Source organism: Leptodactylus fuscus, chromosome 6 (assembly GCF_031893055.1).
Source record: "Leptodactylus fuscus isolate aLepFus1 chromosome 6, aLepFus1.hap2, whole genome shotgun sequence".
NCBI classification, from domain to species: domain Eukaryota; kingdom Metazoa; phylum Chordata; class Amphibia; order Anura; family Leptodactylidae; genus Leptodactylus; species Leptodactylus fuscus.
Window position 1 is genome coordinate 46033944 of NC_134270.1, and position 125344 is coordinate 46159287.

The window sequence follows — 125344 nt, forward strand, 5'->3', positions numbered from 1 at the left end:
GGATTCCTCAATTAAATCCCAGGGCAATCTCCATTTCATGTTCTACATCCTCATTGAGATGCTACAGAAAAATATGAAGGTGGATTTTAGTTTATACTGCAGAAAAAAATAAACTCAAGGAATAAATAGCATGTGCAACATGGAAACACAAAGGATTATCCTGTGGATTTCCATAGCAGAAATCCAACTTTCAAGGGATAGGTCACATACAGGGGCGTAACTATCGGGGTAGCAGCAGTAGGAGCTGCCAAAGGGCTCGGGACATTAGCAGTAGCATGCTACTGCTGCAGATTTTTTTTTAATAGGCCTTTACCGAGTAACTCCAGCAGGTAACGGGCCCTATTTACTTACTGATCCTGGCTCATGCTCACGGGCGCCGGTGCTTCCCCTTCTGTGAGCAGGAGCCGGGATCAGTAAGTAAGGCCATGGGCCTGCGAACCCCACAAACACCACTATCATTATATTTTGGGGTCTTTTGAGATCCCTGAGTATAAGGATTGGAGGGCCAGAAGAGGTGAGGGAACGTAATAAACACTGTTAATTACCTCATCTATGCTCTGGAAGGCTTCGGGCTTACTTGGTGACATCCCAGACGTCACATGGACTGGGCTTGCGTCATTATGCATTGCGACGCAAGCCCGGCTCAAGTGATGTCTCTTCCATCATTGAAGATGGCCGACATCAGCAGGCCAAGTCAAATGTTTGCCTTGGAGCCCCACCATTCCTATTTACGCCAGAGGCCATATATATCTGATCGGTTTGGGGCTGAATGCTGGGATCACTTGTACTGGACAAATTCTGATGTCCATATCATATGCTACATGGAGATGGAAGCAGTTGGCTCTGATCCCTATATAGTGGCTGGGCGCCATCATGGCAGCTGAGCACCCATTGAAGTCAGTGGTAGCTGAGATGCTGTACTGGTGCATGGCCCATATACTGTGCTGTGTATAAGCAATGTCTGCCCAACACTATTTCTGCACCCTATGTATAGCATAGTCTATGACTCTGGTGACCATTTTGTGATGAAGTCAATGGGAAGCTGAGATAGCAGAGAAATGCTGACTAAACATTAGCAATGTACAGTCAAATTTTCATTTTGCAATAGAAAATTATGTTAAATGGAATGTATTGCCTTTTTAATTTTTTTTTTTATTAAAACCAGATAATGAAACATATCACTTTTTTTCTAGTTTGCTTTTAAAGGGGTTGTTTCCAGTGTCTGCCACTACTCTCGTCTCGAGCAACAAGACAAGACATGTGGACCTAGCAGCACATGGAGAGCTGAAAATGGCAGCCAACTCTGAGAGCACTTCCCACAGAGATGGCTTTTCCTCTGTACTCAAGATTCTCCTCAGAGAGTGTTTTCCGCTGAAGCTCCAAGCCTACAAGCACTAACGTTGATGGACCTGTTTTATCCATACATCTGGGACCTCACACGTATTTCTCTATTCAAGTAAGTCTTTGGGACAAATCTATATTTAAGAAGCCCATAGCTAGTCTGGCAGAAATTGAGGGTCTCCCGCTGCTGAAAAAAATTGTATTTGCTATTCTACATACGTGTACCCAGTTGTTGAGGACTAACCCCCTGGATACAGGCTGTCTTTACAAGTATATACAAGTTAACTACCCAAGCAACTACTAATTAATCTATTCAAAGCATTCTGCCTCCATCACCTGCTAACTGGACACTACCTACAAAAATCGCTGTATTGTATGTGAAGAATTACTCCATATGTACATTTGTATTACTTTGTCCTGCTAGTAAAAAGAGCAACGGCTACCCCCGAGACCTGTTTGTCTGTTGTCATTGTCAGGTATCAGAGTGGGGGTGGGTAGTCGGGGACATCAAAAAGGAGATTTTGTGCACATTTGGGACCCAGGGACCCCCTGGAAGCCGGCCACATCTGATATATTACCCGTGATACCAGCCCTGGCCTTCCTGAGTGTTACACCTATATTTCCTCTTGAAAGTCTAGTCTAGCCTGCTCTAAACTGAACAGACAAGATCTCTGACTCCAGAGGGAGGGTCTTCTTCTAACAATTCGTAATTCTTACCTTACTACCAGGAAATGCAAAGCTTCCCAGTGACAACTCAAACAAGAAAAGCTGCAACAATGCTGGGAGTATTATCTGCTCCGCTGGGAGTAATTACCATTATATTTGTCTTGTGTTTGCTGATATTTTTTGGGTTAACTTGTTATGAATCCTCAAAAGCAGATATCCCACCAGGGATTGCAAATCCTAAATTAGTTCGGAGCATTCATACCGCTTTTACTGCTGCATTCATTCTGGTGAGTTTGTGCCCTGGATCTTAATTTGAGTTACTTACTCATATGTTGCCGCTGGGTCAGTTTACACTGTACATTACATTACAGACCTCAGAATGCTGGTTATGGCTAGACTACATACAACCTTTTTTGCTGCTACAACCAAATAGTACATAAAAATTTTCTGAAACCTTGAAATTTCCATGAACTTACTGTGGATTTCTCATGATTTGCCCCTGAAACTTCTGTAGCGAAAACCACATCTAAAAAGTTACATAAAAGCCGTGGTCATTTAGTATTGCTAGGGAAAGGTAACTTGTATAAAACCATTGCTATTAAGGCAAAATCCTACTACTTTCTTGGTATTTTTGCAGCATTTCTTGTCTTACATAAATGATTTAAAGGGGTTTTCTGGGACTTTATCCATAGGTTAGGTCAATAATTGAAGATCAGTGGGGATCTGACACTCGGGACTTCCACAGATTAGCTGTTTGAAGCAACAGTGTCTCTCAGGTGCATTCAAGCGAATGTGCATTCAGGTGCATTCAAGTAAAGTGGTTGCACAAATGTATTGTGCTGTGTTTGGTTAGTACTGAAGATACTAGAATCCTACAGCCTCTTCCAATAGCTGATTGTCTGGTGGCCTGGGTGTCCGACCCCTGCTGATCTTTAATTGATGACCTATCCTAAGGTTAAGTTATCCATTATTTAGTCTGGAAAACCCTTTTGACTGTTACAGGAGTCCACAACTAATGCTTTGTCCAGGGGACAAACAGGGGCGCAACTAGTAAAGGTGGGGCATAACAAGATGGTGACTGGCCCTTCTTTGACTTCCATAAGACTACAGAGCACATATAGCCCGTACTATTGCTAGATAGAGGGATGAACAATACTGCAGCCAGTTAATTGGCATTAAAGGGGTACCCACAAGGGCTGCTGCCGTTTTTTTTTAACCCGGACACAGAGTACTGCATGTCCAACTCTGTGTCCGTTTAAAAAGAAAACAGTTTCTCTGCGGAGAGCATAAAACGCCCACCGGCACTCACGGCCGGACACCTTTCTGCTCTGTTTTGTGCAGGAAATGGAAACCTGCAAAACAGACTCCTGGGCGCAGATGTGCACGAGCCCTATCACTGCAGCATCATCTCAAGAGAGTCTAAACCTGGCTCTGCAGTCAGTGACGTCTTCCTTAGATAGTTTGATGTCGTTCAGCTTGGCATAACATCTTTACCTAGAAGATGTACCTATTCTTTTTCTAGTTACACCCCTGGCAATTACTCTCAGTGCAGACATTGCACTCACTGTTGTTTTCTGGAAGCTCACAGGAAACACAATTCCCTGATAGCAGGTCAGTTGCACTATCTAGCCAAAGTGGCAGAGATGCAAGCATGTGGTCCTCTCCATGAGGTCTATGGCTGCCACTAGCTTGGCTATCTCCTAAACTCCCACATACATCATTGGTAAGACCACCTGTATGAACATCCACCTCTATTAAATTTCGTTGCTATACGGGGTCAGGTGGTCGTGGTTTCAGAGGTGGAACAATAGCCCCCACCAAACCAAATTTTTTCAGTCCTGCTGACGTTGTTGCTCTGTTACCACAGTCCTACACTGGAGGAATACTGACATCATGGATACCACCTGTTTTCAATGGGTACAATGTAATAGATCTAATTCTCTGTGCTGCATTTTACAATGGTGACCCCCCCCATCAATATCTGATTGTGTTTGGAAACCTTCACTAAAGATGGTCTGTGTAGGATAACTCTTCATTTTCTGTTTCGTTGCTCAATCTTTAGGGGGATATTCTTGATAAAGTCGGAGTTTCAAACAGTATCTAGCTTTTACATTTTCTACAAAAACCAACCATGCCAAAGCTGAAGAACGATCCAGAAATCTTCAAGAAAGACTTACAATTTGAAGGAGTTCCAGTGAGAGTCTACCAGCCTCGATCTCCTTCTGCTGGCGGCAGAAAAGGAGTCATGTTCTTTCATGGAGGAGGATATGTTTTTGGAAGTATTGGTAAGCAAGTCAAAGCCTGTGGTTCAAAGATAGATTTATAGAAAGAGCTTTTTGTGCCTTCCCCCCAAAAAAATCTGGATATCTGGATATAGTCATATAGTCAACACGTTAGATTTTTGGATGATCCAGCTGAAGTTTTACAGATTTGGTTGATACAGTGGCAAATATTAATCATGTGAGCCCATTGTAAAAATATGTATACTATTCCAACAGGGGACAAGCCATATATATTATACAGATGTATATAGATATCCTAGTCCCTAGCTTGAGAAAGATTTGTGTATACAAGCTGAAATGTTGCTGTTATGAGGTAATATTTTCACTAATTCCACCATATTTTTGGGAGTGCTGTCTGATTTTCTATTCTCACATCTATATACATATGTTATAATACACATACAGTCCTATGAAAAAGTTTGGGCACCCCTATTAATCTTAATAATTTTTTAGTTCTAAATATTTTGGTGTTTGCAGCAGCCATTTCAGTTTCATATATCTAATAACTGATGGACACAGTAATATTTCAGGAGTGAAATGAGGTTTATTGTACTAACAGAAAATGCGCAATATGCATTAAACCAAAATTTGACCTGTGCATAAGTATGGGCACCTCAACAGAAAAGTGACATTAATATTTAGTAGATCCTCCTTTTGCCTCTAGTCGCTTCCTGTAGCTTTTAATCAGTTCCTGGATTCTGGATGAAGGTATTTTGCACCATTCCTCTTTACAAAACAATACAAGTTCAGTTAAGTGTGATGGTCGCTGAGCATGGACAGCCCGCTCTCAAATGATCTGAAAACAAAGATTGTTCAACATAGTTGTTCAGGGGAAGGATACAAAAAGTTGTCTCAGAGATTTAACCTGTCAGTTTCCACTGTGAGGAACATAGTAAGGAAATGGAAGACCACAGGGACAGTTCTTGTTAAGCCCAGAAGTGGCAGGCCAAGAAAAATATCAGAAAGGCAGAGAAGAAGAATGGTGAGAACAGTCAAGGACAATCCACAGACCACCTCCAAAGAGCTGCAGCATCATCTTGCTGCAGATGGTGTCACTGTGCATCGGTCAACAATACAGCGCACTTTGCACAAGGAGAAGCTGTATGGGAGAGTGAAGAGAAAGAAGCCGTTTCTGCAAGCACGCCACAAACAGAGTCGCCTGAGATATGCAAAAGCACATTTGGACAAGCCAGCTTCATTTTGGAAGAAGGTCCTGTGGACTGATGAAACAAAGATTGAGTTGTTTGGTCATACAAAAAGGCGTTATGCATGGCGCCCAAAAAAAACAGCATTCCAAGAAAAACACTTGCTACCCACTGTAAAATTAGGTGGAGGTTCCATCATGCTTTGGGGCTGTGTGGCCAATGCCGGCACCGGGAATCTTGTTAAAGTTGAGGGTCGCATGGATTCCATTCAGTATCAGCAGATTCTTGAGAATAATGTTCAAGAATCAGTGCCGAAGTTGAAGTTACGCCGGGGATGGATATTTCAGCAAGACATTGATCCAAAACACCGCTCCAAATCGACTCAGGCATTCATGCAGAGGAACAATTACAATGTTCTGGAATGGCCATCCCAGTCCCCAGACCTGAATATGTGGGATGATTTGAAGCGGGCTGTCCATGCTCGGCGACCATCAAACTTAACTGAACTTGAATTGTTTTGTAAAGAGGAATGGTCCAAAATACCTTCATTCAGGATCCAGGAACTGATTAAAAGCTACAGGAAGCAACTAGAGGCAAAAGGAGGATCTACTAAATATTAATGTCACTTTTCTGTTGAGGTGCCCAGACTTTTGCATCGGTCAAATTTTGGTTTAATGCATATTGCACATTTTCTGTTAGTACAATAAACCTCATTTCAATCCTGAAATATTACTGTGTCCATCAGTTATTAGATATATCAAACTGAAATGGTTGTTGCAAACACCAAAATATTTAGAACTAAAAATGATTAAGATTAATAGGGGTGCCCAAACTTTTTCATAGGACTGTACATAAGTAAGTAAGTATACTGGACATGAATGACAAACTGCTAGGAGGTGCAGGGGCTTGGAGAGACTTCCTTGTAAAGTACTGACACTCCCACAAACAGGAAATAGAAACCAGGAAGTTTTGCAGCCAAACAATTTCAGCAGCACTTTTTAATTTTTTCTTTTTGTTTTTTTACACATTCTAATCTAGGAGATTTTTTTGACACTGATGGATGATGATCTCAGAAACTAATGTCTTATTTATTTGATTTTAGACACGTGTGATAGTTTTTGCCGATACGTAACGAAGAATTCGGGAGCTGTGGTTGTCTCTGTTGGGTAAGGTGACAGAATTCTTCTAATATTTCCTTTAGTGATAAGATGTGTGTAATAGTTTTAATGGATTCAGTTGCTGATATTGTGAAAGCTAGTGTGAAAAGGTGTAATCTTACAGTTACTACAGTATATGAGAGCTGGAACCTGAATGGTTGTGTTTGGGTACCTGCCCCATTTGTTGTATGTGGGGGTATTTATACTAAAGTCCTGACAGGTAGATTTATTAAAAGGCAAAAAGTCAATGCGAAAGAGCCTCTCAAATTTTTGTTTTCATTTTTAGAAATTGGAAACTGCTACATCGTGGCCATAGTCAACTACTCCATATTTGCTTGCATATTCCCTAATATAATGTTAATAAAGGTCTTGTCTGCTTCAGTCAACCAATTTCCATGTATCTGCAATATACTCAAATTCATTTTTCCAGTGTTATACTGGTTTATATGAAATTACTAGGCCATTTCTACGCTGCGGTCTAGGTGGTACTCTGAGTTTTCCAGAAGGCAGGTGGAGTTACTGTAGCTGTTGTCTGTAGCAAGGGTTGGCCCTGTTTTACTCAGTTGGTAGCCATCTGCAGTTGATAGCTGTAATTTGTGAGATAGCATCTTTTACTACCAAGATTAGTTAGTGGTAGTTGGGACGCAACAGGCAATCCCATGCCAACAGAATCCATTGCTCACAAAAAAAGCCTTCTTTGTAAGCATCTTCACTACTTTATCAGTGAGGTAACCTGGTATCGGTGGCTAAAACATGCCCATTACTTCCCCAGTAGTGTCAGAGACAGAGGACTAAGACTCAGGGGTCACCCCAGATCATGATGGTGGAAAGGGTGAGAGGACTAGAAGAGCGAATGAAGAACAGCCGACATTTCTTTAAGTGTTTATAGAGTGCCTAAAAGTGTGGATACTGCTTGTTGTAAGTGAATTCTGCCTCCATGTTACTTTGTGACTGGAAGAATATTACTAAGGCACTGTCATCATGTCTCATGATAAAGGTACCCCAAAATACCAACACACAGAAGACCCACAGCAGGGAGTGTCCTTGGGGACCATTTAACATCACCCAATGATAACTTGATACTCCTAGACCCCAGTGCAAAATCTGTGACCCTTACCTACTTTGTGCCATTTAGAATGGTGGTATATTTTATGTGGTAGAGAGACTTTTGTGACCCCCTCAGGGTCCAGGGCCCATTAGTGACTGCTACTGCCGCACCCCCTAAAAGTGTATCCCTGTCCTCTCATCACTGTACTGCTCCAGTGGAAAATTACATTAAAGTCACTATGACATGAGAATGAGCGAGTAGCCGCCATGTTGTGCCTCCCCTCCTGCACCATCTGCACAATGCTAACCCCTGGGGCTTTATATTTTTTTACTAAAGTGTTTTGAGACAATAGAGTGGGTCATCTACTTAGGACCTACCTCTATTAACCAGAGATACGAGGAGGTGCAAAAAAGTGTATCTCCTACTTGACCCAGCTCGACCATGGCTCATTGGTTTCATTGGGCACCATGTATTATTGCAACAGTAATTATTGCTATTAATGGGATTCCTTAATTTCATACGCAGATTACTTATCAACAGGGTGATCTGGGTAGGGGTGTTGGATCCTTTATTATCCAGGTATTAACCCTTACTTCCCATATTTATCAAAGTCAATGACAAACTTTTTATTAATGATTTTAGTTACCGCCTGGCACCAGAACACAGCTGTCCTGCCGCATTTGATGACTGTCTCACAGCTACAGTTCACTTTCTGAAGACGGCACAAGAACATGGAGTCGATCCTTCTTCTGTTATAATATATGGAAACAGTGCTGGGGGTAATCTCACTGCTGGGGTTTGTCAGGCTCTTGTGGGTAGATCAGATATCCCAAAGCCTCTTGCCCAGGTGATGATATATCCATGTGTCCAGATGGCTGACTTACATCTACCCTCATACAAACAAAATAAGATGGTCCCTTTGTTATACCAAGAATACGTTGTATATTGCTTGATGACATACATAGGTGGTGATTTTTCTTTGTCGAAAGAAATTTTACAGGGCAGCCATGTTCCTCCTGAAATAAGAGAGAAGTTAAGCAAATGGTTGAGTTCTGAGGAGTTCATGGTAAAAGGCTACAAACCACACATCATGGCGCCCTTTAATAAAGAGGTTTATGAGAAAGTTAAGAAAGTTTTTGACTTTCCACGTTCTCCATTGTTTTCTGATGACGCTGTGATCCGGCAACTACCAAAGGCCTACATACTGACATGTGAGTTTGATGTTCTCCGTGATGATGGGATACTCTACAAGAAACGGCTGGAGGACAATGGTGTCCCGGTCACATGGTATCATGTTAAAGATGGCTTCCATGGCATTGTCAGCTTCTTTGATCAACCTGAGGTGGTGTCTGGGAAGCTAGCTATTGATAATGTCATTTCTTATATTAAAAACCTTTAATATCTAATATTTGTGTTTTTTCTCTTTGTAGATAACACAATGTTGTACGCATTCATATTACGGGTATACAAATATTAAGCAGTTCCCTCTTATAAGTAATAGTCCCATTATAAATACTACTGCTCCCTTATAAACAGATCCCCCTATAAGTATTAGTTCCCTCTTATAAATAATTGTCCCCATTATAAATAATGAGTCCTGCCAGGGGCATAACTAGCAAAGACTGGGTCCCTCAGCAAACTTTAGACTTTGCTTCCCTCCTCCCACAATATAGCGCCCCTTTTCCTGCCCCAACACAGTATAACACCTCATTTACATACTTTATAATGTCCCAAAGTGGCCTCCACACAGTATAAGATAAGATAATCCTTTAATAGTCCCAGCACGGGGAAATTTCAGTGTGTTACAGCAGCATGATAATACGGATACCGGATAATAACAAGTAATATATTACAGACGGAGACATACATAAGCTCAGAATAGCAGATGGGAGAAAAATACTAGGAGTCATAGCAGCTAAAGGAAAAAAAATGAAGACTTCAGGATCATTTATTTCTCTGTGCAGACTGCTCTTCACTTGGTCTGATGTAGATTACGTAGCCTGACCATGGTTGGGAGGAAGGACCTCTGATAGCGCTCCTTCTCACACTTTGGGGTGAAGCAGTCGGTCACTAACAGTACTGCCCAGTGCCGTCAAGGTCTCATACGTGGGGTGGGATTTATTCACCAGCATGGAGCTCTCCACGGACAGTATCCTTCTGTAACCCACCACCTGTACTGAGTGGTATGATTTCCCATAGTGGCCCTTTCATACAGTATAATGTCTCTTAGCAACCCCTCCACACAGTATAATGTCTTATAGTGGCCCCTGCACACAGTATAATGTCTTGACACAGTATAATCTTCGATAGTGGCCCCTCCATACAGTATAATGTAATTTAGTGGACCCTCCACACAGTATAGTGTCCCATAGCGGCCTCACCACACAATATAATGTCTCATAGTGGCCCCTGCACAAATTATAATTTTCTATAGCAGCCTCCATACAGTTTTATGCCCCATAGTGGACCCTCTACACCAGGGGTGCTCACAATTTTTCATCATGCAAGCTACTTTATAAAATGACCCAGTCAACAGATCTACTAGCCACTTCTTGTGGGCGGGGCTTGGACCGCAGCATTGTCAGATTGACATCGGATCCCGGAGAGGTAAGTAACATTGTTTATTATGTTCTCTCACCTCCCCTGGGGCTCCAATTATTATACTCGGAGGTCTAAAAAGACCCCCGAGTTAATTATAGCGGCAGTGGAATCGCGGCCTGGCCCGGGCCTATTCACTACCACCCGCCGCGGCCTAAAGTACAAGGGGAAGCGGGGGCAGCAGTGATCAGGTCCAGGGAGGTTAGTAAATAGGCCGCTGCCTGCTGGGGATACTCCAGCAGATAGCGGCCTATTATAAAACAAAGTTTTCATACTTACCGACCTCGATGCTGCTGCTCCCGCATCCTTTTCACCGGCAGACGTCTGCGTATCAGCGTAAGCAGCGTGATGACGCCGCCTACGCTGAAACATAGACGTCAGAACCAGCGCAAGGAGAGCGGCAGCTGTCCTGCGCTGGTTCAATCAAAAAAAAGTTAAGAAAAAAAAAATGTCACCAATTGACCGGTAATTCCTTTGCAATCGACCAGTAGATCGCAATGGATGTTTTGGGCACCCCTGCTTTACACATTATTATGTGCCATAGTGGCCACTCCACACAGTAATGTCTCATAAGTCCCCTCCCCACAGTATTATGTCCCATTTTGGCCCCAATGGTTTTCGTTTCATTTAGTAGAACCCTAAATTTTTGGGATACACCACCCACAAACTATTATTATACTCTAGTTTCAGAGTATAATGATTGGAAGCCCAGGGAAGGTGACAAACATAAAAAACAGTGGCTCCTCCGCAATACTCTTCAAAGACTTCACAGATTTGGGTTACGCTGGCATCATTATGTGTTGTGACGCCGGCCTTTGACGTCACTACAAGGGCCAAAGACTGCATGTTCACTCACCATCCTTGGGTCTCCGATCATTATACTCTGGGGTCTGAAGAGAGCACAATCTATAATCATAGCAATATTTGTTGGGGTCCACCCAACAAATACTCTTGCCGCAGCTTTACAAGGGGGAAATTTATGAAGAGTGGGGTCATTCCACATCAAGTGGACCAGTTTCTAAAATCGTCCCCACTCGACCTTCTCCGATTTTGCTGAAAATTTATAAGGATGTACATGTATGTTTGAAACTGGGTTCTGAAAATTTTTAGGGCCAGATGTCAAATACCTGGGGCACTGTTGACCTTTCACTGGAGGTTCCACCAAGACCGCGGCTTCAGCTAAGAGGATTTTGCAAACTTTGGCACATAGCCATTAGAGTTCAATACTGGCTATGATGCTGAAATTTGACATACTAGCTCAAATTTTGCTGCTAAACATGATAAAATTATTACTGGCGATCACAAAACAATATATCGGCCGCAATTTTGTGTCAAAGTAGCTTGAAAATCACGCCACATGACATTTATGCCAAACCTTGCCCAAATATAACTCAAGACCAAAAACCAATAGTAACTGGTGCTTTGCCCTGTGCACCTAACGTGTACATGACTTTGCATTGCTGCAATATCATGGTCAAAGCATATGTATTTGTGGAGATATTCACACCCACATATGATGAAAAATGTATAAAATTCAAATTTTACCTATTTTTAGGTAAAATTTCTCAAAAAGGGTACCCCTAAAATCTATTAATTCTGATATCATTGGAAAGAGCACATTTTTCTCTACAAGGATCATCGGGTTTTTTTTTTTTAGTCTCTCAGTTTAAGAAAAGAAAAATGCCACTGAACATGGGTTTTTTTAATCATACGCAATGAATGGTAACTGCACTATTCAAACCCTTGTGTTGGTCCATGGTGGTTATACCACTACCAATTCCCTAAGAATTGGTTTTATATTCCTATTAAGAATTGTAATAATGCTGTCTTTCGAGAATTGGCAGCCCCATCGCCTAGGAGCCATGGCCGATAGCCGTGCAAGGTACCAGTCATGGAAAGTCGCCCTGTGATGGGTTTGGAGGGACAGCAAAGAGGTTGGCAGCTCGTGCCAGTCTTCAACGCCCAACTGAAAACCAAATAGTGACCCTGGTGGATTTATTCAACTGTTGCAACGAGCAACTGCATGGAATTAAGTTTTTTTTTGTTCCAAAAGAAAAAATTTACGAAATACGAGTACCGTATTTTACGGACTATAAGGCGCACTGGACTATAAGCCGCATTGCCCATGAGCGCCTTATAGTCCGTCTTGGTTCATATATAAGGCGCACCGGACTATAAGCCGCAGTCCGGTGCGCATTATATCTTATTGAAAGCGGCGGCAGGCAGACTTTGCCAGCGGCCGCTTAACCCCTCGCGTGCCAGCCGCTTCTATTGGAAGCGCTCGGCAGGCGAGGAGGGGCTCTATCAGCAAAATCATGCTGATAGAGCCCAACCGTAAACGTTAGGTTAAACTACTACCCCCCCCCCCCCCCCCCCCGTTACAGCAGGGCTGCCGGACACTTCCTATTCATTTCTATGGGAGCCGGCATGCGAGCGCTCCCTATAGAAATGAATGGAAAAAAGCAGTCCATTCATTTCTATGGGGAGCGCTCGCATGCCTGCTCCCATAGAAATGAATAGGAAGTGTCCGGCAGCCCTGCTGTGACACCGCCGTCCTGAAAGAGAACGTGAAACTTACCGAGCGGTGCAGGGTGGGCGGGCATTCAGGCCTCCTCTTCCTCCGATGTTCCGTCCTCCTCCGGCGCTCGCAAGCTGATAATGGCCAGGGCACATGCGCAGTAGAAGCATTATGCGCATGCGCCCCGGCCATTATCAGCGAGCGCCGGAGGAGAAGGACGGAACATCGGAGGCAGAGGAGGCCTGAATGCCCGCCCGCCCGCCCTGCACCGTTGGGTAAGTTTCACGTTCTCTTTCAGGATGGCGGTGTCACAGCAGGGCTGCCGGACACTTCCTATTCATTTCTATGGGAGCAGGCATGCGAGCGCTCCCCATAGAAATGAATGGACTGCTTTTTTCCATTCATTTCTATAGGGAGCGCTCGCATGCCGGCTCCCATAGAAATGAATAGGAAGTGTCCGGCAGCCCTGCTGTAACGCCGGCGTGTACGGCTGTGATACACGCCGGCGTTCGGTAGTGTGAATGCACCCTTACGGTGCCTTTTATGTATGTATGGAAGCGGCACGCAGTCTTTGCCGCCGCTTCCATCCATATATAAGCCGCACCGGACTATAAGCCGCACTTACGATTTCTGAGGAAATCGTAGGTTTTTATGTGCGGCTTATAGTCCGGAAAATACGGTAGTTCAAGAGGAAAGGTTCAAAGATGGACATACAATTGCTGGAACAAGAGAAAACCATCAGTTTGTGCCAATTGATGACAAAAAGATTCGCATTTCAAGAGTGTCAAATGACACATCATCTTTCATTGCCCATGTAGATAGATCTGTCAGCTCAGAAATGCCTTTTGTGCCAATTGCAAACCTCCAGCCAGGGCAATACATTACCTGCAATTACGATAGCAACTGGTGGATTGGAAATATTTCTGAAATTTCAGTCGACGACCATGATGCATTAATAAGTTTTATGCATCCTCATGGACCAGCTAGCTTCTTTCACTGGCCGGTGAGAAATGATACCTGCTGGATTCCCGAGCAGTCAATTATTGCAATACTTCCAACACCAGCTGCAACAGCAATGGGACGACAATACAACTTCTCTGAACCGATTATGTTGCAAATTCAGCAACAATTCCAGACCACTTAGACTGAACATTATGGCTTGGGAACCAACAAAAGATACCCTTTAGGCTTGGCATCCTAGGCAAAGACACCCACCCTCAGGCTTCGGAACCTGTGATAAAGAGACCGCCCGTGGCTGGCCTTGTACGGCTATCAGCCATGGCTCCTAGGCGATGGGGCTGCCAATTCTCGAAAGACAGCATTATTACAATTCTTAAAGGGGCTCTATCACTGGGGAAAGTAATTTTTAACTAATCACATGCTTGCATAGCCTTTAGAAAGTCTATTCCACACTTATCTTTAGTATGTAGATTGCCTCAGTGGTTTCTGAATAATTCCGTCTTTATTCATATGCTAATGAGCTTCCAGCCAGTACAGGAAGTTCCCAGAAGCCTCCTCTCTCCTATTATCTCCTATGTGTGTGAAGCAAACAGGAAGCTGAGTCATCATCAGCAGCAACAGCAGGCTCCCATAGGAAACAACAGGAGAGTAGTGCATGATGTATCATGCAAAAGTCTAATTAGCATATGAATAAAAACGGACTTATTCAGAAACCACCAGAAACCTTTAGAAAGGCTATTCGTCTCCTACCTTTCGAAGTGATCTCCGCCGCACCGTTCATTCGAAATACTAGTTTGTACCGGTATGCTAATTAGTTCTCTTGCAGCGATGGGGGTGTCCCCCAGCGCAGGAGATGCGATGGGGGCGTCCCCATTGATGCTCGAAAACCGACTGCAGCGCTGTCTCTATGTTCTTCTGTATCCTCCCCTTCCTTCTTCAGCTTGATGTAGGACGCCTTCAAGGAACGTACTGTGCATGCGTGAAATTGTGGTGTCGGCACTATGGCCGCGGGCATGCGCAGTACGTTCGGCAAAGTTCGCCGAACAGAGCGTACTGCGCAGGCGTCCGTCATCAAGCTGAAGAAGGAAGGGGAGGATACAGAAGAACATAGAGGCGGTGCTGCAGTCGGGGTTCGAGCAGCTATGAGGACGCCCCCATTGCATCTCCTGCGCTGGGGGACGCCCCCATCACTGCAAGAGAACTAATTAGCATACCGCTACAAACCGGTATTTCGAACGAACGGCGCGGCGAAGATCACTTCCATAGGTAGGAGACGAATAGCTTTTCTAAAGGCTATTCTGACGTGTTACCTAGAAAAAAAAGTTTTTTAATTGTAGAATCCCTTTAATTTTTGCACTTTGGTTTAGAAGAAAACTTCCATCTTCCTGTCTCTTGATTCAGATTCCTAGATAATATGTCACACTTCCAAGATCTTTTGTTTCAAAATGTCGATTCAGAATTTCAGACATTTTTTTCAATTTCTACAAATACTTTGTTCATTTTGGTGTTCCATGCTCTTGCCGACTGCTTAAGGCCATAGAGAGATTTTTGCAGCTTGCAAACAAGATCCTCTTTACCTTTCTTTACAAAACCTTCAGGCTGAGTCATGTATAAGTCCTCCTTAATGTCACCATTTAAAAATGCAGTTTTTATGTCTAAGTGTCTGACATGCATCTTCTGTACAGAAGCTATAGCTATCAAAGTCCTGAATGTAGTTTGCTTTGCAACTGGAGAAAATGTAGCATCGTAATCTTATTCTTCACCAAATTTCTGAGAATATCCTTATGCGACTAATCTTGCCTTAAACCTGTGAATTTTACCTTCAGAGTCATATTTGGTTTTAAAAACCCACTTGCACTTGATTACCTTTTTGCCCTGATGCAGCTTGGTGAGTTTCCAAGTTTGAAGTTTATGGAGCGATGCAATTTCCTCATTAGCAGCATTGATCCACTTTGTTCTTTCATGAGCAGGTAGTCCTTGCATTTCAGCCTATGAGTGTGGCTCTGGCCAGGTAGTTCCTTGACAATATAGGATAGGCGTTTGGCTGGTATACCTTTATTTGGTCTTGATGATCTCTCACAGCTTCACACTGTGGTAATTCATTTACAACCAATCCTGTGCAAGTGAAATCCCGCCCACCAATGTGCCGAGAAAAGCAGGAAGTGAATAGAGCACAACAGCCTGCAGGTTGGTGAACAAGCGTCATGGGAATACCCCTTTAACAGTATGAACACAGACAGAATGTCTCATCATATAACACAGCAGTTGTAGTTGTTGCCTTTCATATAAACAAATATGCATTATTCCAACAGATAGTTACGTCAGTGATGAGGGGCATGACTCTGCTTACATAATGTGGTTTAAGACTAATATGTGATGGCCATTTATGTGATGAAGACAGAGGAGCAGAATGGGGGAGCGTACAGAGCTAGGATAGATCATAAGGAGGGCACCAGATATGTTGAGTATACATTGCACAATGTATAGTCAAACTTTCAGTTTGGACTTGAGGGTCACGTAAAGCTATTTAACAATTAAAATATTTTTTTTTCTAAATGTATATTAAAATATGTGAAAAACAGTTTCCGTAATTCAAAATAGATTAGGTTAGATTTCCGATTTCTTCATGTATCATCTCTGTCCTAGCTGCTGTACACTAGACTAGATCACTGACTCCGGAGGATGGGCCTCCTCCACACAACTCGTAACGTTCAACCTTCCCATACTATTCGGAGGATCCAGGAAGTACAAAGTTTTCCAGTCGCCAAACATACAAGATAAGCTGTAAGAATGCTGGGAGTATTATCTGCTCCGCTGGGAGTCATCACTATTTTACTTCTTCTGTGCCTGATAATATTTTTGGGAGCAGTTTGGTATGAATCTTCCAAAACCAAGATCCCACCGGGGATTGCAAATCCTACATTACTAAAGAGAGTTAATGTATTTTCCACTGGTGTGTTCATCTTGGTGAGTTCATGTTCTGATTTGTTTTTTTCATTTGTGTTTCTACTTCGCCTTGTTATATTACAGATCTCAGAATGCTGGTTTTGACTGTGTTTACATGCAGAGGTTTTGTTCTCGCAACCAAATGTTATACTGTAGCTAATGGGATTTCACACCATTCCGTTTGCACACTGTGGCTCCATAGCATGCAGCTTTCAGGGTGCCCTGCACTTTATTGTTTGGCACATTTTTTATGTGATTTTGTCACAATAACCTGATAAACTTTAGTAGATGGAAATTAATTATTACAAATCAGGTGTAAAGTTCATGGTCATGTAGTACCTTAAAGGGATTCTACCATTAAAAACCTTTTTTCTAGGTAACACGTCAGAATAGCCTTTAGAAAGGCTATTCATCTCCTACCTTTAGATGGGATCTCCGTCACGCCGTTCTCTAGCAGCGATGGGGGCGGGCCCCACTGCTGAAAATGCGATGAGGGCGTCTCCACCACTGCCCGAGAACAGGATCCTGCGCCGCCTCTGTCTTCTGCTGGATCCTCCCCTTCTTTCTTCAGTAGCGTCCCTCTGTCGGCTCTTACACTAGTAGAGCCGACTGCGCATACTCGCAATTGCGGCCTCGGAACTAGGCCGCACATGCGCAGTCGGCTCTACTAGTGTAAGAGCCGACAGAGGGACGCTGCTGAAGAAAGAAGGGGAGGATCCAGCAGAAGACAGAGGCAGCGTGGGATCCTGTTCTCGGGCAGCGGTGGGGACGCCCTCATCGGATTTTCAGCGCTGGGGCCCGCCCCCATCGCTGTCAGAGAACTAATTTACATACCCATAAAAAAACGATATTACTAAGGAACGGCGCGGCGGAGATCCCATCTAAAGGTAGGAGATGAATAGCCTTTCTAAAAGCTATTCCAACGTGTTAGCCACAGAAAAAAAGTTTTTTAATGGTAGAATCCCTTTAATGTCGAAGGCAAGTGTCTCTTTAATTAGTTACTGTGCCATTAATAAGTCTAATATAGTCTAAAGTCTAAATAGATGGTACTGTGATGCTTTTAGCCAAGATCAATATGTATCTTATGGGACTGGGGTAGAAAACTGAACTTTTACAGTAGGTGAGTAAAAGTCTAGCTACAACTCCGCACAATGCTGTTTAATGTGTCACTCACTAGTCACCTGGCACTTCTCCAATCACTTTTCCAATATTTACATTAGCAAGAGAAAAAATTCTAAATTGTTTCTCCCTGAGGGCTACGCAGTGACTTTGCCCATGATATGTGTTGCACATGTCAAAGCTGAACTGTGGATGTCAGACCATGCCAATCTGATATTGAAGACCTATCCCTTTTTGAACTTAAGAAAGGCTATTCTTCTCCTACCTTTATTCTTCTGATACATGCCGCCGTTCCGGTGTTATTTTGGGTTTTTCACCGGATGCAAATGAGTCTTCAGAAAGCACAGGTGGCATTTCCCTTTGCTCAAAAAGCACAGGGGGCATCCCATGTGCTGTTTGAAGACTCTCCATCAACACCTCCATCTTCTTCTCCCGACCTCCTCTTCGCCGCAACATTGGCCGCGTCTTCAGCTGAAACAGCCGACTGTGCATGTCCGTCAGCCATTTCACTGTGGCCGAATGGATGCTCGTGTAAGAGGCCACAGGAAAATGGCCAACTGACATATGCAGTTGGCTCTTTCAGCTGAAGACGCAGGGAAGAGGTGGTTTGAAGAAGAAGATGGAGGCGTCGCTGGAGAGTCTTTGGACGCCCCCTTTGCTTTTTGAGCAAGAGTAACGCCCCCTGTACTTTCTGAAAACTCATTTGCATATGGCGAAAAAACAAAGTAACACCGGAATGGCGGCGTGAATCAGAAGAATAAAGGTAGGAGAAGAATAGTCTTTCTTAAGACTATTCTGATATGGTCTTAGTTAAAAAAAAAGATTCTAATGATATAATCCTTTTAACTCCCAGAAAACCCCTTTGATGTCATTTTTGTTAAATTTTATTGTTTCTTTACTTGGACTATAGGGTGAGATTCTTGATAAATTTGGAATAGTGAATGCTACAGGGATTTTTAATTTTATACAAAAAATATCCAAACCAAAGCCAAAGGACGATTCTGAGATCTTCACGAAAGACTTAACATTTGAAGGAGTTCCGGTGAGAGTCTACCAGCCCCGATCACCTTCTGTAGGTGGCAGAAAAGGAATCATGTTCTTTCATGGAGGAGGATTTGTCTATGGAGACATTGGTAAGAAAATCAAAATCTGATCCTTACTTGATTTTATTCCCAACAAATACTAATATATGAAAAGACAGTTGTGTGGCCCTAATATATATTAGATGTGTAGTGACCGTGGGTTGGGCCAATGAAACAAATGGGTAAGGCCTCAGATGAAAGACATGCTGCTCAATACCAATGGTCATAACAGTGAAATGGGTTGGGGGTAGATGTCTGGTTGTGCCATGTAATGGTAAAGGGAACGCCCCAAAGATGAAAGTCCAGAGATAGTGAGCTGGTAGTATGTGATACAATGCATCTCACTTTACTTGGATCAGTGTTGCACATAAAGCATGGTGGTTATACACAGTGGCGTAACTAGGAATGGCGGGGCCCTGTGGTGAACTCTTGACATGGTGCCCACCCCAAGCGACGCTGAAGTCCCCGGCCGACCGACTTCCTCCTGCACACACTATTATGCCCCATAGTGGCCCCTGTACACAATATTATAATAATAATAATAATAATAATAATAATAAAAATAAATTTTATTTATATAGCGCCAACATATTCCACAGTGCTGTACAATTTGTAGAGTTCAAATACAGACAAAAAGATACATTACAAAGAAAATCATTTCACACAATGGGACTGAGGGCCCTGCTCGCAAGAGCTTACAATCTATGAGGTAGAGGGGGTGACACAAGAGGTAGCAGGGGCAGTATTGCTTATGCAGAGGTCAGACCCTTTTGTAATAGAGGTGACTGTCATTGCATAAACATAAGACTTTATGAGCCGTCGACAGTCATGTCCTTTACCATGTGGATGGAGCTTGGACCTATAAAGTTAGCATGAGATGACATCATATCATGTGGGGTAATGTGGGAACGGGGACAGAGGAGGGTTAAGGGTTTACGTTAGACATTGTGATAGGCTTGTCTGAAAAGATGCGTCTTTAGTTTGTGTTTGAAACTGTAGAAATTGGGAGTAAATCTGATTGTCCGGGGTAGAGCATTCCAGAGAAGTGGTGCAGCTCGGGAGAAGTCTTGTATACGAGCGTGGGAGGTTCTGATAATAGAGGATGTAAGTGTTAGGTCATTGAGTGAACGGAGAACACGGGTTGGGCGGTAGACAGAGATGAGGGAGGAAATGTATGGAGGTGCGGCATTATGGAGAGCCTTGTGGATGAGGGGGATAACTTTATATTTTATTCTATAATGAATAGGCAGCCAGTGTAGTGATCCGCACAGACCAGAGGCATCGCTGTAGCGTCTAGACTGATAGATGAGCCTGGCCGCTGCATTCAGAATAGATTGTAGAGGGGAGAGTTTAGTGAGGGGAAGACCGATAAGTAAGGAGTTACAGTAGTCAAGGCGAGAATGAATCAGGGAGACTATTCTGTCACAGTTGCATGTTAGAGAAATCTCTGAAGATGTGAGATTGTAATTCCCGTGTGTAAGCTAATGGCAGATAGCAGAACGCGCTGACATTTCATTCCCAGCGTTCCCAGGTTGCATGTGGAGAGATGCAATGGAGTTGCTTCAGGTAGTTTATTTGTCTTTACCTTGAGAGATGATATGCCATACGGTCAAAACACAATTCCTTTCTCAGCTATGCAAGATGGTTGCTCAGTGGTAACAGACTGAATAACACTGACCAGGAAGATGATGCAACAAGAAGGGAGGAGTAACAGAAACAGAGAATTATGGGAGAAAACTACTTAAAGAGCCCTGCACACAATATCAATGTCTATGCACCAGCATTGCACAAGATATGAAACACACTGTATGAAAGTCAAACAATCAAACATGAATGATACAATATGAACAAGAATCATTACTTCAGCAATACCCCTGCTGTAACAGCATAGAGACAATAAGTGTCTTTAGTGTATCTCTGGTAAGGAAAGGGCGTATTCTGGAGATGTTTTTGAGGTGGAGGTGACATGAACGTGCGAGTGATTCAATATGAGGGGTGAAGGAAAGGTCTGCGTCAAACATGCCCCCGAGGCAGCGGGCCTGCTGCCTAGGAGTTATAGTAAGGCCTGAGACTGCAATGGATATATCAGGGACAGATCTATTAGATCAGACCTGGGCAATGTGCGGCCCGGGGGCCACATCCAGCCCTCTGACTGCTTCTATCCGGCCCGCATAGCTAGTTGTATTTTTTTCAAGGACCTGTGATGATGTCATCACAGCCTATCACCAGGATAGGCTATGATTCATTAGTGGGCGGAGCCACATGGGACTATGTGCTTTCTGCAAGCTGCTGGCAATGGGAGCTGCTGGATGATAAAGAGAGAAGAGACAGCGTGTGTGAGCAAGAAGGGGGAACTAGGGGCAGATGTAGGGGTGCAGTTAAACTGAATGCACATGGAGGGGGGACATTAAACTAGGGGGCAGATGGACGGTGACATTAAACTGAGGCAGCTGGAGGCGGATATTAAACCATGGGGGGGGGGGGACATGTCTGCCTCTAGTTGCCACCAGTTTAATGTCCCCCTCCAGCTGCCCCAGTTTAATGTCCCCTCTAGTTTCTGCTAGTTTATACTGGGGCACCAGGAGAGGAACTTAATATTGTGGGACATTTGGAGGGAAATGTTATAATAGGGGGGTGTATAATGTTAGGGTGACTGTAGGAGGATTTTACTTTGTGGGGCACCTGGAAAAATTATTGAGAATGGGCGGAGTCAGCGGATAAGTGGGTGGAGCTAAATTTGCCGCTGTGCGCATGGCCCTCTAGAACCGTTACAATTTCTCATGTGGCCCCATGGGAAAATTAATTGCCCACCCCTGTATTAGATGGTGGAAACAGTAGTAGTTCAGTCTTGGAGAGATTTAGTCTCAGATAGAGTGAGGACATGATATTTGAGACAGCAGAGAGACAGTTGCTGGTGTTCTGTATGAGTGCAGGGGTGATGTCCCGGGAAGATGTGTATAATTGGGTGTCATCAGCATAAAGATGGTACCTGAAGCCAAATCTGGCGATGGTTTGTCCAATGGGGGCTGTGTAGAGAGAAAAGAGGAGGGGGCCTAGGACTGAGCCCTGAGGAACCCCAACAGCAAGGGAAAGAGGGGAGGAAACAGAGCCCGCAAATGATACACTGAAAGTGCGGTCTGAGAGATAAGAGGAGAACCAGAAGAGCGCAGTGTCGTTGAGGCCAACTGAGCGGAGCATAGTGAGGAGGAGTTGATGGTCAACAGTGTCAAAAGCTGCAGAGAGGTCCAGAAGAATAAGAAGAGAGAAGTCACCATTGGATTTAGCCATCAGGAGATCATTGGATATATTAGATATTATACTCCATAGTGACCCCTGCACAGAGTATTATGCACCATACTAGCTCTTGCACACAGTATTATGCCCCATAGTGGCCCCTACACACAATATTATGCCCATAGTGGACCCTACACACAGTATGATGTCCCATAGTGGCCCCTGCACACATGTCCCGTTGTGGACACCCATGAACAATTATTATACTCTGGGGTCTGGGGTGCAAAATAGGAGTTGCTTAGGGCCTCAAAGCCTGCAACTATTTTATGCCAGAAAACTAGCAAAGCTTTAAGGTTGATGTATTCTCCCTGAAATGTGAAGTAATCTTATTGAAAGACATACATTGAATTTACATGCTGGTAGTCATATTATTATATGAATTTTTGTGATAATCAATATGCAGATATTAATTAATTAAAAATTAAATGAAAATAATTAATTTCTTGTTCATTTGGGTTTAGACATGTATGACATTACCTGCCGTCACCTAACGAAGAATTCTGGAGCCGTGGTTGTATCAGTTGGGTAAGGGGCCGTAATTCCGCTAACATTTCATTATAAATTAGTGTAATTAATAAGTAATTTTAATGGATTCAGGTTGCAGCAGGGTCGTAATGATCAGGGGGAAGTCTGGTTTCCTGACTGCTATACATACTAGCCCAGGGGAGGGGACTTAAAATAATAAATAGATATACTCACCTCTCTGGTGATCTTCCGTCTCGTGACTGAGGCCTGTGATTAGGCTTCAGCGGTCACATGGGGCGAGGCAACGTGATTTCGGAAAGATGGCCGAAGATTCTGAAGACAGCTGGAGACTGGAGACAGGATGGCCAGGAAAGGTGAGGCAAGGTGAGTATTAGTGTTTGTTATTTTTATTCACCTTCTCTGGGCCTCTGACTATTACTATACTCTGGGGTCTGAGGAGACCATAGGGTATAATAATAGCACCAGAGCGGAGGGGGTTGTTGGGAGCATATAATACTGTGGGGGAGGACACTGCTGGGCATATAATACTAGGTTGGGGACGGGACACTGCAAATGGACACCCAGATAATGACCATTGTTTCTTACATCATTAGAAACTTGTGGTTAAATTGGTAAAGTGGTAAATTTATAATTCTTAATTTTAGTTACCGTCTGGCACCGAAACACTTATACCCTGCTGCCTTTGATGACTGTCTCACGGCTACGGTTCACTTTCTGAAGACGGCACAAGAACATGGAGTCGATCCTTCTTCTGTTATTATATGTGGAGACAGTGCTGGGGGTAATCTCACTGCTGCGGTTTGTCAGGCCCTTGTGGGTAGATCCGATATCCCAAAGCCCCTTGCCCAGGTGATGATATATCCATGTGTCCAGATGGCTGACTTACATCTACCCTCATATCAACAAAACAAGGTGGCCCCTTTGTTATCCCAGGAATATGTGGTATACTTCTATTTGACATACTTATGTGGTGATCTTTCTTTATCAAAAGAACTTTTAAAGGGCAGCCATGTTCCTCCTGCTATAAGACAAAAATTAAGCAAATGGTTGAATTCTGAGGAGTTTAAGGTCAAAGGCTGCAAACCACACATCATGGCGCCCTTTAATAAAGATGTTTATGAGAAAATTCCGAAAGCTTTTGATTTTCCATGTTCTCCATTGTTTTCTGATGATGATGTGTTCCAACAACTACCAAAGGCCTACATACTGACATGTGAGTTTGATGTTCTCCGTGATGAAGGGATACTCTACAAGAAACGGCTGGAGGACAATGGTGTCCCGGTCACATGGTATCATGTTAAAGATGGCTTCCATGGAATTTTTAATTTCTTTGATCAACCTGATGTGGTGTCTGGAAAACTAGCTATGGATAATATCCTTACTTTTATTAAAAACTTATAAGCCCTTGTATTTGTGTATTTGTGTTTGAGGTAACACAAGATCTGATAAATGACACATTTTGGTTTTATGTGATACAAAATTGTAACAATTGTTAAAATAGTTTTATTGCTACGACAACCATTGCCAAGAGCTTCATTCGGCCACATATATGTCATGTTATCTTTCTATGAGTTGGAGTGTAGAGCAACTCAAGATGCTGCTCCAGTTCCTGCTAAATACACCAAAGTATTAATTGATACACACAAACTTAGGATATGTGTTGGTTCTTCTCAGCACACTAGGCGCCTAAGTCTTTTGGAGACCTGACGAAGGGGTACGTGTCTAACCACAAAACCCCATAAAGTATTGTCAATTCCAATAAACAAACATTTCTATGTGCATCTGTGATTTGAATTTGAGGAGTGCGCCACCCAGGTTTTTCACATCATTTTATCAGTGTCCTTACCCGCCAAGTTTTAATTAGTTATAAATAGTATCTAAATAAAGCTCCATTTTGAACCTCCATCAGCAGTTATGTCAGATTTGAAGGAAAGAATAGCATAGCATGCAGTACTATTCTTCCCATCAATGTCACAAACAGTATAGTGGTCCCTCAGTGCCCCACACATCGAATAAATCTCCCACCAGTGTCTTCAGATACAGTATAATGGCCCCCACAGTGCCCCCATACATAGTGAATAAATGCACGTCCGCAAACTAGCGCGGCGCATACGATCCCCGCTCCCATTGAAATCAATGGGAGCGTGTACGGCACGCAAAGGGTCCCGCGGCGTACACGTGCCACATCACGCGGCACGTTACACCGTGTGAATGCACCCTGAAGCTCCCATCAGTGACTCCATATACAGTATAATAGCCTCCACATTGCCCCCACATACAGTATGATGGCTCCCGTCAGTGCCCCCGTACACAGCTGTCAGGATTCTCTATCCGGCTGCTGCACCTTTAATGTTACCTGGACAACCAGGAAAGCTTTTGCAGTTCCAGAGGCTTCCTGGCTTGGTCCAGACAGCAGCAGAGTAGGCCTATAAAAGGCCTCGCCCTCCTGACTCATGTGTGGACTATTAGGCCCCGTTCAGGGCAAGAGGGGGCGGATGTTGGCACAGAATCCTCCTCAAAATCTGCCCCCTCACAATGGTGGTCTATGTAGACTGCTAGCAGTCTTTTTTCGCTAGCGGTTTGTTCCCGCTAGCGGAAAAAAGAAGAGAGCTGCCCTTTCTTGAGGCGGATTCCGTATCAGGAAATCAATACAAGTGAATGGGAGGTGAAAAACCACGTCGCGGTTTGTGGAGCGGTTTATGGCAAAAAACGCGCCAAAAAAAGTGTCGCGTTTTTTTCAGGTCCATTCATTGTGCTGGCGGGAAAAAACGCCTGGTGGTTTTTGAGGCGGTTTTTACCAAAAACCGATCCAAAAACCGCTTCAATGTCAAAAAACACTTCCTAATTCCTGAAGCTTTTTTTTTTCCGGGCCAAATTCTGCCACACCCTATTCATGTGTGAACTATCCCTTAGTTCCGTTTGGTCCTGATTTTTTTTAGTAACCTCTATACTGACCTCTGGTTATGTTTTTGGATTCCCCCCTGTCTGACGATTTGGTTCTGGCGTTCCTGTTTGGTTTTGACTTGTGATTGGACGACCCGTCCATGTTCTGTGTCCAGGCTCGGACTGGCCCACCGGTGTACCGGGGAATCCCCCGGTGGGCCCCCGAGCCCTGACTTAAAGTTTTGATTTTTACCAATGCAGATGCATTGGTCGGGGCCCGATCGGGATGGCCAGGGGCCCCAACCGGGCACCTGGCCAATGCATCTGCCTCCACACACAGGGGCCCCCATTAGCTGATGCTGAAGAAGTACACATCGGAGAACAACGTGTCTTTCTTCAGCATCAGCTAACGGTCGCTCCCTTCACTTACCTGCAGCTGCTGTGCTGCTCTCCTGTGAGGTTTCCCCTGCACGCACTTCCTCTCTCCCCCTCTCCCCTCCTCCTCCTCACACGGAGTCCTGTTACATCGCAGCCAGCGTGTGGGGAAGACAGGGAGCCGTCTGCTGAGTTCACTACTGCTGGAATAGGTGAGTAAACTCTTTTTTTAAAAATCTGTATGTTTAATATGTATATATGTACATTTGTGTAAAGTAGGTGTCCTGTATATTGTGTGAGTACTGTATGTTTGTATACAGGTATGTGTGAGTATATACACTATGCTATAATAATGTGTATGTATATATATGTGTGTGTGTGTGTGTATATATAGTATTCATACAAGTATATATATGACTTATATGGTATATGAATGTATATAAATGTATATGTGCTATAGTATTGTATGTGTATATTGTATTGTATATGTGTGAGTATATATGGTATATGTATAAGGCCTGGTTCACATCTGCGTTCGGTGATCTGTTTGGGGAGTCTGCATGGGAACCCCCTCCCCCTTCCCCCCGAACGGATTACCAAACGCATTAGCAAGCGGTGTGCAGTGAAAGTACGCGACCCCATAGACTATAATAGGGTCCGTGTGCTTTCCACGCGGTGTCCGCATGAGTCATGTGGACAGGAAAGTAGATTGTAAAGTACTTTTCTGTCCGCATGTTCTATGCGGACACCGCACGGAAAGCACATGGACCCCATTATAGTCTGTGTGTGCTTTCACTGCACACCGCTTGCTAATGCGTTCGGTAGTCTGTTTGGGAGGGTCCCCATGCGGACTCCCCGAATGCATTACTGAACGCAGTGAGTGCAATCCCATCCACACATTGCAGAAAAACACACACAGCGGACACACTGCAATTTCCAAAACTGTTGCGGTTTTGGAAATTGCAGCATGTCACTTATATCTACAGAAACACCTGCAGTTTCCCTATAGGTATAAGGCTAAGTTCACACGGGTTTTTTGGTCCGGAACCTGAGGCGGAGGCCACCTCAGGTTCCGGACCAAAAATCGGGTAGCCGCGACTGAATGCCGGTGCACTGCACCAGCCTCCAGTCACGCACTCTGATCCAGATTAGGCCCAATAAATGATGGGATGGAGGGAGTGTCTTCAGGCTGAATCGCGAGGTGAAACGACCTGAAGAATGAGCACCTCGCTTCTTTTTCTGGGAGCTGGAACAAACCGGCTCCCGGAAAAAAAAGAACTGACCGGCTCCCATTGATTTCAATGGGAGCCGTCTTTTTGGTCAGGATTTTGAGGCAGATACGGCCTCAAAATCCTGACCAAAAATCCCCGCGTGAACTTACCCTAAAGGAAACAAAGTCCTCAGAGGAAACCTCTGCGGAGTTTCTGCAATAAGCACTGCAGGAAAAACTGATGTGTTGCCGCCGGGGTTTTTCCCGCAGCGCTTTTTGCTTTGTCTTGCTACATGGGGCTTTAGCCTGACGCTAGGTTCACACTAGCGTTCGGCAGTCCGTTCTCAGCTTTCCGTCTTCTGCATGTAGAAGACAGAAAGCTGTCAGACCGGGTGCGGCGGTGTGTGTTTTATGCTCTCCGCCGCAAAACCGTTTTTTTTTTTTTAAATTGGACACAGAGTACTGCGTGTTCGACTCTGTGTCCGATTTTAAAAAATCGGTTTAATGGCGGAGAGCATAAAACGCTCACCGCCGGACATCTTTCTTGACTTTTGGATATGGGATGTCCCTCACTCCTTCCTAAAACCACCCAAACTACAGTAAGTATTGACTTTGGAATAAATGCACAAAACACTTTATTTTGGGTGTCAAAATGGCCACAGCTTTATTAAACTCACAGAAGTAAAATAATGACAGAAGGAGTCAGGTGAAGTGCTAGACCATTGGGATTCACGAATACTGTGAGATCCCCAGCTGTCTGACATACAGCACCCGGCCAGACAGCAATAAATAAATAAAGGGGGGCAGCACGCTCCGGCTTGCAATTCTAGCAGAGCCAGTACACTTTAAGGGCACCAACGACCCTGTGCTTAACCACTGTGCCGGCCTCTGGATGACGTTACTATTACGACATCCTTCAGGCTGGCCATTTCTAAAGCTCAGCCTGTTCACCACCATGAGGTTTAACCTCCTCTATTAGTTAAAATAAATCCACAATAACTTGCCTGCAACTTCCACCTGACTCCTCAACCGCAAAAGTAAAGCTGTGACAGTTTACCAGTTGTCCATGTGACAAGTAACACTTTATCACATTCTACTTGACTATCTTTATTTCATTTTTTTTAATTTTTTTATTATTATTATTATTATTATTTTTTTAATACTTATTGAATTAATTTACTTCCACACTCATTGCCAATGCCATGAACAATTAACTCCAAAACTAAACGTTCAGGCAAATGACAAAAATATGGACCAAACACGACAAACCCCCGACTCACGAAGAGTCATCCTACAGCACTCAGGAGAGGAAAAACCCCCTGTGGAGGAAACCTCTAGGGAACCATGGCTGGAGGACTGCCCTTCCCTTGGGCTTAGAAGGATAATGCCAACAATAATTTGCGAAACTCATCTCAGAATTGTATATATAGAGCCAGATACACAATGACAGTAACAAAGAAATGATACAATAATACATTATACAGGAAAATGTAAAAAAAAAAAAAACAAAAAAAAAAACAATTGTAAAATAGTGATTAATAGAGGGCGGGCGGGAGGGAAATGCTTCATCCAGGTCTTGTGATGAGAAAGAGGATGAAGGTGGATGAGACAGGAAGTGACATCTATTCCTAAACTCCTCCCTCCCTACAGTGACACACTAAGCACTACATACTCCTAAAGCTGAATATACACAGATATACCGTTAAAGCTGAACCATTCTGTATAAATCTACACAACTACTGCACAAAGAAGAAACTGCAGGAGTTATTGGTTCCCCCATCCCAAAGTCATGTCCCCCTTTGCCGATGGCTCCGGGGGTGTCTCACCCATTCAAATGAATGGGTATGAAAGAGTCCTGCAGGTTTCCATCTCCTGCCTCTGTTTTGTGCAGGAAATGGAAACCTGCAGAACAGAGACCAGGCGCAGATGTGAACGAGCCCTAAGGCTGAGTTCACACGGAGTTGTTTGGTCAGGAATCCACCTCAAAATCAATCTCCAAAAAAGCCTCCCAATAGAACTCTAACCCAATAGAACCAAATTCCTGACCAGAAAACATTGTGTGACCTCAGCCTTATAGTATAACTAGCTGGTACCCGCGACTTCGTCTGCGGTGATTGTAGAAGTGGGTATATGCAGGCGTGGGTAAGGTTTTCGTAGTGTGTATAAGGTATGGGATATGAAATGTAAGTTTGTATTTTGTTTTTGCTGTAATTCAGAGAATACGTGAGACTTTTGTGTTGAAGTTAATTTGTATTTGAGCTGCTATACGGTGTTGTGAGAAACTTTACATAGTGTCTTTGGGACAGAAGTATTTGAAGTTAACCCTTTCCCGCCGATGGCATTTTTTGATTTTCGTTTTTGACGTCTTAATTTTTGCGGGACAAATTTTTCTTCATGATGCCACCATTAATTATTCTATATAATGTACTGGGAAGCAGGGAAAAAATTCAGAATGGGGTGGATTTGAAGAAAAAATGCATTTCTGCGACTTTCTTACGGGCTTTGGTTTTACGGCGTTCACTGTGCAACCAAAATGATATGTCCCCTGTATTCTGTGTTTCGTTACGATTCCGGGGATACCAAATTTATATGGTTTTATTTACATTTTGACCCCTTAAAAAAATCCAAAACTGTGTTAAAAAATTATTTTTTGAAAAGTCGCCATATTCCGACAGCCGTAACTTTTTTATACGTGCGTGTACGGGGATGTATAGGGCGTCTTTTTTTGCGGGACCGGGTGTACTTTGTAGTTCTACCATTTTTGGGAAATGTTATTGCTTTGATCACTTTTTATTCAAATTTTTATCAGAATCAAAACAGTGAAAAAATGGCGGTTTGGCACTTTTGACCATTTTTCCCACTACGGCGTTTACTGAACAGGAAAAATATTTGTATAGCTTTGTAGAGCGGGCGATTTCAGACGTGGGGATACCTAACATGTATGTGTTTCACAGTTTTTAACTACTTTTATATGTGTTCTAGGGAAAGGGGGTGATTTGAATTTTTAATCCTTTTTATTTTGTTTTATATATTTTTTTTTACTTTTTTAAACTTTTTTTTTGCATTTATTAGGCTGCCTAGGGGTATTGATATGGGTGGGCGGTGTCGCGGATTGTCAGAGTGGTGGGGGTCGGCAAACATGGCTGCTCCGGAGCGTTAAAGAGAGCCTCCTGGAGTATCGTTAAGGTGAGGGGTAAAGTGGTAAAGTATATGTATATGAGATTGTGTGGGGTTAGGGGCGAGGCTGTAGAGGGCAATATGAATTTTGTGGCTTGCTATGGTCCAAAGTGTGTGAGATTGCAGAGATAGTGATGTGAGTTTGGGTTTTGTGGGGGTCCTGGCACAAACGTATGTGGGCTATTGTGACGAAAAGTAGCCTATTGCGCAATCGGGTGTATTAACTATGTTTTTGGAAAATTTCAGCCGAATCGGTGGAGCGGTTTTTCCGTGATTGAGGAACAAACATCCGAACATCCAAACTCACAAACCCACAAACTTTCACATTTATAATATTAATAGGATGCTCAGTCTATTGAGATAATAAGGATGAGGCCCAACAGTGAGACGCAGCTAAAAAAATAGCTGTGGAAAAAAATAGCAGAGAATCTCAATGTATTTTTTCCACAGTGTTTTTTTCACCGCACTTTCTCCCGATTGCGCAGCTGAAAGTAACCGGCCATGTTTTTAGAAGCGCTCACATTTTAGAGTTTGTGGCTGTTCCACATCTTTTTTCCTGCAGTGTGCGGATGAGGTAAATTTGATTATATTTCATTCACTTTGCTGTTTTTTTCTGTAGTAGCCAAAGACATTGTGTTTCTGCAATGTGAGGTTTGAGGTATTTATGGTCTATCCAGAGTATAGGCCATAAAAAAGTTTAACCCTGGAAACCCCTTTAATATGCCCCACACATTTTACCATCCCCCTTCCGCACAATGTTAGCCCCATCACTGCTCCCACACAGTATAATGGCCCCATCATTGTATCCCATACATTATGGGGGACCAGTGAAGTGGCCATAAAATATTTGGCCCAGACAACCCCTTAAAACAGGTTGTCTATAAACTGGAGTGATCACTGTAGTGGCCGCCAGGGAGGTGTAAAAAAAAATATATATATTTTTTAAAAGAGCCTTCTCACCTGTCCTCAGCACCCTGTTGTCCCCGCCTGTGTCTGTTCGGTCTCATGGCCGCATTTCTGGAGTTCCTGTACCTAATTGGTCTCAGCGATCACATGAGGTGCAGGACTCCCAGCAAGTAGTGCCAGTACGAGACCGAATAGACACTACCGGCGGACAACAGAGCGCCGGGGACAGATGAGTATTCTTTTTTTATTTATTTGTTTTTTTTATTTTACACCTCCCGCCCACCACATGAGTTGCTCCAATTCCTGGACAACCACTTTAAAGGATGTATCCATCTTTCTAATATTGATGGTCTGTCCTTAGGATAGGCCATCAATATTACATCTGCGATGATACAACAGCCAGGACCTCTGCAGATCAGCTTTTCCAGGACACTTCAGCTACGGGTAATGGTAACATTTCTAGGAGCCATGCTGTTCACTTGCCATACAGGCTGTAGCAGTAGGTATATGTAGTGCACATGGTATAGTGCGTGAGTAGCATGGCTCCCAACATGTTATTACCTTTAACCACCCTGTCTCGGTACCGCTGATCTGCAGGGTCCTGGCGGTGGGCCCCTAGAAACAATTCCACTGGTGGGCCCTAGACATCCCAGTCCGACCCTGTCTGTGTCCCAGTATGTGGATTTGGTGTTTGGTTTCTGCTACATTGCAGAAACATTTGTAGTAGACTTTTCTGCTTTGGTGACAATTCCTATCCCCAGATTCACCTAAAGTCCATTTGTACTTGTGAGGAGCTCTGGTGAATGCGTCTGGGGATGGTCTGGGCTTGCAGAGGTGTGTTGCGTGTAGGTAGCATATTCTACTGCTTGCAGCTGTCAGCCCGTTTCTTCTGCTACTCTCTTAAAGCCTGTTCTTTACCAACCTTGTTATTGTGGCCTTGCATCTGAATCCTAACATCAGCATAATGCCCCCTCTCAGCGCCCCCACACACACAGTATAATGCCCCTGCTCAATTTCACCACACACAGTATAATGCCCCCTCTCAGCGCCCCCACACAGCATATTGCTCCCATCGGTGCCTCCACACACAGTATAATGAATGGACTTCTCGGTACCGCCACACATAGCTATGTGTGAAAAGTGGGGAAAAGGAATGGGGGGCAAGAGCATAATGGAGTGCGCACTGAGCTGTCACCATATGTGCTGACTCCACAGTTACTCCTCCTGGCCAGAGGACTCTCTGTCAGTCAAGGTTGTTGACTCTTGGTGTGCATCTCCTTCTTCCAGAGCCAAGAGGAGTTGGTGATGGGTACCAGATGTGGCGCTGTACTAGATCCCTTTGCTGTACCTCTGTCTACTTCAATTTTTTTTTTTTTATCAGAAAGCGTCTCTATGCATGCCCTAGACAGAGACCGAGCGAATGGTGCAGGTGCAGAAATATTAAAAAATGGAGGCCAGTTCAGGTGAGTTGAAATACTTGTATATAGATGCATCATGTTTACAAATGAGATAATTACTATACCGGGAATTCACCTCTCACCTCCTCAGTAGAGACTAGAGTACTGAGTCCTTAGTTTCCCTGCTCCGTTCTAGCCTGCTCTGCACTGAACAGGGTAGCTTGTTACCTCCATTGGGAGGACCTTCACAGTTTGCAGGTAGCTGGCTACAATGTAATGTCCTGAAGAAGGGGAATATACATTCAGCCTCCTCTATTTGGATTCAGCACTGATTATGGCATGGATTCCTCAATTAAATCCCAGGGCAATCTCCATTTCATGTTCTACATCCTCATTGAGATGCTACAGAAAAATATGAAGGTGGATTTTAGTTTATACTGCAGAAAAAAATAAACTCAAGGAATAAATAGCATGTGCAACATGGAAACCCAAAGGATTATCCTGTTTTATCGACTCTAAGGATGCCTGTGGATTTCCTTAGCAGAAATCCAACTTTCAAGGGATAGGTCACATACAGGGGCGTAACTATCGGGGTAGCAGCTGCCAAAGGACTTGTGACATTAGGGGGCCCGGCAGCAGCTGCTACCACTGCTGATTTTTTATATTAATAGGCCTTAATCTGCCGGAGTAACTCCAGCAGGTAACGGGCCCTATTTACTTACTGATCCTGGCTCATGCTCACGGGTGCCGGTGCTTCCCCTTCTGTGGAGACGGCTGTGAGCAGGAGCCAGGATCGGTAAGTAAGGCCATGGGCCTGCGAACCCCACAAACACCACTATCATTATATTTTGGGGTCTTTTCAGATCCACGAGTAGAAGGATTGGAGGGCCAGGAGAGATGAGGGAACGTAATAAACACTGTTAATTACTAGAGATGAGCGAACAGTGTTCTATCGAACTCATGTTCGATCGGATATTAGGCTGTTCGGCATGTTCGAATCGAATCGAACACCGCGTGGTAAAGTGCGCCATTACTCGATTCCCCTCCCACCTTCCCTGGCGCCTTTTTTGCTCCAATAACAGCGCAGGGTAGGTGGGACAGGAACTACGACACCGGTGACGTTGAAAAAAGTAGGCAAAACCCATTGGCTGCCGAAAACATGTGACCTCTAATTTAAAAGAACAGCGACGCTCAGCTTCGCGTCATTCTGAGCTTGCAATTCACCGGGGACAGAGGTTTCCGTCCAGTTAGCTAGGGGTTAGATTCTGGGTAGGCAGGGACAGGCTAGGATAGGAAGGAGAAGACAACCAACAGCTCTTATAAGAGCTAAATTCCAGGGAGAAGCTTGTCAGTGTAACGTGGCACTGACGGGCTCAATCGCCGCAACCCAGCTTTCCGCGGATCCTGAATGGAATACACTGACAGTGTATTCCCGTATACCCGATATATACCCCCGATACCCGTTCCAATGGTGTGCCCCCCCACCTTCACCCCAGAAATACCCTGCAAGTCCCCTAGCAATAGAATTGGGGCTATATACACCCACTATTTTTGCTACTGCCATATAGTGCCATTGTCTCACTGGGAATTCAAAGAATATATTGGGCTTACATATAACTTCAATTCCAGGGAGAAGCTTGTCAGTGTAACGTGGCACTGACGGGCTCAATCGCCGCAACCCAGCTTTCCCAGGATCCTGAATGGAACACACTGACAGTGTATTCCCGTATACCCCATATATACACCCCAAATCCCCGTTCCAACGGTGTGCCCCCCCACCTTCACCTCAGAAATACCCTGCAAGTCCCCTAGCAATAGAATTGGGGCTATATACACCCACTATTTTTGCTACTGGTATATAGTGCCATTGTCTGACTGGGAATTCAAAGAATATATTGGGGTTACGTGCACCCACAATTTTTGCTACTGGTATATAGTGCCATTATCTCACTGGGAATTCAAAGAATATATTGGGGTTACGTGCACCCACAATTTTTGCTACTGGTATATAGTGCCATTGTCTGACTGGGAATTCAAAGAATATATTGGGGTTACAAATACCCTCATTTCTTGCTACTGCCATATAGTGCCAGTTTCTGACTGGTAATTCAAAGAATATATTGGGGTTATAAATACCCTCATTTCTTGCTACTGGTATATAGTGCCATTGTCTGACTGGGAATTCAAAGAATATATTGGGGTTACAAATACCCTCATTTCTTGCTACTGCCATATAGTGCCAGTTTCTGACTGGTAATTCAAAGAATATATTGGGGTTACGTGCACCCACAATTTTTGGTACTGGTATATAGTGCCATTGTCTGACTGGGAATTCAAAGAATATATTGGGGTTACAAATACCCTCATTTCTTGCTACTGGTATATAGTGCAATTGTCTGACTGGGAATTCAAAGAATATATTGGGGTTACAAATACCCTCATTTCTTGCTACTGGTATATAGTGCCATTGTCTGACTGGGAATTCAAAGAATATATTGGGGTTACAAATACCCTCATTTCTTGCTACTGCCATATAGTGCCAGTTTCTGACTGGTAATTCAAAGAATATATTGGGGTTACGTGCACCCACAATTTTTGCTACTGGTATATAGTGCCATTGTCTGACTGGGAATTCAAAGAATATATTGGGGTTACAAATACCCTCATTTCTTGCTACTGGTATATAGTGCCATTGTCTGACTGGGAATTCAAAGAATATATTGGGGTTACAAATACCCTCATTTCTTGCTACTGGTATATAGTGCCATTGTCTGACTGGGAATTCAAAGAATATATTGGGGTTACAAATACCCTCATTTCTTGCTACTGCCATATAGTGCCAGTTTCTGACTGGTAATTCAAAGAATATATTGGGGTTACGTGCACCCACAATTTTTGCTACTGGTATATAGTGCCATTGTCTGACTGGGAATTCAAAGAATATATTGGGGTTACAAATACCCTCATTTCTTGCTACTGGTATATAGTGCCATTGTCTGACTGGGAATTCAAAGAATATATTGGGGTTACAAATACCCTCATTTCTTGCTATTGCCATATAGTGCCAGTTTCTGACTGGTAATTCAAAGAATATATTGGGGTTACGTGCACCCACAATTTTTGCTACTGGTATATAGTGCCATTGTCTGACTGGGAATTCAAAGAATATATTGGGGTTACAAATACCCTCATTTCTTGCTACTGGTATATAGTGCCATTGTCTGACTGGGAATTCAAAGAATATATTGGGGTTACAAATACCCTCATTTCTTGCTACTGGTATATAGTGCCATTGTCTGACTGGGAATTCAAAGAATATATTGGGGTTACAAATACCCTCATTTCTTGCTACTGCCATATAGTGCCAGTTTCTGACTGGTAATTCAAAGAATATATTGGGGTTACGTGCACCCACAATTTTTGCTACTGGTATATAGTGCCATTGTCTGACTGGGAATTCAAAGAATATATTGGGGTTACAAATACCCTCATTTCTTGCTACTGGTATATAGTGCCATTGTCTGACTGGGAATTCAAAGAATATATTGGGGTTACAAATACCCTCATTTCTTGCTACTGGTATATAGTGCCATTGTCTGACTGGGAATTCAAAGAATATATTGGGGTTACAAATACCCTCATTTCTTGCTACTGCCATATAGTGCCAGTTTCTGACTGGTAATTCAAAGAATATATTGGGGTTACGTGCACCCACAATTTTTGCTACTGGTATATAGTGCCATTGTCTGACTGGGAATTCAAAGAATATATTGGGGTTACAAATACCCTCATTTCTTGCTACTGCTATATAGTGCCAGTTTCTGACTGGGAATTCAAAGAATATATTGGGGTTAAAAATACCCTCATTTCTTGCTACTGCCATATAGTGCCAGTTTCTGACTGGGAATTCAAAGAATATATTGGGGTTATAAATACCCTCATTTCTTGCTACTGGTATATAGTGCCATTGTCTGACTGGGAATTCAAAGAATATATTGGGGTTACAAATACCCTCATTTCTTGCTACTGCCATATAGTGCCAGTTTCTGACTGGTAATTCAAAGAATATATTGGGGTTACGTGCACCCACAATTTTTGCTACTGGTATATAGTGCCATTGTCTGACTGGGAATTCAAAGAATATATTGGGGTTACAAATACCCTCATTTCTTGTTACTGCCATATAGTGCCAGTTTCTGACTGGTAATTCAAAGAATATATTGGGGTTACGTGCACCCACAATTTTTGCTACTGGTATATAGTGCCATTGTCTGACTGGGAATTCAAAGAATATATTGGGGTTACAAATACCCTCATTTCTTGCTACTGCTATATAGTGCCAGTTTCTGACTGGGAATTCAAAGAATATATTGGGGTTACAAATACCCTCATTTCTTGCTACTGCCATATAGTGCCAGTTTCTGACTGGTAATTCAAAGAATATATTGGGTTATAAATACCCTCATTTCTTGCTACTGGTATATAGTGCCATTGTCTGACTGGGAATTCAAAGAATATATTGGGGTTACGTGCACCCACAATTTTTGCTACTGGTATATAGTGCCATTGTCTCACTGGGAATTCAAAGAATATATTGGGGTTACGTGCACCCACAATTTTTGCTACTGGTATATAGTGCCATTGACTGACTGGGAATTCAAAGAATATATTGGGGTTACAAATACCCTCATTTCTTGCTACTGCCATATAGTGCCAGTTTCTGACTGGTAATTCAAAGAATATATTGGGGTTACGTGCACCCACAATTTTTGCTACTGGTATATAGTGCCATTGTCTGACTGGGATTTCAAAGAATATATTGGGGTTACAAATACCCTCATTTCTTGCTACTGCTATATAGTGCCAGTTTCTGACTGGGAATTCAAAGAATATATTGGGGTTACAAATACCCTCATTTCTTGCTACTGCCATATAGTGCCAGTTTCTGACTGGTAATTCAAAGAATATATTGGGGTTACGTGCACCCACAATTTTTGCTACTGGTATATAGTGCCATTGTCTGACTGGGAATTCAAAGAATATATTGGGGTTACGTGCACCCACAATTTTTGCTACTGGTATATAGTGCCATTGTCTCACTGGGAATTCAAAGAATATATTGGGGTTACGTGCACCCACAATTTTTGCTACTGGTATATAGTGCCATTGTCTGACTGGGAATTCAAAGAATATATTGGGGTTACAAATACCCTCATTTCTTGCTACTGCCATATAGTGCCAGTTTCTGACTGGTAATTCAAAGAATATATTGGGGTTATAAATACCCTCATCTCTTGCTACTGGTATATAGTGCCATTGTCTGACTGGGAATTCAAAGAATATATTGGGGTTATAAATACCCTCATTTCTTGCTACTGGTATATAGTGCCATTGTCTGACTGGGAATTCAAAGAATATATTGGGGTTACAAATACCCTCATTTCTTGCTACTGGTATATAGTGTCATTGTCTGACTGGGAATTCAAAGAATATATTGGGGTTACAAATACCCTCATTTCTTGCTACTGCCATATAGTGCCAGTTTCTGACTGGTAATTCAAAGAATATATTGGGGTTATAAATACCCTCATTTCTTGCTACTGGTATACAGTGCCATTGTCTGACTGGGAATTCAAAGAATATATTGGGGTTACAAATACCCTCATTTCTTGCTACTGGTATATAGTGCCATTGTCTGACTGGGAATTCAAAGAATATATTGGGGTTACAAATACCCTCATTTCTTGCTACTGCCATATAGTGCCAGTTTCTGACTGGTAATTCAAAGAATATATTGGGGTTACGTGCACCCACAATTTTTGCTACTGGTATATAGTGCCAATTTCTAACTGGGAATTCAAAATGCGCAAGGCTCCCGGAAAGGGACGTGGACGAGGCCGTGGGCGAGGTAGGGGGAATGGTTCTGGGGAGCAAGGTAGCAGTGAAGCCACAGGGCGTCCCGTGCCTACTCCTGTGGGGCAGCAAGCATTGCGCCACTCCACAGTGCCAGGGTTGCTTGCCACATTAACTAAACTGCAGGGTACAAACCTTAGTAGGCCCGAGAACCAGGAACAGGTCTTGCAATGGCTGTCAGAGAACGCTTACAGCACATTGTCCAGCAGCCAGTCAGACTCTGCCTCTTCTCCTCCTATTACCCAACAGTCTTGTCCTCCTTCCTCCCAAAATTCCCAAGCTTCACAGAACAATAACCCCAACTGTCCCTGCTCCCCAGAGCTGTTCTCCGCTCCTTTCATTGTCCCTCAACCTGCCTCTCCACGTCACGATTCCACGAACCTAACAGAGGAGCATCTGTGTCCAGATGCTCAAACACTAGAGTCTCCTCCATCTCCGTTCGATTTGGTGGTGGATGACCAGCAACCCACCCTCATCGACGATGATGTGACGCAGTTGCCGTCAGGGCATCCAGTTGACCGGCGCATTGTGCGGGAGGAGGAGATGAGACAGGAGTTGGAAGAGGAAGTGGTGGATGATGAGGACACTGACCCGACCTGGACAGGGGGGATGTCAAGCGGGGAAAGTAGTGTGGATGTTGAGGCAGGTGCAGCACCAAAAAGGGTAGCTAGAGGCAGAGGCAGAGGTCAGCAGCTTAGGCGAAGCCAGGCCACACCCGGAATCTCCCAAGATGTTCCAGTTCGTACCCAGCCCCGAAAAACTCCCACCTCGAGGGCACGTTTCTCGAAGGTGTGGAGTTTTTTCAAGGAATGCGCCGAGGACAGATATAGTGTTGTCTGCACAATTTGCCTCTCGAAATTGATTAGGGGCTCTGAGAAGAGCAACCTGTCCACCACTTCAATGCGCCGTCATTTGGAATCCAAGCACTGGAATCAGTGGCAGGCAGCAACGGCAGGACAAAGGCCGCCTGCTGTTCACGCCACTGCCACTGCCTCTGCCTCTGCCACTGCCTCTGCCACTGCCACTGCTGACTGTGCTGGCGATGCACTCCAGAGGACGAGCCAGGACACCACTTCATCTGCCTCCGCCACTTTGTTGACTTCTCCCTCATCCTCCCCTGTTCCTGTCTTATCTCCTTCTCCTGCACCATCAGAGGCACCATCAGGCGCTTCTTTACAACAACCCACCATCTCTCAGACATTGGAGCGGCGGCAGAAATACACTGCTAACCACCCACACGCGCAAGCCTTGAACGCCAACATCGCTAAACTGCTGGCCCAGGAGATGTTGGCGTTCCAGCTTGTTGAAACTCCCGCCTTCCTGGACCTGATGGCAACTGCGGCACCTCGCTATGCCGTCCCTAGCCGTCACTACTTCTCCCGGTGTGCCGTCCCCGCCTTGCACCAGCACGTGTCACTCAACATCAGGCGGGCCCTTAGTTCCGCGCTTTGCACAAAGGTCCACTTGACCACCGACGCGTGGACAAGTGCATGCGGACAGGGACGCTACATTTCACTGACGGCACACTGGGTGAATGTAGTTGAGGCTGGGACTGCTTGCCAAACTGGCCCGGTGTACCTCGTCTCCCCGCCTAACATTCCTGGCAGGGACACGAGAAGAACACCCCCCTCCTCCTCCTCCTCTACCGCCTCCTCCTCCGCCACCGCCTCCTCCTCCGCCACCGCCTCCTCCTCCGCTGTTAGATTGACCCCAGCTACGAGTTGGAAACGTTGCAGCACTGGCGTTGGTAGACGTCAGCAGGCTGTGCTGAAGCTGATCAGCTTGGGGGACAGACAGCACACTGCCTCCGAGGTGAGGGATGCCCTCCTCGATGAGACGGCAATATGGTTTGAGCCGCTGCACCTGGGCCCAGGCATGGTTGTTTGTGATAACGGCCGGAACCTGGTAGCAGCTCTGGAGCTTGCCGGACTCCAACATGTTCCATGCCTGGCCCACGTCTTCAACCTAGTGGTGCAACGTTTCCTAAAGAGCTACCCCAATGTTCCAGAGCTACTGGTGAAAGTGCGGCGCATGTGCACTCACTTTCGCAAGTCGACAGTAGCCGCTGCTAGCTTAAAATCTCTCCAGCAACGCCTGCATGTGCCACAACACCGGCTTTTGTGCGACGTCCCCACACGCTGGAACTCAACGTTTCAGATGTTGAATAGAGTGGTTGAGCAGCAGAGACCTTTGATGGAATACCAGCTACAAAACCCTAGGGTGCCACAAAGTCAGCTGCCTCAGTTTCACATCCATGAGTGGCCATGGATGAGAGACCTTTGTGACATCCTACGGGTCTTTGAGGAGTCCACAAGGAGGGTGAGCTCTGAGGATGCGATGGTGAGCCTTACAATCCCGCTCTTGTGTGTTCTGAGAGAATCCCTGATTGACATCAGGGATAACTCAGATCACACAGAGGAGTTAGGGATAGCATCCGATCCGTCACAGCTGGAGAGTAGGTCCACACATCTGTCCGCTTCACTGCGTTTAATGGAGGAGGAGGAGGAGGAGGAGGAGGAGGAGGAGGAGGAAGAAGAGTTGTCCGATGATGTGATGGTGATACAGGAGGCTTCCGGGCAACTTCGAATCGTCCCATTGTTGCAGCGCGGATGGGTAGACATGGAGGATAAGGAGGAAATGGAGATTGAACTTTCCGGTGGGGCCAGAGGAGTCATGCCAACTAACACTGTGGCAGACATGGCTGAGTTCATGTTGGGGTGCTTTACAACCGACAAGCGTATTGTCAAAATCATGGAGGACAACCAGTACTGGATCTTTGCTATCCTTGACCCCCGGTATAAAAACAACATCTCGTCTTTTATTCCGGTAGAGGGGAGGGCCAATCGCATCAATGCTTGCCACAGGCAATTGGTGCAGAATATGATGGAGATGTTTCCAGCATGTGACGTTGGCGGCAGGGAGGGCAGTTCCTCCAGTAGGCAACCAAGTTCTCACCGATCCACACAAACGAGGGGCACACTGTCTAAGGTCTGGGACACCTTGATGGCACCCCCTCGCCAAAGTGCCGCCACGGAGGGTCCTAGTGTCACCAGGCGTGAGAAGTATAGGCGCATGTTGCGGGAATACCTTTCCGACCACAGCCCTGTCCTCTCCGACCCCTCTGCGCCCTACACGTATTGGGTGTCGAAGTTGGACCTGTGGCTTGAACTTGCCCTATATGCCTTGGAGGTGCTATCCTGTCCTGCCGCCAGCGTCCTATCTGAGAGGGTGTTCAGTGCAGCCGGTGGCATCATCACTGACAAGCGCACCCGTCTGTCAGCTGAGAGTGCCGACCGGCTCACTTTGATAAAAATGAACCACCACTGGATAGAGCCTTCATTTTTGTGCCCACCTGTGTAAAGCACCCCAACATGAAACTCCATGTCTGTACTCAACCTCTCCAATTCCTCCGCATCCTCATACTCATCCACCATAAGCGTTGCACAATTCTGCTAATACTAGGCCACCTCCACCCTGATTTCCCCCAACTCTGCTGGTTAGAGGCTCCCTCCACCCTGATTTCCACCAACTCTGCTGGTTAGAGGCTCCCTCCACCATGAATTGGTCCAAACTGGGCTGTTTAGAGGCTCCCTCCACCATGAATTGGTCCAAACTGGGGTTTTTAAAGGCTCCCTCCACCATGAATTGGTCCAAACTGGGCTGTTTAGAGGCTCCCTCCACCATGAATTGGTCCAAACTGGGGTTTTTAGAGGCTCCCTCCACCATGAATTGGTCCAAACTGGGCTGTTTAGAGGCTCCCTCCACCATGAATTGGTCCAAACTGGGGTTTTTAGAGGCTCCCTCCACCATGAATTGGTCCAAACTGGGGTTTTTAGAGGCTCCCTCCACCATGAATTGGTCCAAACTGGGGGTTTTTAGAGGCTCCCTCCACCATGAATTTGCCCAAACTGGGCTGTTTAGAGGCTCCCTCCATCATGAATTGGTCCAAACTGGGGTTTTTAGAGGCTCCCTCCACCATGAATTGGTCCAAACTGGGGTTTTTAGAGGCTCCCTCCACCATGAATTGGTCCAAACTGGGGTTTTTAGAGGCTCCCTCCACCATGAATTGGTCCAAACTGGGCTGTTTAGAGGCTCCCTCCACCATGAATTGGTCCAAACTGGGGTTTTTAGAGGCTCCCTCCACCATGAATTGGTCCAAACTGGGGTTTTTAGAGGCTCCCTCCACCATGAATTTGCCCAAACTGGGCTGTTTAGAGGCTCCCTCCACCATGAAATTGCCCAAACTGAGCTGTTTAGAGGCTCCCTCCACCATGAATTGGTCCAAACTGGGGTTTTTAGAGGCTCCCTCCACCATGAATTGGTCCAAACTGGGGGTTTTTAGAGGCTCCCTCCACCATGAATTTGCCCAAACTGGGCTGTTTAGAGGCTCCCTCCATCATGAATTGGTCCAAACTTGGGTTTTTAGAGGCTCCCTCCACCATGAATTGGTCCAAACTGGGGTTTTTAGAGGCTCCCTCCACCATGAATTGGTCCAAACTGGGGTTTTTAGAGGCTCCCTCCACCATGAATTTGCCCAAACTGGGCTGTTTAGAGGCTCCCTCCACCATGAATTTGCCCAAACTGGGCTGTTTAGAGGCTCCCTCCACCATGAATTGGTCCAAACTGGGGTTTTTAGAGGCTCCCTCCACCATGAATTGGTCCAAACTGGGCTGTTTAGAGGCTCCCTCCACCATGAATTGGTCCAAACTGGGGTTTTTAGAGGCTCCCTCCACCATGAATTGGTCCAAACTGGGCTGTTTAGAGGCTCCCTCCACCATGAATTGGTCCAAACTGGGGTTTTTAGAGGCTCCCTCCACCATGAATTGGTCCAAACTGGGGTTTTTAGAGGCTCCCTCCACCATGAATTTGCCCAAACTGGGCTGTTTAGAGGCTCCCTCCACCATGAATTTGCCCAAACTGGGCTGTTTAGAGGCTCCCTCCACCATGAATTGGTCCAAACTGGGGTTTTTAGAGGCTCCCTCCACCATGAATTGGTCCAAACTGGGGTTTTTAGAGGCTCCCTCCACCATGAATTTGCCCAAACTGGGCTGTTTAGAGGCTCCCTCCACCATGAATTTGCCCAAACTGAGCTGTTTAGAGGCTCCCTCCACCATGAATTGGTCCAAACTGGGGTTTTTAGAGGCTCCCTCCACCATGAATTTGCCCAAACTGGGCTGTTTAGAGGCTCCCTCCATCATGAATTGGTCCAAACTGGGGTTTTTAGAGGCTCCCTCCACCATGAATTGGTCCAAACTGGGGTTTTTAGAGGCTCCCTCCACCATGAATTGGTCCAAACTGGGGTTTTTAGAGGCTCCCTCCACCATGAATTTGCCCAAACTGGGCTGTTTAGAGGCTCCCTCCACCATGAATTTGCCCAAACTGGGCTGTTTAGAGGCTCCCTCCACCATGAATTTGCCCAAACTGGGCTGTTTAGAGGCTCCCTCCACCATGAATTGGTCCAAACTGGGGGTTTTTAGAGGCTCCCTCCACCATGAATTTGCCCAAACTGGGCTGTTTAGAGGCTCCCTCCATCATGAATTGGTCCAAACTGGGCTGTTTAGAGGCTCCCTCCATCATGAATTGGTCCAAACTGGGGTTTTTAGAGGCTCCCTCCACCATGAATTGGTCCAAACTGGGGTTTTTAGAGGCTCCCTCCACCATGAATTGGTCCAAACTGGGGTTTTTAGAGGCTCCCTCCACCATGAATTTGCCCAAACTGGGCTGTTTAGAGGCTCCCTCCACCATGAATTTGCCCAAACTGGGCTGTTTAGAGGCTCCCTCCACCATGAATTGGTCCAAACTGGGGTTTTTAGAGGCTCCCTCCACCATGAATTTGCCCAAACTGGGCTGTTTAGAGGCTCCCTCCATCATGAATTGGTCCAAACTGGGGTTTTTAGAGGCTCCCTCCACCATGAATTGGTCCAAACTGGGGTTTTTAGAGGCTCCCTCCACCATGAATTGGTCCAAACTGGGGTTTTTAGAGGCTCCCTCCACCATGAATTTGCCCAAACTGGGCTGTTTAGAGGCTCCCTCCACCATGAATTTGCCCAAACTGGGCTGTTTAGAGGCTCCCTCCACCATGAATTGGTCCAAACTGGGGTTTTTAGAGGCTCCCTCCACCATGAATTGGTCCAAACTGGGGGTTTTTAGAGGCTCCCTCCACCATGAATTTGCCCAAACTGGGCTGTTTAGAGGCTCCCTCCATCATGAATTGGTCCAAACTGGGGTTTTTAGAGGCTCCCTCCACCATGAATTGGTCCAAACTGGGGTTTTTAGAGGCTCCCTCCACCATGAATTGGTCCAAACTGGGGTTTTTAGAGGCTCCCTCCACCATGAATTGGTCCAAACTGGGGTTTTTAGAGGCTCCCTCCACCATGAATTTGCCCAAACTGGGCTGTTTAGAGGCTCCCTCCACCATGAATTTGCCCAAACTGGGCTGTTTAGAGGCTCCCTCCACCATGAATTGGTCCAAACTGGGGTTTTTAGAAGCTCCCTCCACCATGAATTGGTCCAAACTGGGGTTTTTAGAGGCTCCCTCCACCATGAATTTGCCCAAACTGGGCTGTTTAGAGGCTCCCTCCACCATGAATTTGCCCAAACTGAGCTGTTTAGAGGCTCCCTCCACCATGAATTGGTCCAAACTGGGGTTTTTAGAGGCTCCCTCCACCATGAATTTGCCCAAACTGGGCTGTTTAGAGGCTCCCTCCATCATGAATTGGTCCAAACTGGGGTTTTTAGAGGCTCCCTCCACCATGAATTGGTCCAAACTGGGGTTTTTAGAGGCTCCCTCCACCATGAATTGGTCCAAACTGGGGTTTTTAGAGGCTCCCTCCACCATGAATTTGCCCAAACTGGGCTGTTTAGAGGCTCCCTCCACCATGAATTTGCCCAAACTGGGCTGTTTAGAGGCTCCCTCCACCATGAATTGGTCCAAACTGGGGTTTTTAGAGGCTCCCTCCACCATGAATTGGTCCAAACTGGGGGTTTTTAGAGGCTCTTTCCACCATGAATTTGCCCAAACTGGGCTGTTTAGAGGCTCCCTCCATCATGAATTGGTCCAAACTGGGGTTTTTAGAGGCTCCCTCCACCATGAATTGGTCCAAACTGGGGTTTTTAGAGGCTCCCTCCACCATGAATTGGTCCAAACTGGGGTTTTTAGAGGCTCCCTCCACCATGAATTGGTCCAAACTGGGCTGTTTAGAGGCTCCCTCCACCATGAATTGGTCCAAACTGGGGTTTTTAGAGGCTCCCTCCACCATGAATTGGTCCAAACTGGGGTTTTTAGAGGCTCCCTCCACCATGAATTTGCCCAAACTGGGCTGTTTAGAGGCTCCCTCCACCATGAAATTGCCCAAACTGAGCTGTTTAGAGGCTCCCTCCACCATGAATTGGTCCAAACTGGGGTTTTTAGAGGCTCCCTCCACCATGAATTGGTCCAAACTGGGGGTTTTTAGAGGCTCCCTCCACCATGAATTTGCCCAAACTGGGCTGTTTAGAGGCTCCCTCCATCATGAATTGGTCCAAACTTGGGTTTTTAGAGGCTCCCTCCACCATGAATTGGTCCAAACTGGGGTTTTTAGAGGCTCCCTCCACCATGAATTGGTCCAAACTGGGGTTTTTAGAGGCTCCCTCCACCATGAATTTGCCCAAACTGGGCTGTTTAGAGGCTCCCTCCACCATGAATTTGCCCAAACTGGGCTGTTTAGAGGCTCCCTCCACCATGAATTGGTCCAAACTGGGGTTTTTAGAGGCTCCCTCCACCATGAATTGGTCCAAACTGGGCTGTTTAGAGGCTCCCTCCACCATGAATTGGTCCAAACTGGGGTTTTTAGAGGCTCCCTCCACCATGAATTGGTCCAAACTGGGCTGTTTAGAGGCTCCCTCCACCATGAATTGGTCCAAACTGGGGTTTTTAGAGGCTCCCTCCACCATGAATTGGTCCAAACTGGGGTTTTTAGAGGCTCCCTCCACCATGAATTTGCCCAAACTGGGCTGTTTAGAGGCTCCCTCCACCATGAATTTGCCCAAACTGGGCTGTTTAGAGGCTCCCTCCACCATGAATTGGTCCAAACTGGGGTTTTTAGAGGCTCCCTCCACCATGAATTGGTCCAAACTGGGGTTTTTAGAGGCTCCCTCCACCATGAATTTGCCCAAACTGGGCTGTTTAGAGGCTCCCTCCACCATGAATTTGCCCAAACTGAGCTGTTTAGAGGCTCCCTCCACCATGAATTGGTCCAAACTGGGGTTTTTAGAGGCTCCCTCCACCATGAATTTGCCCAAACTGGGCTGTTTAGAGGCTCCCTCCATCATGAATTGGTCCAAACTGGGGTTTTTAGAGGCTCCCTCCACCATGAATTGGTCCAAACTGGGGTTTTTAGAGGCTCCCTCCACCATGAATTGGTCCAAACTGGGGTTTTTAGAGGCTCCCTCCACCATGAATTTGCCCAAACTGGGCTGTTTAGAGGCTCCCTCCACCATGAATTTGCCCAAACTGGGCTGTTTAGAGGCTCCCTCCACCATGAATTTGCCCAAACTGGGCTGTTTAGAGGCTCCCTCCACCATGAATTGGTCCAAACTGGGGGTTTTTAGAGGCTCCCTCCACCATGAATTTGCCCAAACTGGGCTGTTTAGAGGCTCCCTCCATCATGAATTGGTCCAAACTGGGCTGTTTAGAGGCTCCCTCCATCATGAATTGGTCCAAACTGGGGTTTTTAGAGGCTCCCTCCACCATGAATTGGTCCAAACTGGGGTTTTTAGAGGCTCCCTCCACCATGAATTGGTCCAAACTGGGGTTTTTAGAGGCTCCCTCCACCATGAATTTGCCCAAACTGGGCTGTTTAGAGGCTCCCTCCACCATGAATTTGCCCAAACTGGGCTGTTTAGAGGCTCCCTCCACCATGAATTGGTCCAAACTGGGGTTTTTAGAGGCTCCCTCCACCATGAATTTGCCCAAACTGGGCTGTTTAGAGGCTCCCTCCATCATGAATTGGTCCAAACTGGGGTTTTTAGAGGCTCCCTCCACCATGAATTGGTCCAAACTGGGGTTTTTAGAGGCTCCCTCCACCATGAATTGGTCCAAACTGGGGTTTTTAGAGGCTCCCTCCACCATGAATTTGCCCAAACTGGGCTGTTTAGAGGCTCCCTCCACCATGAATTTGCCCAAACTGGGCTGTTTAGAGGCTCCCTCCACCATGAATTGGTCCAAACTGGGGTTTTTAGAGGCTCCCTCCACCATGAATTGGTCCAAACTGGGGGTTTTTAGAGGCTCCCTCCACCATGAATTTGCCCAAACTGGGCTGTTTAGAGGCTCCCTCCATCATGAATTGGTCTAAACTGGGTTTTTTAGAGGCTCCCTCCACCATGAATTGGTCCAAACTGGGGTTTTTAGAGGCTCCCTCCACCATGAATTTGCCCAAACTGGGGTTTTTAGAGGCTCCCTCCACCATGAATTGGTCCAAACTGGGCTGTTTAGAGGCTCCCTCCACCATGAATTGGTCCAAACTGGGGTTTTTAGAGGCTCCCTCCACCATGAATTGGTCCAAACTGGGGTTTTTAGAGGCTCCCTCCACCATGAATTTGCCCAAACTGGGCTGTTTAGAGGCTCCCTCCACCATGAATTGGTCCAAACTGGGGTTTTTAGAGGCTCCCTCCACCATGAATTGGTCCAAACTGGGGGTTTTAGAGGCTCCCTCCACCATGAATTTGCCCAAACTGGGCTGTTTAGAGGCTCCCTCCACCCTGATTTTCAAAACAAATGTTGGTGCCAACCTCAACTTACTACAAGGGCCAAATTCACTGCTGGTGACAAGCTCTCCTCACTGCAAGTGCCAAATACACATGTTTCAAGGTGTTTTCCTACTGTCAGAGAGGTGGTATTGAGTGTGTAAAGTGTGTAGTTGTTAGGCTGTGATGTTGGGGTAATAGAGGGTCTTTGGTGTGTTAGATGCCCCCAGACATGCTTCCCCTGCTGTCCCAGTGTCATTCCAGAGGTGTTGGCATCATTTCCTGGGGTGTCATAGTGGACTTGGTGACCCTCCAGACACGGATTTGGGTTTCCCCCTTAACGAGTATCTGTTCCCCATAGACTATAATAGGGTTCGAAACACGTTCGAACACACGAACATTGAGCGGCTGTTCGAATCGAATTTCGAACCTCGAACATTTTAGTGTTCGCTCATCTCTATTAATTACCTCATCTATGCTCTGGAAGGCTTCGGGCCTACTTGGTGACATCCCAGACATCACGTGGACCGGGCTTGCGTCATTATGCATTGCGACGCAAGCCCGGTTCAAGTGATGTCTCTTCCATCATTGAAGATGGCCGACATCAGCAGGCCATGTCAAATGTTTGCCTTGGAGCCCCACCATTCCTAGTTACGCCACATATATATATCTGATCGGTTTGGGGCTGAATGCTGGGATCACTTGTACTGGGCAATTTCTGATGTCCATATCATATTCTACATGGAGACGGAAGCAGTTGGCTCTGATCCCTATATAGTAGCTGGGCGCCATCATGGCAGCTGAGCACCCATTGAAGTCAGTGGTAGCTGGGATACAGTACTGGTGCATGGCCCATATACTGCGCTGTGTATAAGCAATGTCTGCCCAACACTATTTCTGCACCCTGTGTATAGCATAGTCTATGACTCTGGTGACCACTTTGTGATGAAGTCAATGGGGAAGCTGAGATAGCAGAGATTATGCTGACCAAACATTAGCAATGTATAGTCAAATTTTCATTTTGCAATAGAAAATTATTAGAGATGAGTGAACACTGTTTGGATCAGCCGTTCCGAACAGCACGCTCCCATAGAAATGAATGAAAGCAGCTGGCATGTACACTTTGCTGGCGGCCGGTCACTTAACCCCCAGCGTGCCGGCTAGGTCCATTCATTTCTATGGGAGCGTGCTGTTCGGAACGGCTGTTCCGAACAGTGTTCGCTCATCTCTAAAAGTGATGTTAAATGGAAGGTATTGCCTTTTTAATTTTAAACATTTTAAATTAAAACAAGATAGTGAAACATATCACTTTTGCTTTTAATGGGGTTGTTTCCGGTGTCTGCTACTACTCTCGTTTCGGGTGTGTGTGCACCTTTCCTTTGCGGGCAGAAGTCCAGCTCATTGAAGTCTATGGGAGTTTTCAAGACACCTGTGCAAGGATGGGAGTAGGAAGCTGTGACATCATCTATAAAAACTTGGTTTAAAAAATGTTGACACGTTCTCTTTTTAAGAATTGAAACTTATGACCAATGGAACATCCTCAATTTCTCTTGGTACTCCATTTCTCCAACATCCGATGGCTGATGAAGGTCTAAATTGAGACCGAAACATTTCATTAGTTGTTTTGATATGATAAAATTGGAGTTTTGAAGAAAAGATACACTCACCGGCCACTTTATTAGGTACACCATGCTAGTAACGGGTTGGACCCCCTTTTGCCTTCAGAACTGCCTCAATTCTTCGTGGCATAGATTCAACAAGGTGCTGGAAGCATTCCTCAGAGATTTTGGTCCATACTGACATGATGGCATCACACAGTTGCCGCAGATTTGTCGGCTGCACATCCATGATGCGAATCTCCCGTTCCACCACATCCCAAAGATGCTCTATTGGATTGAGATCTGGTGACCGTGGAGGCCATTGGAGTACAGTGAACTCATTGTCATGTTCAAGAAACCAGTCTGAGATGATTCCAGCTTTATGACATGGCGCATTATCCTGCTGAAAGTAGCCATCAGATGTTGGGTACATTGTGGTCATAAAGGGATGGACATGGTCAGCAACAATACTCAGGTAGGCTTTGGCGTTGCAACGATGCTCAATTGGTACCAAGGGGCCCAAAGAGTGCCAAGAAAATATTCCCCACACCATGACACCACCACCACCAGCCTGAACCGTTGATACAAGGCAGGATGGATCCATGCTTTCATGTTGTTGACGCCAAATTCTGACCCTACCATCCGAATGTCGCAGCAGAAATCGAGACTCATCAGACCAGGCAACGTTTTTCCAATCTTCAATTGTCCAATTTCGATGAGCTTGTGCAAATTGTAGCCTCAGTTTCCTGTTCTTAGCTGAAAGGAGTGACACCCGGTGTGGTCTTCTGCTGCTGTAGCCCATCTGCCTCAAAGTTCGACGTACTGTGCGTTCAGAGATGCTCTTCTGGCTACCTTGGTTGTAACGGGTGGCTATTTGAGTCACTGTTGCCATTCTATCAGCTCAAACCAGTCTGGCCATTCTCCTCTGACCTCTGGCATCAACAACGCATTTCCACCCACAGAACTGCCGCTCACTGGATGTTTTTTCTTTTTCGGACCATTCTCTGTAAACCCTAGAGATGGTTGTGCGTGAAAATCCCAGTAGATCAGCAGTTTCTGAAATACTCAGACCAGCCCTTCTGGCACCAACAACCATGCCACGTTCAAAGGCACTCAAATCACCTTTCTTCCCCATACTGATGCTCGGTTTGAACTGCAGGAGATTGTCTTGACCATGTCTACATGCCTAAATGCACTGAGTTGCCGCCATGTGATTGGCTGATTAGAAATTAAGTGTTAACGAGCAGTTGGACAGGTGTACCTAATAAAGTGGCCGGTGAGTGTATATAAATCCTGGAGTTCTTTATTACTATGGTTCAATAGATGGAAGGTCCTCTCCGAGCACCATAACCTTGGGAACACTGAGCGACATATTTATCTACAGATTAGATTACTGACTCCTCCATGTACTCGCTCCATTCTAGTCTGCTCATGTTAGATTACTGAGATTTTCTGCTCTAGTCTAGCCTGCTCTACACTGAACAGACTAGATCTCTGACTCCAGAGGGAGGATCTCCTTCCAACAACCCGTAACTCTTCACCTTACTAGGGGGAGTATCCAGGAAGTGCAAAGATTCCCAGTGACAACACAAACAAGAAAAGCTGCAACAATGCTGGGAGTATTATCTGCTCCGCTGGGAGTAATTACCATTATATTTGTCTTGTGTTTGCTGATATTTTTTGGGTTAACTTGGTACGAATCCTCGAAAGTAGATATCCCACCAGGGATTGCAAATCCTAAATTACTTCGGAGCATTCATACCGCTTTTACTGCTGCATTCATTCTGGTGAGTTTGTGCCCTGGATCTTAATTTGAGTTTCTTACTCATACAGTTTACACTGTATATTACATTACAGACCTCAGAATGCCGGCTATGGCTAGATTACATAGAACCTTTTTTGCTGCTACAACCAAATAATACATAGGAATTTTATGAAACCTTGAAGTTTCCATGAACTTGCTGTGGATTTGTCATGATTTGCCTCTGAAACTTGTATAGCGAAAGCCACATCTAAAAAGTCACATAGAAGCCGTGGTCATTTAGTATTGCAATGTGCTAGGCAAAGGTATCTTTGTTTTACATAAATTATTTAAGGGGGGGGGGGGCTCAGTGGTTAGCACTGCAGCCTTGCAGCGCTGGAGTCCTAGGTTGGAATCCCACCAGGAACAACATCTGCAGGGAGTTTGTATGTTCTCCCCGTGTTTGCGTGGATTTCCTCCCATTCTACAAAGACATACTTAAATGGAAAAAAAAAGTACATTGTGATCCCTATATGGGGCTCACAATCTACATTAAAAAAAAAATAAAATGATTTAAAGGGGTTTTCTGGGACTTTTATCCATAGGTTAGGTCATCAATTGAAGATCAGTGGGGGTCTGACACTCAGGACTTCCACGGATTAGCTGTTTGAAGCAACAGTGTCTCTCCCTGAGCTCAGGTGCATTCAAGCCAATGGGCTGAGCTGTAATACCAGGTCTAGTGGTTGCACAAATGTATTGTGCTGTGTTTGGTTAGTACTGAAGATACTAGAATTCTACAGCCTCTTCCAATAGCTGATTGTCTGGTGGCCGGAGTGTCCAACCCCTGTTGATCTTTAAATTGATGACCTATCCTAAGGATAAGTTATCCATTATTTTCTCTGGAAAACTCTTTTGACTATTGCAGGAGTCCACAACTAAAACTGCAGCATCATCTAAAGAGAGTCTAAACCTGGCTCTGCAGTCAGTGACATCTTCCCTAGATAGTTTGATGTTGTTCAGTTTGGCATAACATCTTTACTTAGAAGATGTAACTATTCTTTTTTCTATTTTCTTTTTCTGGAAGCTCACAAGAAACACAATTCCCTGATAGCAGGTCAGTTGCACTATCTAACCAAAGTGGCAGAGATGCAAGCATGTGGTCCTCTCCATGAGGTCTATGGCTGTCACTATTGGACTATTGGAGGGGGCTATTGTTCAGAGGTGGAACAATAGCCCCCTCCAAACCGAAATTTTTCAGTCCCGCTGACTTTGTTGCTCTGTTACCACAGTCCTACACTGGAGGAATACTGACATCATGGATGCCACCTGATTTCAATGGGTACAATGTAATAGATCTAATTCTCTGTGCTGCATTTTACAATGGTGGCCTCCCCATCAATATCTGATTGTGTTGGGAAACCTTCACTAAAGATGGTCTTTGTAGGATAACTCTCTTCATTTTCTGTTTCGTTCCTCAATCTTTAGGGAGATATTCTTGATAAAGTTGGAGTGTCAAACACTTTCCAGCTTTTTCGTTTTCTACAAAAAACAGCCATTCCAAAGCTGAAGAACGATCCAGAAATCTTCAAGAAAGACTTACAATTTGAAGGAGTTCCAGTGAGAGTCTACCAGCCTCGATCTCCTTCTGCTGGCGGCAGAAAAGGAGTCATGTTCTTTCATGGAGGAGGATATGTTTTTGGAAGTATTGGTAAGCAAGTCAAAGCCTGTGATTCAAAGATAGATTTATAGAAAGAGCTTTTTGTCCCTCCCCCCCAAAAAATCTGGATATCTAGATATAGTCATATAGTCAACACGTTAGATTTTTGGATGATCCAACTGAAGTTTTACAGATTTGGTTGATACAGTGGCAAATATTACTCATGTTGAGCCCATTGTAAAAATATGTATACTATTCCAACCAGGGGTGAACCTGCCCCTTTCGCCGCCCGAGGCGAACTACAGAAAGCTGCCCCCCCCCGGGAGGAGGGGGCGGAGCGGGGCGTGGCTGAGAAGAGGGGGCGTGGCGAATTGAAGGGACGGGGCTTAGCGCCGTTCGCCGGCAGAGAGCAGGCACGGAGAGGGCCGTGCCACGGAGAGGGCCTGCTATCTGCCTGAGCGTGAGGGGAGGCTGCTGGAGCAGCGCTGCTCCAGTGGCCTCCCCAAACCACCGCTCGGTGCTAAGCCAGGACAGCTTGTCCTGGACTGGCTTAGGTTAGCAAAAATGTCGCCCTCCCTGGGGCCCCGACATAGCGCCGCCTGAAGCGGTTGCCTCATGGGAGGTGCGGCGCTGATTCCAACCGAGGACAAGCCATATATATTATACAGAAGTATATAGATATCCTAGTCCCGAGCTTGAGAAAGACTTCTGTATACAAGCTGAAATGCTGTAACTCACCATATTGCACCATATTTTTGGCAGTGCCGTCTGATTTTCTATTCTCACATCTATATACATATCTTATTATACACATACATAAGTAAATACTGTAATTATACTGGACATGAATGAAAAACTGCTAGGAGGTGCAGAGGCTTGGAGAGACTTCCTTGTAAAGTACTGACACTCCCACAAACAGGAAATAGAAACCAGGAAGTTTTGCAGCCAAACATTTTCAGCAGCACTTTTTAATTTTTTTCTTTTTGTTTTTTACACATTCTAATCTATGAGATTTTTTGACACTGATGGACGATGATCCCAGAAACCAATGTCTTATTTATTTATTTGATTTTAATAAGAAAAAATGTCTTTGTACCGTGTAAGCCAGTGGATATGAAATCTCTTTTATTTGATTTTAGACACATATGATAGTTTTTGCCGATACGTAACGAAGAATTCGGGAGCTGTGGTTGTCTCTGTTGGGTAAGGTGACATAATTCTTCTAATATTTCCTTTAGTGATAAGATGTGTGTAATAGTTTCAATGGAATCAATTGCTGATATTGTGAAAGCTAGTGTGAAAAGGTGTAATCGTACAATTACTACAGTATATGAGAGCTGGAACCTGAATGGTTGTGTTTGGGTACCTGCCCTATTTGTTATACTAAAGTCCTGACAGGTAGACGAGGAGGTGCAAAAAAAAAGTGTATCTCCTACTTGACCCAGCTTGACCATAGCTCATTGGTTTCATTGGGCACCATGTATTATTGCAACAGTAATTATTGCTATTAAGATAAGATAAGATAATCCTTTAATAGTCCCACATTGGGGAAATTTCAGCGTGTTACAGCAGCATAGTAATACAGATACAGGATAATACAGAGTAATATATTACAGACGTAGACACAGATAAGCTGAGAAGAGAAGATATACTAGGAGTCCATGGCAGCTAAGGAAAAAAAAAACAGAAGAGAAAGAGGAAGACCTCATGGTCATCGTCATAATCATTTAGTTCTCTGTGCGGAGTGATCTTCGTTTGGTCTGATGTAGATTATACAGCCTGGTCGCGGTTGGAAGGAAGGACCTGCGATAGCGCTCCTTCTCACACTTGGGGTGAAGCAGACGGTCGCTTACAGTGCTGCCAAGTCCCATCAGGGTCCCATACATGGGGTGGGATTTGTTCTCCCGCATGGAGGTCACCACAGACAGTATCCTTCTATCACCCACCACCTGTACTGGGTCCAGGGGGCTCCCCAGGACAGAGCTGGCCCTCCTGATCAGCCTGTCAAGTCTATTTCTGTCCCTGGTTGATATACTGCTTCCCCAGCAGGCCACACCGAAAAAGATGGCTGAGGCAACCACAGAGTTGAAGAAGGCCCTAAGAAGTGTCCCCCGGACTCCGAAGGCCCTCAGCCTCCTGAGCAGGTAGAGTCTGCTGTGGCCCTTTTTGTGCAGCGCCTCCAGGTGATCAGCCCAGTCTACTTTATTGTTGAGGAGCACGCCCAGGTACTTATAGGTCCTGACTATCTCAATACATGTTCCTTGGATCTCCACCGGGGTCGGAGCACCTCTCCGTTTACTAAAGTCCACCACCATCTCCTTGGTCTTCCCAGCATTAATCCTGAGCTGGTTCTGCTGGCACCATTCAACAAAATCCCGGTTTAAGTCTCTGTATTCCCTATCGTCGCCATCAGTGATAAGGCCGACTATAGCAGAGTCATCGGAGTACTTCTGTAAGTAACAGCTGGATGAGTTGTGCCTGAAGTCAGCAGTGTACAGTGTGAAGAGGAATGGGGCAAGCACTGTACCTTGTGGTGCCCCCGTACTACAGATCACAGTGTCAGACACACCGTCCTGGGCTCTCACATACTGAGGGCGGTTTGTCAGGTAGTCTAGGATCCAGTTGGACAGGTGATGGTCCACACCACCAAGGTTCAGCTTCTCCCTCAGTAGCCCTGGCTGAATGGTGTTGAAAGCACTAGAGAAATCAAAGAACATTATTCTCACAGTGTTCCCGGGTTTCTCCAGGTGAGAGAGAGCTCTATGAAGAAGGTGGATGATGGCATCATCTACCCCAATGCCTGGCCGGTAGGCAAACTGGAGGGGGTCCAGAGCGGAGCTCACTAGGGGGCGTAGGTGTGTCAGGACCAGTCTCTCTAGGACCTTCATCAGGTGTGATGTCAGTGCTACTGGTCGGTAGTCATTGTAGCCCATCGGGTTGGGTTTCTTTGGGACTGGTACCACGCAAGATGTTTTCCACAGTTGAGGTACTACTCCCAGCTTCAGGCTCATATTGTACATGTGCGTTATAATACCACACAGCTGGTCACTGCACATTTTAAGAACTCTTGCGCTTATACCATCAGGTCCCCCCGCTTTGTTCGCTCTAATATTCTTCATTTCCTTACACACCTGAGACTCCTGCAGAATCAGATAGTCAGATTGCAGTTGACCGCAGTTCGGTGGGGGTTGGGTCTTGGTGTGTGAGGGGAGGGCGGTTGGCTGACATGCTGGTGGAGGGAGCATTTGCTTGGAGTCGAATCTATTGAAGAATAGATTAAGCTCGTTAAGCCACTTCCTGTCCCCTACTGTTCGGTGCCCTGTCTTTTCCTTGTGTCCGTTCCTTGTGTCCCGCGGGTCTCCCGCTGCCGAATTGTATCTCCTCTTCTATATACGTGTACCCAGTTTGTTGAGGACTAACCCCCTGGATACAGGCCATCTTTACAAGTATATACAAGTTAACTGCCAAGCAACTACTATCCAAAGCATTCTGCCCCATCCTCTGCTAAGTGGACACTACCTACAAAGATCGCTGTGTTGTATGTGAAGAAGTCCTCCATATGTACATTTGTATTACTTTGTCCTGCTAGTAAAAAGAAAAGCAACGATTACCCCCGAAGCCTGGTTGTCTGTTGTCATTGTCAGATATCACGCAGGGGAGGGTAGTCGGGGACATCAAAAGGGAGATTTGGTGCACATTCGGGACCCAGGGACTCCCTGCAAGCCGGCCACATCGGATATATTACCGTGATACCAGCCCTGGCCCCTCCTGAGTGTTGCAACCCTTTCCTTTTTGTGGGAACGGGATTCCTTAATTTCATATGCAGATTACTTTTCAACAGGGAGATCTGGGTAGGGGTGTTGGATCCTTTATTATCCAGGTATTAACCCTTACTTCCCATATTTATCTAAGACAATGACAAACTTTTTATTATTGATTTTAGTTACCGCCTGGCACCAGAACACAGATGTCCTGCCGCATTTGATGACTGTCTCACAGCTACAGTTCACTTTCTGAAGACGGCACAAGAACATGGAGTCGATCCTTCTTCTGTTATAATATGTGGAGACAGTGCTGGGGGTAATCTCACTGCTGGGATTTGTCAGGCCCTTGTGGGTAGATCAGATATCCCAAAGCCTCTTGCCCAGGTGATGATATATCCAGGTGTCCAGAGAGCTGACTTTAACTTACCCTCACACCAACAAAACAAGATGGTCCCTTTGTTACCCCAAAAGTACTCTTTATATTACTTATTATCATACATTGGTGGTGATTTTTCTTTAGCGAAAGAACTTTCAAAGGGCAGCCATGTTCCACCTGAAATAAGACAGAAGTTAAGCAAATGGTTGAGTTCTGAGGAGTTCATGGTAAAAGGCTACAAACCACACATCATGGCGCCTTTTAATAAAGAGGTTTATGAGAAAGCTAAGAAAGTTTTTGACTTTCCATTCTCTCCATTGTTTTCTGATGACGCTGTGATCCGGCAACTACCAAAGGCCTACATACTGACATGTGAGTTTGATGTTCTCCGTGATGATGGGATACTCTACAAGAAACGGCTGGAGGATAACGGCGTCCCGGTTACATGGTATCATGTCAAAGATGGCTTCCATGGAATTGTCAGCTTCTTTGATCATCCGGAGGTGGTGTCTGGAAAGCTGGCCGTAGATAATGTTGTTACTTATATTAAAAACCTTTGAGATTAAATATTTGTGGGCTTCTGTTTGAGGGAAATCAAAATCTTTTATCATGTTTAAAAAATGGATTTTAACTTTATTTCACCGGTACGGCCACACTTAGAATATTGTGCGCAATTTTGGGCAACGATATACAAGAAAGACTTAAGTGAACTTGAAAAAGTGCAAAGATGGGCAACCAAAATGATTAGGGGAATGGGTGGATTGGAGTACAACGATAGATTAACAAACTTGGGTTATTCAGCTTAGAGAAAAGACGTCTATGGGGAGATCTAATAACAATGTACAAATACATGAAGGGACAATACAAAGAACTTTCTAAGGATCTTTTTACTCCTAGACCAGTGACAGTGACAAGGGGACATCCTCTATACGTCTGGAGGAGAGAAAGTTTCACCAGAAACATAGAAGGGGATTCTTCACAGTAAGAACAGCGAGGCTATGGAAGTCTCTGCCCAGGAAGTGGTGATGGTGGATTCACTAAACAAGTTCAAAGAGGGCCTGGATGCCTTTTTTGAAGATAAAATATAACAGGTTATGGACTCTAGATTATAAGGACACGTTGATCCAGGGTTTTATACTGACTGCCAGAATTGGAGTTGGGAAGGAATTTTTTCCCCTGAAATGGGGCAATTGGCATGAGCCTCATGGGTTTTTTTTTGCCTTCCCCTGGATCAACACTGTAGGGATTGTAGGGTTATAGGTTGGACTTGATGGACTCATGTCTTTATCCAACCTCATCTACTATGTAACTTATAGTATTATTACGTAACAACTACTAATGGAGTAGGCTAGGTTCACATCTGTATTGTAGCCAACTCCTCCACAGAAACTGCCGAAAATCATTGGAGAGTGAAATTTTGCATGGAGGACTCTTCTCCTCCAGCTTCATTATAAAAATGACGGAAACCTGATGGATACCTGGTGGACCCCATTATAGTCTATAATCGGTAACCGGTAACCACTCTTCCAGCGGTTCAGGTTCCCCGTACGTCCCGAACGATTGAGACGCAGATGTGAACCTAGCCTAAGACGATCACTTTCCAAATAATAATAACTTTATATAGCGCCAACATATTCCGCAGCATTTTACAAATCAGAGAGTGCAAGGACAGACAGTATTTGACAGTACAATGTCACAAAAAATTTGCGCCTCTGTTTCCCTCCTCTGTGACATGGAAGGCAGACAATGTCTATTACTGCTATTAAAACTTTGAGACGTTGTATAGCCAACGGCTATAGTAGGAGTGTAGGGGAAGGGGGAAAAGGTCAATGTTAGAATATTGGATATTAGTGTTAGGTGGATATTATAATGTGAGGGTCACAAGGAAGGGCCACTATGGAGCCATTATTCTGTGTGGGGATCAAAGGGACATGGATGAGAATTGGTGGAGCCACATTGCAAACATGGTCCATGTTGCACGTTTTTTTCTCCTCTTTCAGTTCTTTGAAAGTTGGGCCTGAGATTCATTTTTGGGAGGTTCTACCAATCTATATATCTGTATTATATTGTGTTGCTATAGCAGGAAAAAAATGGTGGCACGAGGCTCTGGAAATCTGAGATTGCCTGGTTACTAAGGTTGTGTTGTCTGACCACCCCATGTAATGGGTTGTAGTGCCGTTATTGGGCAGTGTAGCCATATACAGCCTTTCTTGAAAGACACGTATCTTTATTAGTTAAACCGCCCAATAGAAAACGATTTGCTGCCCATAGCAACCTATTTCACAGCAGTTTTATGAAATCAAAGCCTGACGGGTTGCTCTAGGCAACATGACAAATACATACAGTACCTCCAAACTTTCAAAAGACAGAAAGAGAGACGGAATGTGTGCTGCAAATTTAGCCCCACCCATGTCCACTCTAATTCTGCCCATTTCCATACATTTCTATGTGTGCTCCCATACAGTATAACGCCCTTACAGTCACCCTAACATTAATAAATCTGCTCCATTGTGTTGACCAATAATATTGGCTTTCCCTTCCACTCTTACATGTTAGCGTTATACACTTTCTATGACAATAAGCTGAATACAGTATATACAGACATGATAATACAGCACTGTGTCACTATGCAATAACCTGTTTGTCACTACAGGTTATCCATTAATATGAACTATGTCCTCATAAAGGCTTTCTTATCATCTTATTATATACTTAAAGTAAGTCAAAGGCCTTGAGGTCTTGTCTCTTAATACAACTTACTCTCAACTTCCAGCAGGTTACATTAGGTTCACACTAGCATGGCCTCTCAGTTGTTTCAGTCCATTGGAGGTCCAGACAGGTGGACCACTAAAATAGCAGTAACACATGGAGTTTGATGGACCCCATTGACTATAATGGGGCCTTTTGAATGTTGGTCATTTTAAGGCCAGGGCCCCACGTAATGCAAACACAGCGATTTTGCATTGGTGGTGGCAAAAACTGTGGCATTTTTCATTAACTGCAATTTCTGCAGAGTGGATGGGATTCTGGCTAATTCATCCTTATACACACTGCAGAAAAAAATTTGCAGCGAAAATGCTGCGAAGTAAAAAATGCTTATGTTTTTGGAAATCACAGCATGTCAATTATACCTGTGGAAATGCGTGAGGTATCCATATAGGTATAATGGAAGCCCGAAAGTCCGCGGACTTTCTGTGAAAAGTGCTGGCTGCAGGAAAAATTTTGATGTGTCGTCTACCATGGTTTTTGGCTGTGGCTCGCTACTCAGGGCCTTAGCCTAAAACTGAAACTGTTGGAGGAGATTTTCCGGTGGACACTGCGTCGCAAGTGTGATCTTAGCCTTACAAACTTCAAGACGTGGGCTGGTTGGGTGTGGGGTTTTTGATGGGGTGATTAATAACACTACACAACAAAAAAAAACTTTCCGCGGATATCTTATACAATCGATCTTAGTCAATTTGAACATGCTGATTTCAAATATGCAATCCGTATTTCTGTATCACCCTCCATTCTTAAAATATCCACGATCTTAAATTTTATATTTCAATTAATTAATTCAAAACATAAGAAATGTAATTTTTGCAAAAAAACTTGTATTTTAAAAGTTATTGCTACATGAATTTTAAATGTAAATATGAACGTGGCCATAGCTACTGAAATGATAGATACATAATTATATGATAAACAAAAATTCGGTTTGAAGTCTAATAGCTGTAAAATATGTGCAAAAATTTGTTAAACATGTTCATGGTTTAAATTTCTTGGCTGTGGACTTCCGCTTATACTGATGAGTTGACAAATCATGCTGAAGCGTCCAACAGTAGTCTTCCAACATCGCTGCACTCCAATGACCCTGATAGTGTAACTCCATCACCAAAATGTCCTGCTGGTAGAAGTGTTCGCCACGTACAGGATCCTAGGTTTTCTAGAAAGGCTATTCCACACGTACCTTTTGTATGTAAATTGCCTCAGTAGATTTTGAATAAGTCAATTTTTATTCATATGCTAATGAGCCTTCTCCGTGCACCCCGGAAGTCTCTTTGTGCACTGTCTCCTGTATATACGGCACAGGCTGCTGCTGACTCCTCTCTGCTCTCTTTGGGGCACACCTGGGTATACTGCGCATATACAGAGATGTATATGCAGATCCCCAGTTTCGTGTCCCCCATCTCTGCCCCCAGTTTCATGTCTCCCCATCTCTGTCCCCAGTTTCACATCCCCCCTCCATATCTGCCCCCAGTTTCATGTCCCCCCTCCATATCTGCCCCCAGTTTCATGTCCCCCCTCCATATCTGCCCCCAGTTTCATGTCCCCCTCCATAGCTTTCCCAGTTTCATGTCCCCCCTCCATATCTGTCCCCAGTTTCATGTCCCCCCATCTCTGCCTCCATTTTCATGTCCCCCTCCATATCTGTCCCAGTTTCATGTCCTCTCTCCATATTTGTCCCCAGTTTCATGTCTCCCCCATCTCTGCCCACAGTTTCATGCCGTTCTCCCCTCCTTCATCTGCCCACAGTTTCATTAGCCTCCTACATTATGTTCCCCTCAATGTTTAACACAAAAAACACTTATACACACCCTTCCAATGCTCACCCGCAGCTCTCACTCACTCACATAGTCATCACATCACGACTACACATGCAGGAGCCGGAGCGCAGCGTTAAAGCCTTGAAACTGGGACATACCTCCCACTGACCGGGACCGCGGAACAGGACACCAAAATCGTGAATGTCCCGTGGAATCCGGGACGGTTGTGAGGTATGTTATGTTCCTGATAACCCTTGATTCTTTACTTCTTCTTACTTATGTGCCGTACAGTTAGGGGAGAGGGTCCTAATACCTGGAACCCCTCTTGTGGGAAAAGAAGCTAAACCTAAGTTATAGGATATAATTATGTATGTATCTACCCCTAGAGGGAACTTCCTACACATGGATTTGTACAGTTTATAGTCAACTACAGTATATAAAACCAAATGTAGTGACTTCCTCTAGTGGGGGAAAATTAGATTACATGTATTGTTATATGGATGGGTTATCCAACAGCAAAAATGTATTCCCTTAACTTAGGATAGGTCTAATTTAGCTCATTAATTATCGATGGGTGGGGTTCGTTGCTAGTTATGGGTATCCCTGCACAATTTATTACTTTTTCGATCGCTAGTGACAGTGTCAGATTATGTTGCGGCTTGTTCAGTAGCATAACTAGGAATGGCGGGGTCCCATGGTGGCCCCTGTACACAGTAATATACACCACAGTGGATCCTGCACACAGTAATATACGCCACAGTGGACCCTGCACACAGTATTATACCCCATAGTCGCCCCTGCACACACTATTATGCCCCATTGTGGCCGTTTTTCAGACCACAGAGTATAATAATTGGAGACCCAGGAAGGATACAAACATAAAAAAACACTGTTACTTACCTATCCCTGCAGTCTCCGCCGATGGCGGCCATCTTTAATGACATCCGGGATGTCACTTGACCCGGGGGGCCTGCGTCGCACAAGTAGGACGTCACACAAGTAGGCCCGAAGCCTGCCCGGAGAGGTAAGTAACACTGTTTTTTTATGTTCCCTTACCTCTCCTGGGCCTCTGATCATTATACTCGGGGGTCTGAAAAGACCCCCAAGTATAATAATAGTGTTTGTAGGGCCCGCAGTGTCACTTACTGATCCTGGTCCCTGCCAGGATCGGTAAGTAAATAGGGCACGTTACTGGCTGGAGTAACTCTACAGTAGAAGTAGCAGCAGTCGCCGGGCCCCCTAATGTACCAGGCCCTGTGGCAGCTACTACCCCGGTAGTTACGCCCCTGTGTCCCTTTGACAAAGGAAATGTCGCATCTAGTTGTCAATGTATTTACAGACTCTAGTACAAAATAACAGAGGAACGGTGCAAAGTTCTAAGAAGAGAATTATTATTTTATGGGGAATTCAAGTATTTACTAAGTATATATCAGGAATCAGGACAGGTCATTTAAACGCGATAGGTTGTCTCCGGGAATAGGCCAAAAAATAACAACTAAAAAAAAATATTCAGGATACTTGCCCTCACACCTACCTGCATCTTTTTGCCTCTGTGAGATTGTTGAAAAAAATGGCCGCCACTGCTACTGTGTATGTAAAACATTGTACTAATCAAATGCTTGAAAGATGAACCATCTGTACTTTATTGATCAATTGTGCCATGAGATTCCTGGTCTTGGCTTACCTTGCCAGTAAAACCTTTAACTTTGCTTTCATATTGGTGGAGTGCCGGGAATTTATTGTAGCTGCCAGAGAAATCCTATCTGTCGGATACATAGCTTGAACAGAAATCATGGCATTAAGCCCGCTGATTAATCTGTATATCCTGTCTCCAACTACTCTATGCAGTGTGGGGGCAGCTGGGTGGGGCTGTATACTGTGGGGGGCAACTGGAAGGGACTGTACAGTGTGGAGGCAACTAGAGTGGGACTGTATACTGTGGGGGCAACTAGAGGGGGACTGTATACTGTGAGGGCAACTAGAGGGGGACTGGATACTGTGGGGGCAACCGGAAGGGACTGTATAGTGTGGGAGCAAATTGAGGAGAGTCTGTATACTGTGGGGGCAACTGGAAGGGACTGTATAGTGTGGAGGCAACTTGAGTGGGATGGTATAGTGTGGAGGCAACTGGAGAGGGACTGTATAGTGTAGGCACAATTGGAGGGGGCACAAAGAGATATTGATGGGAATAGCACATAGTGCGCTACGCATTTGGTCCCTCTTTCAGTCTTTTGAAAGTTGGGAGTCATGATTTACAGTAATAGTGTCAGATGAGGCTTTAGAATATTCAGTAGAGGATTAGTTAAAGAGGACCTTTCACCACCTGGGGCACATGTGGTTTTATACACCGCTAGAAAGCCAACAGTGCGCTGAATTCAGCGCACTGTTGGCTTTCACAATCTGCTCCCTGGGTAAAGAACTATCGGTGCCGGTACCGTAGCTCTTCACTGTCAGAAGGGCGTTTCTGATAGTCAGTCAGGAACGCCCTTCCTCACAGTAGTGTCTATTGTGCTGTACTGTGAGAGCGGTGAGGAACGCCTTCTCCACTCCTGATAGTACTCCGTCCTAGGACCCATCCTGTTCTCCATATACACCCTTGGCCTAGGCCAACTCATAGAATCTCATGGTTTTCAATACCATTGCTATGCCGATGACATGCAAATATATATCTCTGGGCCAGATATTACCTCTGTGTTCCAGATTGTTTAGCGGCTGTAGCCTCCTTCCTCTTCTCCCGCTTTCTCACACTCAATATGGAGAAAACATAGTTCTTAATGTTCACCCCACCCTGTATGGCCCCTTCACCTGACCCATCTATCAAAGTTAACGGAACCGCATTTTCCCCTTCCCACGGGCCCAATGCCTTGGGATAACACTGGACTCCGATCTATCCTCCAAGTCACATGTTCAAACCCTCAACACTTCCTGCCGCCTCCAACTCAAGAACATCCACCAAATCCGCTCCTTCCTTACCCCTGAAACTACTAAGATGCTCGTCCATGCCCTCATAATCTCCTGCTTAGACTACTGGAACACCCTTCTCCATGCACTCCCAGCAAACACCCTAGCCCCCTCCAGACCACCCTTAACTGCGCTGCTCACTTAATTCATTATTTGCTCCCCTCTGCCAGTCCCTTCATTGGCTACTCATAGCCCAGCGAATTGAGTTCAAGCTACTAACGTTAACATTCAAAGCCATCCACAACCTGTCCCCTCCATATATCTCTGAATTAATCTCCCGCTACCTGCCCACACGTAACCTCAGATGCTCCAATAACCTCCTACTCCGCTCTGCTCTCATCCGCTCCTCACACCGTCTCCGCTCCGCACACGTCACATCCATCTCCAAGATTTCTCCTGGGCATTCCCCATACTCTGGAACTCCTTACCAAGACACATAAGACTGACCCCCACAATCACAGGCTTCAAGAAGACTCACCAATAACACTACTGCCACCACATCACCATCTGTACAGTCTCCCCTCTTCTTCTGTCTCTATCCCCCTTCCCTCATAGATTGTATGCCCTCGCGGGCAGGGCCCTCTATCCCACTGTGCCAGTCAGTCATTGTTAGTATTATATCTACCTGTATATTCTGTGTACTGTATGTAACCCCCAAATGTAAAGCACCATGGAATTAATGGTGCTATATAAATAAATAATAATAATAATAGTACTCGTCCATAGACAAGTACTAGGTAGACGTTCCTCCCCCTCTCACTCTACAGCGCGATAGGCGCTGCTGTGAGGAAGGGCGTTCCTGACTGACTGTCAGAAACGCCCTTCTGACGGTGAAGAGCTACGGTATCGGCACCGATAGCTCTTCACCCAGGGCGCAGATTGTGAAAACCAATAGTATGCTGAATTCAGCGCACTGACAGCTTTCTAGCAGTATATAAAACCGCATGTGCCCTAGGTGGTGAAAGGTCCTCTTTAATGACACTTGGTCACAGTTTACACTAACAGTGTTAAAGGGATTCTATCATTAGAATTCCTTTTTTAACTAAATACACGTTGGAATAGCCTTAAGAAAGGCTATTCTTCCTTTACCTTTCTTTTTCTGATCCGCACCGCCGTTCCAGAGGAATTTCTTCTTTCTTCCATATGTAAACGAGTTTTCAGACAGCACATGGGGCAGCCCCTGTGCTGTTCGAAAACGCTCCAGTGACTCCTCTGTCTTCTTTTCCAGTCTGCCTTATTGGCCGCATTTTCAGCCAAAAGCGCCGACTGCGCATGTCCATGCTATTTTCCTGTGGCCTCTTACACAAGTGATTGTTAAGCCACAGGAAAATGGCCGACGGACATGCGTAGTCGGCGCTTTTGGCTGAAGATGCGGCAGATGACCCGGTGAAGAGGCGGACCGGAGAAGAAGACAGAGGAGTCGCTGGAGAGTTTTCGAACAGCACAGGGGATGCCCGCAGTGTGGTGTAACACAGTATCACACGCCAGAGGATTAGATATGCACGTCTGCACATAGTTCCACAACCCAAAGGATTAGAGAAGCACGTTTTCACACAGTACCACACGCTGAAGGATTAGATACACTGGTCAGCACACAGTATCACATGCCAGAGGATTAGATACGCGTGTCTGCACAAAGTATCACATGGCTAAAGATTATATACGCGCATCTGCACATAGTTCGACATGCCAGAGGATTAGATACCCACATCTGCACAAAGTACCACACGCAGAAAGATTAGATACGTGCGTCTGCACACAGTTCCACATGTCAGAGGATTAGATACGCACCACTGCACATAGTACCACACGCTGGAGGATTAGATACACGCGTCTGCACACAGTTCGACATGCGAAAGGATTAGATGTGCGTGTCTGCACAAAGTACCACACGCCAGAGGATTACATACACAGGTCAGCACATAATATCACACGCCAGAGGATTAGATACGTGCATCTTCACACAGTACCACATACCGGAGGATTAGATACGCACGTCTGCACACAGTACCACAAGCCAGAGGATTAGATACGCACGTCTTAACACAATATCACACGCCAGAGGATTAGATACACGCGCCAGAGGATTAGATACGTGCGTCTATACACAGTTACACATGCCGCAGCATTAAATACGCACATCTGTGCATAGTTCCACATGCCGGAGGATTAGATACGCACGTCTTTACACAATACCAGAGGATTAGATACGTGCTTCTGCACACACTACCATACGCTGGAGGATTAGATACACAAGTCAGTACACAGTACCACAGTACACAGCATACAGTACCACACGCCATAGGATTAAATACGCATGTCTGCACACAGTACCACAAGCCGGAGGATTAGATACGCACATATGCACACAGTACCAAGCGTCAGAGGATTAGATACACACGTCTTCACACAAATCCACACGCCAAAGGATTAGATATGCGCCACTGCACACAATTCCACACGCTGGAGGATTGGATATGTGCCACTGCACACAATACCATTCACCAGAGGATTAGATATGCACCAATGCACACAATACCACACAGGGGAGGATTAGATACTCGCTACTGCACACAGTACCATACGCCGGAGGATTAGATACACGGCTCTGCACAGAGTACCACATATTAGAATTTTACTCCAGGTTTCCATAGCAACCCAGACATTTTTCTTCACTACTTTATGTCAGTCTTAAAGGGGCAGGGCGCTGTGGATGACACAAGGTCACATACACACAGCTTTACTCCAGGTCTCCATAACAACCAATCGCAGGTTTTTCACTGATATCCAAAATGAGATACACATGATCACATGACGCTTATGGACACACACAAATGATATAGAAAATATACCAGCGCAAAACTGGGCAATTCTTATGGGGCCACTACACAAACAAAAAATTAAATATACCCGTGCGAAGTCGGGTCCTCCTGCTAGTAATTATATATATGTTAAGGACATGTAATTAGACTAATTGATATGTGCACTATAGAACTCTATTCCTGTCTCTACTACTTGGGTGTATACTGACTTGTTTTTGCTTTTTCTTTTGTATATATATATATATATATATATATATATATATATATATATATATATATATATATACAGTGTGTGTGTGTATATATATATATATACAGTCCTATGAAAAAGTTTGGGCACCCCTATTAATTGTAATAATTTTTAGTTCTAAATATTTTGGTGTTTGCAGCAGCCATTTCAGTTTGATATATCTAATAACTGATGGACACAGTAATATTTCAGGATTGAAATGAGGTTTATTGTACTAACAGAAAATGTGCAATATGCATTAAACCAAAATTTGATCGGTGCAAAAGTATGGGCACCTCAACAGAAAAGTGACATTAATATTTAGTAGATCCTCCTTTTGCAAAGATAACAGCCTCTAGTCGCTTCCTGTAGCTTTTAATCAGTTCCTGGATCCTGGATGAAGGTATTTTGGACCATTCCTCTTTACAAAACAATTCAAGTTCAGTTAAGTTTGATGGTCGCCGAGCATGGACAGCCCGCTCTCAAATGATCTGAAAACAAAGATTGTTCAACATAGTTGTTCAGGGGAAGGATACAAAAAGTTGTCTCAGAGATTTAACCTGTCAGTTTCCACTGTGAGGAACATAGTAAGGAAATGGAAGACCACAGGGACAGTTCTTGTTAAGCCCAGAAGTGGCAGGCCAAGAAAAATATCAGAAAGGCAGAGAAGAAGAATGGTGAGAACAGTCAAGGACAATCCACAGACCACCTCCAAAGAGCTGCAGCATCCTCTTGCTGCAGATGGTGTCACTGTGCATCGGTCAACTATACAGCGCACTTTGCACAAATAGAAGCTGTATGGGAGAGTGATGAGAAAGAAGCCGTTTCCGCAAGCACGCCACAAACAGAGTCACTGCCTGAGGTATGCAAAGCACATTTGGACAAGCCAGCTTCATTTTGGAAGAAGGTCCTGTGGACTGATGAAACAAAGATTGAGTTGTTTGGTCATACAAAAAGGTGCTATGCATGGCATCCAAAAAACACAGCATTCCAAGAAAAACACATGCTACCCACTGTAAAATTTGGTGGAGTTTCCATCATGCTTTGGGGCTGTGTGGCCAATGCCGACACCGGGAATCTTGTTAAAGTTGAGGGTCGCATGGATTCCACTCAGTATCAGCAGATTCTTGAGAATAATGTTCAAGAATCAGTAACGCAGTTGAAGTTACGCCGGGGATGGATATTTCAGCAGACAATGATCCAAAACACCGCTCCAAATCGACTCAGGAATTCATGCAGAGGAACAATTACAATGTTCTGGAATGGCCATCCCAGTCCCCAGACCTGAATATCATTGAATATCTGTGGGATGAGTTGAAGCGGGCTGTCCATGGTCGGCCACCATCAAACTTAACTGAACTTGAATTGTTTTGTAAAGAGGAATGGTCCAAAATCCCTTCATCCAGGATCCAGGAACTGATTAAAAGCTACAGGAAGCGACTAGAGGCTGTTATCTTTGCAAAAGGAGGATCTACTAAATATTAATGTCACTTTTCTGTTGAGGTGCCCATACTTTTGCACCGGTCAAATTTTGGTTTAATGCATATTGCACATTTTCTGTTAGTACAATAAACTTCATTTCAATCCTGAAATATTACTGTGTCCATCAGTTATTAGATAGATCAAACTGAAATGGCTGTTGCAAACACCAAAATATTTAGAACTAAAAATGATTAAGATTAATAGGGGTGCCCAAACTTTTTCATAGGACTGTATATATATATATATATATATATATATATATATATATATATATATATCTTCCAGGCCAGTGTCTGCAACGCCCACCTCTTCCAGGCTACTACCTGCCACTCCCACACCTCGCTGCATGCAGCAGACACTGATACCAAGCTGAAGTAGTGAGCAGAAAAACAGGAACTAGCCAAGAGTCAATTCAAAGTCAGGTCGGGCTGCACTGAGCTCCTAGCACCCGCAGCCATGGGCATTGCTATGGTGTTGGTAGTGCTCACCGTCGCCATCTTTATTGCATTATGTTTTTTGCTGCTGTTGGGCATCATTTACTTTGAAATGACTAACTCCAACATCCCACCAGGAGTTGCAAATCCTGTCAAGCTGAGGATCATCCATGGGATCACGATTGGTATTGCTGTAGTGGTAAGTACACCCTGTATTTAAGACCTAGCCTTCCTGTAGTCGTTGTGGAACTACAAGTACCAGCTAAACCAGATTTCTTAAAAAACTTCTACCAGAAAGGACATAAAAACTAGAACTGTGCGTAAAACTTGTGTGTGAACTCTCTTATGTCATCTAACCGATATAATTGCACCATAGTTTTGTATACACTGTTGAAGATCAAATCCTTAAGGCCTGGGTTACACGTTGTGAAAATGCCACGATTTGGCCGTGATGGAAACGTTGTGGCAAAAGCCACAATATTTTACAGTGCCTGCAAAGTGAATGGTATTTTGGCTAATCCTATCCACACATTGCAGAAAAATATCTCAAGTGATTTCAAAACTCGTTCTTTTTTGGGAATTACATCATGTTAATTATCGTATATACTCGAGTATAAGCCAACCCGAATATAAGCCGAGGCCCCTAATTTTATCACAAGTTGACTCGAGTATAAGCCGGGGGGGGGGGGGGGGGGGAATGCAGCAGCTACTGGAAAATTTCAAAAATTGGGTGATTTTGGGTGCAGTAGTTGCTGAGGAAGGGGAGGGGCTGTTATGGTTGTCTGTCTGCCCCTTCTCTGAGCTTGAGGACTTAGGTTTCCCCCCCCCCCCACGTGAAATTCAGCCTGGCTGAATATAGGGTATCTGCAGTGCTCCTATTAACCCCTTTCCGACGGAACAGGAGCACTGCAGATCCCCTATATTCAGTAGACCGGGCACTTTCAGACACAGGATACCTAATGTGTTTGTGTTTCACAGTCATTTTCTACTTCTGTATGTATTCTAGGGAAAGGAGGGATTTAGAACTTTTATTTTTTTTTTAAAGCTTCTTTTTTCCCCCCCACTACTTTATGGGAGATTGTATACATTGATATTGCGGCTGGTCATAGACCCCCACCCCCCCTCCTTAAAAAATATATATATTTTTTTTTTTTTTTTGCTGACTCGATTATAAGCCGAGAGGGTTTTTTCTGCACAAAAACTGTGCTGAAAAATTCGGCTTATACTCGAGTATATCTAAATAAATGCTGGAGCTTTCTGTATAGGCATAATTGGAAAAATAACGTGATGCGTTATCTCTGCTGTCTTTTCTGCAGCGCTTTTTGACTGTGGCTCACTACTGTGGGGCTTTAGCCTCAAGGGATATACCGGCACCAAATCAATATTTTTTTTTTCTTTCTTTATTTTGTTTTCATATTGATAAACTATACACAGGATAGGTCATCAATATGTGATCTGTGGGGGTCCCAGAATCTAGTAGATGGGAAGCCCATACAGCACCACTTCTATTCAAGTAACAGAAGCAATGCAATGTTCCTAATGCTAAACATCCATTAGCAGCTTCTATCACCCGTAGGCTGCTGCAATAGCTGATCTGTGCGGGGTCTGGGTGTTAGACCCCCACAAATCACATACTAATCATCATTATGAAAAATCAATCTGGGGAATGGAAAACCCCTTTAGGCTCAGGCAGTAGCATAACTAGGAATGGCAGGGCAGTAATCAGACATCTGCCTGCTAACGAGCTGTGCTTAGTTGTGTCCATCACATGACCATGGACTGTATATCACAGACTGCATGGATGCCTATAGCCATCTCTAACCAAACATTCCCCCCCCCCCCAACCTGGAGAAATAATGACAGACACATAAGTTACGTGTTATGTGGGCAGAAGGTCAGCCATAGCTTTTATTTTGTAAACAACTTTGAGTAACAACTCGTCGCCATGGCAACCGCGTTTCTATGAGAATCCAAACCGGATATAACCGTTTATAACTCTGGATCGGGAGCGGATGGCCTGACACCACCCTCCGGAGGGCCGGTCACCTCCCCGTCTACCCTGTTTCCTGTGCAGCGCCGCTCTCCAGCTGTGACTTGCCAGTATGAATCATGGGTAACTAAAAAAGAAAAGCATGTTATGATGAAATAAACAAAACCAACGGAACCAAACCACACTTCCATTAACCAACACCAGCTAAACCAAACCATACCTCTCATTATTTATTTATTTATTTATTTATTAAATTCAACAAAATAATTTTGTAGAAAATACCAGCCATCGCGCCATGGTCATTATCAACACTTTTTTTTTTTTTTTTTTTACAAGGGAGGGAGGGTGGCAATGTTTTTTCCTAGCGTGCAACGCTGTAGAGAGGATGAGGGGTGGGGCCACCGCATTTAAATAGAAGGCGGCCCTAACCACTCGCCCTGAAGCATAGGAGGAGGGAACCCTGGAGGACACTGGGGCAAACCATTCCAACCGGAGCAGGGGCGGAGCAGCAAGGAAGAAAAAACCCCAAGCCACAAGAGGAAGCAGGGAGGGAGAGAGGGGCCAAAAGCAACTCTCTCGCGCCACCACCCCACAGTCCCGGGTTTCCTCCTAGCCACCATGACCATAAACCATATATCACATAACGTGACCGTGGACTGTAAATCGCATGACCACAGTCAGACTTTTACCCACTAGAAGTAACAGAATGAATGACAGCAAGCATAGATCTAGAATTGATACAGAAAGTATATTGGAAAATTGTACAATTTTTTTTTTTTTTTTTTTACACAAAAAATAACATTTGACTCTCAAAATTGGCATGAAAGTGGCCAACCCCTTTAAACTTTCTCTCGAGCAGTATTTGCAGTAGGTTAATTTTTAACACCACCTCAGTTTTCATATTAAAATGTAATCCTTTGATTTGATCTGTTTAGTTTATTATAGAATTATGAATTTATCCTGGACAATTCCTTTAAGGATTTTGGATACCTTGCAGTGTGGGAGTCGGTGGAGGTTTCCATCTCATGCATATCCCCATTATTTTCTGATGTGTTCGGAGTGGACACTTCAGTACCAGACTATTTTCCCTGGTTCAGGGCTGGACACATTTTTGTTTTTTTAGCGGCCTAAGGATAGGACCCAGGGACGTCACAGCTAGTGGTATCCCGTGTGATTGGCCTCAGTGGTCATGTGTGTCAGGAACTTCTGCCACAAGAAAACAAAGGAGTTGCAGGACCAAACTGTGCTGGGTGACACAGGAGCACCAAGGACCGGTGTGTATTTATTTTTTTCATCTCCCTGGCATGATTTTAAAAAAAAAAAAATTAGTCTGGACAACCCCTTTCACACTGCAAGGAAATACAGATATGGAGTGGACCTCCCGGATGTATATAGTCTATGGGAGGTTCAGAACTGGTTGAGCTACTGTCTATCTAAATTCAGGTTTTTACAAAATGAAAACGAGAAAAACTTGTAGTGATGGACACGGAATGCGCTCCTGATACCAGTCACGAACGATTTGTGCAGGCAGTGCGCGGCAAGCCCACGGACCCCATTATAGTCTATGGGGCCCGTGCACTTGAACTGCACAGCATTTGAACTGCAGTTGCGCTTGTGTTCCGTCCATAGGGGTCCTCATGCGGACCCATACGGATGGAACACATCAGCATGTGTGAACCGGGCATAAGAGCATACAAGTGCCACATAAGAAGATGGGTCATTAATATGAGATTAGTCATGTCTGGCTCTTAGCACCCTACACAAATGACACTGTATCTCATCTCATATGAAGGGAACAAATCTGTTATACCCTTATAGTCACAATTGTTGGCGTGCAATATAAGCAATAAAAAGACTGCCTAGGCACAGCAGACCTATCTAATGACTGGTCAGCAGGGGTGCCAACAGTAGAACCCCACTGATCTGATATTGATGGTCTATCCTAACCATAGTTCATAAATATTGGGAACCCAAAAGACCCCACTAATCTGTCTTACAGATATTAATAGTAAAATGTCAAAAGTTTCTAGTTACGTCACTGGTTGTTGGCATATTAATTGCGCTAGGTTCACACTAGCGCTGGGCTGTCCGGAGAGCCAGACCTCTACCACAACAGTTAGCGATAGAGACCAGTGGTGTCCTTTGACTATAATGGGGTCCGCCGTTTCAAAAACCGATTTTCAGTGGTCTCTGTGATGGATTCCCCAATGGAGAATGTGCGCCCAGCTTTAGATGCAGTCACACACTACAATGATATTTCAGTTTATCTACTCAGTTACTATCACTGTGTAAAGCTCCAACATATAAGATAATACAAGTTTATCCATTAACATTCTGTAATCTCAGACCATTAAACTTCAACTTTGTAGTCAAAGATTGTATATGTGAAAGGGCACAAGGTGTGTGGACTTCACATATTAGGCAGAAAGAATCTGGTCATGGATATGAATGACGTTCCCCTCCCGAATCTCCTTGCAAAGTCATTTACGTGCACTGCTATAGCAAATATACAAAGCCTACCAATGATACCGCACGTCATTCATGAATGCTTGTTCCCCATAGTCGCCCTCTGCCTAATATTTCCGCACTACTGATCAGTGGTATTGTTTCACGATTCATTTCATCAAAGTTTTGGCTAAGATAACCCAAGTGGTTCCCTGTAGAAATGACAAAATGTAACCGAGTGGACAGCACACTATGCTATGTATAATGTAAGCTATACAACCACACTAACAAGAATTAACACATATTTTGGCATATAGTTGTGGCGTTGGGCGTAGCTAAAGGGGGTAGAACAGTAGTGGTCACCAGGCCCTGGACGAGCGGGCACCAAAGGTCCTTCTAACAGATAACATATACTACCATTTGAAATAGCACAAGGTAGGTACCTGGAGCTTTAGGCTAAGGCCCCACGGGCCGTAAACGCAGTGATAAAGCGCTGCGGGAAGAACTGCTGTGTGATCGCATTGCGGTTCTTTCCGCAGCGCTTTTAAGGGACAGTTCAGAGTTTTTCTCTGCAGACTTTCTCTTAACATTATATCTACGGGAACGCCGCTGGCATTATAATTGACATGCTGTGATTTGCAAAGCCGCAACGACTTTGCAAATCGCAGCTTGTCCGCGCTGTGATCTTTTCCGCAAAGTGGAGATGGGATTCACATGAATCCCATCCACTTTGCCTGCACTGTACAACGCCATGATTTTTCCCACAGCGTCTCCGCTGCGGGCAAATTGCGGCGTTTACGTCCCGTGGGGCCCCGGCCTTAACTTACGCCGCTGGGGGCAGCATTTTGGGTGTCGACCCTTTATTGCAGACAGAAAAGGGGAAAGACTCCTGCTGCAACCAGTTTCCTTAGGGTATGTTCACACTGTGTTTTTTGCAGGCTGAAAATCTCCTTCAGGAATCAGGAAATGTTTTTTTGATGAGGTTTTTTTTTTTACATGATGCAGTTTTGTTGAGTTTTTTTGTTGCATTTTTCATCGCGGTTTTTTGCTTCAGCACATTGTATGGACCCGGAAACTTCCCTTTTAAAAACGCTTGCAGTTTTTGTAAAACTGCATCAAAAACCGTGTCAAAAAACATCACTTTTTTTTTTTTTTTTTTGCCTCCCATTGATTTCAGTGGGATATTCATCAGCTTGAAGATAGTTCATGTCGAATTATTATTTGCCTGAAAATAAGTATGTGAACATACTGTTAGAGTTAGAAACAGATCAGATCTGAGGTTTGCGAGACGGACAGTAGGGGACCACATTTGATATACCACGGATATACCATAATACTTCCTTATCTTCTTGCGTCATGGCTCTGCAGTATGCACAGAGGTAACCCTTATCACTAACTTTATTTTCTCCCATAGTAACAGATAATACATTGATACGAAACACCATAACAATTTTGAATCTATGTCTCCATTTACTTCCAGAGCTGCATTCAAAATTCTGTTTGTTTTATGTTAATATTGATGCCACATCTCCTAATAGACCCCTGCTGGAAATATCTTTGCCTTGCTTCTCCAGGCCTTGAACTAGACATGACATGATATATTAAAGGGGTATTCCCATGACGCTTGTTCACTAACCTGCAGCCTGTTGTGCTCTCTTCACTTCCTGCTTCTCTCGGCACATAGGTGGGCGGGGTTTCTCTTGCACGGGATTGGTTGTAAATGAATTACCACAGTGTGAAGATGATGTAGCAGAGCTGGATTTGAGTCAGCTTGCATTATATACAGAGGTAATGGACTCCCTATCTCAGCCCTTATCAGCCAAATTCAATTAAACTGACTGATAAGAGCTCAGAAATCCCAGAGCTCTCACCTCCCCTATCTGTGTCATTTAAGTAGCGGAGCTTCTCAAACAGCTCAGAGCTGCTCCCAGCCCCTCCCTCCCCCTGAGAGCAGGCAGCTACATCACTTGACAAATGAGCAGATAATCCCAAGCGCCATAGAAACGGAGTGTAAACAATGAAGTGAATATATTAAGATAGCGGCCAAACAAAGCAGTTTTGATAAAACAATGCATTTAGGAAAAGTCTTAAATCCACATAAACTAGTAGTATAGATAGGATCCTTGTGATGGGACAACCTCTTTAAGTTTGCCTACGGAATTTTAATAAGTGGCTTATACACTATTTACACTCAAAGCTGCATTCCAATTTTCTTCTTGCATAGCAATCTGGTGCAAAGGTCGCCTATTTCATCTAATTTTTTGTAATTTCCCTTTGATATTCTGGAAAAAAGTTTTGCCAATTTTAATTTTTTTAACCAGTTTCGGGTTAATAATATTTTTTTGATTAATTTTGTGCCACTTTACAAGTCACAGGGTTCATGTACAGGCAAAGGAAGACATTACAGAGTAAGTGTCTGTTCACATGGTGGTAACCTTTTCCGCTGTGTGAATTCTTTGCGCGGCTAGCCGCAACGGGATGTCGATACAGTGCATGCTGCTCCTGATTAGGCCCGAATGAATGGGCCTGATCAGGAGCGAGTCTTGAGCCGCGAACGCCGCTGCTGACTCAGCCGTGGAATCCGCGGCAAGTCTGGGCATGTCACTTCTTTGAGTGAGAGACTCCCATTGAAATGAATGGGGGGCCTTTCTGCAGGCGGATTCCGGATGCCTGCAAAAAAACTCTGTGTGAACATACCCTAATGAATCAAATCATATCATAGGTCTGCTCTCAAGAGTTTACAATCTACGAGACTAAGTACAGGATCTATCATTCTCAAAAATGTTTATTTCCTTCTTATCAAACAGGGAAAGATCCTGCAGAACATGTTCATATGCAAACAGATTGACTTTACTCGCTTTGTCAGAGATAAACTTATGGCCCAAAAGTTAGGAGAAGACCCCAAACTTCTTATCAAAAATCTGAAGTTTGAAGGAATTCCAGTGAGAGTTTACCAGCCAAGGTCGCCATCTGCTGGCAGGAGAAAGGGAGTGATGTTTTTTCATGGTGGAGGATGGATGTTTGGGAGTATCGGTAAGCAAATTCAATCCGGATACATTTTAGATATCAAATAAAATGATATAAGATATATAATACATGGTGGTATTAGTTTTTTCTGGAATAACAGTAGATCCCTTTAATTCCGCTTGATCCCTATCACTTCTATATATTCTCCTTTTCCTCAGATTCCTATGATGTCTTATGCCGCTACATCTCAAAGGGATCAGAATCGGTGGTTGTCTCTGTCGGGTACGTCCTTGGCTATAAGATGTTGTTTCACTGACTTTTGACCATTGAACCATTAGCTTTCCCTGCAGCCTTAATATGTTATGAATGTAAAAAAAGAACAAAAGATAAAACTTCTTGTCTGGAAAGGCATATAAAGGAACGGTCCTAGATAAGAGAGAATATTCCCCCTGCTCCTATATACAGCCCGACTCACAGGTAGTTTCAGGCATTGTTGCTCAGCCTTATTAAAATGAATGGGGAGATGAACTGCAATACCGGACACTGCACATGGACAAGGGTGGCGCTGTGTATGTGAAAATGGGGAAAAATCTACAAAGGGATAAAACCTCTCTAGTTACCCATCTGATGGCCAATTTTAGAACTAGCATGTGAGTATAGATTCACTTAATTCTCATACAGCCCCATTACCTTTCGTTCACATCTGCGTTCGGTATTCTCTAGCAGTGGCTATAGAAGTAATGGGAAATATCTAGGAAACTTATACTTTTTCCTTGTGTTTAATCTAGTCTTAATCCACCGCAGCAAAATCTGCTTTTCCGCAACATGGGGCCTCAATTTCAGGCCTCGTTCACATCTGCGTTGGTACTCCGTCCGGGGGAGTCCGCATGAGGACCCACCACCGAACGGAATACCGAACACAACTGCAAGAGCTGCGCAGTGAAAGCACACGGACCCCATAGACTATAATGGGGTCTGTGTACTTGCCGCACGCATGAATCATGCAGGCAGGAAAGTAGATTGTAAACTAATTTCCTGTCTGCATGATCCCTGCGAAGATCTGGCGGCAAGAACACGGACCCCATTATAGTCTAGGGCCACGATTAGTTTGGGCTCAAAAAAAGCAATGCATCAAAATTTGCATTAAAAAAGTAGCGTTTCCGCAACGTGGGGCCTTAGGTAGAAGCCCCACATTGTGAAAATACTGTGCTTTACATCACCTGCAAAGTGAATTAGATTCTGGCTAATCCTATCCACACAGTACAGAAAAAAAATCGGAAAAAGCTGTGTTTTAAAATAATAAAATAATAATAAAAAATCGCAGCATGACAATTATACCTATGGAAACACTTATATAGGTATAATAAGGGCAGAAAGTCTGCAGAGAAAAACTGCAAAAACTCAATTAAAGGCTTGCCAAAAAAATGGGTATTCTCCATGTGTTTTTTTCTGCAGTGTTTTTTTTTTTTTTTTCCCTGCATTTCGCTATCTGGGGCCTTAGCTTGAGGCCAGGGCCCCCGGGATATAAACGCTGCTATTTGCCCACGGTGGAAAAATCACTGTGTTTTACAGTAAGGGCAAATTGGATGGGATTGTAGGAAATCTTATGCCCACTTTGCGGTAAAAACTGTGGTGTGGACACGCTGGCGTGGTTTTGGATATCAAAGTATGTCAATTATACCTACGGAAACACTGGCAGTTTCACCATAGGTATAATTGTAAAAGAAAGTCCACAGATGAAAACTCTTGGAACTTTATCTAAAGTGTTGCGGGAAGAACTGTGATGCGTTGCCACCGCAGATTTTCCGGCAGCGCTTTTTGGCTGCGGAACGTCTCGTGGGGCCTTAGCCTTATCACAATGGGTTTTTTGGTCAGGATTTTGAAGCGGAATCCGTGTCAATATCCGGCTCAAAAACCCGCCTCCCATTGGATTAAAAAAAGAAGCGACCTGCCCTTTCTTACCGCAGATTCTTGCCACGGCGCAAACACTTCCTCCCAACTAGGCCCATCATTTGGCCTAATCAGGAGTGGAATGCTGCAACTGGACGCTGATGCACTGTATCGGCATCCAGTCGCAGCTAGCCATTTTCTTGACCGGATTCTGAGTCAGCATTATAGTCTGTGGGGTCCATGTACTTTTACTGCACACCGCTTCCAGTTGCCTTTGGTATTCCGTTCAGGGGTTCCCCATGCGGACTCCCTGAACGGAATACCAAGCGCAGAGGTGAACAAAGGTTAATCTGGTCGCAGCTTATTTCACTTTCCCTTATGAGATCACATGCAATGGAGTCAGAAGTAGTTTTGGAACAGAGAAATGTTTACCTATTGAAAATATATGGCCATCGTAGAACATGACTATTTGCACAGGTAAGCAAGGTGAAAAATCCATATACAGATTGCTACTTTTCAACCATTAAATTACACCTAAGTTTAGGCTGTAAAACTCGGTTCGTGTATCAGCTGGATTTACCAGCTCAAACCCAATACAACAGAACTAAATCCAGCATGTCATTTCAGTTGAGCCAGGTTTGGGGTGGTAAATCTGACCAATACGTGGACCAGGTTTCCTAAACTTGACTGTGTGAAACTGGCCATATTGTTCAGAAGTATCTGAGATCTGAAATGAAATCTATGTATATATTTGTTTAGGTACCGACTGGCACCAGAACACCGGTATCCTGCAGCATTCGATGACTGTCTTAATGCCACGGTCCATTTTCTAAAGACAGCCAAAGAATATGGTGTAGACCCGTCCTCCGTGATAATCAGTGGAGACAGTGCTGGGGGTAATCTTACCGCTGCCGTCTGTCAAGCCCTTGTGGATAGAAGAGATCTTCCAAAACCTCTTGCTCAGGTGCTGATCTACCCAGCGGTCCAAGCTATTGACTTCCACTTACCATCATATGTACAAAACAGCGCAGTGCCCATTCTGTACAGAGAACGTGCCGCGTTCTACATGATAAACTATTTGGAAGGAGGTGACCTCAACATGATGGAAGAAGTTCTTGATGGAGATCATGTTCCTGTCGACTTGAAGATGAAGTTTAGGAAGTGGTTGGGTCCTGATAATATTCCTGATGAATTCAAACCCCATGGTTACAGGCCTCGTGTGATGGCCTCACATTCAGAGGATGTCTATGAAACCCACAAGCAAGCTTTTGAAACTAACTTTTCTCCATTGTTGGCCGAAGACTCTGTCATCAGTCTTCTCCCAAAAGCATACATTCTAACATGTGAATTTGATGTCTTACGTGATGATGGAATTCTTTACAAGAAGCGCCTGGAGGACAATGGAGTCCCAGTCACATGGCTTCATCTTAAAGATGGCTTCCATGGAATAGTTAGCTTTTTCGATAATGGAAAACTCTCATTTGAGTCTGGAAAGATGGCTGTTGATAGCATCGTAAAGTTCATCAATGATGTTTGACGTTCCAGTTTCACTCACATTCACTGTTGGACACCATGTTGGTTTACTTACTACATTGACTCCAGTGAGGGCCAGATTGGATACACATCTCAACGGCTTTTAATAAACAGGATGTTTGATCAAGGAATCCATTGCTTAAGTCATTGATGTTTTTAGGACACGAATACGCAGTCTGGCTTCCACATATGTACTAGCCGCTCTCCATGATGGCCATGACTTGCAGACAGAACGGAAATATTAATATCAAAGCCATACAGCCATTGGCCACCATGTATGGGCAGAGTTTTGGTCACATGCAGAAGTTGGACCATGTGTCCTAACGGAACTAAATTTTACAATGTCTAATAAAGTTAGTTGAAAATAAATGGTTAATTATTGACCACGTCTGTCATTAGGGCCTTCTTGGTAACCTCATATCTATGTACACACTGAAGAATCCCATGACCCAAGTCTACAGCAAAATCTACAAATTAATTTCCACCAAGGCTGGGGCCCCACGTGGCATAAATGCCACGGTTAGCTTGTGGTGGAAAAAACACGGTGTCTTACAGTCACAGCAAAGTAGATGGGATTCTAGCGAATCCCATCCCCACTATGCGGGAAAATACGTGCTGCAGACATAGTGCGATTTCCAAAGCCATTCCGATTTTGGAAATTGCAGCATGTCAATTATATCTACGGAAACGCCGGTGTTTTCCCTGTAGGTATAATGGAAGCAAGAAGAAAAACCTCTGTGAGCTTTCTGTGCAGAGCACTGCGGGAAGAACCACCATGCGTTGGTTTCCCGCAGTGCTTTTTTTGCAATGGGATGCCACATTTCCTAAAAACATGAAAATCTACCTCTGTGTTACTTGTAACGGTCCTTAGCAACATTTTGTGAGTTGAAGTAAAATACCATCAATATTGGTATCGTTTTACTGCTACTTGTGGATGGCCAAATGTAGAAGCCTTAGGCTAGGTTCACATCTGTGCTGGGCTCTTCATTGGGCCGGGTCCACTTGGGTTACCCTCAGACACTGGCAAACCCCAAAGACTTATAATGGGGTCTGCCAGGTGTCCCTCAAGTGTTCACTGTTTTTATACTGAATTGGCGGAGAGTTCTCTGTACAGGATTTTTAATGTGAAGTCTTCAACGCAGATGTGAGCTTAACCTTTATGATGCTCATTTGGATGAAATATGTCAGAGATCTCCCAGGTATTGATCATTGGCATTGGGTTATTTAAACACTTCAATGAGGTTTTCATTCATTGATAGCAAGCTGAGATCCTGAAAGTGGTGAAAAATTGAAACACAACTACAATGCCTTAACCGATCGAAAAAAAAGCTGTGCAACCGTGATGTGTATGAAGTCTATAGAGGGCATTACAAAAATTGTATTATATTAAAAAAAATATGTGTGTGTGTATATATAAATATACTGTGTGTGTATATATATATATATATATATATATATATATATATATATATATTATATGCAAAGCCCCAACCTGACCCTAACTAGGTCATGTTATAAACCATATCAGAATAGTAGTTGGTATATGAATTTTTCTGAAAATTGTTTGGTCATTTAGTATCCAACCACTGTTCATTTAGGGTTAGTGGCTGATACATGGGATACAATGGCTGTACTGGATACGTGCAGTGAATGGGGCCGAGCTGTCATTGTGGTTCCCATGGCAGCAGTAAACAGTCTGACTGCAGAAAGAACAGTGAGATGTGATCTCCGGGAGACCAGACAGACCAGACATTACACAAGAGCCAACCAGTCTGACTATGGCCGCCTATTCTGATAGTGCCAAGAAGTGGTCTGCGCCGGGATGGAGGATAGAGCAGAGATATTCTAACAAAGTTTTGATTGGAAACTGGGTGGAAGAAAGAAAAAAGGTACCGTCCATATACAAGTGGTGTGGCTGGGACATGTAAAGGGGGGAATAGCAGGATTATAGATGGGGAGAAGCGGGATTTTGTCTGTATTACACCTCTTTTGTGGGCTGGGTGGATGGAGTTTCAGAATTATGGATGGTGAGTCCACTGTGTTATGGTGAGACTTCAACTTCATCCACATGCAACAAAAATACCTACTGTGCGGGGTCACTAACAGGGTATTATACTATGGGGAGCAACTAATGGGTCATTATACTGTATGTAGTAGTAGTATTCCCCTCAGGGGACCTCTCCTCTCTGAGCCGCGTGGTGGTGTTTAGAAGAGTCCTGATGGAGAATCCCTACATGTCGGGTTTTTCTGTCCGCTTGAAAAGTCGGACATCTTTACAAACAGACAGTGAAGGACAGGCACGGAGTGCAAAAGAACGCACCCGATCACCATTTAAATGAATGAAAAATGTTACGGACACAGCTAGTGTCCGATGCTAATGTTCGTGCGAGATTTTGAACAGACACTAGCAGTGGACACTACCTGTCGGACACAGACGGTAGTGTGAACGCCCCCTTAACCGGAACGGACAGCAGAACCAGCAGCCTGCAGATGGGGGTAGTAGTTCCCACTCCAAACCCCTGCCTTGGTCATAGGAGGCTGCCAAGAGATGTTCCAGGCTCAGTGTCTATAACTCCTCCTCCTCTCATGCCACTCCCAATGTGCGATGATAGGGGTTGTAGTGGGGCAAGGAGTCCTGACAGGGATCTGGTTACCTGGAGACTAGGCCCAAATGAGTTTATCCTGTCAGGATCCTCCGTTGCTCCTCCTGGCACGGCTGGAAAATGTTCAGTAGAGACTCACAAAGGATTTCCCTGACTCAGGACTGTCTCTGCATGACCCTGGGCCTAGAGGCTGTACTGGCGGCTGTTGAAGTCCGGTCTGGGTCTTCCTTCTGCACAGCTCAGCATGAACTGCACAGGGTGACTGCTAGCACTAGACTAATTTTCAACAGTCGCTGGGAAGACTATAGTCTTCCTAAAACCCCGCCCAGTGGCCTGTGATTGGCCAGGGCTGAACCAAGGCATGGTTTTGAACTTTAAGGGGGAAACCAACAGGGAAAGCTGCACAATAAACACATGTAAGGGCCGTTCACACTACCATCGGTGTCTGACAGCTAGTGTCCGCTGCTAATGTCCGTTCAAAATCTTGCGCGGACATTAGCAGCGGACACTAGCTGTGTCCGTGGCATTTTTCATTGATTTAAATGGAGATGGGGTGCGTTGTTTTACTGTCCGTGGGAGTCCTTAACTGTCCGTTCCCAAAGATGTCCGACTTTTCAAGCGAACAGCAAAAACCTACATGTAGGGTTTTTCTGTCCGCTTGAAAAGTCGGACATCTTTACATGCGGACAGTGATGGAAGGGCACGGTGTGCAAAAGAACGCACCCGATCGCCATTTAAATGAATGAAAAGTGTCACGGACACAGCTAGTGTCCGCTGCTAATGTCCGTGCAAGATTTTGAACGGACACTAGGAGCGGACACTGGTGTCTCCTAGCGTGGTCCAGTCCTCCTGCACCAGGGTCTGAAAGTTTTTGGTAGAAAACCCTGCCCTGTCTGTGATCTAAAATTTCTAAGTTCATTTTTTCAGTATTTTCAGATTTGGTCATACTTCACGTGACTTGGTAGGACAAAATTGAAAACTTAATACATAGAGTTTAATACCAACAATGACCACTAGGTGTCAGCAATTAATGTAAGAATGTCTGTCTACACATGGCGGAATCAGGCGGAGGGAATTGTTTTTAGGATTAAAACCCTTTCAGGCATTGTTGGTATTCTGTCCACTGAGAATATTTTGACAGTAATGGTCATTTTTGCGAGCACAGCTGAAGTGGCATCATGGTAGTCATGGTGCCGCCATTCAATACAATACTTCTAGAAGTTGCTACTGTCTGCAGTCTATGATGTGATACTAAACTCTTTGAACTTTAATCAGCAATCTGGACCCCATGCGTTTGGTAGGCCGATCAGGGGGTCCCCATGCGAACTCCCCAAATGGATTACCAAACGCAGATGTCAGCAAGGGGTAATACTGCTTGTGCAAAGAATAATCAGAATGTGTGAGTTTTACCATTTGAATAAGGACATCACAGCAACTGCAAACATGAATAAACTTAAAGAGGTTTTCTGGGCTTTGTCAGAACATATCAGATTGGTGCAAGGAAATTCTGTGCAAGCTGTGGTACCAAAACTACGCAGTGTATGAGCAGGAAGCAAAAGTCTCTGTATACTGTGTATTGTTTGTGCTGAGTTATAGCTTATCAACTCCCATTCAAGTGGAGGGTAGTTGATCCACAGTACTCAACATCACTATTATAGCCTGCTGAATCCTTGAAAAGTTCTTTAAAGACGACCTGACAGCTCCCAACTTGTCTATTTTAGAAAATACTAGTATGCTGTTAAAGAAGGACGTTTCACATTATTAAGCAGGCCACAAGTTTCAAGCAATAAGGGAAAGAAAAAGGGTCTCTCTGCCGCCGAAAAACATTAATTATTGCCCTCAGTTTAAAGGGGCTCTATCAGCAAAATCATGCTAATAGAGCCCCCACATGTGCGTGAATAGCCTTTAAAAAGGCTATTCAGGCACCGTAAATCTTATGTTAACCCCCGGTCCCGTTTTTAAATAAAAGGATAAAAACATATATGCAAAACTTACCTGAACGTGCACTCTGGGCGGGGATAAAGGATGCGACGTCAGCTTCGGGTACACCTGCCTCTTCTGTCTTCTTGGAGTAACGCCCTCTTGCTCCGTGTCTTCTTCCGGCTTCTTCTCGGGAAATCTCGCGCCTGCGTAGTAGCGCTTCCCTCCGAATCGCTACTGCGCAGGCTCAGTCCCGTAGACACAGCGCCGCACCTCCCATGAGGCGACCTGAAGCGACCGCTTCAGGCGGCGCTATGCCAGGCCCCCGGGGAGGGCGGCATTTTTGCTGACCTAAGCCAGTCCAGGACAAGCTGTCTTGGACTGGCTTAGCATCACCATCTCGGCAGCATGGCACGGGAAGCGAGCGGTGGATTGGGGAGGCCCTGTGGACGCAGCGCTGCTCCACCGGCCTCCCCTCTTGCTCAGGCAGAGAGCAGGTCCACTCCCTGCCTGCTCTCTGCCTGCTAACGACGCCCCGTCCGCTCCACCCCACCCCCCCTTGCTCCACCCCGCCCCCCTTCTCTCCGTCCGCCCCCTCTGCTCCGCCCCCTCCTCCTGGGGGGCGGCTTTCTGTCGTCCGCCTCAGGCGGCATAAAAGCTAGGTTCACCCCTGCGTAGACATACTCGATCGCGAACTGCCATTAAGTGAAATGGCAAGTGAGCCTGCGCAGTAGCGAGTCGGAGGGAAGCGCTACTACGCAGGCGCGGGATTTCCCGAGAAGAAGCCAAAGAAGACACGGAGCAAGAGGGCGTTACTCCAAGAAGACAGAAGAGGCAGGCGTGCCCGAAGATGACGTCGCACCGTGCACCCCCGCCCAGGGTGCACGTTCAAGTAAGTTTTGCATATATGTTTTTATCCTTTTATTTAAAAACGGGACCGGGGGTTAATATAACATTTACGGTGCCTGAATAGCCTTTTTAAAGGCTATTCACGCACATGTGGGGCTCTATTAGCATGATTTTGCTGATAGATCCCCTTTAATGTCCCCTTCCAGTGCCCCAGTTTAATGTCCCCCTCTATCTGCCCCCAGTTCAAACTGGGGCACGAGGAGAGGGACTTCATACTGTGGGGTAGTTGGAGGGGAAAGTTATAATGTGGGGGCATATAATGGTAGGGTCACTGTAGGAGCATTATACTGTGTGGAGGCACATGGAAAATTGGTAAGAATGGGCAGAGTCGGCATAGAAATGGGTGGAGCTAAATTTCCCATGGCGTGCATATTACGCCACACATTTTGTCCCTCTTTTTCTCCTTTGAAAGTTGAGAGGTATGCTGCACTATAGCATCCATATCTCATCATTATACAGGTTTTGATTACATTCTTTTTACCTCTTTGTAGTTTATGAGGAGCAACCTTCCAGTATCCAAGAGCTGTTATGGAAAAGACTTTGTACGGTTCTCAAACACCGCGCCGGATCGAATACAGAGGAGATACTTCTTAAAAAGAATGGAGGTAAAATTGTTCTCATATTGAAAGTGAGTCTCTTGGACTGTAGCTGTTTTTGTTCTGCCCAACTTTTGTGGCTATTATAGTCTCAGTTCAAATGGGTGGTTTAATGCAATAGTGAAAGGATCCCTGTATCATGCACTGACCGGCTGGGCCTTGTAGTTCACATAACACCATTGAGCAGATTTAATGAATGAAACCCCACCATAATTCTAATCCCACCATAAAACTAACAAAGCACGCATACGTGTGCATGCCGCCTTAGACAGTATTAGCAGATATGCTATATTGTACCACTTTTGCTTGAAGTGTTTCTTCAAATTTTTAGTTTGTGGCGCCATCTAGTGTTATTGTATTTTACCCAGCCAAACCAGCCAATAATCCTTAGATAACTGTCAAATAGATTGGATTCTCTTCCTTTTGGAAGAGATGTACTGGTTTAACTTTAAAGGGGTTGTCCCATCACAAGGATCCGATCTATACTGTAGTTTATGTGGATTTAAGACTTTTCCTAAATACATTGCTTCATCAAAACTGCTTTGTTTGGCCGCTATCTTAATTTATTCACTTCATTGTTGACACTGCGTTTCTATGGCCACTGGGCTTATCTGCATTTCCCAAGTGACTAGCTGCCTGCTCTCAGGAGGAGGGGGGGGAGGGAAGGGCTGACAAGCAACGGAGCTCCTCGGATAGGGGAGGGGGGAGGTGAGAGCTCCGGGATTACTGTGCTGTCTATCTTCAGCTTTTCCACTTATCAGCTGGTTTTTATTGAATTTGGCTGATAAGGGCTGAGATAAGGAGTGTGTTACTTCTGTATGTAATGCAAGCTGACTCAAATCCAGCTCTGCTACATCAGTTTCCACATCAGCTTTATACTGTGGTAATGCATTTACACCCAATCCCTCATTACTGACTGCAAACATAGCAGATAGCAGAGCAAGTGAAACTCTGCCCACCAATGTGCCGAGAAATCCAGGAACTGAAGAGAGCACAGAGCCTGAAGGCTGCAGAACAAGAGTTATGGGAATACCCCTTTAACTCCAGACAATGACTCTAGGTTTCCTAGAAAACCAGGCAGTGAGCTATAGGAAGCTACCTTCCAAAAGGTGGCACTAGAGTGAGTTTTCGTTTTACATCAAAGAGAACGTGTTTGCATGTTCTTTTCCTACAATTCCTAATAGAGCATGCATAGTCTGAGACTACACACAGTAAGGTGGCCTTCAAAGGCAATGTCTCCTATCCTAGCATATGTATAGGACCTCTTACCCACCAAATCAATACCCTGCTTTGCACTGATGAGGGGCAATAACAGCTATCTATGCAAAAGTAAGAGATGTTCTAGTTTGGCATTATTCACAGACACTGGAACAGATTTATTAAGACTGGCATATCTTACACCAGTCCTAATAAAGGGCCCTACTGCCAATTCACATCAGTTAGGAACTGGCATAGATTTCCATTATAACTCATGCCAAAAAACCTGGTCTACGTTGATCCGCAACCTGCTCCATCCAGATTTGCACAATGTGGTCAGTAAGGTGTGTCTCCTGGCTTGTGGTGCCTGTTTGACGCATGAAATGTGCACCACAATATCATCCCTCTACCCCCCCCCCCCTTCCAACATCTCTAGACAATCAAACATTGATCTATAGGGAGCTACTTTCCAAAAGGTGGAACTAGAGTAAGTTTTCCTTTTTCCATCAAGGAAAACTTATTTGCATATTCCTTTTTCAATTTATGTTATAGCGATACAAAGTATGTGACAGATTGTACATGACCTGTCCACTTTCAAAGACAGCTATCCTAAACAGTAGGCCTAAAGTAGGTGGGCAGTAGGTATCAAGTACAAATGAAGGCAGACAAAAGGTAGATGAATATCAGTTTTAGTCATCTCCTGGGTTTTTAAATGCCAGTTAACATATACTGGCCAAATATAGGGGATCTCATGAATACGAGATCCCCAAATTACATGGTTAACCTTACAGCCACTCTTAGCTCCTGGCAGGAGAGTATCTATAGGAAACTGAGTGTTAGCAGTTGCGTTACTGCACCCAAAGATCCCTCTGCCATATTAAAAAGCAGTATTACAAATCACACATTGTATATGGCGGTCTTTGTAGAGTATTTTCATTGGGGCTCTGAAGTTTCATGTTGTACCTCCATCTCAGGAGCCCATTGTAGTCCACTATGGAGCATGCAATGGTTTCGGTGCCGTACAATTTGTTTCCATTGTGATTTTCCTGATGTAATAGCTGATTCCTAAAAACTGCATACCAGTAAACAATGTCTTTGTGTTTCATTCCAGGGATTACCTGGACATCATTTATTGTCACATCATGGAGAACCAAGTATGAGGAACTTAGTATCACAGTATGATGACCATTATATGAGACGTGGCAACTCTACTTTGCCTCCTCTTCGAAGTTGGGATGGGAACAGTCTGACCTGGGCTCCCGAGAAATCTGACTTTCCTTCTACAGGTAAAATTAATGTTTTCTTAATTAGCTGAAATGGCATGAAAATGTTAAATTACTAAAACTATCAAAAAGTAATATTCTCACTATATAGTCAATTCACTGGAGTCCTCAGATTTCAACTTGAATCATATATTTTCCCTTATTCAAATACATAACTTCTTTCCATATTCTGCCAGTTGCCCTTGACAACAGACAGCAATTAAGCTCCACCCTGTTGTCAGACATGTGACTTAGCAGCTTAGCTCTGTTACCTATGAATGCAACTTATTCCCTACTGACCACTAAGACCCCAACCAATCATGCAAACGGGGAAACTGGGGGGTATGGTGCAGGTTTGGTGGGTGCCGTGCCTTACCCATTTCTCATGGGACTGTTGGAGAAAGCCAAAGTACAATGCGTGGCCATTAGTCCCAAAGAAATAAATGGAGCTGCAGCCTGACTATGTGACTGCTGTTCCACTCAGACATGGGTGAAGGTACCCTTGTTCTTGTCATCAGTGGGGGTCTCAGTGGTCAGACCCCACAGATCTGAAACATATCGTCTGGATTGAGTGCAAGTTGCGATCATGGTCAATCCGTTTTCATTTAAAGTTGAAATATGTCCAGGGTCTTGCTAGGTAATCTATTCTCTGACTGTATAAGCCTTCATATGTGGGGGTCTATTAGTTTTTCTGCTACTAAAAGCTCCCTTATGGCTGCAGCACATTTTGTATTCTTGTCTAGGGCAGTGGGTGTGCACAATAAGGAGCAGTCTGCCCCCTCCCCTATCCATTACCACTACTACTATTTACATGGAATTCTGCCAGTAGTAACTGTATAGTAACATGTGCAATAGCAACAAGAGAGACACTCCTTGTGGTTGCTCTCCTACCTGGTTAAATGGTGGCAGTCATGAAAGTGGAAGTCCTTCTTTTAACCCAAAATCCTTAAATAGCATCCGTCATATGCTACAAATGTGGTCCCATTATATGTTTATTCTTATCAGCCGTCTTTGTTTGTGTTTCAGATCCTCCAACCAATTTTGGTCTCCTGCAAGAAAAGCAAAAGCTCTGGAAGAACCAAGCCTCTGAAGATCTGAGAAGTGTTTATTCTGCGTCGTACAGGCAACCCCCACCCTCCGCCTTAATCATAACCCACTATGGAGTTGCGCCCCGCATCCTGTCCAGTACCATGCATCAACCCAATAACACCAACAAAGCTTTAGACTTTAAATGCCAAGCGTACCTCCAGGTCCCAGACAGCCCAGGTGGAAGAACTAACATCAACCACGACACAACATCCTAAATCCCACCAACATCAACTTGTCAAGATAGATCAATATGATAATAAATGTCACACCTTCTTTAAAAAGTTTTCTTATATTTTTTGTAGTAATCTAAGTGCTGGAGTCGGGTTGCTATGGGTAAAATGTCTTGTAGCGGAGTTATCTCAAGGAATGACTTTTCGGTGACGTTCAATGCAACAGATTCTGAGGGGCCTCAATCAGGCCATAAAGGAACAAATCAAATCCTAGACAATCCTTATTGTGGGTCCAGTATAAAATCTGTAATTAGGGCCCTTACCTACTATTATCCTTGTTATGTCATAGAAGGATTTTTGAGGGCAGATGTGACACGTTCAGAATTAGCGCGTATAAAGCAGATCCCATTCATTTCAATGGGAGCCGGCATATGAGCGCTCCCCATTGAAATGAATGGGCTGCTTTTTTCTCTACGAGCGCTCCCATTGAAGTGAATGGAAAGTGCTCGCGTGTATGGCTCGGAATGAGCCAAGCGCTTACGCCGTGTGAAGGGGCCCTATACACGAGCCGTACACACGAGCGCTTCCCATTCACTTCAATGGGAGCGCTCGTAGAGAAAAAAGCAGCCCATTCATTTCAATGGGGAGCGCTCGTATGCCGACTGATTTTAATGTTCAGAATCAGTCAGCGTATCCGTAGTGTGAATGAACCCTAAGACTAACATAGAAAGGAGAGAAGATGCCCTTCTTGTGCTCATCGTCACCATATAAGACCATTGAATTTCATACCCCAAAGGCCTAAAAATAAACAGTATATGTGTCATCATCCAGCGCTCAATAATCAATACCGCCACCTATGGGCAAGAATATACTGAAAATTTATATTTTACAGGGTTTTGCACAAAATCTGAATAGTTAAAGACGTTACAGAATGCAATACCTTATACTCAGCTGGGAATTGACCCACAAACCTTTATCACTAAGACTATTTGCATAACAGATTAATCCTGACACTAGCTTCCATGGTTGTCATGTTGATTTCATAAGTGTGTGCTCATTCTAATCTGCATCAAGTTTATCATATTTTTTTTAGTATTTTATTACTGTTATTTTGTCAGTGCAGCTACATGAGCAAATAAACTCACACGTACTCATGGACAGAACTTCACTTGTTTCGAGCTGCAGTTTGTGCTCCAGTGCTGCTTTCTATGATGTCTAAGGAAAGGAAACTGCAACCATAGTCAACTATTATAGAGTCTATGGAGTGCAGTGTTGGTATCCTGGTCACTCGCTGTGTATAAGTTGCTAGCCACTTCTCTGTGGTCCAGTTACGGTCACAATCTCTGTGGTCTGATGACATAACCTTAAGTGACATCGTCCTCCAGACCTCATAGGAACTTAAGGTTAAGGACTCCTGACATGAACTAGACAACAGAGTTGGCATCATTCCCTAGTTTATTCCTAGTCGAAGTTCCACTGTCATGAGTTCTGTATATAGTACATCTGTAGACACAGTCACCTTGCTCCTCCAATCTGCTTTTCTTTTTATGATGTGTAGGGTGTTTAGACAGGTTCTCAAAAAATTTGCTCAGTATTGCTTAGGATCATTTTAGAAGGAAACAATGATACTGAATGGCAGTCCCAGAAAAACATCAAGGAATTAAAATGCCATTGTGAAATGTCTTAAGCACAGTATATGTGTTTGTAAACTTTAATAAAAATCTCATGTATGACAATAACAAGTTCAGAAGAGAAATTGTATTAAAGTGTACAAATCGTGTTAAAGGGGCTCTATCATTGGGAAAAGTCATTTTTAACTAAACTGTTTTCAAAAAAAGAAGAAAAAGAAAAGGGGGCAGTCACCCGGGCACTTTTTTCATAAAAGATTTCCTTTATTCGTCATCTTTAAAAACACTGGGAGAGAATGACAATTGAATCAGGGCGAAAAGAAAAAGGCGACAGCCGTTTCGCGCAAAGAGCGTTTTTTCAAGCCATATGATGTTCAACAAAGATTTGCACTAAACAGGTTTAAATAATGAAGTCTATTAGTCCATCTAATGCTTAAGCTGGATTGGCTAACGCTCATCCCTAGAAGCTAGTTGATATTTTGAAGACCGTCTGGGTGCCTTTTCCTAAGTTAGAAGTAGGCACTGTTGTGATTGGTTCAGGCTGCCTAAGGTAGTTTTCATTCAGGTCCGCCTAGGTGAGAGGAGTGTCTTTGAAAGAAAGGGGAAGTACTTATGTCTTTCCCTATTGGCTATATCCGAAATAGACTTCATTATTTAAACCTGTTTAGTATAAATCTTTGTTGAACATCATATGGCTTGAAAAAGCGCTGTTTGCGCGAAACAGCTGTCGCCTTTTTCTTTTCGCCCTGATGCAATTGTCATTCTCTCCCAGTGTTTTTAAAGATGACGAATAAAGGAAATCTTTTATGAAAAAAGTGCCCGGGTGAGTGCCACCTTTTCTTTTTCTTCTTTTTTGAAAACAGTTTAATAAATACTTCTTGGGTGCGAGCACCTCCCTAAAAGGCACGATTGAAAATATACTTCCATGAACAATATCCACCTAATATGCAACATGGAGTAATTTAAAGGTTTTAGACGCAGTGCCATCGCTTTCTTCTTCTTTCATTATCATTTTTAACTAAGCACATATATGCACAGCCTTTAGAAAGGCTATTCCACACCTACCTTTAGTATGTAAATTAAGTCAGTAGCTTTTGAATGAGCCCATTTTTTCCATATGCTAATGAGCTTCCAGCCAGCACAGGAAGTTCCCAGCAGCACTGCTCTCTGCTATTATCTCCTATCTGTGTATGCAAACAGGAAGTCATCAGTAGCAGCCTGTGCTGTAAACATACATAGGGAACAATAGGCAGAGGGTGCACCGAGAGGCTAATTAGCATATGAATAAAAACGGGCTCATTCAAAAACCACTGAGGCGATTTACGTACAAAAGGTAGGTGTGGAATAGCCTTTCTAAAGGCTATGCAAGGATGTGCTTAGTTAAGAATGACTTTTCCTAATGATAGAGCCCCTTTAAATTATATCATATACCTAAAAAAACTAATATTATAATGTATTATTCAGAAATCCAATGGTTCTAATGTGCATTGTCTACATGGCAGTAATGGAATAGGATTGAAATCATCACTGCGCCAAATCTGAAAGACCAGGAGTTTCTCTGAGCTTTCCACAATGGAAAAGCCTTAGTAGATATATGGACAGAAGTTGTCTTTGTGTGCTCTCCTAAGGCCTGACGGCAGGCTCTGGCCAAGATATGAAGAGCTACCTCTGTCTCTCTGGATGGCTGAGGAAAGCACAATTGGAGGGGCATACTCCATTTGAGATGTCGTCAATGTCTTTCAGTCATCCTTTGCATCTGGGAAGACACTTTGTACTCAATATGTCGCTCCATAAGATGTACTTCAGCAGCTCTATGGCTCCCTTTTATGCCATATGTGTAAACTCTTTACATGACAGTAGCACTTGGTCAGGCAGCCAGTTGGTCAAAATTCTGGTGAGAGTGCAAGATGTGGTGTGGGTGCTTGTCACCATTGCAAGCACCATGAAACCTGTAATTCTGCCACTGCGCTCCTCTTCTTTTTCCATGTCTGCTAATCTCGTGTAAGTTTCTACCATGGTGATGCTTCGTTGTCTTCTATGGCTTTTCAAGAAGATTCTCCGACCATCAGAGATAGTCCATATGCACCACAGAGGTAAGAAAAACACAACTCTTCCCCTTAGAATTGCGATTCAGTTAAATGAGCCCGGTCTAGGTACAAAAATAACCCAAATTCCTGAACACAAGATTAAAAGATTTTCGGTCTCCTTGGTATGATGCACCACTAATGTCATGATGTGTAAGGTGTTCATACCAGTTCTTAAATAGGTTGGACAGTATTGCTCTAAGGGTAACAGGAGAAGGAAACAATGATTCTGGGTGGCAGCCTCTGAAAAACAAGAGCGAATTGAAATGTCATTCCTGAAATGTCTTTCTTACATAAAGTACAAATATTTCTAAACTTTAATGAAATTAGACTAAATCACAAGTGAAATCACCTTGGAGCAAATTGTCTTGTCTGTAACTGGGGTTACATTCATGACAAACATGGCCACTGTTCCTATGTCATGCATGATACTCTAATACGTACATTATATTGTATGCCAGCAGCGTAACTAGGAATGGCGGGGCCCCAAGGTTAACATTTGACATATGACCCCCCTTAGCACCTTCACCCCCTGCACAAACCCCATTCCTGTGCACACTATTATGCCCCATAGTGGCTCCTACAAAAACACTACTATGCCTCATAGTGGCCCCTGCACATACTATTATGACCCATAGTGGCCCCTGCACACAGTATTATGCCCCATAGTGGCCCCTGCACACACTATTATGCCTCATAGTGGCCCCTGCACATACTATTATGCCCCATTTTGGCCCCTGTATACAGTATTATGCCCCATAGTGGTCCCTGCACACAGTATTATGTCCCATAGTGGCCCCTGCACATACTATTATGACCCATAGTGGCCCCTGCACACAGTATTATGCCCCATAGTGGTCCCTGCACACACTATTATGCCTCATAGTGGCCCCTGCACATACTATTATGCCCCATTTTGGCCCCTGTATACAGTATTATGCCCCATAGTGGCCCTGCATGCAGTATTAAGCCCCATTGTGGACACCCATGAACAATTATTATACTCTTTGGTCTTTTCAGACCCCAGAGTATAATGATCAGAGACCCAGGGGAGGATACAAACATAAAAAACACTTTTACTTACCTCTCCCTGGCTCCGTGCACTCCCCGCAGAGCTCTGCAATGTTAGACCAGACCTCACAATGACCCAGGCCGGAGTCGCAATGCATAAGGACGCTGGCCTGGGCCACATTACATCTGTGACATCACTAAACAGGCTGGAAGCCTGCCAGGATGCAGGAGAGGTAAGTAACAGTGTTTTTATGTTGTCTCACCTTCTCTGGCCCAACGACTAGTAAATTGGGCCTGTTACCTGCTAGGGTTACTCCAGCAGGTAACGACATATTAAAAAACAAACAAATGAGGAGCCGCCGGGCCCCCTTATGTCCCAGGCTTTGTGGCAGTGGCTACCGCTGCTACCCTAGCAGTTACGCCCCTGTTGTATGCATAAAACATGTAGCAGAGCCTGCTTGTGGATGTTGCATATTAGCCTTGACATGGATTCAGTTTTGATGTAGCAATTAGTAGTTTACAGTGTTGTTAGCTGAGCCAAACATTAACAGGGACACCTGAAGAGCCTGAACTCAAGCTTCAATCACCAATGAAGCTTGACATGAGTTCAGTAGTAATTTAAGGGTTAAAGGAGGTATCCGCAGAGTAATAAAGTTTATCAATGCATTCCCTGTACTATCACTCATATATGCCACAGTTCCCTGGAGCCACTAAGTTGCTTGTGTGGAGGGCAGATTTTGCTGCATTTTTTGATCCAAACCAAGGAGTGGCACCAAAAAGAATGGAAAATATAAAGGTGGTTTTTTAACCCCTTAAGGACCAGGCCATTTTTTGGTTTCGCATTTTCGTTTTTCCCTCCTCACATTTCAAGAGCCATAACTTTTTCATTTTTCAGTTCACAGAGTCACATGATGGCTTATTGTTTGCGGGACAAATTGTACTTTGTAATGGCATCATTCAATATGCTGTGCAATGTACTGGGAAGCTGGAAAAAAATTCAGAATGAGGTGCAATTGGAGAAAAAATGCATTTGCGCCATTTTCTTATGGGTTTAATTTTTACAGCGTTCACTGTTTGGTACAAATGACATGTTACCTGTGTTCTACGTGTCAGTACGAACGCGGTGATACCAAATTTATATAGTATTTGAAATGTTTTGATACTTTTAAAAAAATGATAAACTTTGCAAAATAGAAAAAAAATTTTGTGTCATCATGTTCTAACACCTGTAACTTTTTCATATTTCCATGTATGGAGCTGGTTGTGGTGTCTTTTTATGCGAGACAAGATGACGTTTCTATTGATACCATTTGGGGAAAGATCTGATGGTTTGATCACTTTTTATTCAATTTTTTATAGGAGGCAAAGTGTTGAAAAAAACGCTTTTTGGCTGTTTTTATTTTTTTTGCCGCTACGCCGTTCGCAGTACGGGATAAATGTTTTAATATTCTAATAGTTCGGGCATTTTGGAGTGCGGGGATACCTAATATGTTTATGTTTAATGTTCTTTAATTACTTTAATAGCTAATCTAGGGAAAGGGGGGTGATTTGAACTTTTATATTTTTTTTATTTTTTTAATACTTTTAAAAACTTTTTTTTTTCTTGTTATACATTTATGATCAGACCCCTTAGGTACCTTGAAACCTAGGGGGTCTGATCGCTCATACTATTCACTGCAATAATACAGTACTGCAGTGAATAGCAGAATCCCAGCACTTCTATTAGACGATGACTCTGGTTAGAGTGGCTGTACTGGTGTTAAAGCTACAGCCAAAAGCTGGAGGTGAACAGTCCTGGGTAGAGATGAGCGAACACTGTTCGGATCAGCCGTTCCGAACAGCACGCTCCCATAGAAATGAATGGAAGCACCTGGCACGGCGACCGGCCACCGGCAAAGTGTACGTGCCAGGTGCTTCCATTCATTTCTATGGGAGCGTGCTGTTCGGAACGGCTGATCCGAACAGTGTTTACTCATCTCTAGTCCTGGGCTCTTTTTACTTGCTTTATCACATTTTTAATTTCTTATATTCTCACTGACTTCCCCCAAAGGCCAGAAAAAGAGTTACCTGAACAGCATAGAGCACTGCCCGTATGTTTCAGTATGTCCCACCCAGGCGGTTAGGAATTGTGCACAGCTACCTCTTTACACTCTGTGCACTTATAGCAATGTTTGCATTTTTAGTATTTGTGGCTTATTTAGTCTAGTTTTCTTCTGTAGAGTGGTTTGTTCTTGTGGTCATTGTATTCTAATCCTTGTCTCTGAACCTTGTAGTTTTTGCATGATCTTTTCCTATATTTCACACCTTGAATTAGGGGGTGGACAGCCCCTGAAATTATAGTACAGTATTGCATAACGCTTACTCTGGTCCATCACACCAGGGGACCTGTCAAGAGGTTTAATGCCTTTAAATCACCATGTCATTATGCTACTGGTGTTTAGGGTCCCAAAACTGGTAGTCTTCATTCTATCCATCCCTCTTTAATAAATATCACTTTACTGGAGACAATGCGCCATTATTGAGGGTGGTACACCTTGCTTCACTGCACATAAAATGAAGTTTAATATCCTTGGTTTCAATGGTGCAATGTGTGTGTGTGCCCATAGTCACCATATATGAATCTGAAACTGAACTCCAGCAAATTAAATTTTTATTAAAGAGGACCTTTCATCACTTGGGGCACATGCGGTTTTGTATTCCGCTAGAAAGCCAACAGTGCGCTGAATTCAGTGTACTGTCGGCTTTCACGATCTGTGCCCCGGGTGAAGAGCTATTGGTGCCGGTACCGTAGCTCTTCACCATCAGAAGGGCATTCTTGACAGTCAGTCAGGAACAGCCTTCCTCACAGCAGTGCCTATAGCGCTGTACTGTGAGCGCGGGGAGGAACGCCCCTCCTCCCCTCCTGATAGTACTCGTCCATAGACTAGTATTGGGGGAGACGTTACTCCCACTCTCACAGTACAGCACTATAGACACTGCTGTGAGGAAGGCCGTTCCTGACTGACTGTCAGGAACGCCCTTCTGACGGTGAAAAGCTATGGTACCGGCACCAATAGCTCTTCACCCGGGGCACAGATCGTGAAAGCCGACAGTACGCTGAATTCAGTGCACTGTTGGCTTTCTAGCGGTATATAAAACCACATGTGCCAACAAGTGATGAAAGGTCCTCTTTAAAGTCAAAATACAGAGGGTGGGATGGATGTGATGGAGACTTTCAGGTCTGGGACCTTAAAACCTAGCAGCATACAGGCATGCTGGTGGTGTAGGGGGCCTCAAATTAGATGAGAGGTTGCCTTGTTCCTTTTAACCTGGGACCCCCATTGATTTCCTGTTTGAAGGTGCCATGGCACTGGTGCAAGTGCCATTACTCCTTCACTGGCGTGACCCCTTCACAGCCAAGCAACCAACATACTTTTCCTGATATTCATCTCCCATTGGACTAATGTGTATCTTGTTTACTCCATATTCAATAGGCTTGGCTATATTTTTACAGACAATACTTGTTTTAAGTTAGCGGTCTACTTTATGTTAATGCTACATGTGTCCATATATCAACAATAGGAATAGGTAACTTATCTTTGGGATAGGTGGAATTCCCAGCAACTGGAACCTCCCAGATTATAATTTTATTCCATATCTATTTTATATTCCATTTAAGTCACAAAGTTACAAGAAATTCCAGATTTATATTGTGTATTTTCTATGGCCTTTTATGCTGTTATGTATCAACATCAAGATGTCAAATCACAAAGAGCAACTTGGATGTTTAGCCAGCACTGGCTTCTGAAAAATGACTTTAGTCCTGAAGCAGTGTTGGAACGGCAAGCATAGAGCTCCTTCACTGCGGATCTGTCAGGCTATATTAATAGATTAATGTGAAGTATTATAACAGACAATAGGGATATTTTTGTTACCCACTTTGGTATTTTTGAATAAGCCTTAGGTCATTCTACTAACAAACATATAAAAGTCATTTTGCAAATATTACATTTCCAGGTGTGACAGGATGGATGGTATGGAAAATAAGGCATGGGAATCCTATATATTATAGCTATATTCCTCACAGGAGGCATTTATTTGGTCTTAAAATACTGAAGATTACATTGTGCGAATATATTGAAAGGGATACAGCTTTCATACCCACAACTGCAATACGGTAAGTGAGCAGCGCAGCGCTCGGCATGTAAACAATACTGGGACAGTATTATGTGCTCCAGAGTGGTATAATAGACTGTGGGGCATAATAGAGGTTGGGTGGACCACTGTGGGGCATAATAAAGGTTGCAGGGGCTGCTGTGGGGCATAATAGAGTTTGCATGGGCCGCAGAGACTTAGGGGAAGTGAAGAAACATAAAAAAGACTGTTACTAACTCACCTCCCCTGCATCCGGTGTTACGGTACTCCTAGCAGGCGGCGCCTATCGCGCTGTGCTGTGGAGCGGGGAGGAACGCCCCCTCCCCCTCCTGATAATACTCGTCTATGGACGAGCGCTGTGAGCAGAGGGAGGGGGCGTTCCTCCCTGCTCCACAGCACAGTGCGATTGGCGCCGCGAGGCAGAAGGACGTCTCTGGCTAATGGTCAGAAACGCCCTTCTGACCATAGAAGAGCTACGGTACCGGACCGTAAGCTCTTCACACCGGGCACAGATCGGGAAAGCCGACAGTGCACTGAATTCAGCGCACTGTCAGTTTTCCGGCAGTATATAACACTGCATGTGCCCAGATATGGTGAAAGGTCCTCTTTAAGCGAGTCTCTCTTTAGCTTCTGGCAATCTGCTTAAAGAGGATCTGTCACCAACGATAAAATACTAAATGACATATATCACTTGATTCTCACTGTGCCCCTGATCAATTTGCCATTTTCATTATTAAATTCAATACACCCTTTGGCTTGGCTGCCATGGCAAACCCTTGGACCCTGTGATCTAACCGTGGGGGATCCAAGGTGCTGAAAGGCAGGGGGGGGGACTTGCCACCTAAACACCCAGATACCATGTTCACTAGAGCAGAACCAGACGAAAGAAGAAAACTGGGATTTCTACCAAATGGCGGTGCGGAGAAGACATCTAAAGGTAGGAGAAGAATAACCTTTCTTAAGGCTATTCTGACATGTTAGTGAGAAAAAATGGGATTCCAATGATTGAAAACAAATCGGGTAACAGTCTGGTGGAGAACTTGCACGAATTGCCTATTGTTACTTCTCTTACTGCAAAATAAATGTATAAAGAAGAGGTAAGAGCTTCATCAAACTGAATCACTGTCTTGGATCAGAGCTGATCTGTGTCATCTGGAGAGATAAATTATTTTATTTCAATCATTCACAAGCATAAAAATAAAAGATATCTTCATGATGCATAGTACATAGAGCATGTGAGTATAAATGACTGCTGCGTATTCGCACATATTAATTGTATCAATGTATTTTTCCAGTGATGAATTCATAAGTGACTTATTGGTTGCACTCTGTTCGATTTTGTTTGCTTGGATCAGTTCATTGCCCGCTATGTTGTTTATTGTACCATTTATTCTGCACAGATGATTTATGTGTTTAATACGTTTTTTTTGTACAATACATTTTTACTAGTAGAACAAATAGAGAGAAACCTCATAGCACCATAAACCAAGCTCCCTAGAGTTTGTATCACTTTGGAGACGATGACTTTGGTTCTATTTTTGCTTTTTATCTTCCCATACTTTTTCCAACCGGCACAGTCAGCCTACAACTGCACGGCATGCGAAAAAAGAACATGTCCTCCGATGATAACTCCCTGCCCTGGAAGTGAAGCTATAGATCCATGTGGATGTTGTCGCCATTGTGCAAAGCAATATGGAGAGCTCTGCGGAGGGACAGACTGGGAATATGGCTACTGTGACTCTGACTATAAATGTGCACCTATCAATGGCACAGGGCTGGTAGAAATCCCAAATATAGGAGTATGCAAAGGTAAGTACATTATATTACAGTGACTTAAAAAAGGGGCAGGAATGTGTAGATGGGGGAATATCAAAGTGACAATGTGGCTGATTTGTGGCACCTCCTTGTACAGAAGTATTTTTTTATGGATATCTGATATCATAATTTCTGATCATCAATGGGAGCTAAGCTGCGTTAATGCTACATATCTACCATATATTTTATGGAACTATCTGTTTCTGGCTCTATGGATGATATAGTATGGTTATCAAATGCAGCCCAAAACGGTTGGATTGTTGGCCCCCACCAATCAGATATTTATGGCTATCCTAAGCATTGACCAGAAAAAAACCCCCTTAAAATAGACATTATAGACTGTGAATACACCTCATTATAGTCAGAACACAGTAATCAGACATCTGTATGACCATGGACGGTATATCACATGACCATGGACCGTATATCACATGACCATGGACTGTATATCACATGACCATGGATTGTATATCACATGACCATGGACTGAATATCACATGACCATGGACCGTATATCACATGACCATGGACTGTATATCACATGACCATGGACAGAGTTTCATAACCTGGAAGAAAACAATAAAAGACAGCAAGCAGAGATCTAGAAAACAGTGACGAATTGGTACAGAAAGTATATTGGAAAAATGTACAACTTTACATTATACAACAGCACCTTTAAAATCCTATGGATGTGTTCATGGAAAAACTCCTTTAGGATGGGTTCCAGGTGGTGTTAATACTTCGTTTTAGCCGCATTCGAAACCGCTGCGTTTTACAGTCACTGCAAAAATTACAGTCATTGTGCAGCAGAAATTGCGATTTGGAAACCACAGCATGACAATTATACCTACGGAAACGCTGTCAGTTTCCCTATGGGTATAATGGAAGCAGAAAATGTTCACAGTTTCTGTAGGTGTATTCTTCGCCTTTCTCATGCTGCTTCTATCAGCTCTCGCTACCAGAAGACCAGCTACAAAATTTTGTCCTGATGGTATAGGGTCCCCACAAGAGTACATGCTATGTTTCTTCAGGTCTCACCGCTCTGTTGGCGTTGTGGTGAAGAGGAGGACACCATGCTCCACGTTTTTTGGTCCTGCTCTGCCCTGTCGTCTTTCTGGGAAGGGGTCAAGTGGATAACCCTTCAGATCACTGAAACCTCTCATTACTTGGGCCCTGCCCTGTTCCTCCTCAATCATTGTGAGTCTTCTGTAAAAGTCTTCAAAGGTTCCCTGCTCAGATTCCTGGTTCTCGCTTCCCGGGCTTGTATCCCACTTTTTTGGAAGTGAGTGGAACCTTCTCCTCTCTCCCTCTGGATTTTGAAGATCATTGAGATAATGCGCATGGAAAGCCTCATGTCTTTCCTGCATGGCACGACTGAAACATACACCAGAAACTGGTTCTACTGGTTCATGTTTCAACAATCTGCAGAGTATCAGGTGCTCCTGGGTTCTGATCCCCTCTCTGAATAATACCCCTGTTATCCACCTCAGGTTCTTGGGCACTGGTTGCTCCCGAGCCCTTCCTTCTGGCTATTGCCTGCATGGTCTGACGGTAGGGGCGCTCTCATCGGTCTCCTATCTGCTCACACTCATCCCTGCCCTCCCACCCCCCAAGCTTCCAACCCCCCCCCCCTTTTTTTTCTTTTCTCTTTCTCCCCTTCCCTCTCCTCTTTCTTCCCTTTTCTCTTTCTCGTCCTTTCACTCCTCTGGTCTTGGTCCTCCGGGATTCCCTGGAGGCCTTGTGCTGTTCTCTTAATGTTGTTTTTGTATTATGGTTATTTATTACTTGTGTTGAACTGTGTGCTTTTCTGTTCACAGGGCATGTATCTGCCCTGTTGTTTGTAATTGTCCGTTCTCTTTTCTCATTGTAAAAATTTTCAATAAAACTTTGAGTTGAAGAACAGAGTGCTTTGTTAATGCGGCCCATTATGCCGGGCTTTAGCCTTATCGTTAAACAATCCATCAGCATTCTGAATGGGAAGGCCATAGTTTCCATTGGTTTCCAGTGTTGTGCTACATACAAGTGTTTGCTCCCACTTTAGATATTACATGAGGGTGTAGATGTTACATGTATAATATACAGTATTTTATTTTTCTCTTGTGCAGACATACCCGGATACAAAAAAGCATCTTATTATGCTGAAGATGATGATGAGAACTGTCCAGAGCATTTTGGCTGTCATAAAGTCATGAGATTATGTGACTGTGGATCTAAGCGTACATGCATACCAGATTTCGACCTCCCTCATTATATCCCTCTTTATTGTGATCGAATGTATGATGATCGTAAGTTTATATCTACATATTCCTAACTCTTATTGTAGGTATTCTGCTAAACCCTTGTCTGTAGCATACAGTATATGCGTAAAGTCCAATACCTGTCCTTACATTATTACCATTTTATCTTATGTTTGACGTGTTTGTGTTCTTATTCTTATTGTTTTTTTTTTATTAGAAACACTTCCCTTTTGAACCTTATTTGTACCTTATAACATAGTTAAAGGTTTCGGTAAGGTTTCCTTACTTTCCTCGAGGCTAAACAGATTAAGGAAGTCTGTTACCAGAGTCCTTATTGGGGTTCACCTACAAGGTTTATTTTCAGCTATAAAAAAATTTGACTCACCAATTAACCCTTTCACTGCCAAGGGTCTCTGGAAATTTTGCACCTCCAGTAGCCAGAGAAATTTTCACAATTTTGAGATGGATAAATCAAACCTAAATTGCAACATTAAAAAAATCATCCAACCCCCCCCCCCCCCCCATACCTATATATTTTCTTAAAGTAGACACCTGCGGCATGGTCAGAATGCCACTTGGTACTGTATAAGAACAGGCACCTTCATGCAATTTTGAATAAATTATATGCACAAAACCTCCTAAAAATAAGAGTTCAACATGTGCAGAGTTCATACATATCACTATGGCCTGAACCCGCATGCACGTGTCTACAGAAAATCACTAGAACTGGAAGGAACAAAAATCTGCTTTGAAGCTGGAAATGTTAAAAAAGTATCATCCTATAAAATGTAGGGATTACACACCACGAGAAGCAAGTGAACTCCTAAACTCTATATATTTTTTGAAAGTAGACAACCTGAAGATTATATATGTCTCAATGGGTCATCGATAGCCACATCCACCTTCATGCAACTTTGAGACAAACACAAAACATTTTTTGAAACAATGCACTAAAACACATATTTGCACCTAAAAATCATGTTCAATCTCACATTCATATACAAAATACATTTAAAATAATAGCTTATGGTGTATACAATGTGTATACAGTCCTATGAAAAAGTTTGGGCACCCCTATTAATCTTAATCATTTTTAGTTCTAAATATTTTGGTGTTTATAACAGCCATTTCAGTTTGATATATCTAATAACTGATGGACACAGTAATATTTCAGGATTGAAATGAGGTTTATTGTACTAACAGAAAATGTGCAATATGCATTAAACCAAAATTTGACCGGTGCAAAAGTATGGGCACCTCAACAGAAAAGTGACATTAATATTTAGTAGATCCTCCTTTTGCAAAGATAACAGCCTCTAGTCGCTTCCTGTAGCTTTTAATCAGTTCCTGGATCCTGGATAAAGGTATTTTGGACAAACAATTCAAGTTCAGTTAAGTTAGATGGTCGCCGAGCATGGACAGCCCGCTTCAAATCATCCCACAGATGTTCAATGATATTCAGGTCTGGGGACTGGGATGGCCATTCCAGAACATTGTAATTGTTCCTCTGCATGAATGCCTGAGGATTTGGAGCGGTGTTTTGGATCATTGTCTTGCTGAAATATCCATCCCCGGCGTAACTTCAACTTCGTCACTGATTCTTGAACATTATTCTCAAGAATCTGCTGATACTAAGTGGAATCCATGCGACTCTCAACTTTAACAAGATTCCCGGTGCCGGCATTGGCCACACAGCCCCAAAGCATGATGGAACCTCCACAAAATTTTACAGTGGGTAGCATGTGTTTTTCTTGGAATGCTGTTTCTTTTTGGACGCCATGCATAACGCCTTTTTTTATACCCAAACAATTTTTGTTTCCAAAATGAAGCTGCCTTGTCCAAATGTGCTTTTTCATACCTCAGGCAACTCTATTTGTGGCGTACGTGCAGAAACGACTTCTTTCTCATCACTCTCCCATACAGCTTCTATTTGTGCAAAGTGCGTTGTATTGCTGACTGATGCACAGTGACACCATCTGCAGCAAGATGATGCTGCAGCTCTTTGGAGGTGGTCTGTGGATTGTCCTTGACTGTTCTCACCATTCTTCTTCTCTGCCTTTCTGATATTTTTCTTGGCCTGCCACTTCTGGGCTTAACAAGAACTGTCCCTGTGCTCTTCCATTTCCTTACTATGTTCCTCACAGTGGAAACTGACAGGTTAAATCTCTGAGACAACGTTTTGTATCCTTCCCCTGAACAACTATGTTGAACAATCTTTGTTTTCAGATCATTTGAGAGTTGTTTTGAGTAGCCCATGATGCCACTCTTCAGAGGAGATTCAAATAGGAGATCAACTTGCAATTGGCCACCTTAAATACCTTTTCTTATGATTGGATACATCTGGCTATGAAGTTCAAAGCTCACTGAGGTTACAAAACCAATTTTGTGCTTCAGTAAGTCAGTAAAAAGTAGTTAGGGGAATTCAAATCAATAAAATGATAAGGGTGCCCATACTTTTGCACCAGTCAAATTTTGGTTTAATGCATATTGCACATTTTCTGTTAGTACAATAAACCTCATTTCAATCCTGAAATATTACTGTGTCCATCAGTTATTAGATATATCAAACTGAAATGGCTGCTGCAAACACCAAAATATTTAGAACAAAAAATGATTAAGATTAATAGGGGTGCCCAAACTTTTTCATAGGACTGTATATACTATATGTACCACAAACATCAACTACAACAAGAGCTCAGACTCCCTAAAACACGAATACAGAAGACAAGCAAGATTTTGCTGTTATTCAATAATATGTTAAAAAGCTATACTGCACCTAGCAAACTGTGACTGTGATACCAAAATCTAACTTTTTGAGATTGCACAGCATACCGTATATAAAAATGCAATTTAATAATTCATATATATATAACCACCTTCATGCAACTTTGCAGCAGAGATTGCAAGCAAAAATTGCACAAAAATTCAAATTTGCCAGGAAAGTGTAACTCAAGCAATCCCTTTCTGCAAACAAAGTGTACTTTCTAAAAAACTGCAATATGTGAGGAGTTCATACATACCACACATGTATATATTTACAGGGGCGGGTGTTAAAGCAACGCCAAAATCGCAGAAATGCGCCAACTCATTTTGTGCATGCAAATTAAATAGGACTTTACATAAAAATATTATTTTCCAACCCCCTATAAAAATTTTAGCAACCTATACGTTCTTCTCTAGTGATAATAGTTATTACTATTATTTTAGCGTGTAATGGACATCCCTAGAGGCGTATTTAACTCTAGAAAGCTCAGGTATGGACAGGACAGGGATTGGGTGAAATGTAAACATTATTCATGACTTTGTGTATGTGTTTTGTAAGTGTTTGGTGCAACTTTTTTTTTGGTGCTGCAACCTGGACAATGGTAAATGCCTGGATCACAGCACCAATAAACTTCCTGGTTATGTTTAGGGGTATTACATAAGAATACCCCACTAGTAAGGCTCAGGGGCAATTATATTATACCTGTATGTGACAATCTGAGCGCAAAAGTATAGTACGCCCTCTGATTGACAGGAGGGGGGAAATAGGGAATCCATCCCCTTCTCCCCCTCCTGGGGTCACATACAGGTTGTGCACAAAGATCAGATTGCTTCTCTGTCTGAGTGCACGCTGCAGGAGCCCTCCTCGCCCCTCCCCTTCCTTTTACAGTTCGTAAGTTGCTTGCTTAGACAGTTGGGAGGGACGGACACTTTAGAGCCCTATATCTTTGGACTGCATGAAGATATCTTGCTGCTTTAAAATGCATTTGAAAGAGAAGAATCTCATCTTTAAAATTATACTAAGCACTTGATGATAGAGGTGGAAAGCTTTGGAGCGATTTACTGTTAAAACGCTGTCGGGAATTGAGATCTGCAGTTGGATCTCAATGCCAAATAGCGTTTTCAACAGTGAATCTCTCCAAAAGTATAAATTCTATCATCAAGTGCTTGGTATCAATTTAAAGAGGAGATTCTCATCTTTAAAATGAATCTTAAAGCATCAAGATATGTTTATGCAGTCCAGAGATATCGGCATTAGTAGGAAGGACGTAGTAGCTACGTCCTCCGCTACTGTGGTGCCACCCTGGGAGGACATAGAGCTGACGTCCTCGGCAAGAAAAGGGTTAAATGTCAGTAAGTTGGATACACAACCGGAGTCTGGTAAAACTGGAGTCATAAGATCACTTTTAATAAAACATAGATTTATTTAAAATCATTAAAAGGTAAACACAAATGTAAATTTAAGACCCAGGGGCCAAAAGAAATTTAGCCTAGTTCACCCTAACACCTAGGACCTTGTCTACATGTATAGAATAGTTTCCCCCATGAGGGTAAGTTCACACTGAGTTTTTTGGTCTGGAACCTGAGGCGGAGGCTGCCTCAGGTTCCGATCCAAAAACCGGGTAGCTGCGACTGAAAGCCGTTGCACTGCACCGCTCCGGATTAGGCCCAATGAATGGGCCTAGTCAGGAGGAGGAAGTGTCTTCAGGCCAAGGTGACTCCGCCTGAAGAATGAGCATCTCGCTTCTTTTTCCGGGAGCCAGAACAAACCGGCTCTTGGAAAAACTCCTGAGCGGCTCCCATTGATTTCAATGGGACCTGTCTTTTCAGAAACCTAACCCAAATGTGCTATTCTATCCCAACCACCACGGTCTCTAAGGCAGATCATTAAATTGGAATGAAAAAATGCAATAAAATAATACTATATTATGTAGATATCAGAAGTCCATTACAGTATGAGTATTAGTAATTCCAAAATAATATCACCATACATCATTTCCATGCAGTTCATCAGGGGGCAAAAGACAGTTGCCCATTTGGGACTTCATAGACAGTCAATAGTAATAGTCAAAAATAATTCAACAGTAAAACACCAATAGTAACCACTGGTAACATTTCACATGATGCTGTCATATAGAAAAACAGTTTTTATTTCTCATGTTATCTCTTCTTTTCTTTGCAAGCCGCTTTTGACCATTTGTTTGACCATTTGTTTAACCGCCCCTGCACCCGTTCCGGCTGTGACATTGTGGACAACGAGTGTGTTTGTGAAAGCAGCGGATGTGACCGTACCTTTCAGTTTCCAGAGAGAAAGAGTTGCTACAAAGTGATAAGTAAAACTTTTGTTTCCTACCTGATATAACAAATTATTTACAGCTTGCACCTATAGTACCTTATAGTGCCTATAGTGCCATATTGTACAAACGCTCTCACGGCCCATCTGGCTCCACAAGCAACATTTTTTCTATATTAAACTGGAGACCTTAAATAAGAGGAAAGGTCCCACCATCGCAACCATCTTTGTGAATTTAAAAAGAGACAACTAACCTTACATTACTACTATACAGGCCTGCATATCTCCAAGGTAACAGACTACAAACAAACCGTGTGTGGTCTGATTATGCAGTCATACTTCTTACCAGATACAGGACAAACTCTTCTAGCATCAGTTTCAGAGTGCTCATCCAAAATCCTTGTCCCTGAAATTTAGCACAGTATATGAACTAACCCTAAACACTCACTCAGGACCCAAGAACCTACAGCATTACTAGCTGGTTGAAGACTTCAAATTATTGCACAAAGAAATTTAAAGGCAGAACCCACCCATTTTGCGTGCCCTGACCCTTCTCTCTTCTTATGTCTTCTAATTCTAACACTCTGCTCGATTCTCCCCCGCTCAGAACTGAGCTCCGATCAGGGGTTTTAACTCCTTAGATGCTGTGGTCCAACCTGACTGTGGCATCTGAGGGGTTCCGATGTCATAATGCCCACCATCGACAACCCCCGTGGCTCGATCAAGGGATGTTGATATGTATTTGCAGTGTATAGTACTGAACCGGCGATCAGAGCATCACTGGTTCAGGTTCCCTAGTGGGCCATCAAGAATATGTTTTAAAAAATTTGTAAAAAAAAAAAAAAAAAAAGAGTAATTAAATAAAGCCCCCCAAATGCCCCTTTCCTAATTATATCAACCAAAAAATAAATATTAATAAAAATAATAAAGATTCATTATTACCCCATCTGTAACACCCTATGCAATAAAAATGTGATATGTGAAAATGGCAATTTTTCCAGGAATACGTCATTTCAGTGCACAATATGTTGTGCCAGGCTTCTATCAGAGATGAACGCTCCAAAAGCCGCTGTACCTGGGATATCCACTTAACAATTTTTGGATTGAGTGTATCTGCTGTCAGAAGATGGGCACAACATATTGGGCACTAAAATGGTATATCGGTGGAAAAATTGCAGTTTTCACTTTTCATGATCAGCTACGCCGACATTTCTGGAAATGAAATGAATGCATTACTTAAGGGTTAAAAATGTTCGCTGCACCACTTGATAAATACTTTAAGGGATGTAGTTTTCAAAGTGGGTTCACATATCTACGGATTCCACTTTACTGGCAATTCAGGGGTTCTGCAAATGTGGCAGAACCACTGTGCCAAACCAAACTGGGCTCCAAAAAATCTACGGTAAATATTGCTCCTTCTCTTCTGTGCCCGGCTGTGCCCAAGCAGCAGTTTACACCCACATATAATGTTGCTAAGTACGTTATCCTGGGTACATCAGTGTCCTACGTGTGGGCATAAACTGCAGTTTGGGCACACATATGAAGGAGCACTAGGTGCTTTTGGAGGGCAGAAAGAGATTGTTAATTTTTGGATGCCATGTAACGTCTGCATAGACCTTAAAGTTGCAAATACAACATGGCGCCCAGACAATCCCTTTAAATCTTTACCCCAAAAGCTAAAACGTGCACTTCTCCTTCTGTCTAAGCCCTGTGTGCCCAAGCAGTAGGTTACATTCACATATACAATTTTTTGGTACCCAGGATAGCCCATTTAGAATTGCATGTCTCTGATGACACAAAATGGGTACAATGTAATAAGCACTTAAATGGAATATTTCTTTAAAAAATTCAATTTTTGGGAAGCACTCAAAATGATAATACCCTTTGATAAATTCCTTGAGGTTTGTAGTTTCTAAAATAGGGTCTCTTTTGGGGGTTTCCATTGTATTGGTACTTTAGGGGCTCTGCAATTGCAACATTGCTCTCAAACTATTCCAACAAAATCTGCCCTGCGAAAGCCAAATAGTGCTCTTTCCATTCAGAGCCCCACCATGTACCCATACAGGACATTATAACCACATATGGGGTATTGATGTGTTCAGGAAAAACTGTGTAGCAAACTCTGGTATCTTTATCTTCTTTAACCACTTTGGAGCTAAATTTGGGGCTTGGGTGCTTTATTGAAACAACAGTAATTTTTCATTTTTGCATTCTAATGTTAATAAAAATCTGTGAAACAGCTATGGGAGCCGCCATGATGTGGCTCGCCTCTGACTCGGTGGTCATGTGACACCACAGGAAACAGTAACTGTGAGATCAGCTCTGGAGTAAAGTATAGGAGGCTGCACTCCTCCTGTAACTGGGGATGTATATAAAAGCCCCAGTTACAAGAGAAATCATCATGAAAAAAGAAAGTTAAAATCCCCCCCCCCCCCAAAAAAAAAGGTCTATTAGTTCTTGTAATAGTGTGAAGAAGAGCAATAGAGAAGAAGCACATCGTATTCACGGACAGAACTATCCACTCTAGCCAATCAAATCTAAGGCCAAGTGTCAACCGGACAACATGTAATAACTGAATTAGCAGTGTTCATCTATAAGCAAGGGTAAAACTTGAGGGGTGCAGAGGGTGCAGGCACTCCTAGGCCCAGGAGCCTTAAGGGGCCCACAAGACGTCTCTTTCCATTATTAGGAAACCAGTGCTATAAACTAAACATTATAGTGGGGTTGGCTGGTCTGGGACAGATTTTGCATTGGGGCACAGGAACTTCATGTTACTCCTCTACCTATAACGACTGTATATACTTCACTAATCACTATATTGTATACTGTATATTCCATATAGTTATTCTTCATGAAGAGTATCTCCTCATCTCTTTCTGTAATGTTTGGTTGTATTTGGTGGCATGTAACAAACTATCTTCAGAGAATCACCCTGTATGTAGTTCTCTTAGGATGACCCCACCTATAATCTAGGAAACATGGAATCTCTTGTATGGAGGGGGATTGACAGGTTAATACACCAGCCTGCTACAACGTATACTACATATACAACATATACTAGGCCGTGCCAATAGAAGTTCTTTAATAGTTTACTTTTTTAAAAAGTTAGAGGACATGTTGACTAAGATATAATAATTTCTATTCTTACCTTACAGTGGAGCAGCTCTGCGCCAATGTGACTTGTCCTGAAGTAGAACCACTGACGTGTCCACGTGATTCTGTGGCTACAAAGCCCCATACTCCTTACAGACAGTGCTGTCCAACTATACCCAGCCAATGCACTTGCAACTTCAAATTGTGCCATGATAAATGTCCCAGAGGAAAAAGGAAGGTGACCATTTGGAAATCAGATGGAGCCCCTGGAAGATGCTGCGATAAATTTCTGTGTTTGTTATAAATCAAGAAATGGAACTAGTCCAGAAGTATAAGGTGGTGGAGGTTAGACTACATTAAACTTGTATTGTCTTGTAGTGTGAAGGGGGCATTTCCCACTGCCCATTGATAATGATGGGCAGTAAAGTTTGCCTACTTCACAGTACAGAGATTTTGGTAGTTGAAATGAATGGCACTGTTATTCATGCAACTTGGACAGCAACTAAATGGAAACTCAGCATTGGATTCAGCAAAGCAGCAGCTATCTAACTGTATATAACACTGTATGGGCTAGAGGACATGGAAGGTAATAATTGTGTAATAAAAAGTTCTTCTGCTTTCCATGTTATGTGTCAATTTCTCACCAATTCCTCCTCATACTGTTAATGAAAGGATACAGATTATATCCAGTCCTGGTCATGCCCATCTGAGATAGGGCCCAGTAGCGAGCATTTACACCTTCCATTTCATTTTACTTTTTGGTGATGTCTCTAGGGAGGGCAGAGATGGTTTATTATATTACCACTGTGTGTGTTCCAGGATTTCAGCAATGTTCCTCCAAACCCTCACAATAAAGTTATTTTCTTTAATGGGGGCCCAATTTGATCTTGCTTTGAGCTCCCTTTCCTTCTATACACTTTGCTTTTTGTTCTTGCTACCTGAATATAGCTTGCTGCAAGATAAAACAATTATCTTAATATGCAGGGCCAGTTCTAGAGCAAGGAAAACTAGGCAATTGCCTGCGGCCTCTGTTCTCTATGAACCTCTCTAAGATATGACCACCCCCCCAGGAACATATTCTGCTCTGTGTGACAGTATACAGATAAGGCTAGGTTCAAACTGTGCATGAGTCTCAGTTGTTTTGGTCTGCCGATGGACCCAAAGGATGGAGAACCAGACCGGTAAAAGAACGTCTAACCACAGACACTATAGACTTTAATGAGGCCCGCAGGGTGTCCATTGTTTTTATACTGAACCTGGACTTTCCCTCCACTGATTTTCTGCAAACCTAGCCTAAGCAGGAGAGGAAGAGAAACAGCATGGGATTTGATCAAGATCCTAATTTCTGTAAAACAGGCTGTCAAGGGAAACAAAGCTGGTCAGATATTCAATTCTGCTCGGCACCTAAACAAGAAGCCAATGTTTCTCATTGTTGTGCACCACTTTCTTGGGAGAAAATGGGGGAGATTTATGAAGACTGGCATTTCTGCACCAGTCTTCATATCCTTTGTGCTGGTAGAGGATGCATCTCATTTATGACATTTATGACAAGGTGCAAACCTCCTCATAATTCAGGCCTTGCAGTGTTAAGCAGCTGCATGACATTGTGCAGCTGTAGAAGCAAGCCGTTGGATGTCACTATAGCCAGACCTCCTATAGGAAGGGCAGAGACGGTTTATTACCAGCTTGTGTGGTCCAGGAGTTCAGCAATGTTCCTCTAAATCCTCTCAGTAAAGTTATTTTCTTTAATACAAGTGGCTGCAACAAGAGCCTCCCTGGTGTGCCTTGTGTGCAGTAGTTTTAGGCCCCACCCTTGGCTAAGCACTACTCCCTTTGCTGATTTGCGGCTCAAGTTGAAGAATCCTAGAAGGAAATTAATACTTTTGTTCTGGATAGGATTTTTGTGTAAGAATCATGAATCATATTCTTCAGTCAAACAAAAAACTGAGTGGACTTGCATCAGATTCTATACCCATTGGTCACAATCCACACCATTTTAAACCTGAAACCAGACCGTGGTGTGGATAAATGTGGGGTTGGCCACAGCTTTATTAATAATATATCTCCAACAGTGAACAAAGAAATCTCCATGTCCACGATGATGTCCTGTAATTCAAGCAACTTCTTACCCGAATTACTCAGCGGGCATGTGGGTACCTCTTTCCTTACCACAATTTTTGTGGGCATATTCTACCGCCACACTGTGACATCTACAAATAAAGAAAAACAAAAAACACCAAGAACACCATATAAAAAGGGCAGAGTGGGCAGGTGTACTTTTCACCGGACAGGCAGAAGGTAAGACCGTTCCCCGCTGCTCTCCACTGCATTACATACGCTCATACCCCCTCCTTACTCTGAAACTTGCCAAAACGTCACCTATTTCAAATGTGAATAGCAATTTTCTTGCCCCTTAGTCTATGGCCCTTTCCTTAGCAACTTCAGGGCCTTTAAGGACTGCTATATTGAGGCTATCTATTTATTCTATATTTATTCTATCCTTTAATATGAGCTTCCCCCCAGGTTGGCAGTAGACAAAGAGAGGTGAGTACTGTGATACAGTATGGCGGAATCAGCTCCCTTTTTCACTGTTCCCCTTCTATCACTGAGGTCAGTTTCTAAACTACATCATGTCTGCAGTTCACCAAGTTGAGCAAATATAGTATTCTATTTCGGGTAGTGGGGAGAGGTGAGTGTCACTTATTTTTCACTTTAGTGGAGTCCACAAGGAAGGTGCATTATATTGAGGGATGGCAATGGGAGGGCACTATACTGTGTAGGGGATACAAGGGAACATTATAGTGTGTGATGGCCATGAGGAGTGGGAGCATAAGGGGGATGCTATACTTTGTAAGAGTGGACATTATATTGTGTGGAGGCCAAAGGGGGCATTACACTGTGTATGGGGCACAAGGAGGACTTTATACACAAGTCACAATTTCTTAAACATTGTTTCCATAAGCACCAGGTCTTAGCTCTATTATACGCTGGAGACCCTGCAACAATCCCTGCGATCAATCTCCTTTCTGTTCATGGGCATTAAAACCTCAGATGCCATGGTCAAATGTGAATGAGGCATCTGAGGTCCAGTGACATGTGGGATCAGCTATGTAGAAGGAGATCACAGTACCTTGGAATGGCAATGTGTCTCAATGACAGCCAGAAGCGTATTGAAGGCTACCAGGCCTGTTTTCAATATACTCCTATTACAAATTCCTGTAGTCAGAACGTAAAGGACTTTACAATATACGGCAAAAAGTAGTAATATACTGGTGATCCGATATATATATATGTACATACCATCCAAACTTAAAGAGTGGTCTTCTGGTCTTCTCAAAAAGGGTAGTTAGTATGGGAAACTGACAATCCATCACAGAAAATGTGGTGTGGGTAAAGAGGTGGTTGTCTTAAAGAGGTGGTCTTTGGAGAGGTTTCACTGTTTATCTAAAATTTCAAATCACCCCCCATCTCTAGATTCCAAATAAGAATAAACATACACATTAGATGTCCCTGTGTCCAACATGCCTGATCTATGCACTGTAATAATATAAATATAAAAAATATGTATCCCACATGGTGAACCACATTCAGCTTCACTTGCATTACCTTGCTTTATAAAGATGGATGGGCCATTGCACAAACACTCTTACCTCTTGTGTCCACTCTATTTTGTCCTAAATTATAAGCTCTTGTGAACAGGTTCCCCACTTCTACGTTTTTTTTTTTTACTTTATTACCCTGTAATGTCTGGTTTTGTCAATACACGAACCCTCTGATTTGCAAAGTTCTACAGAATATGCTGATGCTATTCTTATTATTATTATAGTAACCTTGGACAACTGTCCGGGGTTGGAGAATCATGAAACCTCCCCTCCTTTTCCTGCCAACATGACTGTGTGAGAAGAGCCAAGTGGAAAGCTGTCAAACAGTATCACAGTCTTAGATAAGAATGATCTGTGAGATACAGTTGTTCTTCTTTAACAACTGGCTATATACAGTACATCTGGGCAGTGCACTTTTAAACCTGCAAGGATGTACTTGCGCAGCTACAGAATTGGGGAGCCAGAACCCTCATACAGTCTCTTCCTCTATCTCTACCTACCTGATCTCTGTAATAGTTATATAACATGACCTTATATATAACACTAGCAGGAGGACCCGGCTTTGCACGGGTATATTTCATTTTTTGTTTGTGTAGTGGTCCTATAATAATTGCCCAGTTTTGCACTCATGTATTTTGTATGTCGTTTGTGTGTAGGTCTCTGCCTGTGACTTTGTCTGAATGTTGTTGGTGTCCATGATCCGCCTATGTTCAGCAAATTGCTGCTGTCGATGGTTTGATTGCTCCAGCGTTTTGACAGCTCTTTAGCTGTCCTGCTGCTGAACTCATTCCTTGCGCTGTGCCCATTATTGTTCTGGCATCTCAGCAGCTCGCTGGGACACCATATAATGAGCGTGTTGTTGGCGCCAATGATCCCCATCAGCTCTGCTTGAGGAGAACTCTGTTGACTTCTGGCTTCCTTCATATCTGTCGTTGTTTGAGAATTTTGCAACAAATCAGATTTTCTTTTTCCTGGCATGTTTAAAAGTAGCAAACTGTGAATTTGGTTTAAAGGTGTTTTCCCATTCAGTGTCTGAGCACTGCCTGGAGCTGATCAGATAATATGCAAATGCATGTACACAATCCACTGAGGGTTAGCTGAGTGTTTACACAGAGAGATAACAGACCTGAGACCTGAGATAAGGCTGATGCAAGTGCAGCGTAATATAGTTTGTGAATATAAATTCATAACAGTTGTGAAGCCATGTTATTTACTGGGATAAAAAGTAGCCTATGTTTTAATCAAGGTTACAATCTATCTATGTGCCGAATTTCATTCAAATCCGTTCAGCCATTTTGCGTGATTGAATAACAAACATCCAAACACACAAACTTTCACATTTATAATATTAGTAGGATGACCTTATTTGGAGCACAATATATACACAAATAAATAACAAGGTAAGAATTACAAAAAGTAAGAAAAAAAAAATACCGCCACTACCACTTCCACGTTACAGGTTCTATCCCTGTCCACACAAAAATATGTTCAACATTTATATAACAGATACAAAGCACTCCAAACAGATGCTGAGCTTGTATTCCAAATAATAATAATAATAATAATAATAAATAGAGATGAGCGAACAGTGTTCTATCGAACACATGTTCGATCGGATATCAGGGTGTTCGCCATGTTCGAATCGAATCGAACACCACGTGGTAAAGTGCGCCAAAATTCGATTCCCCTCCCACCTTCCCTGGCGCCTTTTTTGCACCAATAACAGCGCAGGGGAGGTGGGACAGGAACTACGACACTGGGGGCATTGAAAAAAATTGGAAAAAGTCATTGGCTGCCGAAATCAGGTGACCTCCATTTTAGACGAATAGTGGATTTCAAATCCGGGTCATATGAGAATGTGAACTTTGTGACTATGAGACAGGGATAGCTGTACAGGCAGGGATAGCTAGGGATAACCTTTATTTAGGGGGGAATGTTATTAAAAATAACTTTTTGGGGCTCTATCGGGTGTGTAATTGTGATTTTTGTGAGATAAACTTTTTCCCATAGGGATGCATTGGCCAGCGCTGATTGGCCGAATTCCGTACTCTGGCCAATCAGTGCTGGCCAATGCATTCTATTAGCTTGATGAAGCAGAGTGTGCACAAGGGTTCAAGCGCACCCTCGGCTCTGATGTAGCAGAGCCGAGGCTGCACAAGGGTTCAAGCGCACCCTCGGCTCTGATGTAGGAGAGCCGAGGGTGCACTTGAACCCTTGTGCACCCTCAGCTCTGCTACATCAGAGCCGAGGGTGCGCTTGAACCCTTGTGCACACTCTGCTTCATCAAGCTAATAGAATGCATTGGCCAGCGCTGATTGGCCAATGTATTCTATTAGCCTGATGAAGTAGAGCTGAATGTGTGTGCTAAGCACACACATTCAGCTCTACTTCATCGGGCTAATAGAATGCATTGGCCAGCGCTGATTGGCCAGAGTACGGAACTCGACCAATCAGCGCTGGCTCTGCTGGAGGAGGCGGAGTCTAAGATCGCTCCACACCAGTCTCCATTCAGGTCCGACCTTAGACTCCGCCTCCTCCGGCAGAGCCAGCGCTGATTGGCCGAAGGCTGGCCAATGCATTCCTATGCGAATGCAGAGACTTAGCAGTGCTGAGTCAGTTTTGCTCAACTACACATCTGATGCACACTCGGCACTGCTACATCAGATGTAGCAATCTGATGTAGCAGAGCCGAGGGTGCACTAGAACCCCTGTGCAAACTCAGTTCACGCTAATAGAATGCATTGGCCAGCGCTGATTGGCCAATGCATTCTATTAGCCCGATGAAGTAGAGCTGAATGTGTGTGCTAAGCACACACATTCAGCACTGCTTCATCACGCCAATACAATGCATTAGCCAGTGCTGATTGGCCAGAGTACGGAATTCGGCCAATCAGCGCTGGCTCTGCTGGAGGAGGCGGAGTCTAAGGTCGGACCTGAATGGAGACTGGTGTGGAGCGATCTTAGACTCCGCCTCCTCCAGCAGAGCCAGCGCTGATTGGTCGAGTTCCGTACTCTGGCCAATCAGCGCTGGCCAATGCATTCTATTAGCCCGATGAAGTAGAGCTGAATGTGTGTGCTTAGCACACACATTCAGCTCTACTTCATCAGGCTAATAGAATACATTGGCCAATCAGCGCTGGCCAATGCATTCTATTAGCTTGATGAAGCAGAGTGTGCACAAGGGTTCAAGCGCACCCTCGGCTCTGATGTAGCAGAGCCGAGGCTGCACAAGGGTTCAAGTGCACCCTCGGCTCTCCTACATCAGAGCCGAGGGTGCGCTTGAACCCTTGTGCAGCCTCGGCTCTGCTACATCAGAGCCGAGGGTGCGCTTGAACCCTTGTGCACACTCTGCTTCATCAAGCTAATAGAATGCATTGGCCAGCACTGATTGGCCAGAGTACGGAATTCGGCCAATCAGCGCTGGCCAATGCATTCTATTAGCCCGATGAAGTAGAGCTGAATGTGTGTGCTAAGCACACACATTCAGCACTGCTTCATCACGCCAATACAATGCATTAGCCAGTGCTGATTGGCCAGAGTACGGAATTCGGCCAATCAGCGCTGGCTCTGCTGGAGGAGGCGGAGTCTAAGATCGCTCCACACCAGTCTCCATTCAGGTCCGACCTTAGACTCCGCCTCCTCCAGCAGAGCCAGCGCTGATTGGCCGAATTCCGTACTCTGGCCAATCAGCACTGGCTAATGCATTGTATTGGCTTGATGAAGCAGTGCTGAATGTGTGTGCTTAGCACACACATTCAGCTCTACTTCATCGGGCTAATAGAATGCATTGGCCAGCGCTGATTGGCCGAATTCCGTACTCTGGCCAATCAGCACTGGCTAATGCATTGTATTGGCTTGATGAAGCAGTGCTGAATGTGTGTGCTTAGCACACACATTCAGCTCTACTTCATCGGGCTAATAGAATGCATTGGCCAATCAGCGCTGGCCAATGCATTCTATTAGCGTGAACTGAGTTTGCACAGGGGTTCTAGTGCACCCTCGGCTCTGCTACATCAGATTGCTACATCTGATGTAGCAGTGCCGAGTGTGCATCAGATGTGTAGTTGAGCAAAACTGACTCAGCACTGCTAAGTCTGCATTCGCATAGGAATGCATTGGCCAGCCTTCGGCCAATCAGCGCTGGCTCTGCCGGAGGAGGCGGAGTCTAAGGTCGGACCTGAATGGAGACTGGTGTGGAGCGATCTTAGACTCCGCCTCCTCCAGCAGAGCCAGCGCTGATTGGCCGAATTCCGTACTCTGGCCAATCAGCACTGGCTAATGCATTGTATTGGCTTGATGAAGCAGTGCTGAATGTGTGTGCTTAGCACACACATTCAGCTCTACTTCATCGGGCTAATAGAATGCATTGGCCAGCGCTGATTGGCCGAATTCCGTACTCTGGCCAATCAGCACTGGCTAATGCATTGTATTGGCTTGATGAAGCAGTGCTGAATGTGTGTGCTTAGCACACACATTCAGCTCTACTTCATCGGGCTAATAGAATGCATTGGCCAATCAGCGCTGGCCAATGCATTCTATTAGCGTGAACTGAGTTTGCACAGGGGTTCTAGTGCACCCTCGGCTCTGCTACATCAGATTGCTACATCTGATGTAGCAGTGCCGAGTGTGCATCAGATGTGTAGTTGAGCAAAACTGACTCAGCACTGCTAAGTCTCTGCATTCGCATAGGAATGCATTGGCCAGCCTTCGGCCAATCAGCGCTGGCTCTGCCGGAGGAGGCGGAGTCTAAGGTCGGACCTGAATGGAGACTGGTGTGGAGCTATCTTAGACTCCGCCTCCTCCAGCAGAGCCAGCGCTGATTGGTCGAGTTCCGTACTCTGGCCAATCAGCACTGGCCAATGCATTTCTATGGGGAAAAGTTAGCTTGCGAAAATCGCAAACTGACAGGGATTTCCATGAAATAAAGTGACTTTTATGCCCCCAGACATGCTTCCCCTGCTGTCCCAGTGTCATTCCAGGGTGTTGGTATCATTTCCTGGGGTGTCATAGTGGACTTGGTGACCCTCCAGACACGAATTTGGGTTTCCCCCTTAACGAGTTTATGTTCCCCATAGACTATAATGGGGTTCGAAACCCATTCGAACACTCGAACAGTGAGCGGCTGTTCGAATCGAATTTCGAACCTCGAACATTTTAGTGTTCGCTCATCTCTAATAATAAAATGTGTCTGGTAATATTTTGCAAAATTCCTTAAAATGGTCTGTTCCTGACGCAGTTAATATCTTACTTCAATAATTCACTTACAAAAGAGTATAGCACTTCACAATATGTAGTGCATAAAACAAGCGAGTATGTGACGTGCATGGCTGCTGTGTGTGCTGAGATATTGGCTGTACTGGTGTATTTTCCATGTGAAGTGACTTATTGGTTGCACTTTGCTCCTTTTTGTTTGCTTGGGTAGTTCAGAGACCCCTGTTATATTTACTGTACCAGTTATTGTGTAATGATACTCGGAGGTTTTAATCCGCCTTTGCTCAAGACATTTCATTAGTAGATCAGTGAAAACTCTTGGACCATCATAAACCAAGCTCCCTAGAGTTTGTATCACTTTGGAGACGATGACTTTGGTTTTATTTTTGCTTTTTATCTTCCCATACTTTTTTCAACCGGCACAGTCAGCCTACAACTGCACGGCATGTGAAAAAAGAACATGTCCTCCGATGATAAATCCCTGCCCTGGAAGTGAAGCTATAGATCCATGTGGATGTTGTCGCCATTGTGCAAAGCAATATGGAGAGCTCTGCGGAGGGACAGACTGGGAATATGGCTACTGTGACTCTGACTATAAATGTGCACCTATCAATGGCACAGGGCTGGTAGACATCCCAAATATAGGAGTATGCAAAGGTAAGTATGTAGCAGTTGTTCAAGTGTTATAAATAGGGCATAGGGCGGGAATGTGGATGGGGAAGGTAAGTGGCCCCTGTATCCCCATTTTCAAATATCATATTAGGGTATTCTCAGTCCACAGAGAAATCCACAATTTGGGATCCTTCGGTAATAATCTGAGCGGCTACAAAGCAATTGAGCATTACATGGACAACCCATCAGTTTAGCGCTGTATAAAACTTTATTGACCCTATTATGGGGCTGCAGAGAAATGCAGAAGTATCTTCTGGGTTGTGATTGTACTGCACTACATTTATAAGACCATGCTCTCAGGGTCCTTGTTTTTCTATACTATGTCTACCTACTTTTTTTTATTTTTGTTTATAGTGTGGTTTATTAAAGGAGTTTATAGGTCTAAAAATATTGATGACCTATCCTAAGGATACCCGATCAATATCAGATCGATCAGCAGTTCAGACCACTGATACACAATAAGGCAGGAGGCAGACAGCTCCATTTTCTGTGTAGTGGCTGAACTGAGTCATTGCAACTTCACAACCATTCACGTTCTGGCCACTACACAGAGAACAAGAGGACAAAACTGTCTGCTTCCAGCTCCTTTCTCTGTGCTAAGAACAACTGATCTTTGGGGGTGTCGGGTGTCTGACCCCCACTAATCTAATTGATGACCTATCCTTAGGTTGTGACTGAAAAGTTGTGGCATCTTCAAGATAGCATCTTGCCCCAATTATGGGGCCGATCATTGGAGCTTTCAGATTTATAAAAGGGGATTGATCTCATTGGGTAACCTTTGGTGTATGTTTTATATGCTCATGTCAGTGCATAGAATGCCAAAGTACACATGAAATACACCCCATACAGTCCCCCAGTGCTTCAATGGGGAACACACAGTATGTATAATGCATGTACATTTATTATTTCTCTCTTTCACAGATGTGCCTGGTTATAGAAGAGCCACACACTATGCTGAAGATGATGATGAGAACTGTCCAGAGCATACTGGCTGTTTTAAGGTCATGGGAATGTGTGACTGTCCAACTAAGCGTACATGCGTACCAGACTTCCAACTTTCACATTATATTCCTCTATACTGTAATCCTATGTATGATGATCGTAAGTTTATGATCATATTTCAGAATTTATTATTTATGCAGATACAAACCTATTGCTGACTATTATTCTGCTAAATCGTTGTCCGTAGTTTATAGTGCAAGCCCTTAGATATGCCTGATGTCCAGTACATGGTGGTCAGTGCCTGGTCCCTGATTATTAGTTACAATGTTATTTACCCAGTCTGTAATGTAAAACACCATCAATATATTATTGTTCTGTACTGTGGTCACTAGTACCTAAGACATCAGCTTGGGACTGGGTTTTCTCATCAGGTGACATTATACCAAGGGCCCGCAAATCTATCGAGAACATGTGCTCATCTGCTTGTAGTTCTATCCCAATCTTGTTATTGCTGCACGTTATCAATTCTCAGGGTGGTCTGCAGAAATTGGTTGCAGTTGTACACTATAGTATCAGGGGACGACACTGGGCACATATAATTGGGAGGTGCCGTTATTTCTCTGTGGGTACTGCTATGTGATTATTCTGAACACAATGGTAAGGGAGTTCAGTGTGAAATACATTACTGTTTTGTAGTGGTAGGGAAGTGTGCAACACCTTTGAGCTTGGGACACAATGTAGGTACTAGGTGGCCCTAGTGACAATGTGATGTGAGCACTAACATTCAGGATTAGCAATGGTATTACTAGGTAGACGACACTCAGAACACAGTATTGTAAGTAATAAGTGTTGAATAAGAGGGCGGTTTACATCTGAGGAACGTAGTGAATAGAGATGAGCGAACACTAAAATGTCCGAGGTTCAAAATCCGATTTGAACAGCCGCACACTGTTCGACTGTTCGAACGGATTTCGAACCCCATTATAGTCTATGGGGGGAAATGCTCGTTTCAGGGGTACGCAAAATTCAATAAAATTATACTTACCAAGTCCACGAGTGACGGTCGGGCTGGATTCTCCTTGAAGTCTTCTCCCAGCGCAGCGTCCCCGCGTCGTCTTCCGGCTGGAATTCACTCTGCCTAGGCATCAGGGTCTAGGCAGAGCCGACTGCACATGCGCGGTCATGCGCAGTCGGCTCTGCCCGGCCCGACGCCTAAGCAGAGCTGACTGCGCATGCGAGGGCATGCCCGCGCATGCGCAGTTGGCTTTGCCTAGGCCGGATGCCTAGGCAGAGTGAATTACAGCCAGAAGATGCCGCGGGGACGCTGCACGGAGAAGACTTCTAAAGGTAAGAGAAGAACCAGCGTTGATTGGCAGAATGTATAGCATTCTGCCAATCAATGCTGGTTCTGCATCGAACCTTAAACTTCGAACAGCTAGTAGTGTTCGATCAAGTACAAGTATTTCGAATACCGTAGTATTCGATCGAATACCTACTCGATCGAACACTACTCGCTCATCTCTAGTAGTGAACCTGTCAGCTTATTTCTGCTGCCTTACCTGAGAGCAGGGTATGATAGAGGGAGAGAAGCTGAGCTCTGTGGTCTGTATATTTATATGGTAAGCAGCAGAGTAAATCCGGACAGGACTCCTAGGAGAGTGTCCAGATTACCCCGCTCACACACATCGATATAGGAAGAGCTATCATGTATGGCTATCTGGGATAACTGGGACTCCATTATCTATCCTAGGAGTACTGTCAGGATTTTGTCTTAATTTCTATTTAGAAATCCTGCTTGAAATCATATCAACACCTTTGTCTTTGTTTGATTTTAGCCCCTTTAAGGTCAAAGATCACATCACATGTTTATATGTCCTTACCCACAGGAATATGACTACTCTGGATAGCCTGTACATGAGGATACTTACAAGTGCAAGTGTTTCTGTAGTGTCCCAGTACACTCCTTACTGCCGTGACAGGACTAGTTGCCATATGGTAGAAGGTTTCTCTACGTAGGTGATGTGATGGTAGGATCCCAATCACTCCATACACAGCACGAGGCTCTGCAGAGAAGCTTCTAGCAAGCTATCGATGGAGACTTTAGCCCAGCCTTCCTCTTAGCAGGGGGCAAGAAATTCAGTCCTGCCATGTTCTAGGGAGTCTAGTGTATGAGGTAACAGCACCTCCTGCTAGGCCAACACCTGCCAAACCTAGGAGCTGCATGGTGAATCTCACGGCCCATGTAAAGTACAGATTCTCCTAGTAGGACCCTTCATCAGTCCATACAGCGGGGATAACAAGTAGACTGCTACTGCCTCCAAGAAGGAGTGGACCTGACAGAAAGGAACAGCTAGAAAGCCTTTCTGCATTCCTGGTCCTTAACATAGGCCTCCGATCAAGCCCATTGCTCCATAGTTTCCAGGCCACGTGTCTGATAGGTCCACATCCAGCTATTGGATACCACGGCTCAGTAACCATGAGTAACTACATATACTCCAAATTAGTCACCCACCGGGAACCAACCAGTACAGATCCCTTTTCTGTAGCTATAAACTGGACTACAAAATCTGAGGAGAGTTATGTCAGCCTCACCCCTCTCCAGCCAGCTAACAGGGAATCCTCCGCACATGCACCCACTGTATTGTAAACTTTTGGTTAACAAAGCACTGTGTCTTTTGCTATACTACTTTTGACAATTGACTTGCTGTGTGTCCCATGAGAGGTGCCCCACAGTCTGGACCGTACAGGGCCGGCTTTAGGCTTTTCAAGTGGGGCCCTAAATTCTAAGATACCGTACCAACGTCACAATTCGGAAACTAAACACACATATAATCACTTTAAACTATATTTTAATTATATTAAAGAAATTCAATGTAATATAAACCAAACATTATTTAATAGAACTTTAAATTCTGCATCCTAATGGCTAGATTCACATAGATGCATAAAAAAAGGTGTCTTCACCACGTGGGGCCCCAGCCTTAGGACCGATTCATATCTGTGTTTGGGTTTCCATTCGGAGAATCCACTTGGGCACCCCATGAACAGAAACCTATACGCATTAAAAAGTAGTTACCGAAGGAAACCACATGGACCCCATGGCTATAATGGGGTCTGTGTGGTTTCTGCTTGGTTTCCACACGAATAATGCGGAGAGAAAAGTGGAGTTTTCAGGGAACTATTTGGAGACCACATGGACTCCATTATAATCTATGGGGTCCGCGGGTTTCCCTGGTAACTGCTTTTTAATCCAGATTAGGTTTCTGTTAGGGGTATCCCCAAGCGGACTTCCCAAACGGAAATCCGAACGCAGATGTGAATGGGGTCTTAAAGAGGTTTTTGTTACACCAGGAGTAGGCAATCTAATTTTAATATTGATGACACCTACACTAAAGTCATACCACAAACTGTAACATAGGGGTGCTGTCATACTGTGCTCCCGGACACATATGTTTACCGCTATTTGCCCGGA

General features: G+C 44.1%; 4 protein-coding genes and 1 pseudogene across 5 annotated transcripts; all 5 read left to right on the forward strand.

Moving 5' to 3' along the window:
- The first annotated feature begins 2117 nt into the window (after positions 1-2117).
- On the forward strand, positions 2118-9038 carry LOC142210592 (arylacetamide deacetylase-like 4; annotated as a pseudogene).
- A 7467-nt stretch (positions 9039-16505) lies between these two features.
- On the forward strand, positions 16506-24043 carry LOC142210589 (arylacetamide deacetylase-like 4). The gene is made up of 4 exons (XM_075279859.1): positions 16506-16682; positions 18691-18913; positions 22618-22681; positions 23287-24043. The coding sequence occupies exons 1-4, from the start codon at positions 16506-16508 to the stop codon at positions 24041-24043; spliced, it is 1221 nt and encodes a 406-aa protein (XP_075135960.1).
- Positions 24044-26061: 2018 nt separating this feature from the next.
- On the forward strand, positions 26062-80888 carry LOC142210586 (arylacetamide deacetylase-like 4). 2 transcript variants are annotated; one of them, XM_075279857.1, is made up of 4 exons: positions 26062-26112; positions 77059-77284; positions 77437-77500; positions 79868-80888. In XM_075279857.1, the coding sequence occupies exons 2-4, from the start codon at positions 77077-77079 to the stop codon at positions 80643-80645; spliced, it is 1050 nt and encodes a 349-aa protein (XP_075135958.1). In that variant the 5' UTR covers positions 26062-26112; positions 77059-77076; the 3' UTR covers positions 80646-80888. The 2 variants fall into 2 exon arrangements, with proteins under 2 accessions (XP_075135958.1, XP_075135957.1); XM_075279856.1 differs by lacking the exon at positions 26062-26112 and adding an exon at positions 69800-70015.
- LOC142210590 (arylacetamide deacetylase-like 4) lies at positions 51421-57922 on the forward strand. Its single transcript, XM_075279860.1, has 4 exons — positions 51421-51611; positions 53051-53273; positions 54362-54425; positions 57166-57922. Exons 1-4 carry the CDS (start codon positions 51435-51437, stop codon positions 57920-57922), a joined length of 1221 nt encoding a protein of 406 aa, XP_075135961.1. The 5' UTR covers positions 51421-51434.
- Positions 80889-82411: 1523 nt separating the features above from the next.
- On the forward strand, positions 82412-90432 carry CFAP107 (cilia and flagella associated protein 107). Its single transcript, XM_075278501.1, has 4 exons — positions 82412-82530; positions 86565-86678; positions 88978-89152; positions 90155-90432. Exons 1-4 carry the CDS (start codon positions 82420-82422, stop codon positions 90430-90432), a joined length of 678 nt encoding a protein of 225 aa, XP_075134602.1. The 5' UTR covers positions 82412-82419.
- The last annotated feature ends 34912 nt before the right edge of the window (positions 90433-125344 follow it).

What these genes read in the sequence shown, in the direction of transcription:
- CFAP107 (XM_075278501.1), top strand. Translation starts at nt 82,420, where the DNA reads ATGGCCGCCTATTCTGATAGTGCCAAGAAGTGGTCTGCGCCGGGATGG. An exon ending in GGGTGGAAGAAAGAAAAAAG is followed by an intron (nt 82,531 to 86,564) that starts GTACCGTCCATA and finishes ACCTCTTTGTAG; the next exon opens with TTTATGAGGAGCAACCTTCC. An exon ending in ACTTCTTAAAAAGAATGGAG is followed by an intron (nt 86,679 to 88,977) that starts GTAAAATTGTTC and finishes GTTTCATTCCAG; the next exon opens with GGATTACCTGGACATCATTT.
- LOC142210590 (XM_075279860.1), top strand. Translation starts at nt 51,435, where the DNA reads ATGCTGGGAGTATTATCTGCTCCGCTGGGAGTAATTACCATTATATTT. An exon ending in ATATGTTTTTGGAAGTATTG is followed by an intron (nt 53,274 to 54,361) that starts GTAAGCAAGTCA and finishes ATTTGATTTTAG; the next exon opens with ACACATATGATAGTTTTTGC. An exon ending in GCTGTGGTTGTCTCTGTTGG is followed by an intron (nt 54,426 to 57,165) that starts GTAAGGTGACAT and finishes TATTGATTTTAG; the next exon opens with TTACCGCCTGGCACCAGAAC.
- LOC142210586 (XM_075279856.1), top strand. Translation starts at nt 69,839, where the DNA reads ATGGGCATTGCTATGGTGTTGGTAGTGCTCACCGTCGCCATCTTTATT. An exon ending in ATGGATGTTTGGGAGTATCG is followed by an intron (nt 77,285 to 77,436) that starts GTAAGCAAATTC and finishes CCTTTTCCTCAG; the next exon opens with ATTCCTATGATGTCTTATGC. An exon ending in TCGGTGGTTGTCTCTGTCGG is followed by an intron (nt 77,501 to 79,867) that starts GTACGTCCTTGG and finishes ATATTTGTTTAG; the next exon opens with GTACCGACTGGCACCAGAAC.
- LOC142210589 (XM_075279859.1), top strand. Translation starts at nt 16,506, where the DNA reads ATGCTGGGAGTATTATCTGCTCCGCTGGGAGTCATCACTATTTTACTT. An exon ending in CCACTGGTGTGTTCATCTTG is followed by an intron (nt 16,683 to 18,690) that starts GTGAGTTCATGT and finishes CTTGGACTATAG; the next exon opens with GGTGAGATTCTTGATAAATT. An exon ending in ATTTGTCTATGGAGACATTG is followed by an intron (nt 18,914 to 22,617) that starts GTAAGAAAATCA and finishes ATTTGGGTTTAG; the next exon opens with ACATGTATGACATTACCTGC.